Source organism: Zootoca vivipara, chromosome 16, assembly GCF_963506605.1.
Source record: "Zootoca vivipara chromosome 16, rZooViv1.1, whole genome shotgun sequence".
Lineage (NCBI taxonomy): Eukaryota > Metazoa > Chordata > Lepidosauria > Squamata > Lacertidae > Zootoca > Zootoca vivipara.
Window position 1 is genome coordinate 40,441,998 of NC_083291.1, and position 138,830 is coordinate 40,580,827.

Here is a 138,830-nt window from a genome sequence, read left to right on the forward strand (position 1 = left end):
GGGGGGGGAGGATAAGCCCCACATAGAAAGCCCATCAACATGGGGGGATGACTCTTTCAAATACGGTACCAGTAATTTTTTTGGGGGGGGGGAGGAACCTAGGCCTCTAGGAGTTGGCTGCTATGCCTAGGAGTAGGACAATTCAAGAAAGCAGAATGATGCATATGCTATGGTAATATATCAATAGAATCATAGAATTGTAGTCGGAAGGGATCACAAGGGTCATCTAGTCCAACTCCCTGCAATGCAGGAATTTTTTCCTAAGGTGGGGCTTGAACCCACGACATGGTTGAAATATTATGCTGATATGCAGCAATGCCTCGGAGCCGTCGTGACTGCGGCCGTGCCTTGCCTCGCCCTCGCCCGCCCTGCCACCCCCTCTCGCCTGCCCGACCCTCCCGTCCTCTCCAGCCAAGCAGGGTAGCCGCCAACGCTGCCAGCCCCAGAAGCACAAGGTGGCCGCTGCCGCCGCCGCCGCCACCACGATGTCCTCGGGCCCGCTGGCCCTGTAGCCCCGCCCACATTCCCACTTTGTGGCCCCTCCCCTCCCATGCCTTGGCCCCGCCCCTGAACGACCATGGCTCCCCCCCCCCAGTTTTGATCCTGGCTACCCCCCTGCTACTGGTGTTAAACAGGGATGCATTTTGGCCTCTTTCTTGTTTAATTTTTATATTAATAGTTAAAGAACTATTATAGTTAAAGAACTGTAGGGCCCGCAGTTTGCCCCTGCCACAATTCTTGATCAGAAACTCTCTGTTTTAATGTACGCCAACGACCTAGTACTTGTATCTCGAACCCAGTTGGGCCTGAGGCGATTGCTTGCAAAAATAAGCTCATATTGCACGAGGAATGCCTTATCTATAAATTACGATAAAAAGCAGGTCATTGTATTTGGGAAGCACCCTAAAAAGCATGTTTGGCACCTGGACAAACACATCATAAACCAAGTAAAGACGTTCAAATACCTGGGACTGGTTTATTCAGAAATGGCATCTTGGAATGCACAGCTGTCCAATATTAAATTGCAAGCCTTTAAATCGGTAAACCCCTTCATGGATCAATGCCTTGTTGTGGCGAAGGGGCTTGAATAACTCAGAGAAGCTATGAGCTATGCCATGCAGGGCCACCCAAGATGGACAGGTCATGGTGGAGAGTTTTGACTAAACGTGATCCACCTGGAGAAGGAACTGGCAAGCCACTCCAGTATCCCTGCCAAGAAAACTCCATGGACAAAGACAACAGACATATAAAAGTTATGACGCTGGAAGATGAGCCCCTCAGGTCCGAAGGCGTCCAACATGCTACTGAGGAAGAGAAGAGGACAAGTACAAGTAGATTCAGAGCTGATGAAGCAGCTGGGCCAAAGCCGAAAGGACGCTCAGTTGCGGATATGCCTGGAAGCGAAAGGAAAGTCCGATGCTGTAAAGAAAAATATTGCATAGGAACCTGGAATGTAAGAACCATGAATGGCGGTAAGCTGGATGTGGTCAAAAATGAGATGACAAGAATAAATATCGACATCCTGGGCATCAGTGAACTAAAATGGAAGGGAATGGGCGAATTCAGTTCGGATGACTATCATATCTACTACTGTGGGCAAGAATCCTGTAGCAGAAATGGAGTGGCCCTCATAGTCAACAAAAGAGTGGCAAAAGCTGTAATGGGATGCAATCTCAAAAATGACAGAATGATCTCGATACGAATCCAAGGCAGACCTTTTAACATCACAATAATCCAAGTTTATGCACCAACTACCGGTGCTGAAGAAAGTGAAATTGACCAATTCTATGAAGACCTACAACACCTTCTAGAAATGACACCAAATAAGGATGTTCTTCTCATTAAAGGGGACTGGAATGCTAAAGTAGGGAATCAAGAGATAAAAGGAACAACTGGCAAGTTTGGCCTTGGAGTTCAAAATGAAGCAGGGCAAAGGCTAATAGAGTTCTGTCAAGAGAACAAGCTGGTCATCACAAACACTCTCTTCCAACAACACAAGAGACGACTCTACACATGGATATCACCAAATGGACAGCATCGAAATCAGATTGATTATATTCTCTGCAGCCAAAGATGGAGAAGCTCTATACAGTCAGCAAAAACAAGACCTGGAGCTGACTGTAACTCAGATCATCAGCTTCTTATAGCAAAATTCCAGCTTAAACTGAAGAAAGTAGGAAAAACCACTGGGCCAGTAAGATACAATCTGAATCAAATCCCTTATGAATACACAGTGGAAGTGAGGAACAGGTTTAAGGATTTAGATTTGGTGGACAGAGTGCCTGAAGAACTATGGATGGAGGCTCGTAACATTATACAGGAGGCAGCAACGAAAACCATCCCAAGGAAAAGGAAATGCAAGAAAGCAAAATGGCTGTCCAACGAGGCCTTACAAATAGCGGAGGAGAGGAGGCAAGCAAAATGCAAGGGAGATAGGGAAAGATACAGGAAACTGAATGCAGATTTCCAAAAAACAGCAAGGAGAGACAAGAGGGTCTTCTTAAATGAGCAATGCAAAGAAATAGAGGAAAACAATAGAATGGGGAAAACCAGAGATCTGTTCAAGAAAATTGGAGATATGAAAGGAACATTTCGTACAAAGATTACCATAATCAAGGACAAAAGTGGTAAGGACCTAACAGAAGCAGAAGACATCAAGAAGAGGTGGCAAGAATACACAGAGGAATTATACCAGAAAGATATGGAGGTCTCGTACACCTCAGGTAGTGTGGCTGCTGATCTTGAGCCAGACATCTTGGAGAGTGAAGTCAAATGGGCCTTAGAAAGCACTGCTAATAACAAGGCCAGTGGAAGTGATGATATTCCAGCTGAACTGTTTAAAATTTTAAAAGATGATGCTGTTAAGGTGCTACACCCAATATGCCAGCAAGTTTGGAAAACTCAGCAATGGCCAGAGGATTGGAGAAGATCAGTCTACATCCCAATTCCAAAGAAGGGCAGTGCCAAAGAATGCTGCAACTACCGCACAATTGCGCTCATTTCACACGCTAGCAAGGTTATGCTTAAAATTCTACAAGGCAGGCTTAGGCAGTATGTGGACCGAGAACTCCCAGAAGTGCAAGCTGGATTTCGAAAGGGCAGAGGAACCAGAGACCAAATAGCAAACATGCGCTGGATTATGGAGAAAGCTAGAGAGTTCCAGAAAAACGTCTACTTCTGCTTCATTGACTATGCAAAAGCCTTTGACTGTGTCGACCACAGCAAACTATGGCAAGTTCTTAAAGAAATGGGAGTGCCTGATCACCTCATCTGTCTCCTGAGAAATCTCTATGTGGGACAAGAAGCTACAGTTAGAACTGGATATGGAACAACTGATTGGTTCAAAATTGGGAAAGGAGTACGACAAGGTTGTATATTGTCTCCCTGCTTATTTAACTTATATGCAGAATTCATCATGCAAAAGGTTGGACTAGATGAATCCCAAGATGGAATTAAGATTGCTGGAAGAAATATCAACAACCTCAGATATGCAGATGACACAACCTTGATGGCAGAAAGCGAGGAGGAATTAAATAACCTTTTAATGAGGGTGAAAGAGGAGAGCGCAAAATATGGTCTGAAGCTCAACATCAAAAAAACCAAGATCATGGCCACTGGTCCCATCACCTCCTGGCAAATAGAAGGGGAAGAAATGGAGGCAGTGAGAGATTTTACTTTCTTGGGCTCCTTGATCACTGCAGATGGTGACAGCAGTCACGAAATTAAAAGACGCCTGCTTCTTGGGAGAAAAGCAATGACAAACCTAGACAGCATCTTAAAAAGCAGAGACATCACCTTGTCGACAAAGGTTCGTATAGTTAAAGCTATGGTTTTCCCAGTAGTGATGTATGGAAGTGAGAGCTGGACCATAAAGAAGGCTGATCGCCGAAGAATTGATGCTTTTGAATTATGGTGCTGGAGGAGACTCTTGAGAGTCCCATGGACTGCAAGAAGATCAAACCTATCCATTCTGAAGGAAATCAGCCCTGAGTGCTCCCTGGAAGGACAGATCGTGAAGCTGAGGCTCCAATACTTTGGCCACCTCATGAGAAGAGAAGAATCCTTGGAAAAGACCCTGATGTTGGGAAAGATTGAGGGCAGTAGGAGAAGGGGACGACAGAGGACAAGATGGTTGGACAGTGTTCTCGAAGCTACGAACATGAGTTTGACCAAACTGTGGGAGGCAGTGCAAGACAGGAGTGCCTGGCGTGCTATGGTCCATGGGGTCACGAAGAGTCGGACACGACTAAACGACTAAACAACAACAACAACAAATCGGTAAAAGGTATTTTGAAATTTGCTGCTTGCAATGGGGGAAACCTAGTCAATCCAGCTCTATCGGTGTACAAAGCAAAATCAATGGCCCAGATTTTATATGGTGCAGAGGTTTGGGGCACTTCAAACGTTTCTGGTCTGGAACCCCCACAGAACTATTTTTTATTATTTAATGTTTCAACTGGTATATTAAAGTGTTTCCATAGCTTTGTGCTGATTAGGTCATGGTTTGATAATGTAAATGTCCTAAGTTTTCTACCAAATTTGTATATATTTTACTGAATTACTTTGTATACATTGCAGCAGCCTTTGGCTATAAGCAATAAACTTGATACCTACAGCAACCATTGGAGGGGCCGGCACAGCCAATCCTGGCCCCTCCACCAACCAATTTATTAACCAATGCCTAACTGCAACCTTACAAGTTGTGACGAATTGTAGGCGTAGTAGGCGCAGTAGGCGAAAACCAAGTGGCACCAGCCAATCAGCCAAATGGAAAAATTCCTACCAGGCCCTGCCCCAAAAGCAGACGACCCCATGGCAGGCATAGCAAGGCCAACCGCAACAGCTTAAATAAAAATCCAGAGGTGGAGCAAGAAGGCATATTCAAATATTAAATGAATGCAAGGAGTGAGATCCCAGGAATTCCAAGCCCCCTGGTGATGAATCAACCATATATTAAATAAATGCAAGGAGTGAAACACCATTTTCAGAACCAAGGTGTCCGTGATTTAAAATCGCTTTTGAGTCTAGAGGTCTCCAAAACACCCCCCAATAAATCACACTTCACACAGAAATGTAAGTTTGAGGTTTTTGGCATAATTTTGGCCACAACTTTATTTAAAATACTTTATTTAAAATACAAAATGTGAGTGGTTGCTTAGGAAATGAAAGAGCTGGTGAAAAATGTAAATCTATGAGTAGACACAGGAAAGATATCCAGAAGAGGAGGAAGCTTCTGCCTGGCTTTCCGGTATCTCTACGATGCAGGATTGGTTTCGAGTGTCAAGATCTTCTTCCTGGCTTTCCGGTATCTCTACGATGCAGGATTCGTTTCGAGTGTCAAGATCTTCTGCCTGGCTTTCCTGTATCTCAACTGTGGAGGATTTCTCTTTAATTATCAGATCCAGCAGAGAACCACACTTTGAACAAGTAGTTAGTCTCTTGCGTTTTACCGAATTTCTTGGGCTAATCACCACTGCAATGTCTATTCGATATGGATCTGTTGTGGTGGTCCTGATGCAAAATCTCTCCATCCCAAGCAATGCTGCACTCAGCAGCTGGAAACCCGCAGTGATATAGCCAAGATAAATAGCAGGTCCGATATGCTGCTCGCTGGGAATTGGAGGCAATTCAAAAGTTTCTGGGAAGTCAATTTTCCCATTCTGCAAGACAGAATACATGTTCCAAATCACAGAAATCAGGACAAGGATCCCTGCAGGTATGTTCAGGAACGCTCCAAGCCTTAAAAAGGTTAAGAGGAAATCCTCGTGTTTTCCGGGCTCGAACACATTGCACAAGGCAAATGATATTAATACTAGGGCGGCTGAACTCATAGTGGAAGCTAAGGCCATTAAGTCCTGAGCAATAAAAATTTCCCTTGGGAGGGTTGGATATCGCTCAGTGAGACCTTCACAATGCCAAAAAGAGTTGCCGTCGTCAGAAGGGTTTCTCCAAAAACAGACATTCCAGATTCCAATCCAGACGTTTCCAGAGTCGTTCTCTCCACGCCACACTCTCCAGTTGACACTGGCTGTGGTTGCAATGCACAGAATGCAGGCCAAAATACTCATCAAGAACCCACAGAACTGGAGGCAAGAAACTACGCTCAGCAATCTCCCCACCAGGGAGCCTTCTCTCACCCGCAGGCGGGGTTTGGAGAATAGAGGACCCAGGGAGACTTTGGCAGACATCCTGGAAACAAAAGAGAAGACAACATACAGTGAGGGAGGGAATAACAAGCATGTCTAGTCATTGAAGGACATCCTCCCTCCTGGCCAGAAAGAAGCAGCAAAAGAAAGAGTTCCCCTGCTCTCTCCCACCCCCTGGTTAGGTATAGACATCTGATCCAGAGAAGCTGACACACATACTTCCTCCCAGCACACTGCTTCTGATTGAATATACTGTTGCATTGTTCCTGTGAAAATGGCCCTAACCACAGCAACCTATTGTGAATGGGAATCTGCTCATGATTTCGCTGTTTTGCTATTTGTTACTGGTTAAACCACTGAGCCTAGGGCTTGCCGATCAGAAGGTCGGCGGTTCGAATCCCTGTGACGGGGTGAGCTCCCGTTGCTTGGTCCCAGCTCCTGCCAACCTAGCAGTTCGAAAGCACGTCAAAATGCAAGTAGATAAATAGGAACCGCTACAGCGGGAAGGTAAACGGCGTTTCCATGTGCTGCTCTGGTTTGCCAGAAGCGGCTTTGTCATGCTGGCCACATGACCTGGAAGCTATACGCCGGCTCCCTCGGCCAATAATGCGAGATGAGCGCGCAACCCCAGAGTCGGTCACGACTGGACCTAATGGTCAGGGGTCCCTATACCTTCACCTTACTGCAGCTATCCTTTCCCACAGAGCAGAAACACACCTGATGGCATAGTGAGGAATGTTTTATCCCTACACTTACGTGAAATGCGTTCCTGAGCTAGAGTCTAGCGGGCCAGGAATAGAGCAGGTATTTGCTAGGTGCTCCTGAGCCTCAAAAAGACTCAGCTGCTGGCCACTGGGCTGACGTTCACCTGAGCAGCCGGCCACAGCAGCAACTGCTCTGCAGAATTCTTAGGTCAGTTACAGTCCAGTTAGAATCCTGACAGCAAGACAAATCATAACTCCAGGGTACTGGTCATTTGGAACAGCAGGAAAGTGGGAAATGGGAGGGAACTCAGTTCCCTTCTTTCCGAATGCAGAGTGTCTATTCCAGGACACTGTGCAGTTAAAACACGTTCTTCCTGAAGTCAGATTCAGAGCAGTTCCAGGAGTAAACATGGTGATTGGTGTATCTCAGTAGAGATTTGCTTGATGGTCCTGCATGCATTTCATAAAGGATCTCCATTTACAAGAGAGACTAATAGCATTAGGCCCTGAACAATCAGAATTTCCTTGGCAAAATTATTGAAGACTCCTTACAAACCTATCATTCTTCTTGGCTGTCACAACTTGTTTGGACATTATAGTAAGGGACAAGATCTTAGCTCTTTTCCTTTGCACTGGGACCACATGAAATTTGTGCCATGGGACCCCATCACTCACACCAATACAGGCAACACCATTTTCAGAACCAAGGTGTCTGTGATTTAAAATCGATTTTGCGTGTAGAGGTCTCCAAAACACCCCCCAATAAATCACACTTCACACAGAAATTTAAGTTTGAGGTTTTTGGCATAATTTTGGCCACAACTTTATTTCAAATACAAAATGTGAGTGGTTGCTTAGGCATTGGTTACGACTATCTTACATCCGCCCGCCTGTGGAAGTCAGGGTGAGGAATAGAAATTGAGGAGAGAATGGAGACGGGGGTCAGAGACTCTCCTCTCATCAACTGCTCCCAGGGGCTCTTCCGTGGCCCTAGCCCCTTGTAGGGGGTACAGACGAAAGCATGGCCAGCCCCAGAATTCATTTAACGGAATTCCCCGCGCAGCAGCAGCATTGTAGGGTCAGGCACGGCCAACCATTTCCCCTACAGCAGTGGTCCTCAACCTTGGGCCTCCAGATGTTTTGAGACTACAGTTTCCATCATCCCTGACCCCTGGTCCTGCTAGCTAGGGATCATGGGAGTTGTAGGCCAAAAACATCTGGAGGCCCAAGGTTGAGGACCACTGCCCTACAGCAACCGAGACACCTTTAGAATAATTCCCAGAGCTGAAAGTGACCACTTCCCACTTGAGTTATCTCTGATATCATTCGTTTCTCCTCCTTTTCCTGAATTATTGGATGAAATTGAATATTGGATACTTGGAAATAAGAGGTGAAAATGGAATGCACAGGTCCAAGAAAAAACGATTCAGATCCTGGATTCCCATGAATTTTTTTCATTAAAGGGGGAATTGTTCTTAGAAACAGGAAACGTAATTGGTCTGTATGAGAACATAATTAACAGAATGTGCCCATTGATGACCACAACTAGTATGACAAAATTAAAAAGTTTAAAAGACATACCTGGTTTGATTAGGAGTGTCAAAATAGTAAAAAAAAAACTTATCTAGGGAACTCAGAAAATTGAAGTTAAAAGCAAAATCTTGTTATACAAGCTGAGGTAGCCCAATTATGTTATGATTATAAATTACTACTTACAAGCAAGAAACAAATATATTATGAGCAACAGTGGAAAGCATTGGGAGATGCAGCACTTCAAAAGTATTCACGGAAATTTGGGCATCTGGTCGCCCAAGGTACAAATGGGCTGGGCTACTCCTAGAAGCATCAGTCCAAGGAAAGGACTGGGTGACATATTTTACAGGAATCTGACTCACCCTCTCAAGTTGACCACATTCAGTTATCAGAACTGCCAGAATGGCCAGACATCACGCCCAACCAGATTAAGAGGCTAATCGTAAACCAACTAGCCAATAAAGCCCCAGGAGAAGACATGATCCCAGCGGAGATTTACAAGATAAGACCAGATTTCTGGCCACCCATTTTTGCAAAACTGTTCTCGTATATTAACAGCTCAGGTCGCATACCAGAAGGGTGGAAGCTGAGCATAATTGCCCCAATATATAAAAAGGGTGATAAGAAAATTCCCGCTAATTATAGACCTATTAGTTTGCTAGATGTAGCCTCTAAATTATATGCCAGACTCCTCCTTGGGAGACTGGAAGAATGGGCAGATACAAATAAGGTGATATCTGAAGCCCAGGCAGGTTTCCAAAGAGGGAAATCCACATTGGACCAGTGCTTTGTGATGAACTTTCTGCTATGTAAATACATCCATAATTTAAAGCAAAAACTGTATGTTGCTTTTATTGATCTAAAATCAGCTTTTGATACGATTCCGAGACACGCATTGTGGCAGAAATTGGGGGAGACAAATATAGATCGCCGTCTATTATTTCTTATCAGAACATTGTATACTGATACATCGATACAAGTAAAGGTGGATCTTGCCAGCCATCTCACTACAAGAATTAAGACCACTTTGCCAAGGCCCATGGGTGCCATTCATGGCCTTGGCACCTAAATTTGTGGATGGCCAGCTCCTTCATGGGGAATTTTATGTTCAGGGTCCCCAGGGAGTTCTCACCTATCTGAGAGATGGTAAATGGCCCAAGATTAATCAGAAAGCTTAATAACTGAGCAAGGAGCCCTAGTCTGCCTGCCTACTAGTCCTGCCAATGGGTTCTGTATCCCTATATTGAGCTCCAAGTCATACAACTGAATCCATTAAACTGAAGATGTGAACCACTAGGGATAAAAAGTTAAAATAACCACAAGATGATAGAATCATAGAATTTTAGAGTCTGAAGGGACCTTGGAAGTCATCGAGATGAAGCCCTGCTCAGTACAGTCGTACCTTGGTTCTTGAACAGAATGTGTTCCAGGAGTCTGTTTGACTCCCAGAACTTTTCGAAAGCCAAGGCACAGCTTCAGATTGGCTGCAGGAGTGCAGCCAATCGGAAGCCGCGCCGGACATTCGGTTTCAGAAAATTGTTTGAAAACTGAAACACTCACTTCTGGGTTTTGATCGTTTGGAAGCCGATTAGTTTGGGAGGCAAAGCGTTTGAGATCCAAGGTACGACTCTAGATTCAGGTAGGTAGCCATGTTGGTCTCATGCAGTCGAAATAAATATTTTTTTTAAAAAAAATTGTCCAGTAGCACCTTAGAGACCAACTAAGTTTGTTCTGGGTATATTTTGTGTGCATGCACAAAATATCTGGTATCTGAAGAAGTGTGCATGCACACAAAAGTTTATACCCAGAACAAACTTAGTTGGTCTCTAAGGTGCTACTGGACAATTTTTTATTTTAAGGTATGACTGTATAAGAATCTTGTAACTACAGTGGTACCTCGGTTTATGAACACAATTGGTTCCGGAAGTCTGTTCATAAACTGAAGCGAACTTTCCCATTGAAAGTAATGGAAAGTGGATTAATCCGTTCCAGACGGGTCCGCGGAGTACTCAACCTGAAGCGTACTTAACCCGAAGCATGGGTGTAATTGGTTCCGGAAGTCTGTTCATAAACTGTAACGTTCATAAACTGAAGCGAACTTTCCCATTGAAAGTAATGAAAAATGAATTAATCCGTTCCAGATGGGTCTGCAGCGTTCGTAAACCGAAAATTCATAAACCGAGGTGTTCATAAACCGAGGTTCCACTGTATAGCATCCCTGGCAGATGGCCATCCCATCTTCGCTTAAATACAGTCATATCTCGGTTTAAGTACGCTTCGGTTTTAGTACTTTCAGTTTAAGTACTCCGCAGACTCGTCTGGAATGGATTAATCCACTTTCCATTACTTTAAATGGGAAAGTTCGTTTCAGGTTAAGTATGCTTCAGGTTAAGTACTGTACAGACTTCCAGAACCAATTGTGTATCACTGTACCTCCAGGAAAGGAGAGCCCACCACCTCTTCAGGCAGTCTGCTCCATGGATAAACAACTTTGACTATTAGGCAATTTCTCTTAATAGCCTAAATCTGCTTCCTTACAATTTTCTTTCATTTGTTCTAATCCTGCTCTCTGGAGCAACAGAGAACAATTCAACTCTATTTTCTATATAAAAGCTTTTCAGTTCTTTGAAGATAGCTATCACATCTCTCCTTAACCTACTGTTACAAGTTTTGGGTGCCAGGGTTTGTGGGTGCAAGGCACCCATAATTTTTAGAGTGAGTAAATGCTAGAAATTAATAAATGATTGAAGACTTTCCCTGGGTGCCAGACAAAGATTTAGCCGTGTTAAAATGAAAGCTGAATCAGTTTCCTAGCCAGGAATCCAACTATGTTTGCTAAGGATTGAAGCCTTAATGTGCAAACTGTTTTATTTAATCTCATAATAATACCCTTTTGAGATCACCAGATGTAATGTTTCTTGGCACTCAACAGTGCTCTCTACAGTCGTACCTCGGGTTACGAACACCTCAGGTTACGAACACCTCGGGTTACGAACTCCGCAAACCCGGAAGTATTTTCGCTGTGCGTGCATTCTGCGCATGCCCAGAAGCGGCACATGTGGTTTGCGCTTGCGCAAAGCATGAAAATCACGGAAAGAGGCGAAATGGCAGCGGCGAAGGGACAGGATCCAGCCTCCGGTTTCCTAGAAGGAGCCATCTACCGTATGCACATTTTGGGAAGGTCCTGACTGCTTCCCCCGGCGGATGCCAGCGGGCGAGGGGGCATGCCGAGGAAGGCGGGGAGAGGCGAGACGCCAGCGGCAAAGGGACAGGATCCGGCCCCCGCTCTCCCAGGAACCGCTGGCCACCCGCTCCCATTACCCTCTGCGCGATCGCACCGGAAGGACGACACCGCGCACCCCAAGGCATCCTAGGAGTAAAATTTTTACTATAGAGTGTGTTGCTTTGACGTCCAACAGATGGCACTGTTTTTCCCAAAAAAGCATGTTTTTACCTGTCACAGGTGTGACATCTATATAATCTAATTATATCCAAACACTCCTGTATTCAAATGCAACATTGTGTCAAAATTTCAAAGCAATCGGTCAGGAACTTTAGGAGATTTTTGATTTTGTACAAATGGACATTTACATTTTTATTTATATAGATGCAGGGTCCAGGCACCCAGATTGCGGCAGGGGGCACACAATGTATGGCACCACACTGCATGGTGTCTGCGTGTGACATCACATGCTGCGGGGCGTGCTAACGTTGCACGCACACGCCCCACTGCATGGTGATGTCATGCGCACGCACCCCTGCAGCATACACAGCCCCAGCATGCACGGTTGCTGAGCCACGCCAGCACACCTATGCTGGCTGGGGTTGATGAAAGTTGTAGTTCATCATCCCTGGGCTCAATACAAGAATGCTCACATTTGTTGGAGTGCCTGTGGGTGGTTCTCTAAGAGGGTAATTCATAGTGGAGTGAAACAACCGTTTTGGAGAAATTCCAAAATCCATACCAGAGCAATTATCTTTATTAGGCCAACAGGAATCACATAAAATAGTGAGCTAGCTGGTGAGTCTTTTCAGACCTAATAAATTATTGCACCTTCATCATGATGTCATTGTTTGCCAAGTGCGGTGTCAAAGCCAGATTTCCTCAAGTGGTGCAGAGGCTGTGAACATTACAATTTACTCTGGTCTGCTCCCATTGTGTGTGCATGAAAAAGGTTGTGTAAAAAAAGGTAGTGTAGAAAAGTTTGCATTAAAAAAGTTGTGTAACAAGAAAAATTGAGAGAGACACAAACACTTTCAGTTTCATTTCTCTCCAGTGAAAACCATTTCCTCCAAGCTACCCTTTGCCTCTGTTCTATTACTATCCCCTCATGGGAGGAGGGGCTCCCAATCCCCTGCTGTCAAGCTCAGAGTAACTGCTCTTTTAATCACCTAATACTGTCCAGAACTTTCCAAACTTTTAATGTTGGTGACACACTTTTTGGACCTGCATCGTTTTGTGACACAGTAATTCAGTTTTACTAGCAAACCGGAGGTTAAACTAACCCGTTTCCAGTCCCAGGAAGAGCACAGGGAGCATTCGTGTGACACACCTACACACTGCAGCCGACACACTAATGTGTCACAACACAGTTTGGAGAGTTCCGTTCTGCTTACTTTATCCAAAACCTGGGGAAAGGACTGTACAGTAGTTCAGTGGTAGAACATTAAAACCTATTGGGAAGTAAGAAGACGCAATTGGGATTCAATATGACCTTAACAGATTGGAGAACTAGACCCAAACTAACACAATGAATTTCAATGTAAGGTTCTGCACTTAGGTAGGAAGAATCAGCTGCACAAATATAAGATGGGGGACACCTGGCTTGCCAGTAGTACATGTGATCTTAGTAGACCACAAGCTTAATATGAGTCAACAGTGTTATGCAGCAGCAGGAAAATTGAATGCTATTCTAGGCTGCATCAACCAAAGTATAGTGTCTAGATCAAGGGAAGTAATAGTACCACTCAATTCTGCCATGGTCAGACCACACCTGGAATACTGTGTCCAGTTCCGGGCACCACAACTTAAGAATGATATTGTCAAGCTGGAACATGTGTAGAGGAGGGCAACCAGGATGATCAAGGTTGAACCAGGATGAACAAAGCATTATGAGCAATGGTTGAGGGAGTTGGGTATGTATACCTTGGAAAAGAGGAAGAGGAGATATGTGGTCATCTTCCAGAGATGGAACAAACTTGTTTTCTCCTGCTCTGGAGGGTAGGACTTGAACCAATGGCTTCAAGTTACAAGAAAGTAGATTCTGAATAAACATCAGGAAGAGCTTTCTGACTGTAAGAGCTGTTTGACATTGAAAGAGACTCCCACAAGAGCTGGTGAACTTTCCTTCACTGGCATTTTTAAAGCAGAGGTTGGGTGGCCACCTGTCATGAATGCTTTAGTTGAGACGCCTACATTGTAGGGGGTTGGACTAGATGACCCTTGAGGTCCCTTCCAACTCTACGGTTATATGATTCTATTAAATCAACAGGATTTTCCTTTGAGAAAACATAGTTAGGATTGGGCTATAAAGCCGGAATCCTAAACTTGGGGAAAGGACTGTTCAGCAATTCAGTGGCAGAGCACCCTTTTTTCGCACATAGAAAACCCCTGGTTCAATTTCCAGCATCTTCAGGTAGATCTGGGATTGTTCCCCATCTGAAAATCTGATGGACCAATGGTCTGACTGGTATATGGCAACTTCTGATGCTCCTAACATGCTTACTAGGAAGCAATTACGCAGTGAGACATCTGAATAAAGCATGTTTAGGATTCCACTATAACAGCCCAGTTTCACATGTTTACTCAGAAATACATCTGAGTTCAAATGGGGCTTTTGCCGAGAGTTGAGATTGCAGGCTAAGCGTGCGGTAGAAATGTCAATACATTTCAGATATTGGCCATAATTGAGGAATTATTTATGGATAACTACTTATGCACATATTCCACGCCCTGTCTTTTCACATTCTTGCTTTGGCCCCGCGCACCGCACTCACGACCGACGAGAGCCCAACCCCCAGCCCAGGAACACCCCAGCAAGGTAGGCTCGCCGTCACGTGTGCGGCACTTGCAGCCTATGAGGCCGCTCCGTCAACGTCACTTCCGCCCCGCCCCTCTTCTCCCGACATCACTTTCGAATAGGCAAACCCGGAAGGAGGAAGCGGCGCAGGAGGCGGAATAATCCGGGGTCCGAAACTGAGGTGCGGCTCTTCTCCGCCGCGCGGGGCGCCCCCCCCCCGTGGCCCCTTCCTCCGCCGCCCCGGGCTCGCTCCGCTGCTCAAGCGGCTCTTTGCCGCCTCCATCCGCCCTGGAGGGTAAATCCGGCCCCCCGAAAGTGGCCCGCCGAGGCGTCCGGTGGCCCCTGGAGCAGACGGCTCGCCTGCAGAGCCCCTCGCGGCGCCTGTCTCTCCTGTCCTGCCCCCGCCCCTCCCCCGTAGACTAGGCTGGCTGATCTCCCAGGAAGGACTTGAGGGCATCCAACAAGAACAAGCTTTGGGGACGAGGTGGAGATTTGAACCCAGGTCTACTGCATCCACGCCCACCACACTCACCAAACTTTCTAGGAAGCTGGGCTTGAAACATTCGAGCTTACTCTCTTTGAAGCTCAGGAATCCGATTTTCTCTCTCCCCCACCTCCCCACCCCGCTCTCCACCTCTTGGTTAGGCACTGAAGGGCTGCTTCTCTCTATGACAGAGATTTTGCCCTATTTCTAACTATGATAAGCCCATGCCTGGGCAGCAACATTTCCCCTGCAATAAACGGGTTGGTTTGATTAAATGCTGCTCCATTGCAAAATGAAAATAAAACAAATCTTTCCATATAGAATTCCATGATGTCAAGAAAGAAGTGTTCTTGCTTAGCCTTTCCCCTGGCATACTGATTTTCCGCGTGCAGGTATTCAGTATTGCTTGTATTGAAGCATTCAGTTGTATGTGCGTCCACCTACAATGTAAAGTGGTACAGCCCAGGTATAGGCAGCTTGTCCCATCAGTTCTTTTATCTCCAGTTGATGACCTGTAGCTCAATAGATTTCTTTATTTGCTTTTTTAAAGGTTTCAGCCTTGCCCATTCTCTCCACTCCCCAGAACCTGAATGAGTACAGCCCAAGGGGGCTGGAGTTGTGACATGGTACAACCAGGCGGATGCCCGGGTAATGACTGCGGCATGATGGGCGATGATTCCTCTCTGGGCAAAGCTGCCACCATTCACCTTCCAGCTGAGCTGGCAGGACACGAGGTTGTGCAACACTTTCTGGCTGAGAACAGAGATCTCAAAGGTGAGGACCTGGTGAAATGAGTTGGGCATGCAGCTCTGTGTAGAAAATAATCAATTGGATTGTTGAAATGTTCACTTTTTTAATTCCAACACTTAGTTTGAACTCAGTACATAATTTCTACTATGAGTGTTTCTGTGACTGGGTAGTGTCAAACTGGGTGGCTCAATAGAATTGTTTAAATCAGAATTCTGCAACTTCATGTCCTCCAGATGCTTTGGACCCGAACGCCCATCATTCTTAACCATTGGCCATGCTGGCAAGGGCTAGTGGGAGTTGTAATCCAACTTCTCAAGGGTACCATGTTTAGAAACACTAGTTTAGATTGATCAGATTCTATATCCTCTCTTTTTTTAAAACTTCAGTAGTGCCAGATAGATTTGTTAAGTAAAACTCTTGAAGTGGACTTAATGGGATTTGACTACTGGAATTGATGAGATGGGTTCAAACTGATATAGCTAAAGTTTGTTCAGCTTGTTTATGTCATTTCAGTACTGGCCAGTAACCAGAATTCTCTGGGCAGTTTCCCTATGCCTGTTAGAGTAAGGAGCTCTTGCTTTCCTGACTGAACTAGTCTTGTAAAACACACACACTTGCTTCCCTAACTCACTATAATAAAAGCCATAATCTGAACTAGACCAGCTAGGGAATTATTTGCTTTTAAGTCAGGGACAGTGAACCTGTGGTCCTCCAAATGTTTTTTGGACTGCAGCTGCCATAATCTCTGACCATTGATCATGCCGGCTGGGGCTGATGGGAGTTAAGAGTCCAACAACACTCAGAGAGGGCACATATTCCCCATCTCTTCTCTGAGTGGTTGCTGTTTTTCCATGCCAGAAAAGGACTTATTCATGCATTTTGTTTTAAGAGCCAGGTTTAATTTCATTAGAGACTAGCTGTCCCAGCCACGTGTTGCTGTGTCTCAGTCTGTTAAATGGACCTTCAGAGTTCCCGTGTGTGATGTCATCTTCCTTCCACGTGACAGCACCCATCATCCCAATGGCGCTATCTGCCCCCCTTGCAAACCCCTGCGGCCTGGCCGGTTCCCCCGCATTGATGTTTATTTTCTGTTAAAGGCCCATATTCAGTTGCTTGGAATGTTCTGTTGTGATGTCACTGCTAGTATGCAGCCAATGGCAGCAGGTGAGGTGTATGTTCCTTTGACGTCCGCTGGAGTGCGCTCTGATTCCCCCCCCCAAAATCATGTTTTTACCTGTGATAGGTGTCCCATCTATGTAATATAAGTGTATGCAAACACGCCCACATTTGTCTGGAACGTTGTGTCAAAATTTCAACCCAATCAAGCAGTTTGGGAGAAAAGTGGATGCCCACCAACATGGACCTTTTACATCTATCTATATATATATGCTTTTATATATATATATATGCTTTGCTCCTCCTTTGGCTTTTTATATTTTCCAAACCTGGGCTCTTGGTTTAGCTCTCCCAAGCAAACCACAAGCCGTCAACCAAATCTACAATTCTGTGATTCTATGTTTCTAACCATAGGGGAAACCTTGGCTTGGCTCACCTCAGCAGCAAAATGACTGGAGAGGAGCAAAGCAGTCATAGTCTGCCAGCCCTTGGTGTGGCTCAGCATTTCATGGGAACAAGGGCTTTTACAGAAAGGCACACCCTTCCTTATTCATCTTCAGTCCCTTAAGCAGATGGAATGTAATGATTCCTTTCCTCGTGGAGAAGCAGGCACATTGATCCTACAAACATCCCTTGTCTCTGTTATTCTGGTAGAAGCTATCCGACAAAGTAACCACATGCTGCGGGAGCGCTACGAGGAGTTCCTGCAGTTCCAGGCTTCCCACAAGGAGGAGAAGGAGTTCCTCATGCTCAAGTTCCAGGAAGCTCGACTTGTGGTTGAAAATCTGCACTTAGAACGCACAGGGCTGAAAAAGCAGTTGGAGCAGGCTGTCCAGGAACTGAAGCAACTGAAGGAACAACTGGTAAGAGGGAGGGCTGAAGTGTTGAGGTGGGGGCGGGCTCCCTTCAACTCCTCCATCCCATGCTTCTGTTTAAGTGCAGCTCCTCTGACAAAGAAGCTGTGTGCGTTGACATCATGGACAGAGGAGAATCAGGAAAAGCAGTGAAACAATTTCAGTCATTTCATGTGTATTAGATTTTTTGCTTTCCTGCTTACAGACAGCATCTCAGCCATTTCCCATAGAGAGAGAGACCTCTGGAGCACAAGAGGAGCCAGACACTGTAACCCTTACTCAAGGAGAAGCTGTACTTGCTCTGGTAAGGAGAAGCATGGTGTAGCTAGGTTGGTGGGTGTAAAATCTGAGCTTGTCCTGAAGAAATAATACAAGTCACAGCTATTAAAGCTACACACACACACACACACACACACACACACACACACACACACACACGTACGTGTTCTTATCTTGTAGATTGTGCTGAGAGGGTTGGACATTGGATCACAATGGTTGATGTGTTGTAAATTTTCAGTTATTATTATGCACTTGCCCTTTTCTAGGTCCCTGAGATGCCACAGCAGAAAATGGAGAGGCTGGAGGAGGATTTGAAGGAGCTCCAGGAAGCCAACCAGGTCTTGCAGAAAGACAAGCTGGCATTGCAGGCTGAGATCTGTGCACTGCAACAAGCAGTGAAGGGCACCTCACCCACAGAAAAGCCTGCAGTAAATATTAAGGTGAGAGTTAATGGGGGAAACAACAGAGCATGTGAAAGGGTCAAGGATAGGCAATGGGAGACAAAGCTCCCATTGAATAGGGGTGTAACTGTTATGAAGGAAGAACTTCCTGACAGTAAGAGCTGTTCGACAGTGGAATTTGCTGCCAAGGAGTGTGATGGAGTCTCCTTCTTTGGAGGTCTTTAAGCAGAGGCTTGACAGCCATATGTCTGGAATGCTTTGATGGTGTTTCCTGCTTGGCAGGGGGTTGGACTGGGTGGCCCTTGTGGTCTGTTCCAATTCTATGATGCGTGCAGTTTGCCTGCAAACCTTCCATTCTCACCTGCAACCCTGGCACCCCCTTCTTGGGGTCTTTCGACATTGAGAACTGAATGCACTCCAGAATTTGGGCCGTTGAGGCTTAACAAAGATAAATCGAAAATAAATTTTATAACAGTGCCACAGTCTGATCTGGATTGAGCTTCAGTTTGATTAGCTATTCGTGGGGTGAGAGAGAAGGAAGAATTGGCATTTTGGGTGATCATTTCTTGGCTTAACACTAACAGGAGTCTGGTGAAAAGTACAACTGATAAGGAAGGCAAAGATTTACAGGGAAGGGGGTGGCAATCAGTGCAGTTAGCAGGACACATTGCAACTCAGCTTGCTTAAATATGCCTTGTGTGAGTTACAATAAAGGAATCTGTTCTTGTCTCTCCCAGCCAAAACAAAAAATTCCTTCTCAGATACAGGCTATCATTCTTATAGCAAAATCTGGGGTTTGGTGTGTTCCATAACATATTGAATCTGGTAATGTTTAACTCATCTGGTTACCTTTCCAGGAGGATGGAGTTGCAAAAGAACAACCTGTGGAGTTGGAATCCTTGCAGGGCTCAGGGGCCAGGTAAGAGCCCCTTAGTGTGGAGAAACCAAGAGAACGGTCCTTGGGAAGCCAGACCATATGTGCTCCTATTTATTTTATGTTATCGGATTTATAATAACAGACTTATACACTGCCTTTTAGTCAAGTGGCCCGGGTAGTTACCAGAAAATATTTAAAATATTACAAAATAACTAATACCGAAAAATAAGCTAAGGGAGCACATTTGTAAAAACAGCATCATCTCATATGAACCTGAATAAAACAGATCAACAAACGTGTTTCTGGCACTAGGCTAAGACATCAAGATAATGCCTGCCAGGCAAGCCTTTCCAGGGATAGCGCCTCCAAAGCAAGCTGCCAGCCCAGGGTCTTTCCCCCAGTAAACAGCTGTAATGTCTTAGATGGTTGGGGGAACCTGGAGAGGGGCACCTGGTGATCTCATAGGATGCTCCTGTTTATATTCCTGGAGTTCATTTCAGGATGCTTCCAGGTTGCAGGTACACAGTGGCCATTACTGACTGTTGGATAAGAAAAAATGAAAGTGGCAAGCTCAGCTTTTTCAGTGGAACCTTGGTTGTCGAACGTAATCCATTCTGGAAGATCGTTCGACTTCCAAAATGTTCAACAACCGAGGCACAATTGCTGGTCAGCATATTCCTTTTAAAAAATAGAGAAACATGCCTCAGAAGCCATTCGACTTCCAAGGTGCATTCGAAAACGAAGCATTCACTTCTGGGTTGTCGGTGTTCAGGTTCCAAATTGTATTTAGCTTCTGAAGCATTCGGCAACCGAGGTTCTGCTATAGAATTAAGTCACTTAGGCAGTTCAGACTGAAACCCAGCATAGTTGTACTCTTGTACCAATAACCTGTTGCAGAGCTTTCCAAACTTTTTATGCTGGTGACACACTTTTTAGACATGCATCATTTTGTCACACAGTAATTCATTTTACTAGCAAACCAGAGGTTAAACTAACCCCTTTCCAGCCCCGGGAGGAGCGTGGGGAATGTTTGTGTGACACACACTGCAGCCAACAGTGATCACAGCCGAATGTGATCGCCAGCCTCAGTCTCATAAATCTCATTCTGCACAAAACTATAGAGTTACCAAAGCCAAGCTTGGCATATGACTAATGTCAAAGCCAAGACTTGATGAGCTGGTGTTCTGTGGCTAGAGACTGATTTGGGAGTGTTTGCAGCTGGCTGAGAGTTGATGCAAATTAGGTTGTGTGGGTCCCCCCCCCAAAAAAAAACCTCACAGTGCATCACCTTTCTTTACAGAAATAGTTCTGGGCAGGACCAGGCTGAAGAGCTATGCAAGAGGCTGAAGGAGGTAGAGGATGAGTAAGTTCATGATAAAATGCTTATACTTTCTCAGGTATGTCCAGCCAGGCAGGCAGAATTTTGGAAGACATTTGGGGAGTGAAACTTACAGATGTTGGCAGGTAGTGTGTTTTGAGGAGGGGAGAGCCCATAAAGGAGTTGTCCTTGAATCCAGCTGTTCCACTAAATGAGGCCAAGCACCAGCCATTTATGTGGCCTAGTCCCGGAAGCAGGTGGGAGGAGTAACTCAATATTGGTTAATCCCTGCCATTTGGGGAGAATGGGCAGAATCCATGTGGCCAGGAAACTGAGGATGGGATGGCAAAATGATCACGTCCGAGCCAGAAGCCACTACAAAGAAATGCACAGAAAACAAGTTATAAGCAGTTGCTGAGGTGGTAAACCTGCTGCATGTATGGATTTCATATAATGAAATGCTCATCCAGTTGTTTTTTAAACCTACCACCAGGAAGAGGACTTGGCTAGAATTTCACTTTGTGATACATGACTTTCTCTGTGCTGTTCATTTATGGAGGAATGTGCATTCTTGAGCCCCCCCCCCCTTATAGTGTGAGGTGGTGCAACCGAGACCCAGGATTATTACCTCAGTGAGGAAAAGAGCAGGGCTGCTGGAATCTCTGACCTTCCAGGGTTGTTGGATTACAGTTCCCCTCATCCCTGATCATTGGCTTTGCTGGTCGGAGCTGTTGGAATTCAGACAATACTTTGAGGGATAAAGGTTTTCCATCAGTGCTTCAGAGTGCGTGTGCATTAGCAGAATCATCAGGTCATGACAGAATCATACTTTCCCCCTCCTCCCCAACCTTGTGTAAGGACTGTCAGTGGAAGCGTGAAGGACAATAGCAATTTAAATCTTGAGGGTTGAAGAATGGCAGGTGAAAGGGTGGCAAATGTATAGTATTTGCAACACCCAAAGCAATGGAAAGTTTTGGAGTATGGAGTGTTGAGGTGGATGCTACTATCCCTCAGAATAATGAGCATTATTGGGTAAATCCTAGGATGAATGGCCTACCCACAAACAACCCCTCCCCACCCCAGTGTAGCTTTAGTAGATCATAACTAGTATATTTTGGACAGGACATTAAGGGTTTGGTACTGAGTGATGGAACCTGTAGTGGCTAGTACTGAATTAGAGTAGAGGACATGCTATCTTGTGAAGTTCAACAGCCACATGTTTTATCATTCCAACCCCCAGGAGTTCAGCCCTTCGTCAACAGCTGGCATCAGCCAGAGAGGAGCTTGTGCGTCTGGCAGCCTGGGAGCATGAGGCCCAGCAGCAGCTACAAACACTGAGCAAGCAGTTGGAGGTGAATTGTCACTCTAGTATGAAAATCTTGTTCCCACAAGCTTGAGAGGTTCCTGTCCGTCCCACTTCACAGGTACTGACTGACCTGTGACCTGTCTCCCACTCTCATTACAGCAGGCTGGGGAGGACAAGGCCTCAGTAAAGGCTCAGGTGACTTCCTTGTTGGGGGAATTGCAGGAGAGCCAAAGTCGCCTGGAAACCTGCACACAGGAAAAGAAAGAGCTGGAGGAGAGGTGAGTCACGCAGGAGACTTGTGTGGTCAGGCTGTGTGGTTGGCAAGTGGCTGGAGGGAGGCCCTTTTGCCTGCAGTGATGCAGACATTATGAAACAATGAGCTGGGCCTGCTCTGTGGGACAGGGAAATTGGCTCCACTGTCTTTCCCCTCCAAGCATACTGACCTCAAACTGGAAGAGATCATGTGATGTCCTTTGCGCGGCAGGCGTCTGGATGTGTCCTGTACCTGGCGGCCTGAATCTGGAACAGCCACATTTGCCTGATTAGCTTATGCCTCTGTGAAAAACACTAGGTGTTTTGAATACCAAAATCAAGACCCCATCTTAGAAAAATATAGGAGACAGCTTTGATCTATTAGAACTGGCAGCTGTAACGGAGGGCAAGGCTTTTTTCTTTTCTTCCAGTGGTTAGGTGTCAAACCAAAAAGCGAGCCTTCCACGTGCTTTCTCACGGTGTATGGGATCACAAAAATAATGACAAAAAATGTTGAAGAGCTGGGGATGCTTCTTTGATACTTTCACCTCTGTCACTTGCCTTGGTGAAGAGGTTGGCAGGTTGCTTCTTCAGGAATGCAAGCAGCCATGATGGAAAGGTCAGAGAGACCCCCACCCCCAGTTACATGCACATCCTCAACAGTGGCCCACTTCCCATGTGAAGCCACAGAAGAGGATGACAGCACCGAGTGTTACGATGAAGAAGATTCAAGGAGTTGCGTAGAAAACCTATTGAATCAAACAATGCTGGATCTAGTGCTGTCATGGTACATATTTTCTGGGGTGCAAAGGCAAGGGTAATTCTGTCTACCCAGGAAACCTTGGCTAGCAGGTAAAGAGCTAGATTTGTCTTTTCTGCTGTGCTACAGGGTCCGTGCAGCTGGCGAAAGACTCCAACATCTTGAAAAGGAGGCTGAAGCCCGCACCAAACAGCACAGTGTGCAAGTGGATCAGTTGCGCCTACAGGTGCAAAATCTAGAAAGTGCCTTGCGAGTGGAGCGGCAGAGCGCCACAGAGGAAAAGTGAGTGAGAGGGTGGGAGAGCCAAGAGCCTGGGGGATTTAGCCCTTTGGCAAGTACCTATAAACTGATCTATTCCCTCTCTCTATAGGAGAAAATTAGCTCAGCTGCAGGTGGCCTATCACCAACTCTTCCAGGAATATGACTCTCATATCAAAGCCAGTCTAGAAAATGAGAAGTGGAGCCAGGTGGGAGAAATGATTTGTAATGAAAACCTTAATTCTATAAAGGGTCCCTTTTCCACTTTGTCTTGGTAGTTCCAGAGAGGTAGATTGAGATGTCATGCTACATTTTCCCTCTAGCAACATGCAGCACCTGGTACTTTTTACAGCTGCCCCACTTCTTCCAACCCATCAGAGTTCTGGTTTTCTCATTTTTCTTGGCATTTGTAAAGCATTTGCTCCCCTTTCCTGTGTTGGGGTGGCTAATACATGGCCACAGACTATATCTAGTCCCTTAAAATATGGTTAATAATAATAATAATAATAATAATACTGTTCCCATGTGTCCCATGATGCCCAAAGTTGCTTTATGGCCCCCAGCCCCCCAGATCTGTACATTAAAAATAAAATACTATACTGATAATTCCTGTTTAAAGAAATTTGTGCCCAAAGTTGGCTTTTTAAAAGTCTTTAATTCTTTAAAAATACTGACAATTCCTATGCTCTGATGCCAAAAGTGCAATTGCTTTTTTAAACTTGAAAAAGAAAACAGATGGCAAGCCCCATGTCAAATGATCATTGCCTGTACTCTTATTAAATTTAGTAATAATGAGTGACAAAAATGGTTTTAAATGAGCGCTGTTTATTGAGGGGCCTTTTGGAAGGCTTACCTTCTTTTGTAACAACTTTACACTTCAGCCTTGACTCCTAGACGTGGTCATTGTGGTCCTGAAAAGCTTTAGCCACCCTTATTCTATAGTTTCAAAATGTTTGGAAGGGGCAGTATTTTATTTGATAAAATAGTAATAAGAATAATTTCCTAGTTGTATGGCTTGTGGCGGAGTGGGTTCTCCAGTTACAAAAAAAAGGTATGTGTGTATATATCGTGTTTATGTATCAGTCACACTAAGGTCAGAAAGAAACTTATTTCCAAAGTAACTGTAGTGGTCTGTTGTACTAAATATGAATGCATACCCTTTGTATACCTTTTTTAAGAGTAATCCCAACAAACTCTTAATAGACTTTAGCCATATTAAAAATTAAAACAGGGCAGTCTTCTTATTCTGATTTAATTTAGAACCGTTGGCATGCAGTCCCCAACAGAAAAGGTTGCCTACAGTGCTGTAGCATTATTGAACTCTGTCCCCTCCTCAGGGTTTGGATGTGCGGGCTGCTGAATTGTCTGAGCAATTACAGCAGGCTGAAGAGGCTCTGGTGGCCAAGCAGGAACTGATTGACAAGCTAAAGGAGGAGGCTGAACAGCACAAGGCTATCATGGAGACTGTGCCTGTGCTCAAGGCACAGGTGAGTAGGGAATTAAGTTTGCCATGGGGAAGTAGCCATGCTGGAAAAGGGATTGGTGTCTATGTTTGTGGCAACCTGGGGAATGTGAGTAGCGCAGTGTAAGAGGTAAAGTAGCTGTCACCCTACTCTTTTAATTCAGGCTGATATCTACAAGACTGACTTCTTGGCAGAACGTCACGCTCGTGAAAAACTACATGAACAGCGAGAAGCCCTGCTGGAGCAAGTTGCACAACTGCAGAGAGATTATGAGAAGCTGCAAGCAGAATCTGAAGGAGTCAGACGGTGAGTACAAGATAAAACACTGACACACCTAGAATGTAGCAGTTTGTCCACATCAGCTGTGGTGTTGGTATCTTGTGTTGAGTTTCTTTTAATTTTGGGCAAGGTATGAAAGCAGTCTGTAGCCAAAGGCAACAAACCTTATACATCTTTCACTTTTCCTGGGAAAGGGTTAGTATTACAAATAAACTGAATTGTGGTTCTCTCCCCCGAAACAGTTCTCTGATGGAAGAGATGAGGAATCGCCATTCAGAAATGCGCCCACCACCTCAGCCAGGTGTGTGTTTTAATGTTGCTTATCCTTAAAAAAAAAATCAGTTCACACACAAGCACATACTGCTTATATTATTTCTAATCAATTTGGCTTGTTTTAAGAATTCCTTTAAAAAAACCAAAAACTTTATTGCCTGCCTTTATTTATTGCTGGTTAACCATTCATGGCATCTTGAACCTGCTGTCATCTTTCCACAAGTGTGGCATATATTCCTCCTAAGCATCTAGTATTGTGCTTTTTAAATATACTCCAAGCATCCTGAAGAGATTTGTCCCTCTTGATTCCCTCTTCTGCTTTCTTGAAGGAACTTACAGCTATCAGAGCAAATGTGAAGTGTTGTCATCACTGCTAGCATGAGGGAGTAAATATACCGTTGCATGCAGATGAACTGTACTTTTCTTGTCCTTCCAGGTTTCCTGAGGGGTCCTGCCCCATTCCACCCCCAGCTTCTAACAGGAAGAAGACAAAGCCTTGCTGAAGAACCGATGGAGTTCTCTTGTCCCAAGTGCCAGTACAGGGCTCCAGACATGGACACTCTACAAATCCATGTCATGGACTGTATCCAGTGACACTGATTGAGGAAGGGAATGAGGCATCATTTTGTGGCCTTAAGCCAAACCAGCAGTACAGCTAAGAGTTTATCTTGGAGCAAAGATCATTGACTGTTTCCTCCCTGCCTGTATGTCATTAACTTTTTTCCTTCTATGAAAATGGTTAAGCCTGCTGCTGTCCTCCTTCAGAGCCTGGCTACCATAGCCATGGGGTTTTCACTGTTTTAGGTTTGTGTGAAATAATGTGTTTGATCTACTGTATGTCAAGAGGATTCAGCCACCCCTTTAATATAACAAACAATACATATCTCAATAGCTCTTCTAAGGGTGCTTCTCCAGGAAGACTGCTAGTTCTTGCTTCCTCTATGTGCCTCCCAAGATACAGGAAGAATCCTCCAAGCTACATATCCTAACTGTGCCTTACACATTTCCTCAGCCAAGCTGTGATGAGGTAAGCCCATGCAATAGAGAGAGAGAATAGGTTATTTCTTTTGTTTTCCAAGAGGTATGCCTGGTTGAAGCTGCTTATTGGGGTTAGTTACCAGTATTTCTACAGTATGAAGAGTCACTATATGACTCCTACTTTATCTAAAGTCAATTAAAGTTCAAGATCAGCAATGATTTTTCTACTTATACCAGGCATCTTCCCTCCTCTCTGTTAACTGTGTGTAAGTACTTCACCCTTCCAAATACCACAATAGTTGTAGAAATCAACTTTATTAACTCAATCACCAATAATTTACAACCCAAGGAACAATCCATGAAGCTGAGCTCGGTGCTGCTCCTCCAGGTTTCCTCTGCTCCTCCAAGCCCATGATTGGGTTTTAACGGAGGTGCTTCATAATGAGAGGAGAGACCTCTGGCCCAACCAAATGGCTTTTTAAGTCACCCACCCTCCTTTTGGACCAGCTGCTCAGTCTGACCAAAAGCTGGGAGAGCTCAATAACAAGCAGAACTATTCCAATAAATAATTCAAGTTACCATCTTCTCCAAAAATCAAGGGTGTCCGCAATTTACCTGCTTGCAGGAAATGACTTCAAAATTAATCACATCAGATGGCAGGAAGGAACCAGCCAACAACTGATAAAGAGTGTTCTGAGGATCATTATGTTGTAGAAGGTAACTGCACACTGATCCAAAGGCTCAGGTGCTGCCCTTTTCAATCCCAGAACCTACAGTGGATAAATGAAAACTATTTTGCCACCTCATGATGCAGCTTCAGGGCTGGCACTGGAATTATTATCCTGAGGGGAAGCACTGGCCCCACGGGGTGTCACTTCAATGATACGTGGTTTGTCAATGATGCGAGCGGTCTGGTTGCCCTTCTCCACAATGCCAATGATCCAGGCTTGGTGTCCTTCTCCATATTTGGGTGATTTGATCTCTGCGCAGAAGCGAGCAGCCTGCTCTCGGGGTAAACAGATCAGCAGCCCACCTGCCATGTAAGAGAGCGAATTAAGGTCACTTACAGATTTAAATTCCCTTCAACCCCACCTTCAGCTCCTGTAGCGCAGGCTCTCCATCTTACCAGATGTCTCAGGGGATGTTCCTTGTAGTAGCCGTGAACGGTTGCCACACGCTTTGCTAATAGCAGCCATTTTGGCAAGGATAGGCAGATTGTGGATGACAAATGACACCTCACTGCGCTGCTGTTTGGCCAAATTCTGTGCATGACCCAGAATACCAAAGCCTGTAATATCCGTAGCAGCATGGGCATTGAAAGTATGCATCAAGCTGGCAGCTGAAAGACCAAGAGCATGAACATTTAAAAGCATAAGTAATGGCAAAGTAGTAGTCACAACCGCTGCTGGCAATCTCCAAACAACCAGTCTAGCCCAGGCACCCCCAAACTTTGGCCCTCCAGATGTTTTGGACTACAATTCCCATCTTCCCTCACCACTGGTCCTGTTAGCTAGGGATCATGGGAGTTGTAGGCCAAAACATCTGGAGGGCCGCAGTTTGGGGATGCCTGGTCTAGCCTATACCTAATACAAGAACCAGTCACTACTTCATCAGGAGGAAGCTTCTGGAGGGTAGTAGCAACATTGTGTTCAGCAGGGATGCAGTAACCTTTGACTTTACAAATATGATGTACATTAATTCTTCATGAATACCTGCCCATCATGGTATTGGGAAATCGGGTCCACTCAGGTCCTAGAGCCTCATGTCTAAAAGGATGGAAATCTTTTCAACCCAAGGGCTGCACTCCCTCATGTCAGTGTTAAGACACAGGCAGAGTAATGGATACTAGGGATGCACATTGGCTGTATGTGTACCCTGAATTATGAGGCAAATTAGGATGATTCATGGAAGGTCCTCACATTCCTTCAGACCCATGCCTGCAAAATGCATTAGTGGCCAAAATTGTGGAAACCTTTTGGAAAAAGTATTTCCTTGGTTTGATGGCTCATAACACTTTTTTTGAAGTAATACCATAACATATATCAGTGGAAAGATAATTTAACGAAGAATGTAATGCAATAACTTTTGTGAAAGATTATTTATTACAACAGCAGTCATAAAGAAACGTGAAACAAATAGGAAAAATGAGGTCTACAAAAATTCTCGCGACATCAGTTAATACTTGGGTAACCTTTAGCTTTCATTATGGCCTTACAACACTTTCCTGTGGAATGAACCAAGTTTTTTTTAGTTCTGCAGCTGTAATAATGTGAAACCAATATTGAATTATTACCTCCATTAATTGGGTTTTCTTGCTGGGTTTTTTGGCTGGCTCCATAGATTTTTGACTGGGTTAAGATCTGGGCTATGTATTGAGCATTTACAGTGGTGTCTCGCAAGACGAATTTAATTTGTTCTGTGAGTCAATTCGTTTTGCAAAAAATTCGCCTTGCAAATCCCATAGGAATGCATTGATTTATTTATTTATTGCCCAAAGGAACGCATTAATTGAATTTCAATGCATTCCTATGGGAAACCGTGATTCGCTAGATGAAATTTTTCACAAAAACAAATTCGTCTTGCGAAAAATTCATCTAGCAGGGCATTCATCTAGCAAGGTACCACTGTACATTCCCATTAATAATGCAAATTATGTCCACACCTTTTGCTGTCATACAGCCCCAGATCATAACACTAACTGGGTGTTTCATGGTATAATCATACCTCAGGATAGGTCCGCTTCATGTTGTGTTTTTTCAGGTCACAGATGCTTCATGTTACGAACGGGCCTCTGGAACGGATCCCATTCGCAACATGAGGTACCACTGTACTTGTAATGCAAGTAGAATGTAAATCTTCTCAGATTCTTCTCTCATGTATTTAATGTCATCACTATCAAAAGCAAGGAGATTTTGATAGCACTGTCCCATTGTTCCGCTGTCCAGTTAACATGGGTTTTGGCCCAGTTTGATCATTTTCAACCTTTGTTTGAGAGATAATGGCTTTTTCCTTGGAATTCTAGCATTTAGACCATATTCCTGCAGTCTGTGCCAAACAGTTCTTGCACTCAACCTCACATTACATTGCACCATGTCATCTTGTATACACCCAGATGATTTTCTTCTGTCCCATAGACACACTATCTCAATTCTTCCATCATCACTTGCTGTTGTGCACCTTTTCCTGCCTTTACCAGTCTGATTTTGTAGTGACCCGAGTCTCCTTAATACCTCTTCAAAAATTTAAAAATGCCACCTTTGGTAAAGTTTCCATAAATTTTTCTTCTAATTTCTTCATAATTGTAGCCTTGTTCACTTAATAGTACTATTTTACTAAATGAAAGAACAAAAAACAACACAAAAACAACCAGCTTGATAGCAACCACATAACACACTGACAAATGTCCTCCTCTCAGCTCCAATACATAACATCAATAGCTGAATCCTACTGTGACCTGATTGAATCATTGCCCAAACAAGATGACACCTGATTGGCTCTCTAAACACTCATGCTCATTGGCTACATTCAAATGAAGGATAGCTACTGCATATCAACCTAAGCAAGTTGTGTTTCCTTTTTCTGGTTATTTGGCTATAACTTTTGACCAATAATTGAACAAACTTCTTCATTAAATTAACTTTCCACTGATATATAATTTTATGGTATTACTAAAAAAAAAAGTGGTGTTATGAGCCATCAAACCTCAGAAATACACTTTTTCCAAAAGGTTTCCACAATTTGGGCCACTATTGTATATCCAGTTCTGCCAGCAAATTGCGTTATGGACTCAATTCCCCCTTTGTTTAAAAGTATCAAATTTTGAAGGTGATCTGTACTAGGGCTGGGCGATATCACAATATCTGAAATAAGATGGAGCTACGTAGAGGTGAACATGGTAATGTCCTTGCAACTGCTACTGTTACGGGTCTAAATCACAACACACTGATTAAATCATCACTTTCATCAGCATGCAAACAGGACTTTGGTTTTGGGCTTGGATATTCAGGCCCAGGACAATCCAAAATACAGTGGTGAATCAGAGTGAATACAAAGAACCTGGGAAAATATTGAACAACAAAATAATAATCTAAATTTGATGCACATAATTATATGAAAATTAACTAAATGATAGCATGCTTCAACTAAACCATTAAAGATTTCTGGAGACTATAGTAATGTTCTATGCAGTTTTAGGGGCAAATTTACAATATTAATTAAACTTCCATATGATTAACAATTTAGAGTAATTTATGTAATTTACTAGTGTCAAGTTGCATCTCCTTCCCAACTCAGAGGGCCAACTGCATTCTGTACATGAGTAAGCCCCCCTGAGTTCAGCTAAACTTACTTCTACTTTCCTGGGAGTAAGCCCCATTGAATTTAGTAGGGCTTACTTCTGAGTAAACACACATTTGCTTGCACTGCTTACCAACAAGCACCCACCCTCCCCATCATTCTTGCCTCACAACACTCAACCTCCCATTTCAGCATGAGGCAGCAATCTTTCCCCTCTTCATTTCCTCCTATTGTGACACAGAAGGGCCCCCCAAAGCCCCCATCCCACCATTCTCTCCCTTTTTATCAAAGGGAAGGAGGAAGGGCAAGCAAGCAACGAGATAGCATCCTTTAAATTTAAAAAAGACTTCCTTTTTATATGAGGGAAGCTATTTAGGGCGAACCAACTATGTCTTACACAGCAACTTGTTTTTTTGCACTTGCTTTTTTTTTACAGGGGCGGGGGAGAAGGGGCTGCATCAAAGCCTCAGACAGTAGTAAAGGGAGGGGAGAGAAAGGCATGTGCACGCACGCACGCACACAGTGGCAGAAGGGGAAATGGGAATAAAGAGCACCTTCACAGGGCAACTTGGTTTATTGTTCTTTCTTTTACATGGGGAAAGGTACTGCTCCCAGCCATAGATGGGTAGTAAAGGCATCAAGGAGGGGAGGGAAAGGCTTTGCACTGTGGGAGTGTGTGGGTGCACGCACACACAGCGGCAGAAGGGGAGACCGGCAGTAAAGGCATCAGAGAGGGAGAGAGCCGCTTCAAGCACAGGCAAAGTTTTTTGTTCTTACTCTGAAGAAAACAACCTCTTTCATGGGGTAAGAAAAGGGGAAAGGAGGCTTCCAGCAAGAATCCCTGAGCCAGCTCAGACCAGCATCTCTGCAAACCACACCTACCAGTCTGTCACGCTGGCTACTAGCCTACTTTAAGCAAGCAGAACCTAGTCTTTTAAGTGGCTGCTGCTGGTTTCCCAGCTACTTTCATAATCGGCACCTGCAGAGGCAGTGGAGCTGAGCTGGGGCTCGCTGCAGAATCAAAACATAGTGATGGCTGCTACACCTGCTCTTGTGAGTTGCTTGCCGCTTCTGTAGGAGGCACCAGAAGCACTAAGAAGCACACAGTTTTCTCAAATTCACGATGTTTGCCATCGTTATTGTGATGTGGACTTCCTAATCGATTTTGAACGATTTATTGAAAAATCACCCAGGTCTAATCTGCACACATATCTGCAGATGGAACCTTAAATCACCTGAGCTTTATTACTTTCATCTCAATGATAGCTTTTTCTGATGAGAAATACTGATCAACTGCTGTATGTAAAAAAATTAAAAACTATTCTTGTACATAAAACAAGACATTCCATATTTCAACACATTTTCTTCTTTAAAGATGAAGGTGAAGGTTAAAAGATGAAAATTAGAAGAATTCAGAAGGTCCTGGGACTCGAATGACCCAAGAACTTGAGAAATACATGTGCAGACTATCAAGACTTTGAATATTTCTATCCCACCTTCTGCCTCAATATGAGGAACTCTAGGTGGACCACGTATTTTCCAAAACAATCAAAAACCTTTGTGTTCTAGATGACATGTAGGTCTCTAGTACAACCATAGGTATAGTATCCTGGTTTTTTTATTTAAAAAATAATGCATTTGCTGCCACAGTGGTGTCAATCCTTTCCCTTGCAAATGAAGAACAAGTCAAACCCCATCCCCCATACCTGTCCTGTTCAACATGGCCATACTGAACATGGCTTCCTGATACGCCAGTTCAACATCTTCTCTGGAGACCACCAGCTTAATTTTATTCCACCGTTCTGGCTGAAATGGAAAAGTAGTATGTTAACAAATGGTTTTGAGGCTGCATTTCTCACTAGCAAATTCAGGGGTCTCTAGCTCAGGGGTTCCCAGACTACGGCCCGCGGGCCGGATGCGGCCCAATTGGCCTGCCAATCCGGCCCGCGAAAGGTCTGGGGATCAGCATGGCCATTCTGCACTTAATTATTATTTTTTTAAAGCCGAGAGCCATTCCCCCCCCCCCGCGTTGCCATTTCCCCCCTCTCCTTCACCAGTATTGGCCAGTAGCAGCCAATCAAAAAGTCGAAGTGCTTCAGGCCCCAGCCAATGGGCAGGCGGCAGCTGCACGCGTACAGGAGGAAGGGGGCTGTGCTAAGCTGGCTGATCGCCATTTTCAGCAGCCGCTTCTTGCCAGAGCAGAGCCAACCCGAGAAACCTCTTTGCTGCCGCTCCACCCTCCGCCGCCAGCAGCCCCTGCTGCAAGACACAGGTACGTGTTTCATTTTTTTAAAGTACATGCCTTGCTAGACGGAAATTTCGTCTAGCGAGGCACCATTTCCCATAGGAATGCATTAAGTCAATTAATGTGTTCCTATGGGCTTCGGGGGACTGGTGGCGGCGCTTGCTCTCTTGGCCTGGGGAAGGCAGGCAGGTGCTTCAGAAGCTTCGTCGGATTCGGCTGTCGGGCAGGGTGGGGGAAAGGCGAAGGAATGATCCTGCGCCTTTCCCCCACCGCCGCCAAGCCGGTGCCAGAGCCGAAGTGCGGCGCTGCGGCCGGGGGCTTTTCGCAGTCTTGCCTCCCCCTTGGCTCGGGGAAGGCAAACGGTGAAAAGCCCCCGCAGCGCCGCACTTTGGCTCTGGGGGACGCTGTGTCGGTTGGGGTGGGGGGAAAGCGGACTTCGCCTTTCCCGCCACAGCAGATGGCTTGGCTCGGGGAAGACAGGCGGGGGAAAGCAACGCCTGCCGCGATTCGGCTCCGTTCCCCGGAGCCACCGCACAAGACAGGCAGGAGGGGGGAGAAGCGCTTCTCTCCCCCGCCGCCTTGCACCTCCAGCATGAGACAGGGCTTCGGAGAATGCATTCCCTTCAGAGTACAATGCATTCCCTTGTCATGGCCAGACCATTATCAGGTTAAGTTTAGACTCACGGTGGCATTTCTCCCCTGTAAGGGTGGTGGGCCAATTCAGGTAGCCTGTCCTCAAAGATTGATGAAATCAGGTTCCTGAATGCTCTGTGATATTCCATGGACAAAGCTGCTGATCTTGTCAAAGTCCTGGTCTCTCTTTTGAAACAGGTGGTTTTTGAGCATCCACTCTGGCATTTTGTAGCCCAAGCAGCTCCTTGGTACTCTGAGGAGCTCTGGACTATGAAACAAGCTTGACAAAGACTGGAGTGCAAGTGGTGCATGTCTCACTCCTAGGCTGACCAAACACTGGTAAGAATACACAACTGTGCCTACTATGTGGCAGTGTGAGCTGCAAAAAAGGTTCTCTTTGCAGCTCACATTGTCTCCTCTGGTAGCTAGCAGGTGGAGTTATTTCAGAGGGTCTAGAGGTTACTGACTCCCAGTGTGGAGAAGGGACCTTTCGAAGCATTTGAAGACCCCCCTGTGACCAACTGGCTATGCACTTTAGAGGATAAAAGTCATTCAACTTTGGAGTGATCTCGACTCTCCATTTGTTGGAAGTACCCAGTGCTGCTATTGAGGATGTTTTGTGGGATCAGTTTCACCTTACGCAAGCAGCTCATCTGGACAAGGTGATGGGGCAATGAATGCATCCAACCACATGCCCCTTGTTCCTCCTAGCTTATTAAAACTATACATACAAGAGGATCCGCTGCGGATAGATAGATAGAGGAATACAAATGGATGTGCAAGTTTCCCCACAGATGAGCACTTACGTTATCTAGCCACTGATGAGCATTTACAGCCACTTGAGTCCCCAGTGGTTTAGTCAGCACAAGAACATCCCCTGGAACAGCACTGTCTGGCCTAAAATCATAAGAAACAGGAGCTCACACTCAGACCTACTTATTTACGTTTAGTAGTTATAGCCTGTCCATAACAGGGTTCTTAAGAGTTCTTCGTGCGGTGTCTAAACCTGGGTCCAAAGTTTATCTCCCCAAGTCAGGACCAAGAGACAGCATTCTTATAGATTAGGGGTGGGGAACTTTCTTGTCCTAGCAGGCAAAAACTTTAAATGGTGTATGGTCCAGGCAACCTATCAAAGTTAGCCTGCGGGGATGGGAGGAGACAGTGACTAAGCAGAATTGAGCTGAACTGATACTCAGGACTTCAATTCTGTTGTTGTTTTTTGTCACAGGATCTAGCTGCATCTCTTCCTGCAACACACAGAATGACAAATGTGACATCAAGTGTGCAGCAAGTGGCCATAGTTTGGGGGGAAAGGGCCTGCGAGACCAAATATGACCTCCTTGCCACAGACCATGGCAACCTCCAACCCTGTTAAGTCTATGATGCTGCTGAACACAGCTGAAAGAGACAACACCACCCAGCTCTTCCACCAAGTCTCAGAATACAAGGCCAGGTCAGCTGCTGCCTCAACCATCAAATCATGGATAAGGAAGCATTAATATGGTCCCAAAATAAACTCGCATAAAGGCAGATTACAAAGCCAGTCCTGGGTATCCGAATCACAGACTGGATCATTTGTCTTCAGAGCATTATTTACATTACTATAGTCTCATCTTCCACACGACTTTATGATCTCTGTGACAGCCCAAGCAGCAATATTGTTAGTCCTGGAATAGATTAGTGGATTTGGCAGCCCCCAACCCTACTGTTTTTTGCTCTAAAGTGGCATGGGCAATCCCTAGCTCAACTCTACCATTTCATTATTTGATTCAGTGATCCCTATGTCTAGCAAGCATCCTCTAAACCAGGGGTGGCCAACTCCCAAGAGACGCGATCTACTCAGTTAAAAACTGACAGTGATTTACCCCCTTTTGGGGGGTTCAGGTCAAAGTTGTTGAGCTTTTTCAGGGTAGAGGTAAAATGTTGAGCTTTTTTTTAGGGGAGCCACAGTTATTCAGCTTCTTGGGGGAGCCAATGATCTACCAGTGATCTACCGCAGACGTCCAGTGATCTACCGGTAGATCACAATCTACCTGTTGGACATGCCTGCTCTAAACCTTTCAGCTAAGACTGCAACACAATTACCTCTCTTGTAAATACCTCTATGGCAAGCATTTTCAAATCAGGTCTCTCCTAATGAGATGCATTTACTCACATGATGAACTCATTGGGCTGGCATACAACTGTTGCAACCCCTCCAACAATGATCCAAGGATTCAGGACAGTCTGCCCACCAGTTACTGAGGTGCCACCATCTTCTGCTGCATCCCGAAAGCCCTTGATTAAAAGTGGCATTATTTTCTCCCGCTCCTGGGTGAAGGATAAAATAAAGGATTCAGAAAATCAACTCTTGTGGAAAGCTGAGTCAGGGAAATTAAGGTCTGTTTCCTACCTGTATGTTTCACTCTGTGAAGGGTCATGCGATCACATTTCAAGCATCAAACCAAGCCATTGTTAAGGAAGCTAAACTACAGGTTTTTTATGATGCCCAAGTTGACAAGCAAATATTTGCAACTGGCCAGCTATTGTTTGGTGTGATAAATGAGCCAACATTTATCTCTGGTGAGCGCATCACAGAAACAAGACTGCCAATGGAAAACCTAAACCATGGTTTGGCCTTTTTGTCTGGAAGCCAGAAATATGCTCAACACAAACTACAGTTTGACATGTCTGAACTAAGTTTCTGATCTTATTACTTGCAAATAATCATTCACTTAAATCCTGGAGTGGGTTTACTTTAACTGGGAGTGGCTCTCCTAAGTATCAAGCAGGGATAATACACATCACCTATTACCCAATTATTTAACTGGGGCTGCCAGGGATTGAACCTTAGCCCTCTGACAAGCGAGGCATGTGCTCTATAAGTTATTCGCCTTAAAATGTTCAGAGGTATCATTATTTCCAGGCCGTAGCCAGGCTGAAACAAACTATAGCTCTGCAGGTGAAGCCAGACAAACAAGTTCCTTTTCTGAAATCCACTTGTGCCATAATTACCTACCATAATTATGTCAAAAAAATTTACATTAAAATATTCATTTTTCCTATTATTTAAGTAAAATGTATTCCTAGAGACAAAATTATCCATTATACTTCTTACCTCCTCAGTCATTTTCTGGCTTACACTCAGAAGCATAAGCATGTTGTCACACTCTGTGATGCCCATGGCATAGAGGTCACTCAGCACGTTGGCACAGGCAATGCGACCCTAGATCAGACACATGCAGCAAAAGATATAGAATGAGGAAGATGACACACAAGGCAATTGTCCTCATGAACTGTCTCGCATCACAAATATACCATGTTCCATTATTACAAACATGGCTAATTCTTTTTTATCCAGTCAAGCCTGCTCACCATCATATACGGGTCCTCCACTAGTGGATAAAAGAAGTCTGTGGTCTGTACAAGGGAGAGACCGCCATGCCTCAATGGGATCACACAGGAATCCATTCCGATGCCTGTGGAGAGAAGGGACCCCAAGCACATCAGCACCTTTAGAAGTATTCCCACCCCAAACACCTACTTGTTTTAGGTCAGTGATTGCAAAACTTGGCCCTCCAGATGTTTTGGGACGACAATTCCCACAATCCCTGACTACTGGTCCTGTTAGCTAGGGGTGATGGGAGTTGTCGTCCCAAAACAGCTGGAGGGCCAAGTTTGGCCATCATTGTTTTAGGTAGACATAACAGCCCTATCTTCAGCCCAGGTCTACAAATGCAGCCAAATGAGGAATGATGTCCTCGAGTCCAAATATTATACAGTACAGTGGTACCTTGGTTCTCGAACTTAATCTGTTCCGGAAGTCCATTCCAAAACCAAGGCGTGCTTTCCCATAGAAAGTAATGCAAAACGGATTAATCCGTTGCAGACTGTAGAAAAACTGCCCCTAAAACGCTTCTCCCCACTGCCCCAATCAGCATGAGCTTTCACGATCTCTCTCTCAGGTCAAAGCAGCTATGCTTCAGAGCGCTGCCGGGAAGCTTCTCCCCACTGCCCCAATCAGTGTGATCTCTCTAAAAATGGAAGCACAGCACTAAAAACAGAATCTCAGGACACATTCGACTTCCAAAATATTCCAGAACCAGAACAATCACATTCGGGTTTGCGATGTTTGGGTTCCAAGTTGTTCGTGAACTAGGCTTTTGGAGAACCAAGGTACCACTGTAGAATGGACTTTAGTAAGGAATGAATTATACAGTACTTGTAACTGAATACTTAAGTGGTCTTATGTGTTTAATACCCCCGCTACGTGGCGGGGGTAGCGCACGGTAGGCCTCCCCTCCTTCCGCGGCCTTCGGAGCGCCCTCCCCCATCCCCCTCGCGCTCCGAGTCTCACCAAGCGTCCGGGGGGCCCCGCCGAGAGCAGCCGCCTCCCCGGCCCCTGTCTCTGCCGCGCGGTCCCCGCCGAGTCCCTCCAGGAGCCTGAGCAGCGTCTCCTGAGGGACTTTGCAGCCTCAGCCGCGCAGCTCCCCGTAGCTGGTGAGCCGCCAGCCCGGGCTGAGCCCCAACGCCTCGGGCTCGAAGGGCCGGTAGCCCGACGGGCCGACGGGGTTAGGGGAGGCCGCCGCCGCCGCCGCGGCCAAAGAAGGAAGGCCGGGCGAGGGGGAGCCTGCGAGCGCCGCCATGACGCCTTCCAGAGCCGGCCGAAGTCCGCGGAGAGAGAGGAGCGGTCGTTGGGCAGGCTGAGGAGAAAGGGCGGGAACGCCGGGCTGTCTCTCGGAGCTCTCGCGAGGGCCGCACTCACGCGCAGGCGCTTCCTCGCGCTCTGCCGGGTGCTTCCGGCTCCGTTCGAATAAGGGGCGGGGCGAGCGGCGTGTGACGCAGGAGCGTCTCTTCCGATGAGAGGGCAGGAAGTTGCCCTTCAGGGCTGGAGCTGCTGCTATCCGCTGGGGCGCCTGAATCGGACAGTCGGATTCCACCGCGTGCCTGCGCTGCCGTTACCTGCTCTATAATGCTGCTGCCTATCCTGAAATTGTGTCACTCGGCTAGCTCCGCATTGGGGGGGGGACCCATCTTTCAACCCCCCCCCCCTCAGGCTCACACATGCCTCGGAAGCGGGAGACACACCTGCACAGATGGCACCGAGCTTAAGCCCAGCCGCCTCATATGACATCCAGCAGAGCTCCCCCCCCCAAAAAAAACCGCCACTGTATTGGAGAGGGTTAGGTTCACAAAGGGACGCGTCCAGTGCCCGAAAATTAAGACATGGACATATCCGGAATTGGTCCGGATGGAATTTTCTTTTTTTTTAAAAAAAATATTTTTATTAATTTTCCAATTAAAACCAATTATATCACATTCATTATTTCAAATTATACACATATATATATCAATCAAACCGAATGTTATGCCAAATCGTCTAGAGACTTTTTTATTTGGGTTCCCATGCTTCAAGAAATTGGGGATTCCTCGCAACCGTCCACTGCCGTCTTTTTTCTAAAGTTCAAATCGTCCTCCAAGTTCATAATAATCCAGATCTTCCCCTTACAGTCACATAGATGTTTTCCACTTTCAACCGATTGTTTCCCAGCTGCTGAGGTAAATATCAAACAAGGTTTCACAAATGTTCTTTCTCCTGTGTGGGTTAATCAGTCCAGCCTCCCCATAAATCTTCTTAGTCTGGAGCTCCCTGTTGCGTCGAAGCAGCGCCATCTTAAAAAGCTCAAATCACTTTCGTTTTCTCTCATAGCCATAAAGATTAACGATCTTTATAAAATTTACAGCTTTTCCAGGCAGAAGACCCAAACATCAAACCATAAACTCTTGGTAAATTAATGGATCTCCTTGCCCTATAGCTGAACTTAGCTTCAGGTCGCTGCTCCAATTCAAAGTGCGTCACAGCTCATAAATCCTCCGAACGCGTCCAGGACTCCTTCCGTCCGACTAAGGGGGGGGCTTTTCTCATCGGCAACTCCACATCTTTAAAAAATATGCTCAGTAACAACAGTTTATAAAGTTCAACTCACACAGTCTTTTGCTTCTCTTTCACTCCAAACAAGCCAGGACATCGCGTCTGGGAAGGTACGAAGTAACTCATATGAAGAAAAATAAAAAAAAACTCAATTCCCTTATCGCTCCGTCCCCATCAATCCTTCTTCCAGATGATATACAGCCTTTGACTCCTCTCCCTCAGCAGCATAAATTTCTCAGCAGTAAACAGTGCTTCTTCCCCTCCTTCTGAAGTATGTCCATAGTTTTAAGCCTAATTATCTTCTTTAACCATGGAAACCCCCGCCATGCAGATTAGCGTCCGGGAGTCCTGGCCCTCGTAAGTGCTTTTCAGCCCAAGCTCCCCCCACTCCATAAACAGTCGGAGCGGGTCTGGGGGCATCGCGGGCCAGCGGCCCCTCTCCGTAACCCCCGGAGAGGGTAGGGGGTTGCCATTTACTCCCCTAGCAACCGCCAAATTCCTTACGAAGGTCAGAGGGATGGAAAACAGGTCCGCCATTCCTGCCGGCGGAAACCGGAACCGGTCCGGATGGAATTTTCTATACTGTACAGTAATTGGTCAAAATGGCAGCACATACCGGAAGTAGTGGTTTGGGTGTTTTTGGTCAATTTCTTAAAAAAGAGTGCCCCGCCATAAAAGCTCAACAACTAATTTCACCATAAGCCAGGCATAGGCAACCTGGTTTTGGAACTACAACTCCCATGATCCCTGACCACTAGGCCCTGTTAGCCAGGGATCATGGGAGTTGTAGTTCCAAAACATCTGGCGATCCGAGGTTGCCTATGCCTGCCATAAGTGCTAGGTGGGGAGATAGCTACTGTTCTCATGTCCTGCTTGTGGCCTCCTGTAACATTTAGTTGGCTGCAATAGGAAACTTGATGCTGGATGTGAAAGGCCTTTGGTCTGTTCCAACAGGGCTCTTCTATATATATATAAAATGTAAACTGGGTATGTTCCTTCGTCTCCAATGTTCAACAAAACCACTTGACTGATAGCGTTGAAATTTGGACACAAAGTCAAATGTGACTACCCAAGTGACCCCATACTGTTTTCAAAGACAGATGTGGCACCTACACCAGGTAAAAACCCCGTGTTCCAGAACTCACAAATCATACGAAAGTGCATGCTGGGAGCACAGGAGAGATTGCAACACAGCGCCCTCTAGCGATGGCTACACTGGTAGTGCACCTAGGAAAGCTTCTCTCTCCACAGTATCTCGGCTTGGCTTTGCGGACTAGGCCACTTTCCAGACAAGGCTGAGTGGAGGTGGGAGCTTGCCTAGGTGGGGGGAGGGGCAAGGGGTGGGATAGGTAATGGGTTGGAATGGGGGGGTCACAGGGATGCGCCTGTGTAAACAGAACACACGTAAAACGGGAACTCTGAAAGTGAGGGGAGTCTGAAGGGGGACTCTGAGGCTTCATTTAACAGACTGAGCCACAACAATGCGTGGCAGAGCCAGCTAGTTGTACATAAATTGCATAGCCACTGAGTAGCACATAAATAAGGGTAAGTTCTACCTCAGTGGCAGAGCATCTGCTTTGCATGAATAGGTGAAAAGTTTTTAGGATAATAGCAGAATCATAGAATCATTAGGGTTGCCAGACTCAATATTATTATTATTTATTATTTATACCCCACCCATCTGGCTGGGTTTTCCCCGCCACTCTGGGCAGCTTCCAACAAATACCAAAATACATTAAAATATCACAGATTAAAAACTTCCCTAAACAGGGCTGCCTTTAGGTGTTTTCTAAATGTCAGGTAGTTGTTTATCTTCCTGACCTCCAATGGAAGGGCGTTCCACAGGGCGGGTGCCACTATCAAGAAGGCCCTCTGCCTGGTTCCCTGTAGCTTTGCTTCCCGCAGTGAGGGAACCGCCAGAAGCCCTCGGCGCTGGATCTCAGTGTCCGTGCCGAACGCTCCTTCAGGTATACTGGACTGAGGCCGTTTAGGGCTTTAAAGGTCAGCACCAACACTTTGAATTGTGCTCGGAAACGTACTGGGAGCCAATGTAGGTCTCTTAGGACTGGTGTTATGTGGTCTCGGCGGCCACTCCCAGTCACCAGTCTAGCTGCCGCATTCTGGATTAATTGCAGTTTCCGGGTCACCTTCAAAGGTAGCCCCACGTACAGCGCATTGCAGTAGTCCAAGCGATAGACAACTAGAGCATGCACCACTCTGGTGAGACAGTCTGCAGGCAGGTAGGGTCTAAGCCTGCATTCCAGATGGAGCTGATAGACAGCTGCCCTGGACACAGAATTGACCTGCGCCTCCATGGACAGCTGTGAGTTCAAAATGACTCCCAGGCTGCGCACCTGGTCCTTCAAGGGCACAGTTATCCCATTCAGGACCACGGAGTCCCCGACACCCACCCGCCCCCTGTCCCCCCAAAACAGTACTTCTGTCTTGTCAGGATTCATCCTCAATCTGTTAGCCGCCATCCATCCTCCAACCGCCTCCAGACACTCACACAGGACCTTCACCGCCTTCATTGCCCAAAATGTTATTCTTGTTTCAAACAATACCTATTATAAAGGGGACAAGACAATTCAAGGAATGGCAAAAAGATTTACAAAGATTTGTCTGGCAGGGGAAGAAACCAAGAATAAAATATAAAATATTGGTAGACAAGACCGAAAGAGGCGGATTCTCCATGCCAGACTTGAAATTATACTTTGAAGCGTCATGTCTCTGTTGGATAAAAGAATGGATAACATTGGAAAATACGGACTTGTTGGACTTGGAGGGATTTGACAACAGAGCAGGTTGGCATTCATATCTATGGTATGATAAGAAAAAAACCCATAAAGGATTTACGAACCATGTTATAAGAAGATCGTTATTTGAAGTATGGGAAAGAAATAAAGCCTTGTTAGAGACCAAGACGCCATGGTGGATCTCACCAATGGAAGTGATTATAGTGAAAAAAGTGAATATGGAAGGTGAGAGACCAACATATGAAAATTTTCTAAGACAATCGGAACAAGGTTGGAAACTGAAACCGTATGAAGAGGTGAAAGTATATTTGACGAGTTGGTTGCAATATCATCAAATTAATGATGTATTTGTGCAAGATAAAAAAATTGGTTTTGAGGAGAGAAGGTCCAAATTTCAAACAGAGTTGCTTGGGGGCAGAGTAAAATTGTTGTCCAAAATGTATAACTTGCTGGTAGAGTGGTATACTAAAGATGAGTTGACGAAAGAGGTAATGATAAAATGGGCTAAGGATTTTGGGCATAATATTGAATATGATGCGTGGTTGAAATTATGGAACCAAACAATAAAATTTACAGCATGTACTGCTTTGAAAGAGAATGTTTGGAAGATGATGTATAGATGGCACTTAACTCCAGTGAAATTAGCGAAAATGTATAGAATGAGTAACAGAATGTGCTGGAAATGTAATGAAAAGGAAGGGGACTTTTATCATATGTTGTGGAAATGTGAAAAGGTTAAAGGATATTGGGAAATGATATATAACGAACTGAAAAAGATATTTAAATATACTTTTCCCAAAAGACCAGAGGCCTTTCTGTTAGGACTGATAGGCCAAGAGATAACTAGGGAGGATAGTACCCTTTTCTTATATGCGACAACCGCGGCGAGGACATTATTAGCCCAAAAATGGAAAACCCAGGACTTACCGACAATTGGAGACTGGCAGACAAAGATGATTGAATATGCAGAATTAGCGAGACTGACTAGCAGGATTCGAAACCAGAGGGAGACAAGGTTTCTAAGGGATTGGAGTAAATTTGTGGACTACAGTGGAACCTCGGTTTATGAACACCTCGGTTTATGAATTTTCGGTTTATGAACGCCGCGGACCCATCTGGAACGGATTAATTCACTTTCCATTACTTTTAATGGGAAAGTTTGCTTCAGTTTATGAACGCTTCAGTTTATGAACAGACTTCCGGAACCAATTACACCCATGTTTCAGTTTATGAACGCTTCAGTTTAAGTACTCCGCGGACCCGTCTGGAACGGATTAATCCACTTTCCATTACTTTCAATGGGAAAGTTCGCTTCAGTTTATGAACGGTTACTCTGCGGACCGTCTGGAACGGATTAATCCACTTTCCATTACTTTAAATGGGAAAGTTTGCTTCAGTTTATGAACGCTTCAGTTTATGAACAGACTTCGGGAACCAATTGTGTTCATAAACCGAGGTACCACTGTATATGGAAATGAACTGTAAAGGTTTAAAGACACTTGCAGGCGTGAAATAAATCCTACGAATTGACCCTAAAGATTAGATACAAAGGAACTGCGAGAAAAGAACTGATTAGAAAACCTTTTGAGGGGAGGGAGGGAAGTCAAGCTCGGCGGAGCATGTTTTTTGGGATGTTTGTATTTTTGAATGTTTGTTTATGTGTTTGTTTGTCTTGTATAATGTTTTAAATGTGTTTATTTTGGAAAATTTAATAAATAATTATATATATAAAAAAAGGACCTTCACCGCCTTCACTGGTTCTGATTTAAAAGAGAGAAAGAGTTGGGTGTCATCCGCATACTGATGAACACCCAGCCCAAACCCCCTGATGATCTCTCCCAGCGGCTTCATATAGACGTTAAAAAGCATGGGGGAGAGGACGGAACCCTGAGGCACCCCACAAATGAGAGCCCAGGGGTCTGAACACTCATCCTCCACCACCACTTTCTGAACACGGCCCAGGAGGAAGAAGCGGAACCACTGTATGACAGTCCCCCCAGCTCCCACCCCCTCTAGACGGTCCAGAAGGATATTATGGTCGATGGTGTCAAAAGCTGCTGAGAGATCCAGCAGAACTAGGAAACAGCTCTCACCTTTGTCCCTAGCCTGCCAGAGATAAAGCATAGCTAACTTACGAATAGAAACTTAGAACGATGTTAGAGAACAAAGCTGCAATTTTCCATTTGGCAGGTTGCAACCAAAAGTCTGGCAAGCTTACGCATTTCACAGGCTTTCAGAAACATTAGGGCGGCAAAGCAGACCATTTGCAGAACATGTTGCAGACGACGACACAAACACTTCACTTTCTAAGACTTAAATCTCCAAAAAACCCTTAAGGGTGGGTACACAATCACACGTGGGATTTCAGGTAACAAACCAATCCACATTAGCTTTACTTTCAAATGGACCTATCAGGGGCGTAGCCAGGATCAAAACTAGGGGGGGGGCAAGCCATGATCTTTCAGGGGCGGGGCCACGAAGTGGGAACATGGGCGGGGCTACAGGGCCAGTTGGCCTGATGATATTGTGGCGGCGGCAGCAGCAGCGGCAGCGGCCACCTTGTGCTTCTGGGGCTGGCAGCATCGGCGGCTACCCTGCTTGGCTGGAGAGGATGGGAGGGTTGGGCAGGCGAGAGGGGGTGACAGGGCGGGCAAGGGCGAGGCAAGGCAGGGCCGCAGTCACAACGGCTCCAAGGCGTTGCTGCATATCAGCATAATATTTCAACCATGTCGTGGGTTCAAGCCCCACCTTGGGGAAAAAATCCTACATTGCAGAGGATTGGACTAGATGACCCTTGTGGTCCCTTCCGACTACAATTCTATGATTCCATTGATATATTACCATAGCATATGCATCATTCTGCTTTCTTGAATTGTCCTACTAGGCATAGCAGCCAACTCCTAGAGGTATAGGTGCCTCCCCCCCGCAATTACTGGTAAATACTGTATTTTAAAGAGTCATCCCCCCCCCCATGTTGATGGGCTTTCTATGTGGGGCTTATCTGCCCCCCCCGTATTTTATTAAGGATGGAAGAGGGAGGGAAGAAGAAATAGAGAGAGGGATAACTCACATTTGTGAATGCCTCTGGGTGACGCTGTGATGCTGGAACTCTGCAGCAAGAGGAAGATACCGGTACGCCTGTACAGGAGCCTTGCAAGCAGCTTTCTCTCTGCTTGATTTACAGCAGGCACGTCCAACAGGTAGATTGTGATCTACCAGTAGATCACTGGATGTCTGTGGTAGATCGCTGCTAGATCAATGACACCCCTAAGAAAAGCTCACCCAAAATTTTCCTCCTCCCTATGACCTGAAGCCCTAAACAAAAATGGGCCTCCCTCCCTCCTAAAAGAAGCTCAACAAGTTTGACCTAAACCCCCAAAAACAGGGCTTCCCTTCCTTAAAAAAACTCAACAGCTTTGACCTGAACCCCCCAAAAGGGGGTAGATCACTCCCAGTTTTTAACTCTGTGAGTAGATCAGAGTCTCTTGGGAGGTGGCCACCCCTGATTTACAGTATACAGATGCAGGAGGAGGGGCAGACTGGAACACCACTGCTTTTTATAAACATCACTGTGTCTATCAAAGCTACAGCCCCCCCTTTTCTTATTCACTTTCTTTTAGCCTTGCAGAGCCACCTTAGTCAAATTGAATCCTTTGCACCCTCATTCAATCGCCAATAGAACTCTTAATGTGATCCCTGAATGCTCATTAACAACTCCCACTTAAGAACAATAGGGTGAAGTGGTGAGCTATCAAACCTTGCCTGAAGGGATATTCTGCTCCATTGTCTTAACTGCTTAAGTACCGTAGCCCATAGCTGCCAAGTTATCCCTTTTTTAAGGGATTTTCCCTTATGCTGAATAGGCTTCCTCGCGAGAAAAGGGAAAACTTGGCAGCTATGCCGTAGCCACTTTGCTTTATTTATCTGATGTGTTTTTGTTACAGCTGTTCCCCCCCCCCCCCAGCAAGTGGAGAGCTGCTCTCGCTAAAACAAAGCTCTTTCCACTTCAGTTTTTGGAGGGGAAAAGTGCTGGTTATGGTCTGTAAAATACAATGATTTTTTGCTTCGGGGGGGGGGGCAGCTGCCCCCTCCTGCCCCCCTGCCTACGCCCATGGCCAGTTTATATTTATATATATATAGATTACCGTATATTGATTATTGCTTTCATTTTATGTATCAATGGTCTCGTTAGATAGTAAAATTAATGTTAAATTGCTGTTTTAGGGGTTGTTTTTAAAAGTCTGGAATGGATTAATCCATTTTGCATTAGGCTACTTTCTATAGGAAAGTGCGCCTTGGTTTCGGAATGCTTTGATTTTGGAACGGAATTCCAGGACGGATTAAGTTTGAGAATCAAGGTACCACTGTATATTATAAAGATGGGAAGAAACACTATTAATGGAATAATTGCCACACACAGAAAGGAGAGTTTGAATGCTTCATCTGTAGGTGCAGAAATCATTCAACGTGTCAATATGAATGGAAGTCATTAAAACTGCAGATGCCATACAAAGGATTGGTATTTCGACTGGAGCGCAATTGAAATTTATAAGAGTTTGGAACGCAGAAACGTCATCAAACCATTAATTCTAGGACGCAGGGGCACCTAAATTGTATAATTTGGCATCTCAATGATTGGTATTATGAATTGTATTATAATTTGGCATTGTTATAATGAGGCCATTATATTGGATTGTTGTAATTGAAAACTAATAAAAATTTTCAAAAATTTAGTAAAATTCTACCTTGCCTTTCTATGGCAGCTAACAATATACAATGCATCATGTAGACTATAACAAAATAAAGCCAGTTAAAAGCAGGCAAAGTGGGAGATAAAACACCATACTAAATTAACCAAATCAGTTTTTAAATGCCTACTGCAATCCTAGACACATTTTCATGGGAATGAGGTTCACTGAAACCAATGTGACTTACTTTTGAGTACCGTAGATATGCATGATTGCATTCTAATAGGCAATGAAAAATAATTAAAAAGAAGGATGACTAAACCTCCTTCTCCTTTTCCTGTGTGTGTGATAAAACTTGGAATTTTGACTGAATGGCAATTAATCTTTTGTTTTGCGTAGTGTGAATTAAAAATAAAATAAAGACCCAGGATGCTGTTGTGAACAGCATGTTGTGTTAGGACAGAGAGACCCAAGTTCAAATTCTGATGGAGCCTTCATGAAACTCAATGATGGCTATCTCTCAGCCTAGCCTACCTCATAGGGTCGTTTGGGAGATAAATGGGTAGAGGGGAGTCAGAACAAGGTGTGATGTTCTAAGCTCCTTGGACTAAGAGTGGGTTAACAAATGTAATCAATGTATTCAAGAGTAAAAGAAACAATAGGAATTGATAATCGGGGGGGGGGGGGAGAGCTGAGGGTGCGAAGCAGAAGAAACGAAACAACCTAATTGCTCTTAAGCTTCGGCACAAGGAAGAGAGGCGATTTTGATAGTCGCGCGAAACACAAACATGCTGATTAGAAAGCAAAAATTCAACAGGTAGCAGACATCCAAGTGCGGAGCTGCGGTGGCCAGTAGGAAAGCTACACCTGTTGAATGTTGGTTCCGTGGTTGTGATGGGAATGGGCGCAGAGGAGAGGAGTTGCGGGCCGCCCTCCCTCCTCTTCATTCGCGGCGAGTTGCAGCGGGGTAGGTGGGTTCAAAGTACCTTTCCTTCTCTCAAGAAACCACCCCAGGTGGCCGAAGACACAACCCGCCTCGCCAGCGCGATCTCCTGGCGCCGGGGAAGCGGGCAGCTCCCCGGCCGGCCCTGCTGCGGGGCGGGCTCTCAGCGCCGCGCAGAGCGAAAGTGAAAGCGGCGGCGGCGGCGGGCTGGGGTGCGCGCGCTTCGGCTTCGCCCTCCTCCGTCGCCCCCTCGAACCCCGCAGCGGCGGGCGCAGCATCCCTGGCGGGCACGATGCAGCGGGGAAGGCAGGACGAAGTGGAGGTAGGCGTCGCCGCCCTTCGTGGCCCCCGAAGGAGGGAGGGAGAAGAAACACCCCCCGAGCTGGGGCAGAGCACCCGCCAGGGATGAGGGACCCGCCGCCGCCAGGGGCGAGAAAGCGGCTTGCAAACGACCCTAAGGTGACAGGAAGGGGACGGGGAGCTCTGGGGAAGTCAGACCAAAGGGCCTTCGCCTCCAGCACTTAAGCAGCCCACAAGTCAGGCATGAAGAAGCAACCATCCTCTAGTCGCCTCCCGCCCCCCCAACCTGGTGTTCAGAGGTACACTGCCTTCGAACCTGGAGGCTCCATTTAGCAGTAGCTGCAGTGGCCAACAGCTGTGGGCAGATGACGACGTACCTCTGTTTAAAACTGCCTGGCGCGGGCGGGGGACCAGCGGAGAAGCAGCCCATACTTCTCATCTTTCTTAATCTGTTTGTCATGCTGGCGAGTTCTATATAATCTAATACATATTTTAAGGTGCCAGTCTTCTCGTGATGGTACTGCATCTGTTCTCCATTTTTGTGCTGCCACCTGAATGATGAAATGTGCCAGTTGCTTCCTTACATTTCCAACATAGGTCACTTTTATCATGTGTCATTAAGTATTGGAATTGTTTGGAATAAAAACATTTTGGGGAGAATATTCATTTTTATCACTGAGATTCTCCCCATTAATGATAACTGCATTCTGCCCCATATATCTAGATCTAGGGCTGGTGGCTGATATATATTTCAAAATGAGAGACAGCATCAAGTAATACTGAGGAAAATCCTAGCTGTGATCCAGAATACCATTCAAATAGCGTGCTAGAGAAGACTTTTTAAATTTGACACCAAGCAAGCCTCCCCACAATATGTGGCTAGCTATCTGAGCTTTACATGGTTTTACATGGACTGGAGATGGAAACATCTCTCAGCCTATGTATTTGATCTGTGGTGAGAAGCTTTCAGATTCCAATGTTGCCCCCAAACAAGATGAAAAGACATCAGTTGTCAAAACATGGAAATCTGGCAAACAATAATTTCAATATTTTGAAATGCTTTTGGAACAGCAGAAATGCCAATGTACATGTTTCTAAAAATGGATAAAAGTATCAGTTAAGATGCAAATTATATCTTACTAGATGGCTGCTCAACAAACAAAATCAAAAAATGATAAGCCTGCCTGAGGCTTGATTGTGAAAAAATTGTTTGGTAATGATGCTGAGCTGCATTGTTTTATACTTTGTGGATGTCACATGATCATATTATAAAGTGGTATTTAAGAGGAGGCTTGACAGCCATCTGTCAGGAATGCTTTGATGGTGTTTCCTGCTTGGCAGGGGATTGGACTGGATGACCCTTGTGGTCTCTTCCAACTCTATGATTCTGTGATTCTATTCTGTGAGTGCTCCTGCGTTAATATTATAAGCAAGGTTAGGAATCACATCTTTGCCTCATAACAAGTAGGCCTGCCCTCAAAAATTTAAAATTGCAAGGTATTTGCAACACAAACACAGCCTTGAGGAAGTGGTGAACCAAATGTGCAAAAACTCGTTGTATGGCATTGCCCCATGACTAGAGTTTTAGAATGAGGATTAGATCCTTCAAGTTTATTTTAAGCTTAGTAGATGGCTACTGCAAGGATGGAGTGGGGTGACATGATTTCAGGGAAAGGAGAGAAATGGCAAAACCTCTGCTTTCACACTGTTATAAGAAAAAAACTGCTCTTTTGCCCTTATGGGGTATTCAAGAGCCTATGTTGTTGCTGTTTAGTTGTTTAGTGGTGTCCGACTTTTTGTGACCCCATGGACCAGAGCACGCCAGGCACTCCTGTCTTCCACTGCCTCCCGCAGTTTGGTCAAACTCATGTTGGTAGCTTCGAGAACACTGTCCAACTATCTCGTCCTCTGTCGTCCCCTTCACCTTGTGCCCTCAATCTTTCCCAGCATCAGGGGTTTTTCAAGGGAGTCTTCTCTTCTCATGAGGTGGCCAAAGTATTGGAGCCTCAGCTTCAGGATCTGTCCTTCCAGTGAGCACTCAGGGCTGATTTCCTTCAGAATGGATAGGTTTGATCTTCTTGCAGTCCATGGGACTCTCAAGAGTCTCCTCCAGCACCATAATTCAAAAGCATCAATCCTTCGGTGATCAGCCTTCTTTATGGTCCAGCTCTCACTTCCATACATCACTACTGGGAAAACCATAGCTTTAACTATATGGACCTTTGTGGGCAAGGTGATGTCTCTGCTTTTTAAGATGCTGTCTAGGTTTGTCATTGCTTTTCTCCCAAGAAGCAGGCGTCTTTTAATTTTGTGACTGCTGTCACCATCTGCAGTGATCATGGAACCCAAGAAAGTAAAATCTCTCACTGCCTCCATTTCCCCCCTTCTATTTGCCAGGACAGATATGCAGATGACACAACCTTGATGGCAGAAAGCGAGGAGGAATTAAAGAACCTTTTAATGAGGGTGAAAGAGGAGAGCGCAAAATATGGTCTGAAGCTCAACATCAAAAAAACCAAGATCATGGCCACTGGTCCCATCACCTCCTGGCAAATAGAAGGGGAAGAAATGGAGGCAGTGAGAGATTTTACTTTCTTGGGCTCCTTGATCACTGCAGATGGTGACAGAAGTCACGAAATTAAAAGACGCCTGCTTCTTGGGAGAAAAGCAATGACAAACCTAGACAGCATCTTAAAAAGCAGAGACATCACCTTGCCTACAAAGGTCCGTATAGTTAAAGCTATGGTTTTCCCAGTAGTGATGTATGGAAGTGAGAGCTGGACCATAAAGAAGGCTGATCGCCGAAGAATTGATGCTTTTGAATTGTGGTGCTGGAGGAGACTCTTGAGAGTCCCATGGACTGCAAGAAGATCAAACCTATCCATTCTTAAGGAAATCAGCCCTGAGTGCTCCCTGGAAGGACAGATCGTGAAGCTGAGGCTCCAATACTTTGGCCACCTCATGAGAAGAGAAGAATCCTTGTAAAAGACCCTGATGTTGGGAAAGATTGAGGGCACTAGGCGAAGGGGACGACAGAGGACAAGATGGTTGGACAGTGTTCTCGAAGCTACGAACATGAGTTTGACCAAACTGCGGGAGGCAGTGCAAGACAGGAGTGCCTGGCGTGCTATGGTCCATGGGGTCACGAAGAGTCGGACACGACTAAACGACTAAACAACAACAACAAATTTGCCAGGAGGTGATGGGACCAGTGGCCATGATCTTGGTTTTTTTGATGTTGAGCTTCAGACCATATTTTGCAGTCTCCTCTTTCACCCTTATTAAAAGGTTCTTTAATTCCTCCTCACTTTCTGCTGTCAAGGTTGTGTCATCAGCATATCTGAGGTTGTTGATATTTCTTCCGGCAATCTTAATTCTGGCTTGGGATTCATCCAGTCCAGCCTTTCGCATGATGAATTCTGCATATAAGTTAAATAAGCAGGAAGACAATATACAGCCCTGTCGTACTCCTTTCCCAATTTTGAACCAATCAGTTACGGCGTATAAGACGACTGGGCGTATAAGACGACCCCCAACTTTTCCAGTTAAAATATAGAGTTTGGGATATACTCACTGTATAAGAAATACGACCCGGGGTATAAGACGACCCCTGACTTTTGAGAAGATTTTCCTGGGTTAAAAAGTAGTCTTATACGCAGGAATATACTGTATTTCATATCCAGTTCTAACTGTAGCTTCTTGTCCCACACAGAGATTTCTCAGGAGACAGATAAGGTGATCAGGCACTCCCATTTCTTTAAGAACTTGCCATAGTTTGCTGTGGTCGACACAGTCAAAGGCTTTTGCGTAGTCAGTGAAGCAGAAGTACAGTCATACCTTGGTTTAAGTACACTTCGGTTCGAGTATTTTCAGTTTAAGTACTCCGCGGACCTGACTGGAACGGATTAATCCACTTTCCATTACTTTCAATGGGAAAGTTCGCTTCAGGTTAAGTACGCTTCAGGTTAAGTACAGACTTCCAGAACTAATTGTGTACTTAAACTGAGGTACCACTGTAGATTTTTTTTGGAACTCTCTAGCTTTCTCCATAATCCAGCGCATGTTTGCAATTTGGTCTCTGGTTCCTCTGCCCCTTCGAAATCCAGCTTGCATTTCTGGGAGTTCTCGGTCCACATACTGCTTAAGCCTGCCTTGTAGAATTTTAAGCATAACCTTGCTAGTGTGTGAAATGAGCACAATTGTGCAGTAGTTGGAGCATTCTTTGGCACTGCCCTTCTTTGGGATTGGGATGTAGACTGATCTTCTCCAATCCTCTGGCCACTGCTGAGTTTTCCAAACTTGCTGGCATATTGAGTGTAGTACCTTAACAGCATCATCTTTTAAAATTTTGAATAGTTCAGCTGGAATATCATCACTTCCACTGGCCTTGTTATTAGCAGTGCTTTCTAAGGCCCATTTGACTTCACTTTCCAGGATGTCAGGCTCAAGGTCAGCAACCACACTACCTGTGGTGTACAAGGCCTCCATATCTTTCTGGTATAATTCCTCTGTGTATTCTTGCCACCTCTTCTTGATGTCTTCTGCTTCTGTTAGGTCCTTTCCACTTTTGTCCAAGAGCCTAGGGCACCTTAAGTGCCCTATCAGTAGGAGAAAGTAACAGAGGCCAACCAGACTATATTGAGAAGCAAAGCAGCTAGTAAACCTGATCTTTATTAACTGTTGCAACAGGGTCCCCACTCACCACATGCAGGAGGGAGGAGAGAACCCAAAACAATGGTGCACAAGACCACCCCAAAAAACATCATACATACATCACAGAAGGAGGTGGTCTACAGCAGAAATCCTGTCTGCCTGGATACCTATTAATGGTCACTGATTGCTTTACCTGGGCAGCCTGGCTATTCTTTTGTGATGGTAAATATTTTTTAATTCCTGTATCCAGGTCACAGGCGCACCCTATTCATACACAAATACACCCTCAAGACAGGTAAGCAAAAGACAATGGAGAGGCTTTCTCATTTCTTCCTCCTTGCAGAAAAATATTTGAGGTCAATTTGGGAGAGTCAAAATGACTTCAGGATTGCTCTCCTGTACTATTTCAGACACGTGGCTTATATACTTATGTATGTGTTTGCCTTGTACATTTATGAATGTTTTTTTTTTTGGGGGGGGACCTTAGAAATCATATAACAACTACCAGTATTACCAACCAGTTTTTGAGCCAATAGTGCTGGGGAAACAGTCACCAGTAAGCTTTGCAACTTTTCAGCCCCTTTAGCTTTTTCTTGCTGTGCAAGGGGTGTTGACTGAGGGGTGTTGATCATATAACTTTGAAAGCTCATGTGTTAGCAACAAGAAATTATGAACGCTTGGAATGCAAAACTACTGTTTGACTATGTTTATTAGCTGTATGGAGTGTTCAGCTGTTCAAATACCTACAAGCAGAAAAGGTTGGCTCACTGGCTTCTTTCACACACAATGCTAAATGGCAGCCATGGAGAACCATTATTTGGAAGCAAGGCGGTTACAGAAAAATGGGGTTTGGCTTTTACAGCCCAACTTCCCCTTTAAGGGACCAAGTATCCGCTAAGTTTATTATCAGTCAGAGAAGATAGTATGGAGAGAGGAACCAATTGAAAGCAAGGAAGATTTTTCAGAGTCACCCTAACCCACCCCACCCCGATTGCTTGGAGGTGAGGACCCAGAACAAAGGTGTGTAACAGCTTTTAAAGGCTTCAGAAATTGCCCAAAGACTACCCAAAAGCATTATACAAGCATCACAGAAAGAGGCGGTCTGCAACAGAAATTTGAATGTATGGCTTGTCTCCTGTCTGTCAAGATATCAGATGATGTTTACTGATTGCCTTCTCCTGGCCTGTCTGGGCCATTCCTTTGAAACAGTGACTATCTTGACTCCAGAACCCATTTTCACAGATTATGCATAGATATCTGCTCTTTTGACAAGTCTGCTTGGATAGTTATGGATTTCCTGCTTTGTGACTAGAGGAGTCTCAAGGCTGCCTAGGGGTCAGGCATGGTTGCTCTATTGCTCTCTGTACTATTTAGCACATGTTTTACTGGTGATGTAGAAAAAATGGGGCTTGGGTTTTTTTTTAATGATTCCTATAAGTGATCATTTATTTGAGGTCACATCCACAGAGATTCATTGTATACAGAGATTCCATTGCTTCTAAATCTCCACTGCCTTTGCCACTTTTGTTATGGAGAAAAAGATTTACAAACTCTTGCTGCAGCAATAAAGGCCAAAACTTATTTTGATGTATTATTCAATCTTGGTGCAGAGATTTTTACTCTACTAAATAGCAGAACTTCCAACTTGCAGAGGCATTGGTCTTTGTGATAGAAAAGTAACATTAACAGCGGATTCCCATGCCAATTGCCATAATTGTCCCAAAAGTTCCACCACTCTGCACCATGGTTTTGCCAGTACCACCCATCAGTTCTCGCCCTCTCATGCCAAACCTGAGACAAGAAAATGTGCCGAACGGTGCACCTGCTGCCATACCACAGCAAAGCCCATCACAAAGCCCATTTTCACTCTGTCAAAGCAACTGGGTTGGGATTGGCCATATGGCCCCACTATCACAGGCATCTCAACCACTCTGTGCTTCATTAAACCCGAGTTTCCCTCAGCTCGGCCTGCACTTCTGTCCGGGGCTTGGCTTTTGTTGCCCAACTCCCTACGAGTCCCTAATTCTATGATTGGTCAGAGAACAATGGATGGAGGCAGGATCCAGTGAAAGCAAGGCAGATCTTTATTTTTCTGTTGCGACAGAGTCCCTACCCCCCTTGCAAGGAGATGAGAGACCAAGAACAAAGTGTGCATGAACCTTTAAAGACTTTAGACATTGCCCAACAAAGATCACCCTAAAAGCATCATACATACATCACAGAACTCTGAGTGTTTAGCTCAGGGGTAGGCAACAATCGCCCAATCGCCTTCTCAATCTGGGCCACGGACAGTCCAGGAATCAGTGTGTTTTTACATGAGTAGAATGTGTCCTTTTATTTAAAATGCATCTCTGGGTGATTTGTAGGACATAGGAATTCGTTCCCCCCCCCCCAATATATAGTCCAGCCCACCACTTGGTGTGAGGGACGGTGGAAATATTTGGGGTTATTAAGAGTCAAGATAAGCTTCAGGATTGCTCTCCTGTACTATTTCAGACATGTGTGTTTACCTTGTGCATTTATGAACATTTATTCTATATTTCATAGAATCATAGAATCATAGAGTTGGAAGAGACCACAAGGGCCATCCAGTCCAACCCCCTGCCAAGCAGGAAACACCATCAAAGCATTCCTGACAGATGGCTGTCAAGCCTCTGCTTAAAGACCTCCAAAGAAGGAGACTCCACCACACTCCTTGGCAGCAAATTCCACTGCCGAACAGCTCTTACTGTCAGGAAGTTCTTCCTAATGTTTAGGTGGAATTTTCTTTCTTGTAGTTTGAATCCGTTGCTCCGTGTCCGCTTCTCTGGAGCAGCAGAAAACAACCTTTCTCCCTCCTTTATATGACATCCTTTTATATATTTGAACATGGTTATCATATCACCCCTTAACCTTCTCTTCTCCAGGCTAAACATACCCAGCTCCCTAAGCCGTTCCTCATAAGGCATCGTTTCCAGGCCTTTGACCATTTTGGTTGCCCTCTTCTGGACACGTTCCAGCTTATCAGTATCCTTCTTGAACTGTGGTGCCCAGAACTGGACACAGTACTCCAGGTGAGGTCTGACCAGAGCAGAATACAGTGGTACCATTACTTCCCTTGATCTAGATGCTATACTCCTATTGATGCAGCCCAGAATTGCATTGGCTTTTTTAGCTGCTGCATCACACTGCTGACTCATGTCAAGTTTGTGGTCAACAAAAACTCCTAGATCCTTTTCACATGTACTGCTCTCAAGCCAGGTAAGGTATTTGATACCTTAGTGTTCTTATAACACTGGTGAAAGTTATATTTCATCAATAAATGGGTTGATTCATGGAGAAACAAGGCTAAGTGAAAATATCCACTGTAAATAGGCACATCTGGATACTTTGTGTTATGTTGCATAGGCCCAAGACCATTTGCAGAAGGGTTCCTATTGCATTACCTATTGCAGGGAGTTGGCTGTTTTCTGGACATGTATATGGTATGTTTAAATGCACCTATTCCTATGATTTTATAATGACATGGCATTAATTTCCCTAACAAGGCAAAGGTGCCTCAGAATGCAGCTCCCTCTCCTTGGTGGCGTGTGAGAGGCAGCTGGGTGTCCTGCATGCTGACAAAAACCAATCTACTGTAAATCATTCACCAAGGAAAGCTGAATTTCTGCTGCCTTCCCAGTACCAGGACTGGCAGTACCCAGGCTAATCTCTAATCTTGCACGGACAAATTTCTCAAATGCAAATAGTCTCAAATGCAAATTTCTCAAATGCAAATCCCACCTCCAGACCTTTTGGTTTCATTAGAAATGGAAACATCTGGCATGGGCAAAAGAGCCACCAGCACAGCATATATTTAAGGGCAGGGAACTTATCTGCAGAAAAGGAATAGAGCCTCAGCATGACATTCCTCTCTACCCAATATAGTGTGGTTGCCACATGTTCCATTTCTAAGAGCTTCAGCAAACTGTGAGCCATTTCCCTCTGCCATTGCATGAGGATGGTGTCATGGAGACCCTTGGGGTCATGTTTATCTTGTGCAAACTGAAGGCATGGGGCAAAGGTAGAGGGAGTGTCCATTGTGCAATGCTGATGCAGTCTCAAATAAAGTTGCCCTCACTTGCCTGCCTAGTGATAAGGCTCGCCTGGGGCCTTCATTACTTGCCAGGTGAAAATATTTATCTTTAATCAGGCCTTTTAAATGTGTTTGTGGGAGCAGGATTATTGGCTTGTTTTTGTTTTGTTATTTATTTTGTATTTTCATTTTGTATTTTTATTTGTGAACCGCCCTGTGATATTCAGATGAAGGGTGGCTAGGCAAGCCATCCATCGTGTGTGTTTGTGTGTGTGTGTGTGTGTGTGTGTGTGTGTGTGTGTGTGTGTGTGTATCTGTCTACTATCAGGTTTCGAGTACAGCAGTGGAGCCCCAAGGGGGGCAGGGCGTGGACAGCACCCTCCTGCATGCCACAGTTCAGGGTCGGAGAGGGGCAGGTGAAATAAGTAAATAATTTCCCCCCCAAAAGGGGATTCAGCCTCATAGGGAGGACTCGAATCCTCTAAGGAGCTCCTTGTTTGTAACCTAAGGCTCCTTTGGTCGGGAAAAATGACAAAGACCAAACCAGGGATAAGAGTAAAGCAAAGAGTGATTTATTAAAAAATAAAGGTCTGTTTGAACAGAGGTCCCCCCCCCAAGGCAAGAATGGAAAGAGGAACCCCGAACAAAAGAACATTTTCACTTATATACCTTTGGGCTTACATGTAAGTACATGGTGTCAAAAGAGCGGGGGGGGGGGAATTAACATTGGCAGTGAACAGAGTACTTTGCAAAGATTAACAATTTCAAATTACAGGATATTGGTAAATTCCTTTCAGTGTGAATCTCTGGAAATGTCACTCCATTTGTGGTGATCCTGTCTATTTTGCATTGGTATGTGTGTCATTTGATAAAAGTCTCTTTGTTATGGTATGTTTGTCTATTTGTGGAGTTCACCTGTCGTTCCTTACAGACACAGAAGGGGTAGCTGTTTTCTTGTATTCCTGAAACTGGAACGGTTTTCAGGGAGATGGATTTAATTCCTGATTGTGTGGTAGAGTGATAAAATAAGGTTTTTTATGGGAATGAAATGAAATCTTTAGGGAGCAATGCCAATTATAAAACTTCGGATTAATGGGAGATGGTGTGTACACTGAGTTCTGTTTGTGTGAAAATTAACTGGATGATACGATGTAAAAATGTTAAGGGAAGTGAGTCCTGAATATATACACTTGGCTAATTCAATTAACATACATCTCATAAAAGTTACATAAGATCAAATGATAGGTACATGAACAAGAAATCATAAAATGAATAAGAAATCATAAAATCGTACAGAAAACAGGAAATCATAAATCGTTGAACAAGAAGTACATAAATTGGGGTTACTTATACCCACTTGGAGCTGTGGGTTAAACCACAGAGTCTAGGGCTTGCTGATCAGAAGGTTGGCGGTTCGAATCCCTGCAACGGGGTGAGCTCCCGTTGCTCGGTCCCAGCTCCTGCCCACCTAGCAGTTCGAAAGCACGTCAAAAATGCAAGTAGATAAATAGGAACCGCTACAGCGGGAAGGTAAACAGCGTTTCCGTGTGCTGTTCTGGTTTGCCAGAAGCGGCTTTGCCATGCTGGCCACATGACCCGGAAGCTGTCTGCGGACAAATGCCGGCTCCCTCGGCCTATAGAGCGAGATGAGCGCTGCAACCCCAGAGTCAGACACGACTGGACCTGATGGTCAGGGGCCCCTTTACCTTTTATAAAAGGTATAATTTTCTACAGATACGCAGGTACACCTGGGAATAACAATTAAACAGGATACATTAAAGTCAATTTCTAATATATTTAATTTTAACTAAAAGCAACGAAGGTCATTTAAAGTAGAACATTGCTAAGCAGAAGAGTTTATAAAACTGATACATTGGGGTTTAGCATAAGTAGATACATTCTGAGACAGATGCAATTCACACACAGATCAACTGTCAACCATCTAAGTTGGGCAGATACAACCTAAAAACACTTATGTATACAGTACATTGTTTTAGCATATGTATAGGGAAATGACTCCTCAGGGTAACATGAGTGTCTGGGAGGGTTAGTGGAACTGGTTTTGTAAAATAAAGAGTGTCTGGGTGAGCAATTATGTAGGAATGGAACTTGATGGGTTGCTTATGTTTCCCGGGGTGGGGTGATAGAGGTGAGAGAGGTGAGATTTATTCAAGTGATTTAGTTTTATTTATGCATCAGCGAGTTCTTTTCCAAAGTGGGGTTTTGGCAGTTTCCCCCTCTCAGGCGATTGCCTGAAATATATTTATATATATTTATAACAATGGGAAGCTGCTGACCGCTCTCTGCCACTGGGTCAGGCCTGACTCGGCAATGGAGGCAGAGCTGCTGGGGACGGGTGTGCCTTGCTGGGGCCGATGTGAGATGCTCTCCACCGCCAAGTCAGATGTGACCCAGTAGTGGCGCTACTGCAGCCGGGCGCAAAGTGCCTTGCAGCCAAGGAGGGTGGGTAACAGCATTGCTGCTGACTCTCCTGCTGTCCATCAGCAGAGCTACTGCGGCTCAGCGCACCTCGCCTCCCAATTTTCTTTTGGGCCTTCGTTATTTCTCCACTAAAGATGTGGGAATGGGGTTTGTAATTGCCACAGCCTGGGATGAAAGTGTTAAATGACTCACACACACAATTGTTTGTTTCAAACCTGATGTAATTGTTAAAGATGGGTTTTGTGTCACATCTAGTTTGGCCCCAGTGAAAGGAGTGGACTTTAGAAACAACCCTGGCTAAGCTATGCAAGCTTTTTCTATTTCTCCCTTGACCAACTGACTAACTGTGATCTTTCACTTCTGGTGCAGCTGGAGAAAAGTGTTCGTCGACTCCGAGAGAAATTTTATGGGAAGGTGAACATCAAAACTGCTACGGTGCTGATGAGGCAGTTCTGCAACAATCATGAGCTCGCTTGTAGACGCATCATTCTCTGCAAAAATGATCTGGAAGGTGAGTCAGGCATTCGTGCTGGTCAGAAGCACTGGATTGTATGGGAGAAGGGGATGCTGGAAGGGACAGCAAGGGTCATCTAGCCCAACACACTGCAATGCAGAAATCTCAAGTAAAGTATTCATGACAGAAGGTTGTCCAACCTCTGCTTAAAAATCTCTAATGAAGGAGAGTCTACCACCTTCAAAAGGAGACAATTCTACTGTCAAAAAGCTCTTACCTACTGAAAGTTCTTCATAATGTTTAGTCAGAATCTCCTTCGTTATAGCTTGAAGCCATTGGTTCAAGTCCTACTCTCCAGAGCAGGAGAAAACAAGCTTGCTCCATCTTCCATGTGACAGCCCTATTGGAAGATGGCTATAATATCTCCTCTCAGTCTCCTCTTTCCCAGGCTAAACATACCCAACTCCCTCAACCGTTCCTCATAAGGCTTGGTTTCCAGACCCTTGATCATCTTTCTAACCCACGTTCTGGCTTGTCAATATCCTTCTTATATTGTGGTGCCCAGAACTGGTCACAGTACTTGCATGGGGGTGCTGACCACGGCAGAATAGAGAGGTAGAGAGAATTCTTTGACCACAGAATACTGGAGACCAACAAGAACGGGTGGATATTGCCTTGTACGCACACCTCTCTGAGGACCAAGCTAAATGTGATGTCAGCAGGTAGAGGCAGGGGAGAGCCTTACCCCTCTTCCATGCATTTCTTCCCCATGTCTTTTGCTCTGGCCAGTAAGCATCTCTTTCCTTCCAATACCAGACAAGAGTAACTGGTGCTGTGCGGAGAGAAGGGTTCAGTGCCTCTCTTCTGCTCTGCATGATTCTTCTACTGTTACCCTGCAGAAATGGGGAGCCTCTGAAGAGGGCAGGCATGTGAATGAGGGCAGCCCAGCAGCTGCAGCATATCTGACTGGCACTCCAAGAAGCGCCTTTACAGTGCATATAGAAGCGCCATCTTGTAGCACACAATATATTGATGGGATTAGCCTTCGGCTGGCATATGTATTTATTGGAAGGAAAATTTAAAAAGCATAGTAATTTTACAAACAATATTATAAGAAATTATTATACAAAATATTGGGGGGGGGAAATACCAAGGTATATTGGAGCCAAAGATGCCATGATGGACATCACCTGTGGAAATAGTGGCCGTAAAAAGAAGGAATATGGAAAATAATTGGGCAACGTATAAGGTATTATTAGAGGAGGTATATGGAAAATTAAAATTAAAAGAATATGAGGAGATAAAATCATATTTAAATGTTTGGCTACAATATTTTCAAATTAAGCAAAGATTTCAAAAAGATATAACAATTGGTTTTGAAAAAGAAGCTTCCAAATTTGATAAAATATTATTAGAAGGGAAAAGTAAATATATAGAAAAACCTTTATGATTTGTTATTGGAATGGGAAACAAAAGATGAACAGATAAAAGAAGTAATGAGCAGATGGGTGCAGGATTTGGGGAAGACAATAATGTTAGAAAGATGGGAGAAATTATGGAATAGAGATATAAATTTTATACCTAATTATGATTTGAAAGAAAATATATATAAAATGCAATACAGGTGGTATTTCACCCCAGTGAAAATGGCAAAAATATACTAAGGAATGAGTAATATATGCTGGAGGTGTCAAAAAGAAATCGGAACTTTTGTGCATATATGGTGGCAATACAAAGAAATTAAAAAATTCTGGGAAGAAATCTATAAGGAAATGAAAAAAAATACTCAAATACTCCTTTAGATCCTGAAATATTTTTATTAGGAATGTTGAATGAAGAAATTAAAGAAAAAGATAGATCTATCATGATGTATGCAACTGTAACTGCCAGACTTCTCATTGTGAAAAACTGGAAAAGTAATTCAGTACCAAGGAAGGAAGATTGGCAAATCAAATTGATAACATATCATAATTTGGCCCAAAAAACAGGATTATTTGAGCAAAAAATAGATAAGGATTGGAAAATGTTTAAAGAATATTTAGCAAATCATGTGGAAAAAGCTGATCTCCTAGCAGACGGGTGAAGGGCTCAAAAAACAATCAAAAAAGAAAAGAAAATTTACAGATATAGGTATACATAAGACCTAAGATATAAAAAAATTCAGAAAAATTCAGAAAAAGGCTGGAAGTTCAACACAGGGTGGTGTGTGTGTGTGAGGGGGGTATGAGGGTGGGAAGGAAGGAATGCTTTTCTTGTATTTATGTTTGAGGAATTTATGTTTTTATGTGCGTGTTTTGTTGGATTCATTTGTAAAGTTTATTTGGTATAATTTTATGAATAATTTTTTTAAATAAAAAAATATTGATGAAGCTTGCTAATGTCAAAGGAAGACTGAGGTATGGGTGACCAAAAGAAAAAGTAAAATGAATATTGTTCTGCAATCCTTAAAACAGTTTATCATTTATTTAAACAATGTCTATACCACTTCATTACAGTTGTCTCTAACTGGTGTGCAAGAAATACAATACAAAAGTTCCTCTGGTCTCTCACTACACCAGCAAAATCAAAATTCCTACCCACAAGATGCTCCCAGAAGCTCCGCTCATAAACTATGAAAAAGAATGAAAGTTTATTGTCCCCCCCATGCCTATTTCCCCCCCTGCGTCTCCCCACTTCTCATTCCCTCCCAGCCCCATATGGCCATAACAAAGATGTCTCAAACTGAACGTAACTGACCTTCATGACTTTATGATTTGAAATTCAGAGACACTGAATGTACTTTTTATGCATGAAAATCTTTTAATAAAAGCAAAAAGAAAATAAAAGGTAAATGTTCAAACAGTAAAATCAGACTTCAGTTATAGCGCCTGCTGGAATAAAGAAGTCTTCAGTGGGCACTTGGCATTCAACAGGGAGGCAGGGGCTGTCTGGCCTCAACTGGAAGGAAGTTCCATAAAATTGGGTCTACAGTACTAAAAGCACAGCTCCAGGTGGATCTGAGCCATGGGGGACCAGTAACCATGACTCCCTCAAAAACCTCAGTGGCTGGACAGCAATCCTGTATAAGGGATTAGGTGTCCTGGATCTGAGGTGTTAGTGGCCCTGTAAATTAAGACCAAAATCTTGAACCTGACCTGAGCCACTGTAAACTTTTGAGCACCTGAGTTAAGTGCTGACAATAATCTGTCCCCATCCACCTTTTGCACCAGCTAGAGCAGGGCTTTTTTTTTTGCTAGAAAAAGAGGTGTCAGAACTTGTTTTTTTTGGGAACACCCACCCAAAGTTGTTGTTGAGCTTTTTTAGCGCTTTCTGCGCCATCAACACCACAAAATAAACCTGCCTCTGATGCACAGCCATGAGGGCTGTGCCGCCAGCCACGCAACCCCAAGGAAGGGGCACAACGCTAAAGCCCTGAGCTGAAGTCTCCAGGCCAGACCCACACAGAGTGCATTGCAGCAGTCGGATTAGAAGAAAAGGTACAAGTCGATGTAAACTGACTTGTGTTTTATACAGCTCCCTCTCCTCTGGTCATAGAATGCTTTCAATTCCTAGTGTCAGCACATTTACCGTACATTTCCCAGTTTCACAGTTTGAGACCTCCTTCCTAACAGCAACTCGCATTCAGCCTGCTCTAACTTTGTATTGTTGCTGTTTTTTAGATACAGACCCAGAAGACGGAGCGAGCCTCGATGATGATCCTGTGGCTTTGGTAATTCTCTGTCTGTTTATCTTAGGCAGAGGTGAAAAGCTGGGAAAGGTAGATGAAGAGTAAGGAGTCAGAAGCTACTTTTAAGGGGCATTTATAGATACTGAAAGGTTAAACAAATGAAGCTCTTATTAACCCAACAGCTGTGCTACCCTAATTTAACAACTCCACTTGCCAGCTAAAGCAGCTGAGGGTAGCCGATGGGTCTCCCATCGGAGAGTTAGGGACAAGACCAGCAGTGGGTTCAACAGTTAAGAAGGCAGTTTGCATGTGCTGTAGAGGGAAGTGAGGGGCAGGTGGTTCGTTTATTATCTCATTTTTCCAATCTGATATCAAAATATTCCTTACTGCTGGATTTATTCTAATACTGTTAATGTTTTAATATGTTTACAATAGTTTTTCAAATATTCTACATATCTTTTCCAATCTTCTTTGTATTTTTTAAATCCTTATCTATGCATAAGATTAGCCATTTCTATATATTCTATCAGTTTTGTCTGCTATTCTTCATTGGTATCGTGCCCTTCTTCCGTTTCTGGGCATAACATGAAGAGATTTTTAAAATCCCTGGGCAGATCTGCATCAGTTATACCTAAAAGAAAAACTACTGGGCTTTTTTATAACCCCCCCCCCCCAGTTCATTATATGTATATAATCTCCCAGACGTTCTTTGCTATTTTGCATGTCCACCACATATGATAAAAGCAGAGAGGTCCCATTTTCTCCACCCATTTAAAGCTGTGTCCTGCTTTAAACAGTCATGGCTTGTCCAAAGGAATCCTGAGAAGTGCTGAGAGTTGTTCAGAAGCCCCTCTTCCCCTCACAGAGCTGCAGTTCCCAGAGTTCCTGGGAAGAAGGGCTGCCTGTTCAACCAGCTTGGAAATTGTAGCTTGGTGAGGAGAATAAGGGCTGCCTATGTGTATGATTCTGCTGGAAGTGTATAGTGCAGATGGGGTCACAGAACAGGACCTCTCCTCTCACTGGGGTGCTCAGGTCCCCACCAGTAAGAAAGAGCCTCCCATCTGGCTCCTAGGAAACATTGCTGGCTCCTAAGTTTTCACAGAATCATAAATGTGGAGAAAAACTCAAAGGTCATCTAGTCCAACCTGCTAATGCAGGGAAGTCACTGACTGCAGCGACAGATTTGAGGCACCACTAATTATATGTTTGTGTTTATCATTGTTCTCCCCATGAACACCTCCCTTGTTCTCTTAGAATGGCAATGGCGCCCACCTGAGAGGTGCCAGAACGGAGTTCCAGCAAGTTCCAGCTGAAAAAAGCCCTGCATAGGAAAATGTTGGATCCTATAGTTACTGTGTCATGAATTCTCAGCTGTTTGTTATTTAAGAATTAACTGCACTTTCAATTTTCCTCATCAATAGTCTTTTGTCACTTTCAGAAGTGTGTATGTCACCTAGATGTGTGTCACAGTGGCCGGAGTGGACTACTTCAGAGTAACGACTCTACCCAGCTCTGCATTTTATTCTTTTATTGGTGCTGCGTATTTACAGTGCTGAAGTCATTGCTATTTACACAGAGCGATGTGTTCAGTCAGGTTCAGAACCTCCGAATGGCTTTTGGCGCGTCTTTCTCCAACACAAAAGCTTTGGTAGACCCATCCTCTTTCCTCTCCTCTTTCTGCGCAATTCCGGAGTTGGGGGGATGGGTCTCCCCCCCTTATTTGCCCCTTCCTGTCCCACCTGGGACCCTGGCTCCGCTACCTTGCCTGAGCCTCGGACACGACTTCCTGCTTCCCCACTGGAATCGGAACTCTCTCTGCTTTCCCCTGTGCTCGGGGATGGGCTTGAACTCAGGAGGGGAGGGACTTCGCGATATCCTCTGTCCCTCACATCCACCCCCCTCCCAAGCTCCCCTTCTCCCCTCCCCAGGTCTCCCCCCTGTGTCGGTGACGACTGGAAGCCTAAGAACTCAGTACTTTCCGAGCCCGTTGGTGTGAACACCTCCCCCCAGTCCTTCGCGCCCCCCCCTTCCGCCTGGGAGGACTGGAATCCCAAAAAGTCCGTGGCGTCAGAGCTGGTGGGGGTAAAAATGTGCTGCCAGTCAGCTTCTTCCTCTGACTGAGTGGATCTCGGCGATGCCCATACTTCTTCCTCTGGCTCCTCAAACTCCGCTTCCCATCTCCATGGTGAACTGCTCTCCCGTACTTCCTCCCCCTCCCCCTCCCTTTCCATGTGCCAGGGCTTGGGTCTGTGGGGAAAGAGGGTGTGAAATTCTTCCACCAAGAATTCCTCCTGTATCTGAGTGGCTGGGACCCATTCATTCTGTGACGGTGGAGCATCCTCCCATGCCATGAGGTACTCCAGGCCCCCCACCCCTCTCCGTGAATCAAGGATGGCCGTGGCCTCATTGAGTTGCTCCCTGCCTTCCCTCTCCCCCCCTCCCTCGGGGGTTTGTTCGCTGTCTCGGAGCCTGCTACTTTCCCTGTACGGCGACAGCAGCGATCTATGAAACACTGGATGCACCCTCATGTCCTCTGGTAGTGCCAATCTGAAGGCTACCGGGTTGACCTGTTGCGTGACCGTGAAGGGGCCCAGCCGTCTGGGCTCCAGTTTTTTGCACCTCCCTCTGGTGGGCAGGCCCTCCGAGGACAACCAGACCTTGTCCCCCACCCTGATGACCTCCCCTTGTCGCCTGTGGCGATCTGCCCCCTTCTTGTACGCCTCCTTGGCCCTTTCCAAGTGTTCTCTGAGCTGCTGGTGCACCGTCTCCAGTTCCTCCGCCCAATCCTCTGCCAGTGGGCCCTCCTCCTCCTCCTCCCCCTCCCTTTCCGGGAAAGATCTGAGGTCGCGCCCGTAGTTGGCCTTAAAGGGCGACACCCCTGTGGAGACGTGCACTGCATTATTGTAGGCAAATTCCGCCAGTGGCAGGCGATCCACCCAGTCTGTTTGTCTCTGGCTGACGTAGCATCTCAGGTACTGCTGCAGAATGGCGTTGACCCTCTCCGCCTGTCCGTTGGTCTGCGGGTGTCTAGCCGTCGATAAGCTGACCTCCACCTGCAGGAGGTTCATGAGCCGCCTCCAGAATCTGGAAACAAATTGGCGGCCACGATCCGAAATAACCCTTAAAGGTAAGCCATGCAGTCTGAATACGTGGTCAACAAACAGTTTGGCTGTCTCTTCTGCAGATACCGCTCTGGCACACGGTATAAAGTGGCACATTTTGGACATAAGGTCCACCACCACCAACACTGCTGTCTTGCCCCTGGACGCAGGCAGGTCTGTGATGAAGTCCATGGACACCACTTCCCACGGCCTGTGTGGTGTGGCTAATGGCTCCAGCAACCCTGCTGGCGCTGCTCTGACCACCTTTGCTCGCTGGCAGGTGTCACAGCCCCGTACATAGTCTCTAACATCTTCCCGCACCCCTGGCCACCAGAAGTGTCTCATGACTAGGTGAGCGGTTTTGTCCCTTCCAAAATGACCCGCCGTTGGGTTGTCGTGCATCTGCTTGAGGACCGCACGTCTAAGTTGGGTGGTGGGCAGGTACAGTGCACCCTTGTAAAAAAGCAGCCCCCTGCGTTCTGCAAAGTCTTTTGCCTGCTCCCTCCCCCCTCTCAGTTCTCTGAAGATGCGGGTGGCAAATTCATCAGCTGCCGTCAGTGCTGTGAGTTCTGCCTCGCTCACCACTGCTGCTCCGCAGGACCATGCTGATGGGGGGAAAATGTGCCGGGGCGCTGGTGGCAACTCCTGCTCCATGTACTCTGGTTTGCGGGAGAGGGCATCCGCCCTGACATTCTGCTCCCCCGGGATGTAGTGGATGGAGAAGTTGAAGTTCGAGAAGAACTCTGCCCATCGTATCTGCCGCTGGTTGAGCACCCTGGCCGTTCTCCAGAACTCCAGGTTCTTGTGGTCTGTGCACACCTGGATGGGGTGCTTGGCACCCACCAGGAAGTGTCGCCAGTGCTGGAAAGCAGCGTGGATCGCAAGAAGTTCCCTATCAAACACCGTGTAGTTGCGTTCAGGCTGTGTCAGCTTCCTGGAGAAGAAGGCACAAGGTCTCCACTCTCTGTTGGCATCCAGTTGCAACAGGATCGCTCCCAACGCCCGGTCTGAAGCGTCTGTCTCCACGCGAAGGGGCGCATCCTGCACCACGTGGAACAGGTTCTGGTCGGAAGTGAACACCCTCTTGAGGCTTTCGAACGCTGCTTGCGCCTCTGGTGTCCACCTGAACTTCTGCTTGCCTCTCAGGCAGTCCGTGATGGGAGCCGTAACCCGCGAGAAGTTCTTGATGAATTTCCTGTAGAAGTTGGCGAAGCCTAGGAGGCGTTGGGCATCTTTGCGCGTCCTGGGGCTGTGCCAGTCCAGGATGGCCTGCACCTTGTCCTTGTCCATCGCCAGCCCCTTGTCTGACAGTTTGTAGCCCAGGAAGTCCACTTCCCTGGTGTGAAACTTACACTTCTCCAGCTTCACATACAGGTGGTTCTCCTTCAGGCGCTGCAACACCTCCCTGACATCCTTCACATGTTGCACTGGGTCCTCGGAATAGATAAGGATGTCATCCAGGAAGACCAAGCAGTTCTTGAAGAGAAGGGACCCCAGGACGTGGTGCATGAAGGCCTGGAAGCATGCTGAGCCCCCTTGCAACCCGAAGGGCATCACCAGATATTCAAAAGAGCCCAGAGGCGTGAACATCGTGGTTTTCCACTCATCGCCTTCCCGGATCCTGATCAAGTTGTACGCCCCCCTCAGGTCTAGCTTGGTGAAAATCTTGCCCCTGCGTGCCGCTGTCAGGAGATCGTCCACTCTGGGCATGGGGAAAGCCACAGGCTCTGTCACTGAATTGAGCCGTCTGAAATCCACCACAAGACGGCGCTGTTGCGTGTCTTTCTTGTCCACCCAGAAGACCGGGCTGCCCCCTGCTGCCTTGCTTTCTCTGATGAACCCCCGTTTGAGGTTCTTGTCTATGAACGCACGCAAATCCTCCAGTTCCTGATCTGACATGGCGTACAGCTTGGCTGGGGGTATCGTTGCCCCTGGCACCAGGTTGATCTGGCAGTCGAAAGACCTGTGTGGGGGTAGGTGGTCGGACTCCGCTTCGCTGAAGACCTCCTGCAGGTCCCAGTACGGCTTGGGTATCGCCTCACCCCCTTTGACATGCATGGTGGCCACCGTGGCTATTGGAGGCCCCTCCCCTGGGTGGTGTTGCATGCAATGCTCCAGACAATAGTCTGAGCCAAACGTGATGCATCTCTGGTGCCAACTGATGGAGGGGTCGTGGCGCGCCAGCCAGCTCATGCCCAAGACGATGGGGGGGTCTGAGATGGTTGTGACGTTGAAAGCCAGTGTCTCTGAGTGCCTTCCCACCGTCATTCTCATGGGGGGGGGGTTTGATGAGTGATGGCCCCTCCCAGCAACTCTCTGCCGTCAATGGTGGCTACGTGCAGAGGAAAATCCAGCTGCAGAAGCTGGATCTGGTGCTCTTCTGCAAAGTTTCTGGAGAAGAAGTTGGCTGAGGCACCACTGTCAATTAAGGCGAGGACCGTCAGGGGATAGCCATTTGGGAGCGTTAGCGTGACTTCTAGAACCACTCCTGCTCTGGGAGGGGTGGGCTGGCTCTGCTCCTCGCTGTGCGGGTGGGCGGGCTGGGGCTGTTGTCTGCTGACTGCGCCTGGCTGCTGCCCCTTGTCTCCTGCAACCAGGCTTTCCCGTTTCCCTGCTGTGGTGCTGCGTCAGTGGGGGAGGGCACAACCGTTCCCGCCTTTCCTTGCCATTCTCTGCGATGTGGGCAGTCTCTGACGCGATGCTGGGGGGAGTTGCAGAGAAAGCAATTCCCGCCCCTTCCCTCCTTGCGTCTTGTCGTCGCTGGGGTTTGAAAAGCCCGCGCGCGCACGCTATCAATTTGCATGGGTTCCTGGTCTTGGCCGGCCCCTGGCATGGCGTGAGGTGGCTGTTGGGGGAGTGGCTTCTCCTGCGACCGTGGGAACCAAGCCCGCTTTGCGCGCGTTGCTTGCTTGTCGTTCCACCGGGATTCCTGTCTCACCCCCACCGCTAGAGCCGCTTTGCTCAGTTGATCCATATTACTGGGCTTTGGACCTCTTGAGAGCTCATCTTTCACCTCCTCATTCAACCCTAGGTAGAACGCCGCTTCCATGGGAGGCGAGTGCAGTTCCCACCCCAGTCTGTGCACTAGCATGGTGAATCTCGCCCAATATTCGCGAACTGTCATTGTTTTTTGCCTCAAATTATGCAGTTCCTCTTTGGTCTGGTCCATATGACTATCGGATGCATACATGGTTTTCAAAGCCTCTAGAAATAGTTTGACATTCTTCATGCAAGGATTTTTTGTTGCGATTAACGGTCTTAGCCACTCCCTGGCTGCCCCTGTCAGGTGTTCCACAATAAACGCTACCCTGTGCTCATCATCCGGGAAGTCATCATGGTGCAGCTCAAGAGCATACACTATCTCAGTCTCAAAGCCATGATATTCCCTCGGGTCTCCATTGAACTTACTTACTAGGGTTCCCGCTCTCCTTCCTGGCAGCACTTGGAGTTGGGGGGCCCCTCCCGCCTTGTTTTTCTCGGCGTCCAGCTTGTTTTGGAGCTCTACCGCCACCGCCCTTAATTGCAGCTCTTTGTCCTGAAGCGCTCTCACCTGTTCCGCAAGTTGTAGCCGGTCCTCCTTGACCTTCTCGGTTTCTTCTTTCGCTGCCTTTAATTCCCCCTGTGCCTGCAGCGCCAGTTGCTGCAGGTCCTGTTGGGCTTTCTCCGCGATCTGCCGCCATTTCTCCGCCTCTGACACACTCATCCCGGCACTCCAAAGCAGCCCCAAAAAGATTCGGAGGTTGCTGTCACAGTGGCCGGAGCGGACTACTTCAGAGTAACGACTCTACCCAGCTCTGCATTTTATTCTTTTATTGGTGCTGCGTATTTACAGTGCTGAAGTCATTGCTATTTACACAGAGCGATGTGTTCAGTCAGGTTCAGAACCTCCGAATGGCTTTTGGCGCGTCTTTCTCCAACACAAAAGCTTTGGTAGACCCATCCTCTTTCCTCTCCTCTTTCTGCGCAATTCCGGAGTTGGGGGGATGGGTCTCCCCCCCTTATTTGCCCCTTCCTGTCCCACCTGGGACCCTGGCTCCGCTACCTTGCCTGAGCCTCGGACACGACTTCCTGCTTCCCCACTGGAATCGGAACTCTCTCTGCTTTCCCCTGTGCTCGGGGATGGGCTTGAACTCAGGAGGGGAGGGACTTCGCGATATCCTCTGTCCCTCACAATGTGTATTGTGCTTCTTATTTTATGGGTCCAGTTCTTCCTGCTGTCTGGTAGCCGCTTTCAACACTTTTCTTCTTGTTGTAGAGAGTGGTGGATAAACTGGAACAAGAAGAGGAGCAGAAGAAACAGGTGATTCGTGAAAGAGGAGTGTATTGTGTAGGGCAGAGCCCCACTGGTAGATCTTAACTGACTTGGCAAGCCCTTTTTGAACTGCTTTTTGACAGGTGACGGGAATAGTAAGCATACTCTCAGAATACTTCCGGGGTGTGTGCAGTTCAGGCAAATGGGGGTCTCCCACTAGAAAGACCATTAAAACTTCCTTTTTCTGAGCTGCTTGTATAACATGACTAAGACAAGCCAGCCAGGTTAGTTGCCACTAATGCTAGTAAGAACAAGAAGCAGAAAGATCTAAACGGGTAGGCACAATCCTCCAGGAGCTTTCCCAACGGTCCAAATAGGAAATGTGCAGGAGAACTTTCCAGAGGATGGCACCCAAAGAGGGAAAAGACTCCATTTGGATTTTTCACAGGCACCAACATATCTTGAGCCATCTCTTTGTGTAACAGTAATACCAGCAGCTCAATCTCACATTTTGTCTGCCAGCTACCAGTCTTGTCCCAGAATACCTACTGCATTAATAAAATATCAAAACAGAAAGCAGTGAAGTTCTTATTCCATATTCTATTCACTTTCAATAGCTGGGGCAAGACACACAATTGAGCTGCAAGCTGATCCTAGGTGCTTCATTCCAATGTCATTTCTTTCTTTTACTTACATCTTCTTTAATTCTTTTAAAAAGAAGAGAAAGCCAGGAGAGGACCATGTGCAAAGGAGGACTAAACTGTTAAAAAATTCAGTGGGTATCACTTGCTTAGATTTGTATGTGTGCATATGCAGAGTATGTTGTCTGTATGTGTGCAAAATATGTTGTGTGCATAAGCTTTGCGTTTTTAAATCTGGTCCTAATTTTGTAGGATGACCAGAGAAAAACCTTGAGGTGTTCTAAACAGCATGTAGCATTTGAGAAGGATATGCTCAGTTTTTGTGTTCAAACAATGTGTACTGGGTTATATTGATTTAATAATGTTGTGCATCATAGTTTATTTCTTTCCTTGCAGAAACAAAATGACAAGAGTGATGAGAAAATAAAGTTACAGGTAGGTAGCCGTGTTGGTCTGGTGTAGTCGAAACAACAACAACAAAATTATTCCTTCCAGTAGCACCTTAGAGACCAACTAAGTTTGTCATTGGTATGGGCTTTCGTGTGCATGCACACTTCTTCAGAAAACTCATACCAATGACAAACTTAGTTGGTCTCTAAGGTGCTACTGGAAGAAATAATTTTTTTATTATTTTGTTTTGAGAAAATAAAGGTGAGAATAGGTACAGGGCTGGACTGTTGTGGCCACTGGGACAGAACCATTGGGGGTGTGGAATAAGGAAAATAAGGGAAAGATCAGAGAAAGAAAAAGAGAATCCACCATACTGATGTGCCGTTTAGTCAAAATTAAAACTTTATTACATTGCTACGGAGTGTTAAAGCAATTGACAGCTCCCATCATTCCTGACCATTGGTCATGCTGGCTGGGACTTATGAGAATTAGAGTCTGTTACAGAGAATTGGGAAGGTTAATGTTAAATTGTTAGAAAATGCTCAAAATGTTGGCATTCCAAGACCTCAGTCCTTCCTATGTTCCTGCATTCCTTAATGAGCAACCAAGGTTGACCTTTGTAGTTAAGAAAACAAGATCCACATGTGTTGGGCAGGTGACATTTTGGGACATCCCCATGGTCAGCATGGCATCCATGAAGTCCCGAGCCACCCCAGAACCAGTCACGTTGGCATGGATGTTGAAGTCCCCCCAAACCAGCAGTCTGGGAGTACTCAAGACTGCCTCCAAAACCAGCTCAGGGAGGGAGGCTGCTGGACAGCAAGGCAGGTGGTAAACCAGCAGAATGGCAGGGACTGGCTGGACAAGGAAGAGTGGGGGCAACCAGTGGCGCAGGAAGCACCTGAGGAGGAAGGGGACTTTGAGCCAGATTCAGACTGGTGGGACAGAGAGGAATCATCAGCAGAGAGTGAAGGTGAAGGGGAGAGGCTTGAGGTAGCCACAGACGCTGAGAGAGAAGGAACAGGGGCTGTGTCTCCTGCTCTGCAATACAGTATTGATTCAGCTCCTTCCCCTCCCCTATTCTCAGTACAGGAATGAAGAGTTGAGAAAAGGCTGGAACAATTAAGAAAAGTTGAGTGTCACAGTGAAAAAATGCAAGGAGGGAGGTATAAATAAAGGGAAGGGGCAGGAACTTTAGCTTTTGCAACTGACTTGCTTAACTGATGGATATGCCGTGTGCTGTCTCCTTGGTTATTGAGCAATAAAGTTCACTACTGCCAAGCCATGCCTGTTTCTGTTACAGTGTTGAACCACAGGCGCGAGGGATGCCTGACACAGAATCCCCAATCTATCCTGATTGCCCAGTGCCAGGAACACACACACTAGATCCTCCCACAACTGGACAGAGAGCCTGGAGAGAAAGAAGGAATCTCTCTAGAACACAGCAACTCCTGCTCCCCAGCCCTCATAGAATCATAGCGTTGGAAGAGACCACAAGGGCCATCCAGTCCAACCCCCTGCCAAGCAGGAAACACCACCAAAGCATTCCTGACAGATCAGATCAGCCTCCATGTCCATAATCGGATCATGGATGAGGGAGGTCTTACTCAGAGCCAAACCAAAATTCAACAGCAGCAGCTGCAGACCCAAGGGCTGGCTGATAGGGCAACCAAAATTCCCTGGACTGAAGCAGGGGCTGGCACACGGCACAGTCACTAACTACTTGTACCGTGTGCCCCTTACCTGGCCTGCCCCAACTCCCACACCATACCTCCCCCTACCCAGAACCACTGTGGTAGAGCCCCCTGCTCTCCCCACTTCTTTTCCTCCCAAACACATCCCCTCTTCCTCAGTAAAACAACAACCCCCCCCCCCACAAATTAAAAACAGTTAAAACAATTAAACATTTAAACCAATTGTAGTAGCTCTTAGCCCTGCTTCATCTTTGCAGCTGGTGCTACAGCCAGGAGATGCTGATTGGCTGCAGGTGCTGTTCTCAGCTGATGCAGGGCTAGCCAGGAGGGAAGGGGAAGCCGTTGAAATTTCTCTTCCTCTCCTGTTCACCTACTTGCCACAACCAGCAGACCCTTGGCTCTTGGACTTTCCTTTTGCCCCAAGCTTTCTAGACACAGGTCCACACTTTAAAGTTCCGTGCTTGAGTGCTTTCCTTGCACAAACCTGCCTTTTAACACTGAATCAGAGCAAACAGCAATTCGGGTTTTCTGCAGATCGCAGTTTGCTCAATTCAGTGGTAAATAGCGAGTGTTTGTGGGGAAAGTGTTGTTGGGGGGAGTGCACTTGGACACAGCGCTTTACAGCCTGGACATGTGCCTAGAAACATGTCACAAAAGGAAGTCTGGATCAGCCCCTTGTTTTTCCCTCAGTGTTGGTCAACATACACCCAGGCCCATCCACTAGGAATACGGCCACAGTAGCTTTCTTCTTCATTGTCGTCTTCTGACCAGTTGCTCAAGTTGGACAGGTGTGAGGGAAGCAGGTTTGCCCTTGGCCAGGAAGGAATTTCCTGGCCCTTGGAGGACCACCCGAGGGATCACATTCACACGCTTCATGTTTATTCTTCCCCAGGAGGTGGCTCAGCAGCTGAAGTGCTTGCCTCTGACGCAGAAGAACCTGCGCATGTTTGACAATGCCGAAAAGAACCGCATCCCACACGAAGACCGTCAGTTTTCCTGCCAGCCCTGTGACAGTATGTGGTGGCGTCGAGTCCCAAAGAGAAAACAGGTGTGTGCATGACCATGTGTCGTGGATCATCTGCCTCAGAGGGTCAAACTGAGGTAGCTCAACTAAAAGGGAGATGGGTGTTTTCTCAGGATATTAACCCTTCTTACCTTCACTTCTCCCATTCCTCCCTCTTTTGTATCCCCATCTTTGCCTAAATTTAAAAGGAAAAATAAAAGTAGGTGTGAAAATTCTTTGGCCCACAGGCCAAATGCAGCTCACAGCTTCCTCTCCTTATTCTGTCCTTGCACAGCAATTAGGCTTGAAAAAGGGCTTCAAGTGGTGCTAATGAAGGGTTTTCCAGCATAATTGCTAGGGTGGGTGTGTATGTGTGTCACACCCTGGTTAACCCTCCCCTTCCAGTGTGCTGACTTCTGATGACAATCCCCCCACCAAGTAATTGAGGTTGGAAAAATAAAACTGTTCCATTGGGTCCTTATTCCTATGCCAGAGAGAACCTATTTTCAGAGGTGTTGCAACTGAGATAATCACCTTCCTCCCAAATTGTCCCTTTTGTGGTGAGTAGACTTCAGAAAGGGAGGGAAGACCAAGGAGACATGATGGCATGAGATCTGGGTTAAAACTGGGTCTTCCACCAAATCCATATACTGTACAGCATGGATAGTGTGCCTATGGAGGTGTTTCTTGGGGGAGGGGAGTGAAAGTGGAGCATGGACAAAGAATGGGGGCCTGAACTCTAGATGTGTTTTCTTCTACTTTTCACTCCAATACCACTGCTCCCAGCCACCACCACTCCCCGCAACCAGAAGTAAAGCAGCTGCAATCAAGGGGCCACACCTCATATGGGCAGCTTGCTCTAGAGAGGACTTCATCAGAACCTGAACTGAGTCTGCTGGCATTTCATTTTGTGGTTCATTGCTGGGGTTTGGGTTGCCTTTTTAGCTTCTCATTTGATGCCCTCCACAGGTGTCCCGTTGTCGACTGTGTAAGAACAGCTATGACCCAGTGCCTGAAGACAAAATGTGGGGCACAGCAGAGTTCGCTTGCCCCTCGTGTGGACACACCTTCAGGTGAGCAGCACTGACTGAATGACTCGAGTGTAGGGCAGAGGGGCACTTCAGTATCTACATTGGTTTTCCATTGTTCCAGAGGGCAGGACTGGAACCAATAGTTTCATGTTAGAATTTAGACTATAAACATTAGGATTACTTTCTTGATTGTACCAGCTCTTGGACATTGAAACATCAGGCTGTCTCAGAAGGTGGTGGGCTCACCTTCACTAGAGGATTTTAAGCAGAGGCTAGATGGCCACCTGTTATGAATGGCAGAGCAGTGGAATTCCTGCATTAGCAGGGGACTGGGGTTGGACATGGACTGCGTACACACTATACCTTTAAAGCACATTCAAAGCACTTCCTTTCCCTCAAAGAATTCTGGGCACTGTGGTTTTCTAAGGGTTGCTAGGAATTGTAACTGAGGGAGGTAAACTACAGTGCCCAGAATTCTTTGAGGGAAAGGAAGTGCTTTATGCTTTAAAGGTATAGTTTACACACAGCCACTGTCTCAGGAGTAAGATCCATTGAATACAATGTGACTCTTCTGCATGTGTAAGCATGGGCTCTAGAATTGGGACCGGCTGGTGAAGGTGGGTAATAATAAATAGCTTTAATCATAGTCAGCAATCTTGTTTGGCATATAACTAAGGCTATTGAGACAAGTCATCTGGAAGAAGAAGTGTGCATGCACACGAAAGCTCATACCAAAATATAAACTTAGTTGGTCTTTAAGGTGCTACTGAAGGAATTTTTTTATTTTGCTATTGAGACAAGTCATCTTCTTATTCTAATTGACCTTCCTTTCTTTAATTGATCACTCACTTATTGGTCAGAAAAGATTGGCTGATATTTTTTCAGAGGGTAAACCTCATAGTCCCTTCAAAATCTACCATTCTATGGTTCTAATCTGGGTTTAACAAAAATATTAGTATGCCTTGAGAGCTGGGAATCTTGCTTAAGTATTTGGAAGGAGATATCCATCAGAGCCTGGAAAGACCTGACAGTTTGCCAGTTGAAAAGGCTGTGAGTTTCTTTCTTGAGTAAGCTAGAAACAGGCGTTAGCTAGAAACAGGCGTACAGTTTGTCCTGTGGGATTCTGCTACTGTATCTGTTTTTAGGAGGGTGCTTCCTCCGAATAGTTGGTATTATTTGTTCTGGTGTTGCTTCACCCAAAGGAAATTAAATGTGATAGTGCTGCCCTAGAATGCTTGGCACTAGGAGAAGTGGGGTTTCTGATGTGCAGTATTGATATTTTAAACTAGGTTGATTCCTTATTGCTTGGTATAATTTTCTGCGTAGTGTAATGGTCTTCCTGAGAGCGCCACAAAATAGAATGGCAAAAAATTATATAAAAAATGAGGTATATCAGAACATGACAGAAAATAAGTAAATGTATCAATAAATAAAGGCACTCTCTCCATCTCCTCACTGCAGTGGTTTGGCCCAGATGGGGACCCCATCTCCCTGCTACAGGTGCCACAGCCCTGTTCTCCCGAGTTTTATCATCCCACCTCGCAAGAACCAGGGGCCAAGAAGCAGACAGCAGCATTCGTGTTTTGCAGAGGATTGCTACAACCGAAGAGGTGGGGCTGAATGTGCAATGAATAGGCATTGTGCCATGAGGTGTCCCTTCCCTGCTAGGTGGCCACCATGTGTTGTTGACTTGCCATGCCAAGTGGCATCTGGTCCCAGTTTGCAGAAACGGGAGTAGAAAGACTTAGATGTTGGAGCAAAATTCCAGGCATATTATTTGGCAGAGGGGAAAAGCGCCTTCCTGTATTTGCCCTTTTCCTGTGGCTCTACAAAATGTGCTTCATGCTCATGAGAGACAATGTACAATTTCTCTGGAGTATTGGGACTTTTCCCGTACTGCTGCCATGGTCAGCACAGAAGGAATGTTGGCCGGGGGAGGGGTAGAGCTTGACTGCCTTCTAGAAAGTGTGGAAACAAGGGAGTGTAGGAAGGTGAGTTCATGTGGGGCTGGTCCAGCAAAACAGATAATTCACTTTCATCCCTGGGTCTGTGGATGTTTGCTCATTTCACCTTGTGTCCTCCTGTCCCCTTACAGAGCCCCATATACCAGGAACTCACTGTGTGCATCCCCGAAGCCGTGCCAAGAACAGGTTGCCCAAAGTCATATACCCCAGCCAAGAGCATGATAGTACCGGCTCCACGGTGGCCACCTGCTTAAGTCAAGGCAGCTTGGCATTCTGCAACCTCGATGAGCTCATCCTGGAGGACCTGAAGGAAGAGGAGGCTGGCGAGATCAGCAATTAACCCCTGGATGTCTGGAGTGGGAATAGATGGGAGATGAATGCCAGGTTGCAAACTAGTGAGCATGGCTGGGAAGGGGGTCTTTTTTTCCATTCAAGCTGAATGATTCTAATTATGCACATGAATTCCCCATTGATCATTTCTGGGCTTCTCTTTGGCTCTGCACTTCACCTTTTCTTCATCTTTTAGATGTATCTTAGCCATAGATTTAAACTGGTTTTAATAGTCATCCTCTCTCCACAATTCTCACCACCCTCACCCACTACTGTGTGGATGTGTTCCATCTTATGTCCAATCAGCCCTCCTTGACATCTCCCATTGGAGCCAGTTGTCTGTGGAACTTGGTGATGTCTTAACTTCCAGTGGTTAAACTGACCTTAAAAGAACTAAGAGGCTTTTCAAAGATAACGCTTCTGTCCTGTTCATCATGATCTTTTACCAGCTCTTTGAACTTTCATAAGAAGTTGGCATGAGAGGATCATGTTTGTGTGTGTTCTGGTGGGAAAACTACTACGGTGCTTGTCAGTAGTTTCCATTAGCTCAGAGGTGGTTAACCTGTAGCACTATTGTCCCATCAGCTCCAGCAACATTGAAAATAACCATGGCTGATGGGAGTTGTAGTTCAGAATGAGGTCCCCATTCTTGTAACAGGTGGAGTCATGGTTAGAAAGAATGCATGTTGCTTCATGCTCTAGGAAAACTCTCCAAACCCAGCAAGACATGGAGGAGGTGGAGGAGGTGGCCAAGTTTCTTTTTCTTATGTTGCTACAGCTTTAGGATCTAGAGCAGGCATCCCCAAACTGCGGCCCTCCAGATGTTTTGGCCTACAACTCCCATGATCCCTAGCTAACAGGACAAGTGGTCGGGGAAGATGGGAATTGTTGTCCAAAACATCTGGAGGGCCGAAGTTTGGGGATGCCTGATCTAGAGTGTAGTTGGCTGAGGCTGAAAATATCCATACTGTACTAGTAAGGTGTCTTTTCTCAGGGAGGTTGCAGAAAGAATGGGAACATTGCAGCTTGACCTTTTAAGCAATGCTCTCTGCCTCCTAGAGCTTGTGTGGCTAGAAATAAAAAGGCTCAGGGATGGAGAAGTTGGAGGAACCTTATTGGGGTAGCTGTGCTCTGTTAACAGTCCTGTTCAGAGAACCCAGTTCCCTTCCCATTGAGCGTGTAGAAAAGGCAGTTTTATGTGAATCTTTCTTGTTATAAAAACTTGTTGTAAACCACTTTGGGAACCCATTTTAGGACTGAAAGGCAATATAGCAATGTTTTACCAAATACTGTAAGGTAATTTGTGCAGGATTTGTGATATTAGCATTGATCTTGGAAAAACAAATCAGTACAGGGTGCTGTATCTTAATCTCCAATTTGAAAGGTTTCAGATCTACAACACTCTGTCTCATGTTTATGGGCAAATGTTTTCTATCATGTATGTAGATATGTAGATATTATTTCTTGCCCTGGTGCATTAAAATATGGGTGCAATTAAAATCATGTTTTCTCCCCCACCATTGAAATGTTGCTTGATTTCTACAGTTGAAAGGGATAGCAACCTGTATAAAAATGATCAAAAGACTGGTCTTTGAATTGTTCCTGAGATAGCTCAGTCAGTAGAACATCAGACTCCTAATCTCAGGGTCATGGGTTCGAGCCCCACGTTGGCCAAAAGATTCCTGCATTGCAGGAGGTTGGGCTCGATGACCCTCATGGTCGCTCCCAACACTCTGCAATTCTAAAAAAAATACTGGTCTGTGCTGGGAAGACCCACATGGGACAGTGCCCAGAAGCACAGTCCTTTAATCACATAAACACTCACCCATTTGTAGCACAATTTTTTTTCAATAACAAAAAAGTTTTTCCCAATATTTAACTTGTTGCTCTCAATCTAGATCCTGCCATCTACAAGGATGGGTGTAGTTACTTGATATGTGCTTGAAAACTCTGCCCCTCTATTAGGTTATCCACACCTTTTCCTTCCTCCATGTGCCCCAGATGAATGGAGGGAGTGATGATTGTGATCTTGGTATATAGCCACCCATAAATCTGTGTGTGGATCAAGAAGAAAAAACAAGTACTCGGTCACCATTGAGTCTAGAATAAAATGTCACGTGTATGCAGCCTTAGAGTTAGTGGCAGCAGATCATTTTTTAAAAACCCATTTTTTAAAACTTCCTTAGAAGTAGGGCAGTAGCTCAGCACTAGAGGACATGCTTTGGATGTCAAAGGTCCCAAATTCAATTTGTGGCATTTCCAATAAGAGGAGTCAGGTGAGTCAGGAGACAGGGGGTTGGACTGGATGGCCCTTGTGGTCTCTGACCCAAGGGAGCCACTGCCAAACACTAGTCAACTGAAGAGGTACAAAATGAGTAAGTATAGACAAGGGCCTGGATGCACAGCTGGACTTTGCTGCTCGTCTTCATTTTCCTGATCAACTGTGATGAGGGAGAGATCTTCAAATGGAGTCTGTTCTTCGTCTTCCATTTTAAGGGAGAGCACTTCAAATCAATTGTGTAGTTCTAAACACTCAGAGCGATCCCTGGGCTTTCTACTTCTATGAGTCACGTTCCTCCATACATCTGGCTCCTGTGTTGGGGAACTGACTTCCTCCCAGTCCTCAGGGATGTCCCCTGTCTCCTCCTTGGTGCAGACAGTGTGCTCTGCTGCATCCAAGAAAAGCTCCAGCTCTTTAATACTCTGGTCTGGAGTGTAGATACAAGGGCCTGAAGTTGCTGGACCTTGTCTTCTAGCAGGGTAATCAACTTGCAATTGCTGCAGGTGTAGCTGCCTACATCCTTTGGCAAGAATACAAACATTGTGCAGGAATTGCAGGTGACTGCAGTTGTTCCCTTACCCTCCATCTTGAAAAGCTTGAAGTCAGGGGAAAAGAAGAAGAAGAAAAAACAGCAGCAGCAGCCTAGGTCTCCCCCAATAAATGTTTGAGACTAGCTCCCCTAAATCTAAAAGATGGGTCAAACTCACCTGACTCCACAGAAGCCCCACCCCCTCAGACCATGTGCTCAGGAAGAGCACACGGCCAGAAACAAACACACACACAACCCTGGACAGTCACACATATCCAAGAGGCAGAAGCCCTTGTCCTCCCTCCTCAGTCACTTGACTCCAGGCATTATGCATTATGTAGGTTTACATGTGTGTGGGTGTTGGGCTTTGGTTCATATCCCCAAGTCTCTGAGACGTAAAGGTGAGCCTAAAACCAGAAAACTATGTTTCATTGGCTATCAGGATTATTCTACCAGACATTATTGTTTTGCTTTCGGACATGGCCAAGTAGTCATTTCACAAAATGCTGAGTTTGCCAAACAGGATAGGTGGGAACAGGTTCATACCAATCCTAGTATTTTAGTTCCTCTATCAGTTCAACCACAGGAGCCTCTCAGGCATTCAACTGCTGAGGAAAGGCTAGAAAGTGGGGAAAATTTGCCCTCAGACACCGACACTTTACAAAATACCACAAACAGTGAGCCAGAGGAACAACAAAATAATGAACCAGAGGAACAACAGAAGGATGAACTGGAGAAGCAGCAACAGAAGGAAAGTCCAGTGGTTATTCCCAGGAGATCCACAAGGACTACTAAGGGCATTCCCACTGATAAATTGACTCTTGGTGCAACAAAAGTGTGTCATATTAATTGTACAGAGCTGCAGGATTTTGCTCAAGTTCTTAAGTTACCTTCTAAGGAACAAACCCAGTGGTTTTATGCCATGAAGGAAGAGTTGGAATCATTCAAAAAAAATAAGGTTTACACACTAGTCAAATTGCCACCAGGTGAAAAGTTAATCTCTAGCAGACGGGTCTTTAAAAGAAAGACTCAGGTAACTGGTGATACATGCTTTAAAGCTAGACTGGTAGCAAAAGGTTTTGCACAAAAGCCAGGAATTCACTATGATGAGCTATTTGCGCCCACTGCCAAGGCAGAATCAGTGAGGCTTGTCTTGTCTGTTGCAGCTGACAAGAAATTGGAAGTGAGTCATTATGATATTACTTCTGCATATCTGAATGGAATAGATATGGAGTGGAACAGAAACAGTGCTGCTTGTGACAAATCCAGATTGGAGTGAAAATCATAGCTTTCTTTCACTCCTAGCTCTACTGTGCCTCAGGTTTCCATGTCTGAAAAAAGGATGGGGAGGCCCTTACAGATCAGAAAAGATCACCAGGAACTGTGTTTAGAGTTTATAGCATGAATGGGGAGCCTCTTGCCAGGACTTTATCATCAGGTCCAGCTCCTCAAATGTCCATTCTTTAATGCTGAATCAGAACAAATGGCAATTTGGGTTTTGGGGGGGATTTCCATTTGCAATCCGCAGTACAGACTTGGCAGTAGAGTGTGGGTTTTTGCAGGGAAAGTATTAGGGCAACCAAAAACGAAAAAGTGCTTGGACACAGAGCTTTAAAGTACACACTTGTGCCAAGAAACACGGCACAGAAGTAAGTCTGGATGAGCCCAGAGTATGCTACAGCAGTGCTAATGACGCTTCTGTTAGCATTATGAAAGTGGCGATCCTTAAATCGCTGTAGTGTTGTTTTCTACCACAGGGTGTCTCAGCCTCTGCAAGGGTAACCAGTTCCACAATGTGCAAGAGTAACCAGTTCCACAAAGTGGGGAGGGAGGAGTATACAACATGTAACAAACCACAAAATCCTGGATAGTTAAGAAACTATAGTTTGAATACACTGTCATTTACAAAGTTTGCACACAGTAACAAACTGTGCTTCTAATTAGGGGAACTGAAGTTTTTTATTTCCTTTTTTGGCATGTGATGGGGAGAATGCAACCCCCAAGGCTTCACATGTCACAACAAACTGGGTTGTTACACCTGGAGAGTGCAGTCCTATACACCTCCACTCATTGACTCATGTGGTCCCAGGTAAGTAAGTATAAAGCTGCAGATTTAAAACATGTGTCGTCATTATATTTTGGGTCCTACAGATGAGCCCAGTTTTCCCTTACTCCCCCTCATCTCTCACACTGTTTCTCGGCGAGTGCTTGCAAGCCATTCAGGTACCAAAGGTTTCTGGTAACAAGGTGTTTTGTTTGTTTGTTTGTTTTTAACTTAACTGGATCTCCTCCAAAATTGACAAATCTAAATTTAATGAGGCAGAATGTTCAGGCTAGCATTTTGATGCCACTCATGTAGACACTGTGAAAAACTTGTAGGTGTAAGGAGCCCCCACCTAGAAGCACTCACTGAAAATAACAAACACTTTCCCCCATATGCTAATTCTCTCTTCAATTTTGCTCAACACCCCCTTTGCTTTAGGAATTTGATTTCTATTTTTTTTAAGGTGCTGACTGTTAATGGTTTAAGGTGCTGCATGTACATTTAAAACATCATTTGGCACCTTCATTAATTATTTTCAGTTTTTTTAATAGGGGAAATGTTCTTTTAAAATCTGGACAACTGCTCAGGGAATGCCACAAGCCCCACCCCTGTCCCTGTTAGCATAGTGCACACACTGTTTCTACGGGTCACTGGCACTAGAAGGAGGCTGTACGTCTGACTGAGAACATGGCAAGTGGGCTTTCAGAGCTCAGTGACTCCTGTTTTTAAATATCTAGACCTGCCCTTGGTATGCGTCCTTTCTTACTCCCAGGTACAGAAATCAGGTGCCTTGTGGAGACCGGATCATCATGACCACCTTGCGGAGTGAGTAGGCACCGCCACGAAACTCTGCCCAGTAGACCCCATCCTGATAACGGCTTCGGTAGTGCCCTCCTTTGTACCAGACACCATTAAGGTTGGAGTGGGCGCACATATTGTACCACCAACCACCTTTCTGGAAGTGGGCACAGTTGCCTGTGGGAAAAGAAGAGGGGTGGGGAATAGATAATTTATCATCAAACCATGGGCATGGCCAGGATTTGGGGGCGGGGGGCGGGCAGAACCCCAGCTATGTATTTCTATTGATTGGGGGGGGCAGCTGTGCCCATGAATCCTGAAATCAGATGCTGTTAGAATAGAGATGGGGAGCTTCCAACTTCTATCAGCTCCAGGGAGCTTGGCCAGTGGAGAGGGATGATGAGAGAGGTCCTCCAACTACATATGGACGGCCACAAGTTCCCCACCCCGGCAGAATTTGGCAACCAGGTTGCTCACTGGGACAAGATGGTTTTGAGCATATTACACCAATCCTATCCTGATTGCACTGTCTGCTAATTAGTTTCCAAGCCCGATTCAAAGTGCTGGTTTTGAGCTAGAAAGTCTTAAATGGCTCAGAACCACAATACTTCAAGGACCACATCTCTCCATATGAACCGACTCAAACCATGCAATCATCATCTAAGGCTCCTCTTAGTGTGCCTCCATGAGAGGTCTGGACTTCATAGATAGATTCCATACAGTGGCATTAAGGGTTCTGCCCTTTGTTAGCTAGGTGTCTGCTTAATACTTGGGAGCTAACATAAGCAGGAAAAGTTCTCTTGATGGCTGGGAAGGTGGCACCCTCCAGCTACTGGGATCAGAAGAGAAACAGTTTAGAGCCAGTTTTGCAGTTCTGAATACTGTGGGCAAATGAAACCGAGTTTGGAGCTGTGAGCTGTGAGGTAAAGCTCCTTGGAGGGCAGGATATCGTGCTCTCGGAATCTGATCCAGGAGAAACAGGTCTAATAGCTACTATAGGAATAATGCTTTGCTTCCACAACTGCTTTGCTTGGATACTATATTTTTTGTCTACCTCTTCTCTATACTTTCAGACACAGCGGCTGAGCACGTCTTCATAGCACTCAGACGGGCACGTCTGGGGATCGGGGCACAGAAGGCGACATGAGGAGGACGCAGCATGGCAGGTGCGCACCCTTCCAATCAGTCCGGATCAATGATAAAAAAGGATAAAAGTGATAAAAAGATCAGGAATAAACAATACCTTCCTCCCCAGCTCTTGGTGTCCTCTTTTAGCCATCTCCCTTCTACCTCCTTACCTGAGTAAGCATCATGGTCCCGGTCGAGGGTGCTGAACTGTCGGCCATTATGCCAGGAGAGGGAATCGCCAGCACTGCCTTGATAGCGCCCCAGCCGCAACCGGTAGAAATCACTCTCAGGTTCTAGGGCAAAGGTGCTGTATTCCGCATATGCCTGTCGCCCGCTCCAGTCTTCCATGGAAACCCTCAGCACGTATGAGCCCTGGCGAGTCAGCCAGTGAATGAACTCGAGACCAAGCCAGTGTTCTCCTTCCAAGTTCCCAAAACCATTCTGAAGGTGGAGCAGGGCGGGGGGAAACACAGCAAGTAAGATGTTAGCAGGTGGCGCTGGCTGTAGGGGAACAGTTGGTGCTAGCCATAGGGTAGAAGAGTGAGCTAATCCTCCTACCTCCATCCCAGGCCACTTTGGGACCTGTAGGACATACAACTCTCTTGCAGAGATATGTGGATCCTTTTGCAGCAGGAAATCAGCAAAGCATACATACACCACGCCAGCTCAATGCCCAAAGTCAGCTGCCATGTGTGGTGGTGATCCGAGTCCAGCAGCAAGACGTGAGAGTCAGAGGCTGCAGAGTCTCCCACTAAGGAACAAGATTCCATGCAGGGCTCTGACTCTGCTACTGGAGACCAGGAGACAACTGAGGCTGCGGACCACGAGCCTAAATGTACCACGAGCCTAATGAACGTAATGCCTTCCGGTGCACCTTACCAGTCCAGTGGTGTAGGGAGTGTACCAGGAGATCAGTCAGGAATGGAGGAGGAGTGCCTGTCTTCAGGCCAGAGTGTTTCCCTTTTTAAGTCCCTAATGTTATCCACAAAGGGACAGAGCTTGGGAGAGGTAGTCTGGGGGCAGGTGCTTCAAAAGACACCCAACCTTGGCAGGAGCAAGTGCTCCATGGTCCTACAACCGCCGACCTGCCTTGCTGTCTTGTCTGCGGGCTCCAGAATCAGACCACAACATAGCACCATGTTGGTGTGGCACCCTCTCTTCCCCTTGGAGCCAGATTCAACCCATACCTCTGGAGTAATGGAAAAAGAGAGGAGGAAACCCTAAGAAAAATCTAGGAAGCTTTCACCCCTTAATACAGAGGTCTCCTGGTAAGAGCATTCTATGGTCCACTTTGCCAGCAGGTCCCCTAAAGATCACATATTTTTATCTTAAGACTAGACATGTGTATGTGTATACACACACACACACACACACACACACACTGCAAGAATGGGATTGCCATGTGACTGAACAAACATGCCTGCCCTCATTATCACATCTATTTTGGCCTTCGCTCATGTTTTCAGTCCATCACTTAATGTGTTTTTGCCTCCATCTAAGTGGGCATAGCACAGCAAGTGGCAGAGTAACCCTTGCTTTGTGTCAAACCTTTTGCATACCAGGATTTCCTATCCCCAAATATTTCCTACAAATTCAACTTGGGGCAACTAAACTGAAGGCTGAATACCCATGAAAGAGCAGTATATCTGAACCTGGCCTCTGGCCTCTGGCCTTTCACCTGTGACTGATTTCAGCCTATAAGTCCCAGATCCACCATGAGCCTCCAGATCTCTCTAACCCCAAGTGACCATCCCATAGGTCTGCCCCTTCCCCTGCCCAGCTTTCCTCACAAGCTTGGACCCCTTCAACTCCTTGCTCTCCCCTTCACGTGGCACCTGGAGCCACATCCTCGACACACCTTGTAGTGCTGCCAGGTGATAAAGAAGTTGACCGACCCATCCTGCCGCCGCTGGATGACGGTCCAACCACCCCCATCGTATTCCTGGTCACACCAGGTCTGGATGATTCCCCGGGCACCAGTTGGTTGTAGTATGGTGATGCCGCTGGTCTGCCCATTCTGTTGAGCTGCCTGACAGTCACGCCACGGCCCTGTGCCAGGAAGAGAAAAATTAATGAACAGGGACCGAATAACACAGTGTGATGAACAAGGTAAAGGTAAAGGGACCCCTGACCGTTAGGTCCTGATGTGACTGACTCTGGGGTTGTGGCGCTCATCTCTCTTTACTGGCTGAGGGAGCCGGCGTACAGCTTCTGGGTCATGTGGCCAGCATGACAAAGCTGCTTCTGGTGAAACCAGAGAAGCACACGGAAATGCTGTTTACCTTCCTGCTGGAACGGTACCTATTTATCTACTTGCACTTTGCTGTGGGTGGACAACATTTTTATCAATGACTTGGATGATGGGCTTGAGGGCATCCTGAGCAAGTTTGCAGATGACACCAAATTGGGAGGGGTGGCTAATACCCCAGAGGACAGGATCACACTTCAAAATGACCTTAACAGATTAGACAACTGGACCAAAGCAAACAAGATGAATTTTAACAAGGAGAAATGTAAAATACTACACTTGGGCAAAAAAAATAATAAAAAATGAAAGGCACAAATACAGGATGGGTGACACCTGGCTTGAGAGCAGTACATGTGAAAAGGATCTAGGAGTCTTGGTAGACCACAAACTTGACATGAGTCAGCAGTGTGATGCAGCAGCTAAAAAAGCCAATGCAATTCTGGGCTGCATCAATAGGAGTATAGCATCTAGATCAAGGGAAGTAATAGTACCACTGTATTCTGCTCTGGTCAGACCTCACCAGTTCTGGGCACCACAGTTCAAGAAGGATACTGACAAGCTGGAACGTGTCCAGAAGAGGGCAACCAAAATGGTCAAAGGCCTGGAAACGATGCCTTATGAGGAGCAGCTTAGGGAGCTGGGTATGTTTAGCCTGGAGAAGAGAAGGTTAAGGGGTGATATGATAGTCATGTTCAAATATATAAAAGGATGTCATATGGAAGAGGGTGAAAGGTTGTTTTCTGCTGCTCCAGAGAAGCGGACATGGAGCAATGGATTCAAGCTACAAGAAAGAAGATTCCACCTAAACATTAGGAAGCACTTCCTCACAGTAAGAGCTGTTTGACAGTGGAATTTGCTGCCAAGGAGGTCTTTAAGCAGAGGCTTGACAGCCATATGTCAGGAATGCTTTGATGGTGTTTCCTGCTTGGCAGGGGGTTGGACTGGATGGCCCTGGTGGTCTCTTCCAACTCTATGATTCTATGATGCCCTGTCTCACTTGGATGGCCTTTTTGGGTATATCCAGATGGGATCTGTGCTCCTTATGCATGCAATTTCTTCTTCATTTTTTCAGTGTCCGCACAACTGTGTTGGCATAAAAATGCCACCCCATATGTAAAAAGAAAAACCTATTGCCAGAAACCCATTTGTGATATCACAACATTGAGCTCCTATCTAGAAGCACTCTGTCAGAGCTAATCTACCTCACATGTTTATTGTAATATTATAAAACATTTCAAAAGGGATAAGAGAAAGGAAGCGGGGGGAAATGCACATTTTATTGGCCAAATTTGGGTTGGTGAAGGGCTGTGCAAGCTTTTGAGTTTCATAGAATTCTTCATCAGGCAAATGCCTTTAGGAGTCTTCCAAACACCAGTGGGAAAATAAAAGCTTTCTTCATGTTCTTACCCGAGTTATATTATTATGTATTAGTAGAAGATATATTAGTAGAATCTCAGGCACTTCATTTAGTAAGTGTGCATGAGAGCATTGCAGTGATGCTAGGCAGGTCCCAGTCATTTAAATGCACACCACAAATCCCAACAGATTTGTGCCTCCAGCATTAGTATGTCATATGCATACCTTTTGGTTTTGCCCATCAGTAAGAGATACAGCCGCCTCTATCTCTCTGGATAGCAGTAGCTAATGGTATGCAAATTTATGACAATAAATCAGTGGCCCTCCACTAGCAATTGCTCTTTGAAGTTCACCCAAATGTCCGTACTAGGCCAGGGGACCAGAGGCCCCAAAAGTAAGAGGGTAATGGTTTTGCTTGTGTTTGCCACACCAGTCCTTCTTGGCTATTGGCTGCAGATGCCTCAGGGAAGGAGCAGGAGGCCCCCATGACATAAATGGGAGGAAAGCGGAGAAATGAGATATCATTCACAGGCTACCCTATCGTGGAGAGCATAGCTTGTCACATTTCCCAAAGGAAAATAGGTACTTTGGATTTGTTTCAGATGTTAGACCAGGGGTCAGCAACCTTTTTCAGCTGTGGGCCGGTCCACCGTCCCTCAGACCATGTGGTGGGCCGGACTATATTTTGAAAAAAAGAAAGAAAGCACGAATTCCTATGCCCCACAAATAACCCATTTTAAATGCATTTTAAATAAAAGGACACATTCTACGCATGTAAAAGCATGCTGATTCCCAGACAGGCCAGATTGAGAAGGCGACTGGGCCACATCCGGCCCCCGGGCCTGAGGTTCCCTACCCCTGTGTTAGACCATCCTAAAAACCATAAATTGAGTAATTGTTAGGTTGATGGTTTGCTAAGATCCCAGGATGATCAGTAAACTTTCATCAGGGACAGCAGATAGCAATGAAATAATTACGTTGGTAGCTGAGTCGCTTTCCTGTTTTTAGAAGGGAATGCTAGCCGAATTTGGGATGCTAACACCCCAAAGATATTTGGGGGGGTCAGATAAACAGAAGTACTTGCTGTTTGAGTTTTGTGGAGACATTGGACTTATAGCCCCTGCAGGTACAAAAGTAGCATAATAGAGAGAAAGGTGGCAAAAACGTGTCTGCCTGACATATTGGGTTCTATGTGCAGGGAGCTCTTATAGAGGCGAACGTTAATCCACTATCTGCAGGAGTGGTTTTACCACCTCATTGGTTCTTTGTGTGAACTAGGCTCCAACCTCATGGCAGCAGAGGTTGGTGCTGTTGGCATTTGCCCTGCACAGCCTCTGCCCTGCTGCTTCCTAATAGACCTGCTCTCTCTTTCTGACCTGTGGATTTGGTGGACACGACAGCAGGCGGCTGAACAGTGCCGTCCTGTGGCATGTCTGCCGCCTTCTGTGGCTGGTGCTGGGCAGGTACCATCTGGTCTCTCTGGATGTCATTGACGGCATCAAAACGGACCCTGCTCTCATTGGCGATGCTTGCAGGGTTGTGAGGTACCACTGGCACCAGGGGGGGCTGTGGAGAGAAAGGAGAAATAACTCACCCTAAAAACATAGGAGAACTAAAAGAGCATAGTTTGAGTGTAGCATCATTTAGTTCAAGGGGGAGCAGGGGATTTAGAGCACGCTCAGGTGGCTCTTAAAAGCACAGGAGCACAACCAGAAAATAAGGTGGCAGTTCTAAGTGTGGCACATATGCTTCCAGGAAACCCAAAAGCTAGACTAGGACTGACTGTATTTTGTCCTAACTCTACTACAGCCATTTTTAAAAAAATTAACAACATTTATAGACCACTTAATCCTATTTTTAATCAAGAAAATTTCCACAGCTGAGGTTACCTAAAATGTTTATCAAAAATGCTGATGAAAGCAAACTTCAAGAACAAGTAGATATAACAAAATTATAAAAATATCGACAAAATCAAAAGAATTTTTAAAAAACATACATAATAAAAGTACATAATAAAAGTTTTGGTAGGCCTACCAAAAGGAAAAGCATTTCTATCAGGCAATCTGAAGCAATCTGATGCTTGTTGTTAACAGGCAGGGAGTTTTGCAGCATGAGCAATTCTGCCGCATTAAAAGACGGATTCCTTGTAAGGGCAGAATAAAAATTCCATAGATTGAAGTGGTCGCGGGCAAGTAAGGGGGAGATGGGCAAATAGCAGCTACACAAGAAGGGTTCTCCCAGTGTTCATTGTCCACGTTGGAAAAGGTTGTAAAGAGGGAATTAGTAAAAAGCATTAATATCCTTTTCCTATCAGGGCTCTTGTGCTTTCAACAGTTGCTGGACATGTAGAAATGTAGCAACCATTTGCAGACATAGAAATAAAGTGGTGGGAAACTTTACCTCCAATAAGCTGCTGAAAAATCAGGTTGTATGGTAGGGCCACCAGAGTGTTTTTCTATGCAGGGTTTAATTTGAACCAGGGCTCAGGCTCAGGACCTTTTTTGCACAGCGCACAGTCATGGGGCGAAAAGAGATAGGCTCTGAGCATCAATCAAATACTTCCATTTTTCAGTAAATTAGGGATGGGAACTTGTGGTACTGCAGGTTTTGGACTATAATTCCCATGACCACTGTCCATTCTGAGGTTCATGGGAGTTGGAATCCAACAACAACTGGAGAGTCAAAGGTTGCTTAGTGCTCTTTGCCTTCAGGCTGCAGGTGGGGCTCACATGCTGGAATACTCCTCCATTCAAAAACAAGCATGGAAAATTAGCATGTATGGGAAGAAGCTATGCTGGAACTCTTTTCCCTAACATGCTTCTTTTGTACATTAATGAATTAAATTATGGCTACAGCAGCATTCTGCCATGTGAGTTTGCACATACAATTTGAAGCGGTACACTCAGCAAAAGAACTAGACCATGTGCACCTAGGATTAGAGGACACAGCATTCCGGAGGGAGAGTGTAGCTTCCTCCTTGAAGACTTGGGGCCTAGCTATGGTTTAAAAAACATCCACTCCTGTCTTCTTGCCATTGCTGTTGCCACATCCCTTCCCCTTTCCCCAGGGTCAGCATCAGCACCGGGTAACCTTGGGCAGCTTCCAGGACTCCACCATCGCTGATGTCTGCCCTAGTCCTTCCTTATTTATTTTTTCAGGCACAGCAGGCCAAGTAGCACCAGATGACTGGCTCTAGTGACCCTTTTCATTTCTCCCATTTCTGTCTCCCAGTTCAATTTGACCAGTACCTGTGGGCTCCCCCGGCCACTGGCTCCTTGCTGGCAGTCTCTCTCCAGTTGGCTGATGAGGGCACTCTGGTTGTTGACCAGGGCAGCCAGGGCATGGTACTTCCCTTCCAGCTGGCGATAACTGGCTGCCACGTGCAAGGCCTCAGCAGAGGCGTTGGCCACCCTCCCTTCAAGCTGGGATGTCTGCACCGGCCGCTCGCGTCGCTGGAGGATCTCATGAAGCAGCTGAGTGTACAGCTGGGTGACACGAGCATTGATGTTGCGGCTTTCCTTGCGCAGGGCCTTGACTTCACTCACCACTGCCCCATCCACCTCCACTAGTCGGCGCAGCTCCTCCATCTGGGCCTGCTGATGGTTCAGCTGATCACGCAGCTCGGCCACCTCAGAGCGATTGAGGCCCGGAGGCTCCGGGGGAAGGCGCAGGCTGCTCCAGCACACGGCCCCTGTGAACTTCTGCTGCGGCAAGATGAAGGTGTAGGTGCACTTCGGCCCCGTAAGTGGTTCGACACCTGACAGGCCTGGCCTGGCCAGACTCAACACCAGCACCACCAAGTACTGAGGCTCCATGCTATTAGAAGAAAGGCTGTTGTAAGAATTCTAAGGTGTCATAAATAAAAGAAATGTTCAGAAGTGCACAAGGTAAACACATCCATAAGTACATAAACTGCATGACTGAAATAGTACAGGGGAGCAATCCTGATCTTGACTCTTGATGACCCCAAATATTTCCTGTACAGAAGGAAATATATTGGAAAAACCTATCCCAATAGTTATTTTCACCTTAATTGTTCTTTGTGTTTATTTCAATGGAGCCTAGTCATGTCAACTGGCCCTTGCAGCTTCCATTATTTTGGACAGGGAAACTTGGTTTTGGATGGTTCTATTGTTTCAAAAGCGCATTTATTGCAATAGATGACAGTTTCATACACTGAAATGAATATTCCCACTGAAATGAAGAGAATCAGTCAACTTTCCTTCCACAAAGCAAGTGAATATTGTCACAGTGGGTCTGGACCAGCCTTTCTCAACCTTGGGTTCCCAGATGGTGCTGGACTACAGTTCCCATCATGTACAGCTAGCAAGGGCAGCAGCCAGGAATGATGAGAGTGGTAGTCCAACAACATATGGGATCTCAAGGTTGAGAAAGGCTGGTCTAGTGTGCCGCGAGACGCTGGCTGGTGTGCCGCGACGTGCGGTGACGGGAAGGGTGATTGTTGCCCGCAATGCACCAGGGGGCCGGGCTGCCAGGGGCGCCGAGCCGCTGTGCCCGCGGCAGTCGTCTGGCGCCCGCGGCAGTTGCGCCTGACTCCCGAGCCGTGCGGCGCCTGAGGCGCCCGTCATCACAGCCGCGCTGTGGGGGAGGGGGCAGGGGCTGACGCTCCCGACGTTCGGGAGTCCTTTGCGCATGCGCAAAGCGCAGCTGTGGACTCCAGCGGTTTCTCCCGAACGTCGGGAGTCGTCCGGCGCCCTCCAGACGGCCGCGAGGTGCCCGCCGGAGTCCGCGCTGTGTGGGAGGGGGCAGGGCTGACGCTCTCATGGTCTCCCGACTCTGCCAGCCAGGTCTCCTTCTCCCGACGTTGGCAGCCCGGTGCAGCTCACGGGGCGCCCAGGGGCCGTCAAGGCAGGTGCTCGGCTCCCGCCGGCGGCCCTTCTCCCGCCATGGCTGCCGCCGCGCACCCGGCTGGGATCCAAGCAGGCGGCCGCGGGGCGGGTGTGTCGCTGGGTCCGCTCCTCCTCCTCCTCCCTCGGCGGGGCTCTGAACTCCGTGTAGGTGTGTTTAAACTTTTATTGATGAAAAGTAAACTCTTCAGCACAAGTCTGTCATGATATTAACACGTATTTTCATTTTAGGCAGGCTAAATCATTTCGATTAATGACACAGCACTTCCTGTCGAGAATCCCAGCAAAACAATTTTGCATAGGTGTACGCCACACATTTCATTAAAGTGCGCATCCAGGGAATTCCCCCCCCCCAAAAAACACAATTTATTGAGTACATAATCATAAAAGGACATCATTTTTATTCATCAAACTAATGAAACAAAAGCTTCACTATTTCTTTTAAATTAACAACCAAACTTTAAAAATACAATCTTAAGTGAGACACAAATTACTATCTTTTTGGCAAGTGTTTCTTACAGTCATAATTATATAGTCAATATAGGGCGACACAGAGTTAATTTTTTTAACTTTTTTAATGGTGGTGTGCCTCGAGATTTTTTTCATGGAACAAGTGTGCCTTGGCCCAAAAAAGGTTGAGAAACACTGGTCTAGAGTAAGTAGCTTTTAAAAGTTTTTTTTTAAAATGTCATACTAGCATTCTTTCTTGGACAAAGCTTCATCTGCTGACTTATTCCCCCCACTGGCGGAGGATGGCGGGTGGGGTGTGTGTGGTGCGCACCGGGTGTCTGCCATGAGGGTGGGTGACATCGCCGTGCCGCTCCCCCGACGCTCATGTGGGCAGCAGGCTGCTAGGGACGATGTTGCCGCGGGAGACTAGCACCCCCCATGCCTAGGGACGCTCACCGCGTGGGCGGTTAGCAGCGCTGCCCCATGCTCATCACGTGGGTAGTGGGTGGCTAGGGACGCTTGCTGTGTGGGTGGCTAGCCCCACTCATGCGGGCCGGCTAGCCCCACCCCTGCACCGCTCCAGGTGCTGGGGCAGGTAGCTCCGCCCCTGATTTCCCCTCAGAGTGGGGCAAGCCAAATAGCAAAATGGGAGATTGAGAAGAACTTTCAGCTGTTGAAGAACCAGGTTTCCTTCTGGTCTTCCCTTTCCCCTCCTTTGTCTACAAACAAAGTAAATAGAGATTTTAATGGGGTGTGTGTGCTGCGTTGTTGCTCTAAATTTACAGGACTGGATCTAAAGGCCTTGTGCTTCAATGCCAACAGCTGTTGCCAATATGCACTGGAAAATGGATCCAGTTTGGCTCAGGAAAGGCCATTAAAGTCACCACCACTGAGACAAGCAGTTATATACTTCCTGCTTCTTGGCTGCAGCCTTTCAGTTCCCATTAATGGATCTGGAATTCCATAGTAGGGATGGGATGTAGCACAAGACAGTTCAGTTGGAGGCACATGAAAGTTCTTTTTAAAGAGAGTAGAAAGTGGTTTGGAATAAGTTTTACTTCATTGAGGGAACACACACACTCCTTTTCCCTCCACGCAATGATGCAGCCACTAGTCAAACCTGCAAAATCTGTTTATGGGAAATGAAAGTTGGGCATGCAAAGCATCACAAGCAACGATCCCTCCGTCAAACTGCCTTCAGCTCACTGGAAACACTTGTGCCCAGCCTTCCAGGAAAATGAGAGAATGGAGAAGAGCCTTCATCCTCAGAAACAGGCAAGTCTTGCCTCTGAAACCAAACTAACTCCTCTCTGCTCCATAGTGCACGATTCTGAGAGGCTCCTCTTCTTTCTTATAATCCATCCATCACCCAGAATGCTTTTTTGGTTCAAGTTCACCATCTTCCTTGTTAGGGCTGAAAATAACCCTGAAAATGATTATTTAAAAGTAGTATAGAAGGCAATGTCAGCAAGTCTTCTATACAACAGCCTCCAACCTCTTTTTCACCTGTCCACACTATATCCTGTATATACCCAAAGTACTTCCACTGAGACCCTCCTCCTCCTTACCTCATAGTCTAGTCTGTAACTCCATAGGATATAATTCTCCATCAAGCCTGAACGCCTAAGGGTCAATTCACATTCATCATGTGACATTCAAGAAATCTAGCCAATTAGGTGAAATAAATTATTCAGAGGACAGTCGTTCAGTTCTGGAAGAGAAACAGGGAGTAGCTTGTGTCTTCCTTCACAACTGTCCCCTTTAGAATCATGGGCGTAGCCAGGATTTTTGCGTGGGAGGGCAGGACTTTTGTTCGGGGTGTTTTACTTGATCTAGGGAGGCAGCTGCCCCACTTGGCTATGCCCATGCTTGGAATGCACTAGCTTCACCGGAAAGGAAGTCTAGATTCTCCACAACAACCAAAGGTGAAGGCCAAGATTATTACACCTCCTCATATCGCACCTCCCCATATGTTTCAGAAAGCTCACCAACCTATTTAAATAAATATTAAAGGGGCACATGCATTTTGATGTGTGTGTATACAGTGGTACCTCGGGTTAAGAACTTAATTTGTTCTGAAGGTCTGTTCTTAACCTGAGGTACCACTTTAGCTAATGGGGCCTCCAGCTGCCGCCATGCTGCCACCACACGATTTCTGTTCTCATCCTGAAGCAAAGTTCTTAACCCGAGGTACAATTTCTGGGTTAGCAGAGTCTATAACCTGAAGTGTCTGTAACCCAAGGTACTGCTGGATATGTGTGTGTGTGTGCGCGCGCGCATGTGCACACACATGCGCACACATGCACGCACACACTCCTTAATTTTAAAAAACTCCACAGAGAGGAAGAAAAGTATGTTGGGAGATCTTTTGGGGAGTCAGTAAGATCTTCTACAGGTGGCTTTCTCCTGGTTCAGAATTAGGCATGCTGATAACCTGACAGAACCAGTTTTTCATTCATTGCACTGAATGCATTAAAGGCTCTTGAGCCAGCCCCACAGCTCTTAGTCAGATATATCTGTCTCTGAAACTGAGCTGAGCATTCCACAGAGACAATAAAAATACTGCACGTGAAGGTTCATGTTTTTACAAATACCAATGATTAAAAGATACATTTCCTTGTGCTTTTGCACAATCCCCATGCATGGATGCTATTAATCTGTGAGAGAATTCAGAAGGAAAATCAAACACTTGCTACTACAGCTATGGCTCGGTCAACATTTGTGTTTGTAGCTGACAACAAAGCTGACATCGACCTCATGTGTGATGATGCTACACTTTACTGAAATGGTTTGCTGCCTGCCTGTGCTGGCGAATGCTCTGTGAGCAAGGAAGGACAAACACAGAGTGGGTCTTCACTCTAACCAACTCCAAGCAGGGTCTAGGGAGGAATCAAGAGCACAGATTTAGTTAGAGCAGTGTCTCCCTGAGGCTTGAGGGAGGGATGCTGAAGAGAACAAGCGCCTGCCCGCCTGGTTACAGATGGTGCCTCTTTCCTGTGTAAACACAGGGTCCATTCCCAGGCTCCCTGGGCTTATCACTGCTTCTTTAACCTCCTCATCACCCCTGATCCTGTTCTCATGTCAGATGTCAAGAGGAGAAAGGGAGATTTAAACAGTGAAATGCAAATGGGTGGTTCTCTGCAGAGGGAAAATTCCATTCTCTAGATGTGGCCTCCATCAAGCAACTTGGCTGAGAGGGATTGCTTGCTATCTTTCCTTTGACCACATTTCTATATGCCACCACCTTTCTATGCTAGAAGAGTATCTGGCTGGCATAGAAATGTGGTCAAAGGCAAGAAGGCAATTCCCCAGCCAAGTTGCCTGAAAGAGGCTGCGTCTACACATAAGGACTATTTCAGACTTCTGTTTGTGCTGCAATTTCTAGGCACAGGTTTGGGACTTTCAGGAAGGGGTCCAAGTAGTTTCCCTTTGTCCTGCCACTTTCCCTGGGAAACACTGTTTGTTCCGATTCAGCGGTAAAGAACAGGTTTTCCTGGAGAAAACGACAGGACAAAGGGGAAGCTTCTCGTACCCATGCTTGAAAGTCCCAAACCCTTGCTTAGAAACTGTAGCACAAATGGAAGCCTGGAAGTTACTTCAACATAGGAATTGTGGGGAAATTCCATTTTGGTCACATTTAAGGTGGAACCTTTTAAATTTGCACATTCTGAAACAACATGGGAACAGAAACACAGCCATCCTTCAAAATTCCATTTTTTCTTGATTTTATAATGCAGTTCTCCAGCCATGTAATGTGTTCAAAAATGCACACACTGGCTAGTGGGAGCATGATGCATGGTGGTCACACAACGGAGGAAGAGGAGGTGGTGGCCGACAAGTGTAGGAGGTGGATCCGGCTATTCAGAGTCTGACCCCCTGAGGCAACTGCCTCACCTGCCCTCATCTGGTCCTAAGGGGCCTGAAATAGTTAGACTCTAAGAAGAAAGAGAACCTTAAAGCATGGCATCTTATAGTTGCTGCTTTCAGGTTTTCAAACTCAGTCACAAGAAACATGAAAGCTGATATTCTCAGCAATCTGAATTCCACCAGTGAATTCAAAAGAAGAAAAGAGCATCTCCTCCAGCCCATTTACAATTTTAAAATTGTAAATGCAGAAATAAAAACAATTCCATAAAGCATGTGTTTCATGATCATGATTTCTATATTAACAGAATTGCCTAGCATGTGATAGAAATCAAGGGATTACTGCTCCAAGGCTTTTCTGATTTGTTAATCAGCACCTCCCAAGTCACCTTCTATGCTCCACAAATAGTTCTCTGGACCCTGACCAGTTTAGTTTAGATGTATTCAAGTCTCCAAGGCCAGATGAACTGCATCCAAGAGTATTAAAAGAACTGGCAGAGGTGATTTCCGAACCACTGGCAGTAATCTTTGAGAATTCCTGGAGAACAGGCGAAGTCATGATATAAAAGGATGTCAAATATATAAAAGGATGTCATATAGAGGAGGGAGAAAGGTTGTTTTCTATTGGCTCCAGAGAAGCGGACACGGAGCAATGGATTCAAACTACAAGAAAGAAGATTCCACCTAAACATTAGGAAGAACTTCCTTACAGTAAGAGCTGTTCGACAGTGGAATTTGCTGCCAAGGAGTGTGGTAGAGTCTCCTTCTTTGGATGTCTTTAACCGGAGGCTTGACAGCCATCTGTCAAGAATGCTTTGATGGTGTTTTCTGCTTGGCAGGGGGTTGGACTGGATGGCCCTTGTGGTCTCTTCCAACTCTATGATTCTATGATTCTCAGTGATCTTGGCCTTTGGAGTTGGCTCCTGTGTTCCATTTGTAGCATGAAGTGGCAGGATCTTTCAGATCTACTATATTTCCATTCCTAAACAGAGATTTCACCTTAGACATCAGTATGGCCTGACTCAGGGATGTATAACATAGTTTGGATACTGTCTTCATTATTCACAAGTATCACCCTTCTCCCTGCCTCCACACACTCCAAAAAAAATTCAAGCATTATGAACAGAATCCAGGAATCCTAAAATACACTCTTGCTCTCTTGCTCTCAGACACAGAACTGAGCTGAAGGGAAAGAAATAAAAATACATCCATTAATAAGTAACTTTGTTCTAAATATAGATGAGAACTGGAAACTTTCCTGGACTGCTTGGCTTCTGTGTAATTTGGAACGGTGCATTCTCCCAGTCGAATCAAATATAATATTGGCCTTACCTGGCTGCTTATTGCATCCGGCTGCTTCAGACAGAACTCAAAGAGTCCAATTCCTTCTTTCAAATCAACCCATTTCAACTCACATTCTTTCCAGAGCCAGGAACTCCCAAAGTCCTGGCTCTCTGTCTTCCTTGCTCGCAAGGCCCTTATCCTGCCTTGCAAATCAGACATCATCCCAGTGCCAGAAAAAAGTGTTAAATTCTCTGAGCTGCACACTTCAGCCCATCAGAATATGACATCCAACTTCCTCTTATGGCAGTTTTAGTAGTGTACTACTATTAATAAAGAATTAAATGCACGAGATGTGATATCCTCAATCCACCTCTTTGCCCTCTCAGGGTACTACAATGATCCAGCAAGATGACGAAGCAAGTGCGGGGTGCAGCTTGCTGCATGACAAGAAGAAGAAGAAGAAGAAGAAGAAGAAGAAGAAGAAGAAGAAGAAGAAGAAGAAGAAGAAGAAGAAGAAGAAGAAGAAGAAGAAGAAGAAGAATAGTAGTAGTAGTAGTAGTAGTAGTTTGGATTTGATATCCCGCTTTATCACTACCCGAAGGAGTCTCAAAGCGGCTAACAATCTCCTTTCCCCTCCTCCCCCACAACAGACACCCTGTGAGGTGGGTGGGGCTGAGAGACTTCAGAGAAGTGTGACTAGCCCAAGGTCACCCAGCAGCTGCATGTGGAGGAGCGGAGACGGAACCCGGTTCACCAGATTAGGAGTCTACCGCTCTTAACCACTACACCACACTGACAACACGTGACAGCCTTGATGAGGGTGTGGGGGCTACTTCAAAATGCACACATGCAGGGCAGCCACTTGGTCCACACCTTCCACCTACATGAGACACTACAAATCAGTGGTGTAGCGGGTGGGTCACAGTGGTGCAAAATTGTTAGGGGTGCAAAATGTCAACACCCGGTACAGCTGCGAGCTTCCATCACTGGGCTTTTCCATGGAAACCAGAAAGTAACCTCTCCAAACAATGGAAAGGCTCTTTTCTCTGCGGCTCCAATCTCCAAGTGACAGAGACACTGTTAGGCAGTTGAATGCTCGGCATGGCCCCGGGCACTGAAAACCCAAGCTACACCATTGCTACAAGCTAGGCACTTATGCATCAATGGAGGTCTCCTTCTTCTGGAGAAGAATGCTCCTGACCTGGCCTAACAGTGCAGCCTGCAGCCCAGGTATAGGGGACTCCCCTTGATGTTGATTCCACCAATCCCAGGCACCACAACCACATCATCAAGGACGATGGAGCAACAACATCTGTAGGGTCTTCAGAAGGTACTGTCCAAAGCATAAAAGGCCAGAATCTTGGTGTGCAATGCTATCTAAAAACTGTTAACTGCGGCTTCAGGAAACTGAACACCCTGGAATGGGTAATTACTGACACACTTACACCCAATGAATTGTCTACGTATGTGACTGCCTGCAGTGAGTCTTACTGACTGGAGTTTTGTTCCTTCCACGCAATTTGGAAGCATTTCCTGCTAACAGTATCATTGAACTGGCTTATCCTGAGCTTATTTACTTGGGCAGTGGGAGCTTTCCCATGATCCAAGAAGTTTTTTCTTACTGGATACTTGATGTTTATACTGTACTGGCTGAGCAGAACAGCTAACACTTTTCCTACCAAAGGGGCCTCAGCAACAGGGACTCCAATTGGAATAAAGCTGGTCTGAGAAACAACACATCTACCGTAACAGTAGTGTGTCCTACAACAAAGTACAAGATAAGGAGGCATTCTGGGTAGGGAAATGTGGATTCCAGCAACAGCTGCAGATTCTACTCCCACCAGTCCCAGATAGCAGAACAAAGTGGTCAAGGGTTTGTAGTCCAGTATCATGTGGTGGCCACAGGTTCCCCATTGCTGTGTTAAAGGTATAAAGACTACCTGGAAAGCAAACTGCATCTTGCCCACAGTGAAATGTGAGAACACTTGGACATCTCATGCATGATCCCCCCCCCCTGCTTCAGATCTTACACCATAAAATGTTTCCCCTCTTTCTGGTGAACACTGAAAGCCACTTTCAAGATCCAGACTAAACATTAGGGGAAAAAATTGAGATCTGTGCTTACCTGTATTTCATAGGGCTTCAGGTTTCCAAAGTTGAGCTTTTCTGTGTGGAGGGTCTCTGCTTAAGCTTGTCAGTTATCTAGCAGCAGATTACAAAAATGATGGGAATGCAGATCTTCTTTAAGAATAAGAAAAAAGCAAATGGGGAAATCCCAACCGCTCCATCTACTCCAATAAGCATATCCTTCCCACACTAGGCAGTGCCCAGCAAACCAAGTCTTTCCCTCCCCAGGAAGCTAAGCAGCCTCCTGGGATAGGAACATCATTCTTGACCTTATAATCAAGAGCTGTAAATATTTACTTTTTGCTCCTTCCAGATGCTCGTTCAGGCCCTGTCCCTGCTGAGAAGAGCTGCACGCATGCTCTTTTGCTGGCTCTCTGTGTACACATCTGTCTCTCTTTTTCACTCCGCTTCTTCAGTTGAGAAATTGGAGTTTGGCAGCCACAACTTTCCAGGTCTCGTGAGCAGCTTCCCCTCCCAGCTCCTGCCTATGCAATGGCAGTGTGTATGTGTGTGTGTGGGGGGGGGGAAGGAACCCACCTTGGAATAGTCCCTTCAAAAGAGGAGGTGTGGCACAACTTATGGACAAGAGTTTTATTGGCACTTGGAGCATCGTGGCCTGGCTCTATCAAATTTACCCACAACTTGTCTGCAAAGCAGTTCTCCTAAACAAGTGTTTTAGCTTAAGTATAGGAAGCTGTTTAAAAAAAAAGTCCTGGTGCACATAGTTAAGAAATGTGTGATGTGCATCAGGAAACCCCTGATCCAACAACCCCCAACTCACTAGGAGGCAGAACAGATAGTGTATGATCAGATCTCACTACACTTCAATTATTTTTAAAAATTCAGCTGGGAGGGAATGAATTAGGAGCCTCGGCACTGTCCTCCCGCCCCATTCTCCCCCCCACAAAATGTCCTTGATTTTTCTTGCCCCTATAAAGCTGTCTCTATAACCTGTGGCCCTCCAGATGATGATCAACTCCTGTCATCCGAAATTGGCACAGTCAGGGATGAGGAAAATTGTAGTCCAGAAACACAGGGCCAAAGGGTACCCCAAGCCTGCCGTACTCCACTGTTTATGCCCCATCTATAGAACAAGAAATAGGAGGAGACACATATTGCAAGGTTTCTGTAGGGTTGCCTGTCCCCCCCCCCCCCGTGGGATTGAAGTGTTCTCCTACTGGTTTCTCTGTCTTGTGATTCCTGATGTCAGATTTATGTCCAGTAGGAGAACATTTCAATCTCCCAGGACATTCTATACAAGATCTTAAAGTAGCTGTCTTGAAATATACTCGGAGTCGAGAGTGAATTTCATGCTCTTTATTCAGCTCATAGTCATCAAGGAGGAGAAGAGAAGACGAATGCTCTTTTCCCAAAACCATCTGCTTATATACATTATTTACACAATGGGCCTTGCGTGATTGGCTACTTCAGGGCTACACCTGTGGGCCAATTATATTGTGGATTGACTTCTGCCTGCAGCCTGATTGGCTGCTCCTACAGGCCAATCAGGTAGCACATTCACTTCTGCCAGCCGCCTGATTGGCTGCTCCAGCAGGCCAATCTGGTTGCGGATTCACTTCCACCTGGAGTTGGATTGGGTAGCTCCCGCTGATTCTGAATCCTATTGTTCTAGGATTCAGCTCAGTACATAACATGTCTTATTACAGAAAAATTCAGAAAAAGACTGGAAAGAGAAATTGCTGAATTGCAACTCATTACCAAGCTTAAAACTATGGAGAGACCTGGTCTAAATAAAGACATTGGATTCTTAACTCATTATACATGATAAAACTTTCTTTGGCCATCTCACCCCTTGCTTTTTCCTGCAAGACCAATTGCAGTCGTTAACAGTCGTTAACAGTCATCAACAGGTTTACCACTCCTATCAGCCAATCATCCATTCCCAGCACCCTTCTGAGTAATACCCCTCCCCACCGTCTGACTATACATCAGGGACTGGTGACTTCTGTTTCAGTGTATCTGAAGAAGTGTGCATGCACACGAAAGCTCACACCTATGACAAACTTAGTTGGTCTCTAAGGTGCTGCTGGAAGGAATTTTTGGTTTGTTTGTTTCGACTACGTCAGACCAACACGGCTACCTACCTGTAACAATTGAAAAACTGGTAGGAGAAAATTAACATGCTAAATTTTTCTGTAACTGGATGCAGTTACAGAAACAGGAGCAGAGCCTTGGCTATTGAAATGAACCATCTAAGAGTACAAAGCAGAGAAAGGCAACCTGTGGCCCTCCAGATGTTGTTGGGACTAGAACTCCCATCATCCCTGACCATTGGCTGTGTTGGCTGGGCCTGGTGGGAACTGGGAATCCAGCAACATCCAGAGGGCCCTTCTCTAATATTGTATAAAGATGTTTTGCATATTACTAGTCCTATGTCTGTTACAGTTATCAATTCACAATTGTACCTGAGGATGCTTTAATAAGGCTGAAACAGCCAGTTAGCAGATGTGTGTGACAGTGTTATTCATAATACCCTGCCAATAATACAGTAATTTTAAAGTCTGGAAAATCAAAGGCATATTACCAGCACTGGGAGCATTCCAGGAGACCCTGTGGTTAACTTTTCAAAACTGCCATCCCAAGAACATTTTAAGTGCCAAAAAGGAGCAAAAAATAGGCTTCTGGTGGAGTTGTAAATCAACCAATGATAGATTCCTCAGCTGTTTCCACTTAGATGAAACCTAATGAGAATGGCTCCACGTTTTATGTGACAGTCATGTATGCTGCAGGACATTGCTGTTTCTGTTAGGAAATAACTACGGAATACCAATTATTCCTGGAGTCCCACATGTGTGGGAAACTGCAAAAGAAAAATGGCCGACTGTCTGAATTGAAAATGTGTGGGACTTGGCTCTAGTCAAAAGAGCCCCCCCCCCAAAAAAAACCCCAGTATACACCATATTGGCCTGAATATAACCCACACTCACCCCCGCCCCCAATTCCAACCGTGAAAAGTTAAAATGCGGCTTAAAATTGTGGCCTTACAAAAATGGGCTTTTATGATATCGCTGCTGAAACAGACATATGGTAAAACAGAACAGGTGTGAGTGCCTGCGGAATTTTAAAGGTGTGGCTTATATTCGGGTACCACCAGGGGCGTAGCAAGGGGCGGTCTGTCCTGGGTGCCACCCTTGAGGGGGTGACACTCAGCGCCCCCCTGCGACTCCCAGGCCTCCCTGGCCCGCCCCTCGCCTCCCGTGGCTCCGCCCAGCAGGAAGGAAGAAGCAAAGCGTGCACCGGCCAAGCAGGTGAGTGAGCAAGTCAGCCGCCGCTGCACTGAGTGAGGCTTTTTACCAGGAGGCTGGAGGCTGGCGGGGAGAAGCATCCCCTCCCGCCACCCGCCGGCGGCACCGCTCCCAGCTCCGTCTTTTGGGGGCAGCGTGAGCAGTGCCGCTGGCACCCCGCTGCATAGCATGCATGTGCAGTGTCGCTACGTAGGGTAGCGATGCCCCGCCTCTGGATGTCTGTCATGTTTGCCGCTCCGGGTGCCCGAGCGGCTTCTGACGCCAGTGGGTGTGACTTATATTCAGGTCAATACGATATGTACCGTTTGCAAAGCATGAAGGAAAATGGTTCTTAGGCTCCCACTCTCTGTGAAAGGCTCTACCACTCACAGAGTAATTGGACCACAACCTTTTGTTGTTGTTTAGTCGTTTAGTCGTGTCCGACTCTTTGTGACCCCATGGACCGGAGCACGCCAGGCACTCCTGTCTTCCACTGCCTCCCGCAGTTTGGTCAGACTCATGTTGGTGGCTTCAAGAACACTGTCCAACCATCTCGTCCTCTGTCGTCCCCTTCTCCTTGTGCCCTCCATCTTTCTCAGCATCAGGGTCTTTTCCAGGGAGTCTTCTCTTCTCATGAGGTGGCCAAAGTATTGGAGACTCAGCTTCAGGATCTGTCCTACCAGATTTTGTCCTTCCATTCTGTTTCCTGATTTATCAACATGGAATAGTGTGTTTGCATAAACTTAATATTTAATAATTTAATAATTATGTGTTTGCATCAATTTAATATTTCATTTTCCTTATTCTTTATTTGGCACTTTAACCAATTATCTCATTTTTAATCAGTTCTATTATTTCTAGTTTCTTTTGATCTCTTGTCTTCTGATAAGCATTTTGTTGAATAAAAAACCTCTCATTACTGCTTTACTCGCATCCCATAAAACACTTAATTTTATTTCTTGATTTAAATTTATATCAAAATAATACCATTTAGGGTAAAGGTTAGAGTTGGGTTAGAATAAGAGTTAGGGTTAAGAATAAGTGTTAGGGCTAGGTTTAGATTCAGGGTGAGGTGGAGGGTTACGCTTTGATTAGGATTAGGGCTACAGTTAGGTTTTGGTTCTGATTCACTGGAATCAGCCCCAAAGCAGCAAATTAAACAGAAATAAAAATAAAAAAAACTAAGCAGAACAACCGAAAACAAACAAAACAACCAGAAATGAAAAAAACAATTGAAAAGAATAAAAAAAACTAGCTGAACGCAAAAAAGAACCAAAACCTAGCAGAAAGTAGCAGAACCACAACAACCCGCCCAAAGTATGTAAATTCACTAGAAACACGTATATTAAGCAAAACCACCAAGAACAAAGAAACACCGAAGATGCAAGAAACGAATTGAAAAGAATCAAAACCAGCTGAAACGCACCAAACAAATGACCAGAAATCTCCCAGAGAAGCAAATTCACTAGAAAGACAAAAACTTGGAATACCACCAAAAATATCACAAAGCATAAAAAACTAAAAAAACAAACGAAAAGAAGCAGAATCACCAGATATAGGCCTATATATTGTACATTTACCAGATATACAAAAACTAAACAAAACCAACCAAAATTAAGCTTCAAATTACAAGAAAGGAGAATCTGACTAAACACCAGGAAGAACTTTCTGGCTGTAAGGGCTGTTTGACAGTGGGATAGACTTCCTTGGGAGGTGGTGGACTCTCCTTCCTTGGTGGGTTTTAAGCAGGGGTTGGATGGCCATCTGTCAGGGATGCTTTAGTTGAGATTCCTGCATTGCAGGGGGTTGGACTAGATGACTGAGTTGACTTCGCACCTTTCTTGATTCCAAGGCACTGGGCAATGCGATGAGACTACTGCTGCTGTGCAGTCCTGTTTTTTAAATAAATGTTTTCCTTTTCAGATAGTACAGGGCATGGTGAAATAACAATTAATAAAACCTCCCCTTCAGTAGTTTCAAGCACTACTACAGGTTCCACATAATATCTGTACTGCATTGTTTACTGTGACAGCACCTGCACTTTGGAACTCCCCGCCTATTGCAACAAAGTGTGTGCGGTTGCTAGACTCTTTTCGGACACCTGCTAAAAGCATTCTTCTTTAGGCAAGTTGAAGTAATTTTAATCTTAATATTTTAGCTTTTGTATGTTTTAAAGTAAGGTAAAGGTAAAGGGACCCTTGACCATTAGGTCCAGTCGTGACCGACTCTGGGGTTGTGGCGCTCATCTCGCATTATTGGCCGAGGGAGCCGGCGTACAGTTTCCAGGTCATGTGGGCAGCATGACAAAGCCGCTTCTGGCAAACCAGAGCAGCACACGGAAACGCCGTTTACCTTGCCGCCGGAGTGGTACCTCGAACTGCTAGGTTGGCAGGAACAGGGACCGAGCAACGGGAGCTCACCCCATTGCAGAGATTCGAACTGCCGATCTTCTGACTGGCAAGCCCTAGGCTCTGTGGTTTAACCCACAGCGCCACCTGCGTCCCTATGTTTTAAAGTAGGATTGTTAATTTTTCTTGATTTTACTGCTGTGGTGTTTTGTTTTGTTTTGTTTTTTGTTTTGGTAAACCACTTTGCAGGTTTTTTAAAAGAAATATTATTAAACAAACAAACAAACAAACAAACAATAAATATAAATAAAACAACACAAGCCAAAACACAATCCATCCTGTAGATTTAAGTATCTGTCCATTGTCACCTGCTTGTTATCAGAGGCCCAGAATCCACATTCCTTTGTAAGAAAATATGAAATACCAGTAACGTAAAACCATTTTGCAGGCAAAAATAAAAATAAAAATATCAGTGTGTGTGTGTGTGTGGGGTGTGGGTATGTGTGACAAGAATTTTTTTGCACCGGGTACCACCTGACCTTCCTACACCTCTGCCTAGGTGCCTGGTCACAAGTTGAGGAAAGCCCAGGGGCAATTATGTTGTAAACTGCCCTGTGATCTTTGGATAAGGACTGGTATATAAAATCATCACCATCATCATCATAGCAGCTCATTTCTCCTTGAATGTGCTTTGTTTTTTCTGTCCTAGGTCCCATTGTGCTGATTAGCATGCATTGCAGCTCAGGGCATTGTTACAAGTGACTGTCTCTGTGGATTATTTATTATTGTTGCGTCAGCTTCTTGTAGCTCTGGGACTGCATTCTCCTGGTGCAGAAAGTGTAGTGGAGTAGTTTCAGATCTTGCCTAATTAATGGAAGGCCAAGGATGATAACTTTTAATTAGATCTTTCCCCAGTTGACCTTCTTTCATTTCTTTTCACTGCCATTGTTTCCCCTCTCTGCTGTGTTAAAGAGACCCTTTGGCGGTGGGTGAGCTGAGTGGGCACCCAGGATGCTGAACTGAGGGATTCCAAGCTCAGCTCAGTGGCTGCGCTTCTTAATGTACTGCCTACAGTGAGTTAGGGTGTCAAAAGGCAGGTGTGTCACTGTCCATGAGCTTTTTCCTCAAGGTTCTACAAGTTGTTTGGGTGCTAACCACAAAAATGATCATCCTTCAACTAGCTTTAAAGTACGTTTCCACTTTGATGTCATTTGTTTTAGGCAAATGTTTTACTTTGAGGCAATGTTACCAATGTTACCAAGTACTCAGTACTTCAAATACAGTTTACACTGAACTAACACAGCTGTTCCAGTGATAGCGCATAAAACCAAAATCATGTATCATCAAAACACACTCACCCTGCACCTTGAAACATTGTTCCAAAGATCTCTCCTCTCCCGGGAGGGGAGACTTTGCGGGCAGGACCCGCTTCTTGCAGCAAGCAGGGTGTGTGTGTATCGGCCCCCTGCTACAGCCTGTCCCTGCTGCCTGCAATAAGTTTTCCCAGTTTTTTTGACATAAAATTAGGTGCCTTGGCTTATATTTGGGTCAGCTTATACTCGAGTATATACGGTAAGTATAATGTCAGGTGGGACTGCCAATGTTTCCCCTCACAATGCCAGCCCCCTTTTATTATTATTATTTTTTAAATGTTTGGCCAAGTGCATAAAGCTGAATTCACACAAGTTAAATTCACATAAGTTAAATGTGCATAAGTTGCAAGTTGACTCTAAAGTAAACCCACAACTTGTGCACATTCACCTTTACACTCTTGGCATTAAAAAAATGGAAAGGGGGTCTGGGTTTTTTGAGTGTGTGGCAGTTCTTCCTGCCATAGAAGCTGACTCCTAGGGGCCAAGGACCCTTCACAACCCTCCTAAGATATTTGAGGAGGCTGAGCCCCACCCCAAGTTGATGGGCATTGTCATTCAAATTGTGTGCATGCATGGTAACATTTGATTGATTATGTGGGGCAGGGCTTACCTGCCCCCCATATTTTACCTGTTTCTCCAAAAATAAGTGTCACAGTGGCCGGAGTGGACTACTTCAGAGTAACGACGCTACGCAGCTCTGCATTTTATTCTTTTATTGGTGCTGCGTATTTACAGTGCTCAAGTCATTGCTATTTACACGGAGCGATGTTGTCAGTCGGTTTCAGAACCTCCTAATGGCTTTTGGCGCGTCTTTCTCCAACACAAAAGCTTTGGCAGACCCATCCTCTTGCCCCTCCTCTTCCTGCGTAATTCTGGAGTTGGAGGGATGGGTCTTCCCCCCTTGCTTGCCCCTTCCTGTCCCACCTGGGACCCTGGCTCCTCTACCTTGCCTGAGCCTCGGACACGACTTCCTGCTTCCCCACTGGAATCGGAACTCTCCCTGCTTTCCCCTTTGCTCGGGGACGGGCTTGAACTCAGGAGGGGAGGGACTTCGCGATATCCCCTGTCCCTCACATCCACCCCCCTCCCAAGCTCTCCTTCACCCCTCCCCAGGCCCCCCCCATGTGTCGGTGACGACTGGAAGCCTAAGAACTCAGTGCTCTCCGAGCCCGTTGGTGTGAATACCTCCCCCCAGTCCTGCGAGCCCCCCCCTTCCGCCTGGGCGGACGGGAATCCCAAAAAGTCCGTGGCGTCAGAGCTGGTGGGGGTAAAAACGTTCTGCCAATCTGCTCCTTCCTCTGACTGGGTGGATCTCGGTGACACCCATACCTCATCCTCTGGTTCCTCAAACTCCGCTTCCCAGCGCCATGGTGAGCTGCTCTCCCGTGCCTCCTCCTCCTCCCCCTCCCTTTCCATGTGCCAGGGCTTGGGTCTGTGGGGAAAGAGGGCGTGAAATTCTTCCACCAAGAATTCCTCCTGTATCTGAGTGGCTGGGACCCATTCATTCTGGGACGGTGGAGCATCCTCCCATGCCATGAGGTACTCCAGTCCCCCCACCCCCCACCTTGAATCCAGGATGGCCGTGGCCTCATTGAGTTGCTCCCTGCCTTCCCTCTCCCCCCCTCCCTCGGGGGTTTGTTCGCTGTCTCGGAGCCTGCTGCTTTCCCTGTACGGCGACAGCAGCGATCTATGAAACACTGGATGCACCCTCATGTCCTCTGGCAGTGCCAGCCTGTATGCCACCGGGTTTACCTGTTGCGTGACCGTGAAGGGGCCCAGCCTTTTGGGTGCCAGCTTTTTGCACCTCCCTCTGGTGGGAAGGCCCTCCGAGGACAACCACACCTTGTCCCCCACCCTGATGACCTCCCCTTGTCGCCTGTGGCGATCTGCCCCCTTTTTGTACGCTTCCTTGGCCCTCTCCAAGTGTTCTCTGAGCTGCTGGTGCACCGTCTCCAGTTCCTCTGCCCAATCCTCAGCCTGTGGGCCCTCCTCCTCCTCCTCCTCCCTCTCCCTCTCTGGGAAAGATCTGAGGTCGCGCCCGTAATTGGCCTTAAAGGGCGACACCCCTGTGGAGACGTGCACTGCATTGTTGTAGGCAAATTCTGCTAGTGGCAAGCGATCCACCCAGTCCGTTTGCCGCTGGCTGACGTAGCATCTCAGGTACTGCTGCAGAATGGCGTTGACCCTCTCCGCTTGTCCGTTGGTCTGCGGGTGTCTAGCCGTCGACAAGCTGACCTCCACCTGCAGGAGGTTCATGAGCCGCCGCCAGAACCTGGAAACAAATTGGCGGCCACGATCCGAAATAACCCTTAAAGGTAATCCATGCAGTCTGAAAATGTGATCAACAAACAGTTTGGCTGTCTCTTCTGCCGAGACTGCCCTGGCACACGGTATAAAGTGACACATTTTGGACATAAGGTCCACCACCACCAACACTGCAGTCTTACCCCTGGACGAAGGCAGATCTGTGATGAAGTCCATGGACACCACTTCCCACGGCCTGTGTGGTGTGGCTAAGGGCTCCAGCAACCCTGGTGGCGCTGCTCTGACCACCTTCGCCCGCTGGCAGGTGGTACAGCCCCTTACATAGTCTCGAACATCTTCCCGCACCCCTGGCCACCAGAAGTGTCTCATGACTAGGTGAGCGGTTTTGTCCCTTCCAAAATGCCCCGCTGTAGGGTTGTCGTGCATCTGCTTGAGGACCGTACGTCGAAGCTGGGTGGTGGGTAGGTACAGCGCACCCTTGTAGAAAAGCAGCCCTCTGCGTTCTGCAAAGTCTTTTGCCTGCTCCCTCCCCCCTCTCAGTTCTCTGAAGATGCGGTTGGCAAATTCATCCGCTGCCGTCAGTGCTGTGAGTTCTGCCTCGCTCACCACAGCTGCTCCGCAGGACCATGCCGACGGGGGGAAAATGTGCCTTGGGGCTGGTGGCGCCTCCTCCTCCATGTACTCTGGCTTGCGGGAGAGGGCATCCGCCCTGACATTCTGCTCCCCCGGGATGTAGTGGATGGAGAAGTTGAAGTTCGAGAAGAACTCTGCCCACCGTATCTGCCGCTGGTTGAGCACCCTGGCAGTTCTCCAGAACTCCAGGTTCTTGTGGTCTGTGCACACCTGGATGGGGTGCTTCGCGCCCACCAGGAAGTGTCGCCAGTGCTGGAACGCAGCGTAGATCGCAAGAAGTTCCCTATCAAACACTGTGTAGTTGCGTTCAGGCTGTGTCAGCTTCCTGGAGAAGAAGGCACAGGGTCTCCACTCCCTGTTGGCGTCCAGTTGCAACAAAATTGCGCCCACAGCTTTTTCAGAAGCATCTGTCTCAATGCGTAGGGGCGCGTCCTGCACCACATGGAACAGGTTTTGGTCTGAGGCGAACACTCTCTTGAGGCTTTCGAACGCTGCTTGCGCCTCTGGTGTCCACTTGAACTTCTGCTTGCCTCTCAGGCAGTCCGTGATGGGAGCCGTAACGCGAGAGAAGTTCTTGATGAACTTCCTGTAGAAGTTAGCGAAGCCTAGTAGGCGTTGGGCATCTTTGCGCGTCCTGGGGCTGTGCCAGTCCAGGATGGCCTGCACCTTGTCCTTGTCCATCGCCAGCCCCTTGTCTGACAGCTTGTAGCCCAGGAAGTCCACCTCTTTGGTGTGAAACTTGCACTTCTCCAGCTTCACATACAGGTGGTGCTCCTTCAGGCGTTGCAACACCTCTCTGACATCTTTCACATGCTGCACTGGGTCATTCGAGTAGATAAGGATGTCATCTAGGAAGACCAAGCATTTCCTGAAGAGGAGGGACCCCAGGACGTGGTGCATGAAGGCCTGGAAGCATGCTGAGCCCCCTTGCAAACCGAAGGGCATCACCAGATATTCAAAAGAGCCCAGAGGCGTGAACATCGTGGTTTTCCATTCATCTCCTTCCCGGATCCTGATCAAGTTGTACGCCCCCCTTAGGTCCAGCTTGGTGAAAATCTTGCCCCTGCGTGCCGCTGTCAGGAGATCATCCACTCTGGGCATGGGGAAAGCCACGGGCTCTGTCACCGAATTCAGCCGTCTAAAGTCCACCACAAGACGGCGCTGTTGCGTGTCTTTCTTGTCCACCCAGAAGACCGGGCTGCCCCCTGCTGCCTTGCTTTCCCTTATGAACCCCCGCTTGAGGTTCTTGTCGATGAAAGCGCGCAGATCCTCCAGCTCCTGGTCTGACATGGCGTACAGCTTGGCTGGGGGTATCGTCGCCCCTGGCACCAGGTTGATCTGGCAGTCAAAAGGCCTGTGCGGGGGTAGGTGGTCGGACTCCGCTTCGCTGAAGACCTCCTGCAGGTCCCAGTACTGCTTGGGTATTGCCTCACCCCCTTTGATATGCATGGTGGCCACCGTGGCTATCGGAGGCCCCTCCCCTGGTTGGTGCTGCATGCAATGTTCCAGACAAAAGTCTGACCCAAACGTGATGCACCTCTGGTGCCAACTGATGGAGGGGTCGTGGCGCGCCAGCCAGCTCATGCCCAAGACGATGGGGGGGTCTGAGATGGTGGTGACGTTGAACGCCAGTGTCTCTGAGTGCCTTCCCACCGTCATTCTCATGGGGGGGGTTTGATGTGTGATGGCCCCTCCCAGCAGCTCCCTGCCGTCAATGGTTGCTACGTGCAGAGGAAAATCCAACTGCAAAAGCTGGATTTGGTGCTCTTCTGCAAAGCTTCTCGAGAAGAAGTTGGCGGACGCCCCACTGTCAATTAAGGCGAGGACCGTCAGGGGATAGCCATTTGGGAGCGTTAGCGTCACTTCTAGAACCACTCCTGCTCTGGGAGGGGTGGGCTGGCTCTGCACCTCTCTGTGCGGGTGGGCGGGCTGGGGCTGTTGTCTGCTGACTGTGCCTGGCTGCTGCCCCTTGTCTCCTGCAGCCAGGCTTTCCCGTTTCCCTGCTGTGGTGCTGCGTCAGTGGGGGAGGGCACCACCGTTCCCGCCTTTCCTTGCCACTCCCTGCGATGTGGGCAGTCTCTGACGAGATGCTGGGGTGAGTTGCAGAGAAAGCAATTCCCGCCCCTTCCCTCCTTGCGTCTTGGCGCCGCTGGGGTTTGAAAAGCCCGCGCGCGCGCGCTATCAATCTGCATGGGCTCCTGGTCCTGGCTGGCTCCAGGCGTGGCCTGAAAGGGTTGTTGAGGGAGTGGCTTCTCCTGCGACCGTGGGAACCAAGCCCGCTTTGCGCGCGTCGCTTGCTTGTCGTTCCACCGGGATTCCTGCCTCACCCCCACCGCCAGAGCTGCTTTGCTCAGCTGATCCATAGTACTGGGCTTTGGACCTCTCGAGAGTTCATCCTTCACCTCCTCGCTCAAACCCAAGTAAAACGCAGCTTGCATGGGAGGCGAATCCAAAACCCACCCCAGTCTGTGCACCAGCATGGTGAATTTCGCCCAATATGCGCGAACTGTCATATTTCCTTGGCGTAAATTATGCAGTTCCTCCTTAGTCTGGTCCAAATGACTATCGGACGAATACATCGTCCTCAAACCTTCTAGAAATTGTTGGACATTTTTCATGCAAGGATTCTTGGTTGCGATTAATGGTCTTAGCCACTCCCTGGCTGCTCCGGTGAGATGTTCCACAATAAACGCTACTCTGTGCTCATCATCGGGGAACTCATTCTGGTGCAGCTCAAGAGCATACACGATCTCAGTCTCAAAGCCCTGAAACTCCTTCGGGTCTCCATTGAACTTGCTTACAAGGGTCCCTGCTCTCCTTCCTGGCAGCACTTGGACTTGGGGAGCCCCTCCCGCCTTGTTTTTCTCTGCATCCAGCTTGTTTTGGAGGTCTACCGCCACCGCCCTTAAATGCTGCTCTTTTTCCTGGAGCTCTCTCACCTGTTCCGCAAGTTGTAGCCGGTCGTCCTGGACCTTCTTAGTCTCCTCTTTAGCTGCCTTCAATTCTCCCTGCGCCTGCAGCGACAGCTGTTGCAGTTCTAGCTGGGCTTGCTCAGCGATCTGCCGCCACTTCTCCGCCTCGGACACGCTCATCCCGGCAACTCCGAAGTAGCCCAAAAATGATTAGGAGGTTGCTGTCACAGTGGCCGGAGTGGACTACTTCAGAGTAACGACGCTACGCAGCTCTGCATTTTATTCTTTTATTGGTGCTGCGTATTTACAGTGCTCAAGTCATTGCTATTTACACGGAGCGATGTTGTCAGTCGGTTTCAGAACCTCCTAATGGCTTTTGGCGCGTCTTTCTCCAACACAAAAGCTTTGGCAGACCCATCCTCTTGCCCCTCCTCTTCCTGCGTAATTCTGGAGTTGGAGGGATGGGTCTTCCCCCCTTGCTTGCCCCTTCCTGTCCCACCTGGGACCCTGGCTCCTCTACCTTGCCTGAGCCTCGGACACGACTTCCTGCTTCCCCACTGGAATCGGAACTCTCCCTGCTTTCCCCTTTGCTCGGGGACGGGCTTGAACTCAGGAGGGGAGGGACTTCGCGATATCCCCTGTCCCTCACAATAAGACATACCCATAAAATAAGCCGTAGCACGATATCTAAGCATTTGCACAATATAAGCCATACCCCAAAATAAGACATAGCGATAGGCGCAGTTCTGGAGGGCGCCAAGGAAGAGGCTAGGCTGGACATGTAATTAAAAATAAGACATCCCCTGAAAATAAACCACTGTGGTTTTTTTTAAAGGAAAAATAAATATAAGACAGTGTCTTATTTTCGGAGAAACACGGCATTCAAGTTGGCACTCCTGCCACCCACCATTGCATCCAATAAGTTTTGACTATATGCGATTCTGGCTTTGGGCACAATCCCTGGAGTGTAACCCCCATGTAAATTGCAGGCTTACTATACTATAAATACTGTAGGTACTATATACAAGCTGTAAGAGGTCAACTGGATACCTTTTTTAATTTATAACTTTTCTTTATTATTTTTAAGATAAAAATGGGCATTATGAAAATAAAGATTGCTTACCAAAAGATAGGAATGGCTACAATTATTAAAAGCGGAGCAAGGCAGTTGCTGGACTTGGTTACATGGTTATTACAGCTCTATATTCTGGGGGCAATGGTAGTTTTCAAAGTTATGAAAAAAGAGTAAGGGAAGGAGACTGAAGAAACGGCTACCGTAGCCTGGGAGTCAATGGATCCTGTCTCTTTAAGACCTTGTCCCTCCAGTAGAGGACCTCCTCCTTGTAGCTGAAGAGGGAATGTTGACGCTCTGGGAAGAGAGCTTGCAACAGAAGCCATTTCACCAACATAATAAAGAATGTACCGTGTTTCCCACATTTTAAGACACCGTCTTATATTTATTTTACTCAAGAGGGGTATCTTGGCTGGATCATAACAGGGAAATGATTTTTGATATGAATTTTACAGATGCTGTACAATTGGCTGTGACTGATGCTGCATTAGCCAGATGCTGCCTGAGATCACAATTGGCTTTACCAAATAGCTGTTAAGTACTTTCCTTTGATGCCCAGTTTCTACCTTTCAGGACAAAGGCAAGGTGATAATAGGAAGTTGTCTTTATCTATCTCCTTAATCTCCTCTTTCATATGCATAACCTTTGAAGCCTAGGAATGCAAGTGGTTTGGGTCTCTCAGCAAAACGAGACGGGAGGGGATGTCAGTTTTTTTAAAAACCTGCCCGCGTGTCTGCGAGAGCTCTGCACTTTCCTTGCTGCTGTTTTAATTTCAGTTTGCCTGCCTCACTCTCTGTCTTAGCCATCAAGAGGAAATCAACAGGCAACTCATGGCTGGGCACATAGAATGGAAGGGGGGAAAGGTGGGGGGAAGCGAGAGGTGGGCTGTGTGTGTGTGTGTGTGTGTGTGTGTGTGTGTGAGAGAGAGAGAGAGAGAGAGAGAGAGAGAGAGAGAGAGAGGCGCACACGGAGGTCTCTCCCTAAAAGGGAAAACAGCCTTTGCATTCATGAGGCAGTGTCTTCAATCACCCCTCTTTTCTTCCTCGTGCCTTCCTCTCCTCCCCACCGCAAATGCCACTTTTGTTGTCCTCTTCACCAAGTAGAGCTCACATAGTTTGGCTAAAAAAAATATTTTTGAATCCTTTTATTTTTAAAAAAAATGCTCTCAGAAACGGGGAGGGGAAATCACGAGGCTTCGGCAGCCAGCAGCTATGGCTCTTCGGTGCATTTTTACAAGCTTTTCTGTGGAGCGACAGCAAAATGGGGGGAGATTTTTAAGGGGGGGAGTTGGCTGGCGGGAGGGCGGTTATTGCTACCGGTAGTGGATGAAGGGTCTTTCACTATGTCTTATTTTCGGGGTATGACTTATATCACGCAATTGCCTAGAAATCCTGCTATGGCTTATATTATGGCTACGTCTTAAAATAAGGGAAACACGGTAGTGTTGTAGGAGGGTGAACACCATGCACAAGTCCCATGGATCCAGTAATATACAGAGAGGGGAACCGATGCCTTGACCTAACAGGAGCCATTTTTTGCTTGCCAGATACAGAGGTCAAGGAAGGGTAATCCCCACTTGACCCCAGACCTTCACCTGGATACACCTCACCTCTTTTGCATAGCCATTGCCTAAACCCTTTCACAACTTCCCCAGAATCATACATAACAATGCCTTAGCTCAGGAAGCCCCGAGCCGACAGCAATTGCGCATTTTCGCACCAACCCCCCCCCCCAGGAAGGAGACTTACTGATTCTAAAACCTTCTTTAATTCTACCTGAATAAAACTATGTTGTTGTATAAACCTATCTGTTTGATTCTACTTTTAAAACAAGGGTTTCCTTCTATGTACTCTTCTACGTGTGGTTTCGCTAAACTTCGAGATTTTTGTAAAGTGTCAAAACGTTGCTGCTGCTGAAATATATCCCTCCTTTCACTACTAGTTACTTTATTTCTGTAATACTCTGCGGGACTTTGAGTGTATGCGTACTCTCCCTCTAATATTGTTCCTATGTATTAATTGTTCCTATGTATTAATTGTTCTATGTATTACTTGTATCACATTCTGTCAGTCTCTTCGCATAGTGTAAATTTCCTTGAACAGCTCTATACTTCCTCCCATCCTGACAAGTTCTCTTGTGACCCTCTACCACACTGCCATCTAGCCTGTCTTATGATAATGACACCAATACACAACTCAGTGAAGAAAAACAAGTTCATTCAACACAGGTGTCATCCTGTGAACAAATAAAATGTATGCAAAATCATTATCAGGACTATCACCCCAATTGTCCTGCTAAGGTCCTCACATCGGAAAAACCTATCAAACCTTTGTATTTACCTGATTGCCCTCCACCCAACTGTCTCCCGCCTTTTTCTTGTAACTGAGTAACATTGGGAAGGAATATTATATAAAGTTGGAAGCTCCCTTTGTTCGGGGTTCATCTCGCTCCGTCTTGCTGCGTGAGAGAGGAACCGCTGTTCCAACAGCTTTTTATTTTGTCTTAGAATAAATCGCCTTGCTTTTTAGGAAGTCCTGGTGTGGTCTCTGTCATTTCACTGTCAGTAAGAGCTCCTAATTTGTACCTCTTGCTGAGGTTCTTGGACTCCTCCTGGGTCAGAACCCTTCCTTCTCTGGGTCTTCAAGCCCCCCCCCAATTCCTATTTCATTTGGATGTCAACTCCCTGAGCCTACAGTTTTGTGAGAGCCATCCTTTGAGAGCCATCCAACCCCCTTGACAGGGACTTTATGGGATCTTAGAATTGAAGCACTGAAATCAGAGGCTCCTCACTCTGGGCCCTTTTCTTAGGCAGAAAACATGGAAGTTGCAGGCCTGCTATGTTTTGCAATGCTACACGAGCCATGCAACTTAGAAAAGTGTGAATTTCAAACGGCAGCTATCTTTTGGCTTGTGTGTTGTTTCGGAAAGTGTGTAGTTTGAAATTTTGCCTTTATGTGCAAACAAACAAATATCCTATTCTTTTTCTTAAAAAACAAAACAAAAAAACCCCAGTATTTCAGATCTGGCATAGTGTTTACTTCCCAATGTTGAATATAATTAGTGATGACTAGTGAGTTTTTAAAAAATGTAAGTTATCATTTTGTAAGTCAAATATGACCTTTGCTTCTTTTCTAATTCCATGATCTGATATTTCAAAAACTTGATATAAATTTGATATTGACACCTTAAGGCAGGGGTAGGAAACCAATCGCCTCAATCCGGCCCGCGGACGGTCTGGGAATCAGCATGTTTTTACATGAGTAGAATGTGTCCTTTTATTTAAAATGCATCTCTGGGTTATTTGTGGGGCATAGGAATTCGTTCACCCCCCCCCCCAAATAGTCTGGCCTCCCACAAGGTCTGAGGGACGGTGGACGGCCCACAGGTGAAAAAGATTGCTGACCCCTGCCTTAAAGTCTGACAAATGTCGTTGGACTGCCTCTCTCATCACCCCAGGCCATTGGCCCTGCTGCCAGGGGATGATGGGAACTGAAGTTCAAGACCTTCTAGAGGGCAACTGGTTCCCTGCCTTAAGGCATTGGCACTACACATGCCAATATACACCTTGTGTTAATGTTCAATGTTATAAATGGTTCCCATCTGTCTGTCTTGAGAGACAAAGGAGAAGCGCACCTTTGGGGGTGAGGTCAAGCTGTTGGAGAGTTACATTGCTTGCTGTGGCCATAGAGACTGATACAGGAGAGACATGTTTTGTTGCAGGTGAGGCAGACAAAGGCATCCAGTTTCACTGTTACAATGGCGTTTCTTCTCTCTGTGCTCCTCCCAGCGGTCACTACTGGTCTTCTTCTGGTCACTACTGAGGATACACAACCTGTCTCCAAGCACTGCGGTCACCTGCAAGGGATTCCCATGCAACGGGGTTAATGTTGCCAGCCTTCATGTCACGATTGCAGACATCTTTGTTGCACAGAGTTGGTCTGTCAACAGGCCTGGTATCTGAACACAGCTCCTCGCAGAGCACATCCTTTGAGATCCTACCAACTTCCATTCTGTGGGCATGACCAAGCCAGCGTAGACTTGGTCATGCCCACTGGGAAAGGAGTACAAACATGCTGGGAATGTAGACTGGGGAGAGCACATCTTTGTTTGAGACTGTCCTGCCAAGTAATGTTACAAATAAATGAGTGGAATTCGACCTTGCACTATGTTGATTGTTCTGTCTGCACAAGTCCATCAGCTTGGCAGGTAAAACAATCTGCCTCCCCTCCTTATGTATGCTGCTTTGTGGGTTCTCCTGACCCCCAAGCCAATTTGGGGGTTGCGGGAGGAGAAGAGCTCCATTGCACAAGTGGAAGGGCTTCTGCTGATGGTGTTCATGAGGTGAATCATGCCCATTAAGTGGTTGTTGTTATTTTAAAAACTTTCTACTGTTTGTGTTAGTGTTTTCCCTTCATGACTTTCCTTACACTGATTACATTGGTGTTTAAAATAATTCTCAGTTTAGGATGATTCTAGTAAGATGTCATGCGTTTTTGTCCTTATCTATCTCTGCCCCTCTCTTGATTAAAAAACAAAAATGTTGCTGCTTCTGACAATTCTCTCGAACCACTGACTTGACCAATTATCCCAAGTGTCTTACATGTAGATACTAGAATATGATGGTGACAGTGATGAACATTGAAAATAAGATGAGATTTAAAAGTAAGAGAAAACATAGCAGAAGAAATCCAAGGATATCAATCGGAGGTAGTCTGAATTTTTTTTGAACTACAGCTCACATTATTGGACATGCATGCAAGACTTTTTCCTGGACCTTCCTTCCTCAGCTCAAGAACACCAAGTCCAGTGCCCCCATTTGCCTAGCCTCTTCCTGACAGCCTGCTTGACCTCAGTATTACGGAGACTGTAGATGCCAGGATTGAGGGTAGGGATTACCACTGTGTAAAAGACAGAAGCCATCTTGTCAGCCTGTGGGGCATACGTGCCACCAGGCCGTAGGTACATGAAAATAAGAGTTCCATACAGCACCCCCACAGCTGTAAGATGGGACCCACAGGTGGATATGGCTCTCCTTGACCCTGCTCGCCACACACTGCAGAGGATCATGCCATAGGAAGTGATGATGGCTGCAAGAGTGCTGCTCTGGATGGTTCCACAGACCACATAAAGCAGAAGCTGGTTAAGGTCTGTATTTGCGCAGGCCAAAGCCAGCACTGGAGGGATGTCACAAAAGAAGTGGTCCAAAGTATTAGCATTGCAGAAGGGCAGGCAGAATGCCATGCTGGAGTGGATGGCTCCAGAGGTCACACCAGCTGTGCAGGACACTGCCACTAGGAGGCGACAAAGGCGCTGCGGCATGGCTGCTCCATAGTGCAGAGGGCGGCAGATGGCTGCATAACGATCATAAGCCATAGCAGCCAAGAGGCAACACTCAGCATCAGAAGCAGCTGCGAAGAAGAACATCTGGAGGGCACAGGCGGGGAGGGGGATGGTGTCATGTCCTTTCAGAAGGCCCAGGAGCAACTTGGGGGCCACGGTGCAGCAGGAGCACAGGTCCATCAGGGCCAGGTGGCTCAGGAAATAGTACATGGGAGAGTGCAAGGATTGCTCAGCCCTGATGAGAATGGCCAAAAACAGGTTCCCGGCCAAGCCAAGGAGATAGATGAGCAGGAAGAAGCTGAAGAGAAGGAGCTGAAAGTCACGGTGGGAGGTGAAGCCCAGGAGGACAAACTCTGTTACCACAGTGGCATTATGATGAGCCATTGGATCTGTTGGAGGGGAAAACGACTTTGAATCATTTCTTCCGCACATTCCATCAAGAGAGCAGACCCAGCCCTCCTTTTATTAATGATAAATAAATAATGATTAATTATTATTTTATTGCTCAACCCTACATGCTCAGTCATTCCTCAACGAGGATGCCCCACTCTCCTCCACTAGGAGAAAATAGAAACTCATAGCCCTGGGCATGATTTACCACCGAGCCGTTCAGAACCACAGCCTTCATTCAGCTATGAAAGATAAAGATATGGGATGACCATTGTTTTCAGCTCCAATATTCAGAGGAAGGGAGTGTATAGGGTATTAGGTAGTATCTCTGGTGGAGGACACATGGTGCTCCTTCTGGAGTAGTTGGTCCACCTTTGGTCCCTACCCTGCACTCAGCTCTCACGTGTGGCTCCTAGAAGCTTTCAGCATGCAACAGTGGCTGCACCCTGGAAATGGTGTTGACTGGCTGGCTAAGCCGGGTCAGGGGAGCCAATAGGTCTCAAGCCCTCGGTGTGTTGGGACTTCCCCTGCATATAAAGACAGGCTCCAGCAGATTGAGCGGGCGAGACTGAAAGTGGGTCCAATGGTTAAGAAGGCAGTTTCTGCACATGCTGTAGAGGCAAGTGAGGGACAGGTGGTGCTTGTCAACCTAAGAAGGTAGCCCATCTAGGAGAAGGAAAACTCTGATCCTAAACAGTTGCTGCCTTGCAGGACATCTTCAGGAGAAGGAAAGGCTAAGGAGTAAACCCTACACAAATCCGGAGCGGAGTCCTTGAGACTGTTGGGTGGTGTTTGTACGCCTCTTTCTAACAACTCCTGCAGCCAAGCTGGTGCCAAATGTATTGCTCTGCTTTCCTTTGGACCACATCAGCAAGGCTGAGGGGGGTCTTGTCTGGGCAGCCCAGGACCTCCATGCACACTGCCAGGGATTTCCCCCCCAGCTGAAACTCAGTTCCAGCGCCTTTCAGGTGGGTGCCATTGGCATTATAAGAGAGCAAGGGAGGCAGGCGTTCATGCTGAGTTCCAGCATCTCTTTCCCCAGAAAAATAGCACTGCACGCTGCCCTTGCGTCCTAGGAGGTCACTTCAGAGTTGCTACCACAGTGGTTTGACTTCAAACCCAGAGGTGCACTGTGTTGTTTCTCAGGACAGACTGACAGATACCAGCAATTCAAGGAAAGTGGGAACTCCTCATGCCCACCAGATGGTGGGGAACACTTATTGTGGAGAGCATGGAGAGTGGAATTGTCATACAGGATTGAATCCAGTGCTAGTCCTTCTCAGAGTAGACCATTGAAATTACTAAACTTAAGGTAGTCATGATTGTTATTATTATTATTATTATTATTATTATTATTATTATTATTATTTATATTCTGCCCAATATCTGGAGTTCTCAGGGCGGTTCACAGAACAAAATCAAAATATAAAACCATAAAATATATAATAAAAATAAAAACAACAACCCAATAACGCCCCCTCACTAACTGAATGGGTATTAAATACAACCCACAATCACCATAGCTATACTCAGCTCTACATGGTATCCATCGTCTACATAACTTTTTTTAAAAAGAAGCTCCCCAAGGAACTTACAGTTTAAGGCAGGGAAGAAATAATAATAATAATAATAATAATAATTAATAATAATAATAATAATAAACAACTTTATTTACATTAGCCAAAGGCCATAGCAATAATAAAACAGTACACTGTGTACAATAAAAGATTTGTTAAAAGCACAAATTAGAATCCTGAATTATCAATCAGTTGGTGGCCCTTATTCTAATTGCCCCAGCAATGAAGCTAGCAACCTTAGCTCTGGTCTGGTCATTTAGATAGACCTAAATAGAAGGAAATGCATTACAGTATAACCATGGTTGACCGCCCTGGGATGGTTAGAAGGGAAGAAAAGGGAAGGGAGGAATGGGAGGTAAAAGAATAACAAGGGATGAATATGGCCAGATGTCGTTAGAGGTATTTAAGGTTCATACCAGTTGGGAATGTCAGGCACTCTATGGGAAAGGTGTGCTTTGAGGAGGTATTTGAAAGAGAAAACAGAGATGGCAGCTCAGAGGTATCTGGAGCTATCAAGGGAGAAGGAGTGGAAAGACGGCAGGAGGCTTTGGGGTGGTTCAAGGCAGTAGAGTTGGAGGAATGAAGATGGGGGGGAGAGTAATTGAAGGTCAAAAGAGAAGGATGAGACTAACTCTTTGAAGGAAAGGACAAAGAATTTGCACTGGATGCAGGAAAGGTTGGGAGGTGAGAGGAGCAACTTGAGCAGAGGTCCCAGGGGGCGGAGAACCTGTGGCCCAACAGATTTTGATGAACTCCAACCCCTATTATCCCTGACCATTAACCCTTCTGCTGGGAGTTGGAGCTCAGCAATATCTGGAGAGTACCAGGTTGGTGAAGGCTGCCATAGATAATCAAAGTTTCCCTATCCATGTGCCTGATATGAGTCCAAAAACATCTGGAGGGTCACAGCCTTGGAGGAAAGCCAACCTTAGACTCAGAAGTGCTTTTAATAGGCTCTGGAATATTATAAGACAGAACTGGATGTGGTTAAGTTTAGAGGCAGGAGCTGGTCACTAAAAATATTGATCTGATAGGAAGTTGAAGCAATTAAATGCACAAATTGTCATCTCATCTGTCCTCCCAGTTGAACGAAGTGGCCCAGGGAGAGAGGGAAAAATAGGGGAAGTGAACAACTGGCTTCGCAAATGGTGCAGGCAGGAACGGTTTGGATTCTTAGATCACGGACTGCAGTTTCTTGAAGATGGACTTCTGGCAAGTGATGGGCTGCACCTCACAAGGGTTGGGAGGAATGTTTTTGCCATGAAACTCAAAAACCTCATCAGGAGGGCTTTGAAATGACTTAGGTGGGGGAGGGAGACAGTGGTCCTGAAGGTAGGAGTCTACCAAGTGCTAAAGATGATCACCCAAATGTCAAGGACAAAATGGAGCAAACAGCACACAGACTTAGTTGTGGGCGGAAAAAATCCTTAAATAAGAGACATGGGGAATGATCAATGGTCTTCAATGTCTGTATACTAATGCACAGAGCATGGGAAATAAACAAGATGAACTTGAGCTCTTGGTACAGCAAACTAAATACGACATAATAGGCATCACTGAAACCTGGTGGGATGAGTCTCATGATTGGAATGTAGTAATAGAGGGATACAATCTATTTCAGAGAAATAGACCAAACAGGAAAGGAGGAGGAGTAGCGTTATATGGCGGACATGGAGCAATGGATTCAAGGTACAAGAAAGAAAATTCCACCTAAACAGTAGGAAGAACTTCCTGACAGCAAGAGCTTTTCGACAGTGGAATTTGCTGCCAAGGAGTGTGGTGGAGTCTCCTTCTTTGGAGGTCTTTAAGCGGAGGCTTGACAGCCATCTGTCAGGAATGCTTTGATGGTGTTTCCTGCTTGGCAGGGGGTTGGACTGGATGGCCCTTGTGGTCTCTTCCAACTCTATGAGTCTATGATATCTCTGTTCCTACAACAAACCGCATCCTACATGCCAGTTCATTCCCTTCAGCTGCCCCCACAGAGTGGTCTTCCTCAACCTGGTGGATGTTGCTGGACTACAGCCCCCATAATCCCTCACCATTGGCCATTCTGACTGGGTCTTCTGGGAGCTTGAGCCCCAAAACATCTGGAGAGACCCTTACCAAAGATCAGAGCAGGCCTAGATTCCGTTATTTAGTTCCCAGTTCCCATCATACCTGTGCAGAAGGAGAACGTGTGTCTTTGTTAGTTCTTGTGTGATGCAGTCCAGGCTGCTTTCTAAAAAAGCTTTCTTATGCTGCTCTGGAAGTCATGATTTGTCTCAATATTCTTCCCATGGGAGAGAGAAGATGATCTAATGTGCCTTTCCTTTGTTACAACGCCCTGAAAAAGACCCCTTTGGGGACAATTGCAGTTTCTTTAGATAGATAGTACTGGTGTCTCTGCACTCAGAGGGACTTGTTATCCAGCCCAGAAGCCTTTCCCTTTCCAGTTGATGATTATTCTCGCACCAATTAAAAAAAGGCACGAGAAAATAATGTACAGCATTGATTAATAAAAATAAAATGGAATCAGTTTGCAAGTTCTTGCAGGTTAACTCTGTGTCCAGGGCAGCTGTCTACTAGCGCCATCTGGTATGCAGGCTGAAACCGTCCCTGCCTGTGCGCTGTCTCTCCAGATTGGTCCCTGCTCTGGTTACCTCCTGCTTGGACTACTGCAATGAACTCTATGTGGGGCTACCTTTGGAGTTGACTCAGAAACTACAACTAATCCAGAATGTGATAGCTGGGAGTGGCCACCAAGACTCTGTTCCCATAGGTGCCAGCTCCCTGGGCCCCTGCGTGCCTGAGCACCCACAAAAGTCCCCATGAAGGGCCTGGGCAGTGGGCACCCACACATTCTGGTGCTAGGGCCATGCACACTGCCAGGCACCCATGGTCCCGGGCACCCACGGTTACGGGCACAAGCTGGCATGCCTGACCAGTCCTAAAGGATCCACACTGGCTCCTGGTACGTTTCTGAGCACAATTCAAAGTGTTGGTACTGGCTTTTTAAATCCCTAAATGACCTCAGCCCAGTATATCTGAAGGAGCGTCTTTGCCCCCTCATCCAGCCGAGACACTGAGGTCCAGCTCCGAGGGCCTTCAGGCAGTTCCCTGACTGCAGGAAGTGAGGGTACAGGAAACCAGGAAGAGGGCCTTCTTGGTAGTGGCACCTGCCCTGTGGAACGCTCTCCCACCAGATGTCAAGGAGATAAACAATTATATGACTGTAATTCTATTACAAAAATAGGAGGAGCTGTGGAAAAGAAATATAAAAATCACGGTGTGTTATTTAATTAAAGAAAATTTCAAGAAAATGCATTTTAGATGGTATTTAACACATTCAAAATTGGCTAAAATAAATAAAAGTTACAACAATAAATGTTGGAGATGCAAATCTCATGAAGGAACTTTCTTCCACATGTGGTAGACATGCCCAGAAATTTAAAAATTCTGGGACACGGTCTACAAGGAGATAATTTTTTTTTAAAATTAACATTCAATAAAAACCCAGAAGCATTCCTACTAGGGATTCTAACAAATAACATTCCATATGAAAGAAATATCGGAAGAGTGAGAATATCCCATCAAGGGAGGAATGGCAACTAAAACTTTGCGAGTACAGTGGTACCTCGGTTTAAGGATGCAATTGGTTCTGGGGAGCCGTTCGCTCCCTGAGCAGTATTTAAATGGAGTGCCTATCAGGGCCGTCTCAAGCCAGTCGGGCGCCCTGGCGCGGAGATCGCTCCAGCGCCCCCGCCCTGGTGGGCAGGCGCAGCGCACAGTGCCCTCACCACACAGCAACCTCCTGCCGGCCCGGCACCCTGGCGCCCCGCACCACCGAGACTACCCCTAGAGCTGGGCCTGGTGCCTATTCTGCGCGTGCGCGAAGCGCCAGTAGAGCACTTCTGCGCATGCGCACGTCACACAGATCACTTCTGCGCATGAGTACTTCCGGGTCTGCGGAGTACTCAAACCGAGAGTACTCAAACCGCAGCGGACTAAAACCGAGGTATAACTGTACCGCATGTATCTGGAACTCTCCAACGCAGTCACTATGAGCAGCGGTTCCTCTGTTTTTTAAGATAGATATGAATTTGGACTTAAGAAACAGACATGTTCTGGAAGGAGATGAGATAACCTGCTAAATGAATCAGCCACCGAGTGCCAAGGTCTCGATCTGGAGAGGACCATCATTGTACCTTGCATTACAAATGCTTTGGGTTACAAACGCTTCAGGTTACAGACTCGGCTAACCCGGAAGTAGTACCTCAGGATAAGAACAGTTTCAGGATAAGAACGGACCCCCAGAACGAATTAAGTTCTTAACTAGAGGTACCACTGTAACTGGATTGGAAGGTGGGTGGAGGGTAGCCTTTATTTCATCTCTATATATGCAATATGTTGTTTTATGATTTGGCAACCCTTCACTGAAGAAAAAATAATAATTTCTAATGGAATATAATTATCAATGGATTGCAACTATTAATGGCATGTGACAGGGAATCAACAAAAACTTCATAATTTGTATGGACTAATTGAAAGAGTGGAACTGTGTGGAATATGGGATGTTTTGTATACCCCCCTAATGAGGACCCTGACTTGATTTATTACGGCTTGGGAGAGATACAAGCTTGTCAAAGGACGGTAAGAGATCAAAGAGAAATGCTGGAAGTCAAAGAAAGATGGCGGAAAGGATTGCACAGTAAGAGTTAAGTTCTCGGAGGGGTGGGGGGATTATGCCAGCAACAGGAATAGAAAGACAAACGTTAAAATGTATTCCACACAGAAAGTTACAAGATATAAACCCCTCTGGCAAATTAACAGATATGGAACAGTTAAACATGAATAAAAGTCATTATGTCAATGGCTACTAAAATAAAGGATTAACACTGGAACTGTATTATTTGGATTAAATAAGAATAGAAGTAGGAAGAAGGAATAACAACAGCATCTCCCCAAAATCAGAACATGGGAAGTCACCCAAAAATGTTTAATTTGGTATGCAATAATTGGCTATTTTAATTGTATTTTGATTTGGTATTGTATCAATGTGGTTCATATTGGATTATTATTAATGAAAAAATAATTTAAAAATATTATATATAAAAAAAACAATTATACGGCCATCTGTAGACACCTGGTCAGCCCTGTATTCAGGGGTGGAGGAAGGGGGTGTGGTAGGTGCGGGTTGCCCTGGGTGTCACCACTGAGGGGGCTGACAAAATGCCGGGCAGCACTCACCGCCTGCAGCGTGCCTGAGCCACGCATCTGTCCTGGGAGAGATGTGGTGACTTGGGCACACGCAGGCTCTGCGCTGCCCAAACGGTCCGCCCACTGCCTCCCCCCAGCGGTAGGGCGGCAGAGTGGGAGGAGGCAGGCAGACTCTGGAGGCCCTGTGGTGCACCCCGCCCCTATGGGTGGCTTGCCCCACCCTCACTCTGCCCCTATAGGTGGCTCACCCTGGCCCTGGGTGCGCTGCGCCAGGCGTTCGAGCGGCTTCCTCCGCCGCTGCCTTTATTGGGAAGCTTTCGATGTCTCATGTACTGTGTGTTCTTTAATTCTCTGCTGGAAGCTACCCAGAGCTGAGTACTACTAATACTACTACTACTGTTAGTATCGTGGTACCTCAAGTTACAAATGCCTCAGGTTACAAACACTTCAGGTTACAAACTCCGCTAACCTGGAAAAGTTACCTCGAGGTGAGAACTTGGCCCCAGGATGAGAACAGAACTTGTGTGCCGGCGGTGCAGCGGCAGCAAGAGGCCCCATTAGTGAAAACATGCCTCTAGGGGTTTTTTGGTTTTGTTTTTATTAAAGGTTTTCTTGGTTTACAAAGATATGTGCAATGTCTTTCATAACATTTTTACAAATCAGATTCATTTGTTGAGACATTGGGAAGAAAAGGGGAAAAGAGGTAGGTGGGGGGAGGGTGGGTGGGGTCGGGCGATGGTGTTTCTATTTTGCTTAATATATGTGGGGGGTTTTTTTGTCAGCATCGCTTGTGCAGGTTCTCTGTTGTTCCCTTGTGTTCTGTTAGTGGTGAGAGAGGTTGGGCTTGGCCTAGGGAATGGTTGTTCATTTGTGATTGGCTGTGGTGGTCTTTGTTTCGTGTGTGTGAGGGGTGTGTGTGTGTGTTTTGGGTCAGGTTAGCCATATTGATTTGTATGCCGTTGGTGGATTTTTGTCATTGTCTTGTTGAGGCTGTGTATGTGATAAAGGGGAGTCATACCGGGGTGAAGTCGTCTTCTTCTATTTGCCCCCGTGTCAGTTTCAGCTTATTGGTTAATTTTTCTAGTAAGGCTGTTTCCCATACTATTTGGTACCATTGGTCCATGCTTACTCCTAACAGGTCTCTCCAGTGTGGTGTTTCTGGTTGCTGAGAGTAAGTGGGTTATGAGTTGAAAGCATGCCTCTAGTTAAGAACAGTTTCAAGTTAAGAACAGTCCTCAGGAACAAATTAAGTTCATAACTAGAGGTTCACTGTAAATAGTATTTTAGTACCCAGACAAACATTTGGAGGAAGTAGTAGAGTGGTCACTTAAGGGTCGCCAAAAAAGAGGACGGACGGACGGACACATACACACAGATTTGCATAAAAATGGCATATTCTGTATAATCAAATTTAGAAAAGATTACCATAATTTAAACAGAAGTAAAATGCATCTCACCCAAGTGGGGAAAATGTTCACCAAATGAACTGTGTACCTTCCCAATCAGTTGTTCAGGTTCTAATTGTTGAAGGACAACTTCAATACGTCTGTGCTCTTTTCTCTGTTTTTGTCTTTAAAGCAGACTTAGGGAAGACAGGGCTTCAAACAGGGAACACCTTCTAACTGATGGCTGTTTTCTTACAGCCCTTCAAAATAGAAGACTGTCCTCTGTAAAGTAGGATGCATGGCCACCAAAGGAGGAAGTTACGTTTTGCAAAAACCTGGCTTGGCACTCAGACATGCATCTCGGTATGGCAGCCCAGTCGGATGGGCAGAGTAAATAATAATAATAATAATAATAATAATAATAATAATAATAATAATAGGAATTAACTATGATTGACTAGCTTCTCTGAATTGCCCAATGCCAGTCTCCACTCTGGCAAGGTGGAGGAAGCCTTTAATCACTGACCACCTCTCATTTAAAGGGAAGAAAAATAGAGGAAAGTAATTGAAACAACCACCATTCAATGGAAAGAGAACCTGGCATTTGGGTGATTTAGAGAATTATCTGAGGGGCAAATTGGAGGCTACCCACCACTCCCTGTGCACACCAGCAGGAAACAACAGAACAGGCTTGCAAACTTGAAGACTTGCAAACAGGAGGCTTAAAATTTTCTGGCACATATTAAATTTGCATAATTCTTACAATTCAAATAAAAATGCAATACATTTCATCACAGTGGGGAAGACAGTCCTTGTTTGTTTGTTTATTATGGCAAAACAGCCAGCGTATTAGGGGGAAGTCAGTGAGCAGATAGCCAGTGTGCCTCTTCAGTCTGCTGTCCTGATGTTACTAAGTGCAGATAGACAAAGCTCTCCATTATTGTGTTTTTGTAACTTTAAATCGGACTTGGACAGGACACCCCTTCAAATAAGCAGGGGTGTCAAACTCAAATTCATCGGGGGCCGCATCAGCAGTTTGGTCACCCTCAAAGGGCCGGTTGTATCTGTAGGACTATGTGTCCACTCTTTATTATCATAATAAATTATTGTCACTACATTCAATTATTACTGTTTTTTGTAATAATGTAAGTAATAACTAGCTCTGAAAGCAGAAACATAGTCAGAATAATGGCAAGTAGATATTCAAATGTACAATTATTGTACAATTTATTGAAAAATGATTTTTGGTAAGTGCAGTGGGTGGTGGAGGCTCGCTAGGGTTTCATGCAGGACCTTTGCAGAGCTACTAGTACCTGGAGATGCTGGGGTCCTTCTGCATGCAGGACAGATGTTCTGCCAGTGAGCCACCACCCTTCACCAAAGGGACTGGCTGAGGTTGACTCACTGGAGCTGCTCTCCTGGTTCCAGGGTTTAAGGGCCAGAAGTATAAAGCAGCATCCTATGTTTCTGAGGAGAGGGAGAGGGAATGCTTTGATGGTGTTTCCTGCTTGGCAGGGGGTTGGACTGGATGGCCCTTGTGGTCTCTTCCAACTCTATGATTCTATGATTCTATGATTCTATGATTCTATGATTCTAGGGAGGGGAGGGGAGGGGAGGGAGGAAGGAAGGAAGGAAGGAAGGAAGGAAGGAAGGAAGGAAGAAAAGAGGGAGTGGGAGGGAGAGAGGAAGGAAGGAAGGAAAGGGGGGAGAGAAAGAAGAGTAGGAAATAAGGAAGGGAATAAAGAAGGAAAGAAAAATAAAGAGGGAGAGAAGACAGAGATAAAGAAGGAAGGAAGGAGAGGGAAAGAAAGAATAAGAACGAGAAAGAGGAAGAAAGAAAGGGAAGGGGGATTCGCCACCTTGATTCAGCGCCAGAAAAGAGCGCGAAGGGACCCAGGGGCAAAAAGCATTTCCTGTGCAGCGGGAGGCAGCAGGTGTCTGTTTTAGGAGAAGTTTGTAAAGCCTCAGAGTTGTACGTTCGTGAGGCTGAGCCGCTGCTGAGCTCACGTTCATGAGGCTGAGCCGCGGCAGGAGGAGGAAGAGGTGAGGCAAGAGGAGGAGGAGGCGGCGGCTTGCCAGGTCAGTGCCCGGCAGCTCTGTGCGGAGAGTCCCGAGCCTCTGGGACGCAGCAGTGCTCTGTAGCACTTTGAATCCCCCTCCTCCTCCACGCGGCGCTGCTGGGTGCTTTGTTTGTGCTTCAGCAGCAGCAGCAGCAGCCATTTCCAGGCGCCGAACCGTGGCAGGAGGAGGAGGATTCAAAGTGCTACAGAGCACTGCTGCATCGCAGAGGCTCGGGACTCTCCGTGTGGCGCTGCTGGGCGCTGACCCGGCAAGCTGCCACCTCCTTCTCCTGCTGTGGTTTGGGGCGCTCCACGCAGCGCTGCTCCGGCTGCCTTTCTACCCCCCCCAGATGTTTGTCGGCGCTTTGTTGGTGCGGCGCTTCAGCAGCAAGGTCCCGCTGCTGGGTCCCGCTGGCTGGGGCGCTCGGCGGGCCACATGACGAGGTCTGGCGGGCCGAATTTGGCCCGCGGACCTTGTGTTTGACACCCGTGAAATAGAGGACTGTCCTCTGCAAAATAGGAGACATGGCCAGCCTCCTGATAGGAGAGCTTCATGTGTGAATGTGCCACTGCACTATTCTTACAATTATAATCAATATGCCATAGTTATGGACTGAATGGCTAGACAGAGGCATTCACAAAATACAGGCCTACATCCTTTAGGAGTTTAGTTGCCTTTGCTTCTAAAAAGCTTCCTCAGGGCTTCCTTCATCTTGTCATTTCTCAGAGTGTAGATAAAGGGGTTCAGCAGGGGTGTAACCACAGTGTACATGAGGGCAGCCAGTGTGTCCTTCTCAGCTGAGAAGCTGGATGAGGGCTGGAAGTAGACCCAGATGACAGTGCCATAAAATAGGGTCACCACAGCCAGGTGGGACCCACAGGTAGAGAACGCCTTCCACTTTCCCTCCTTAGATGGAACCCTCAACACAGCCATCAGGATGCGTGTATATGACAGGACAATGAACGCTAGAGCTCCATTAACAATCAGAGCTCCTTCTGCGTGCACTACCAGAGTGTTCAGATAGGTGTTGGAGCAAGAGATCTTCAGCAACGGGAAGACATCACAAAAGAAGTGAGGCACTTGATTGGAGGCACAGAAAGAGAGGCGGGATGTTAGAAGGGTGTGCAGGAGAGCATGGAGGTGAGAGGTCAGCCAGGAGGCAGCCACCATTAGTAGGCAGGTCCTTTTGCTCATCACTGTAGCATAATGCAGAGGCCGACAGATGGCTACATAGCGGTCCAGTGCCATGGATGCCAAGAGAAAGTTGTCACTGCAGCCAAAAGCAATGAAGAAGTACATCTGTGCCAGGCACCCATCATATGAGATCTTCCTCACTCCCGAGACTGTATCGGCCAACATCTTGGGCACAGTGGCTGTTGTGAAGCAGATGTCCACAAAGGAGAGGTTGCTGAGGAAGAAGTACATGGGAGTATGGAGGAGGTGTCTATCTAACCTTATGGCCAGTACAATAGTCAGATTTCCCAGCACTGTGATGATGTATATAATCAGGAAGATAGTGAAGAACAACATGTTCCAGTCTTGCTGGCTCGTGATGCCAAGGAGGATGAATTCAGAGACAGTGGTCCTGTTGTCTATCTCCATCCTGTTAGAAGACTCTATCCTGCATTACAGAGGGTTGGACTAGATGACTCTTGGTGTCCTTTCCAACTCTGCAATTTTATGATTCTATGTAGGGAAGTAGAAGAGAGAGTGTAAGACAATGAGCACAAGGCAAAGGATGCTGGAGATACACAGTCATTGCAGAAAAACCTATCATAGATTTAAAAAAAATTGTGAGTACCATTATTCTGCAAGAGAAACAGGAGATACAACATGGAGAAGAGAAGGTTTAGGGGTGATATGATAGCCATGTTCAAATATATAAAAGGATGTCATATAGAGGAGGATGAAAGGTTGTTTTCTGCTGCTCCAGAGAAGCGGACACGGAGCAATGGATTCAAACTACAAGAAAGAAGATTCCACCTAAACAGTAGGAAGAACTCCTGACAGTAAGAGCTGTTCGACAGTGGAATTTGCTGCCAAGAAGTGTGGTGGAGTCTCCTTCTTTGGAGGTCTTTAAGCAGAGGCTTGACAGCCATATGTCAAGAATGCTTTGATGGTGTTTCCAGCTTGGCAGGGGGTTGGAGTGGATGGCCCTTGTGGTCTCGTCCACATTTAAAAAACCTGTGAGTACCATTATTCAGCAAGAGAAACAGGAGATACAACATGTTTTGAATCATGAATCTTTCCCATCCCTGCTATTTTTCAATCTCCCTTTGAAAAACAACTCAACCCCCATAACCACAAAGAAAGTTTGTAAGACAGCTTGTAATAAAGATCAGGTTGGAGGAATTGCAAGCCCACATTAAAACAGTTAATTTAATTCAAAGACGTATATAACTTTGGTAGGGGAACATCCCTCCAGCTGCAGGGGAGGAAATAACTCCCTCCTCCCTAGGTGAATCTTGCGCATGAGCCCAGCAAATGCACTCAGCCCCACTGTCAAATGTTTACCTAAAATGTGCATCCCACTCCCAAAGGGCAGACCTCTCAGGCCCCCCAGGCATGAGCCCGAGCAAAGTCCTGAGCCCAAAGTTGTCACATTTCCCCAGCTCTTTTCTCACTCCCACTTTCTTTCTTACCTGCTCATACTCAATTCACACTATGGGTTATGAGACCATGCCACTCCCAGAGGGCTGAAATTTATAAACCACTCGATTGTAAACAAACAAACAAAAGCCCTGAAGCAGTTAACAACAAAAAAAACTTTAAAATTATCGATAAAAATCTTTAAAAATATGCAAAGGGTGCTTAAAATCAATGGTAGCTAAAAGGAAATCAAACACATTTAACTTCTGAATAAAAATGTTTTAAGCAGTTACTGAAAAGAGCACAGTGAAGTCACCTATTTGAGGTCAATAGGCAGGCAGCTGCCACACTGAAAGATGGATTTCTTACAAGTATGGAACAAGGATTACATGGCACCTGGAACTGTCTCCGTTGCACAAATTGAAGTGTGTGTGGGGGGGGGGGGACATATAAGGGGTCAGGCCAACCTCCAAGTAAACTGGTCCCAAGCTCTGAAGGCTTTTGAATGACATGGTGTCTGGCTTTTGAATGATACTAGGTCTAACTAAATCCTCTCTACCCAAAGAAACTGAATGCCACCCCCCCAGACGGGTGTTTTTGCAAGTGCAAGTGCAAAGATAGTCCATTGGTGGTGGGTTTATACTGGACCACCCACATATCCATCCACTTCATCAGGTGCTCCCTGTGTTTCTGCATTATTGCTGTCTGGAGGTGCACTCTTGCACTTCTACACCACAACAGCAGAACAAAGCCCTTCATAAGGTGCCATTTGCCTGATCCAACAAGCTCTTTCTATGTTCTTGTGTAAAAACCTACAGCTTTCCGAGAAACTGAGGAAGAGAGTGGACTCTTCATCTCCTAACCAATAAATTAGCCCTGATCTGTTAATCCCCACATCCTTTTTCTTTCTATAAACCCAATGAGAATTGCAATGCCTCTTGGATTCCAGTCTTCCATTCTCCCAAACCTCATTGGAATGATGCTCTGTATTTCTAAATACAACACTTCACTGGCTGGATAGACCATAAATCTCATCTTTCCCCTGGCCAATAACACAGCGCTAATTGAGTCTTAAAGTCACCTGTGGTAATTTTGGAGGAGGCTGTTCTTGCTCTAGCCTTGCAGTGAACTGCAGGTGAATGAAAGGAGGTTCAAGCACAGTCAGTTGACATTGGTCTGTAGTCTGTGGCTGGTATTTCACCCTGTGCAACAGGCAGGATGCACACCAAGCTGAAAAAACATTCTAGATCCCATCAGGGGTTTTTTAAGCACTTTCTCAAATCTGCTGGGAACAATTCCCAAGGGTGCAAAGAGACAGAACTATTTAGAATATTTCTTGTGATTGCAACTCCTATGTTTACATGCAGTTTTGCCAAATCTACCCCTTTGTGCAAAGCAATTTCCCCATATACAATGCATTTAAATGTTATTTTAACAAATATGTGTATTTTATGCCCACTTTACCCTAGTACATATACTTGTGTACACATTATTTGGCTGAATAAATGTGTTACAAATTTCAAACGATGGCTGTGTTTCACTTCACATTTTTGATTTGAAAAGTGCAAATTAAGTAGGTTTGCCTTCAAAAGTGAACTGAATCTCTCCTCCATCCGTTGCCTCCTCCATCCGTTGGTGAAGGCTGCCATAGATAATAAAAGTTTCCCTATCCAAGTGCCTGTTATGAGTCCAAAAACATCTGTAGGGTCACACCCTTGGAGGAAAGCCAACCTTAGACTCATAAGTGCTTTTAATAGGCTCTGGAATATTATAAGACAGAACTGGATGTGGTTAAGTTTAGAGTCAGGAGCTGGTCACTACAAATATTGATCTGATAGGAAGTTGAAGCAATTAAATGCACAAATTGTCATCTCATCTGTCCTCCCAGTTGAACGACGTGGCCCAGGGAGAGAGGGGAAAATAGGGGAAGTGAACAACTGGCTTCACAAATGGTGCAGGCAGGAACGGTTTGGATTCTTAGATCACGGACTGCAGTTTCTTGAAGATGGACTCCTGGCAAGTGATGGGCTGCAACTCACAAGGGCTGGGAGGAATGTTTTTGCCATGAAACTAAAAAACCTCATCAGGAGGGCGTTAAACTGACATGTGGGGGAAGGGAGACAGTGGTCCTGAAGGTAGGAGTCTACCAAGTGCTAAAGATGATCACCCAAATGTCAAGGACAAAATGGAGCAAACATCACACAGACTTAGTTGCGGGAGGAAAAAATCCTTAAATAAGAGACATGGGGAATGATCAATGGTCTTCAATGTCTGTATACTAAGGCACAGAGCATGGGAAATAAACAAAATGAACTTGAGCTTTTGGTACAGCAAACTAAATACGACATAACAGGCATCACTGAAACCTGGTGGGATGAGTCTCATGATTGGAATGTAGTAATAGAGGGATACAATCTATTTCAGAGAAATAGACCAAACAGGAAAGGAGGAGGAGTAGCATTATATGGTGGACATGGAGCAATGGATTCAAGGTACAAGAAAGAAAATTCCACCCAAACAGTAGGAAGAACTTCCTGACAGTAAGAGCTGTTCGACAGTGGAATTTGCTGCCAAGGAGTGTGGTGGAGTCTCCTTCTTTGGAGGTCTATAGGCGGAGGCTTGACAGCCATCTGTCAGGAATGCTTTGATGGTGTTTCTTGCTTGGCAGGGGGTTGGACTGGATGGCCCTTGTGGTCTCTTCCAACTCTATGAGTCTATGATATCTCTGTTCCTACAACAAACCGCATCCTACATGCCAGTTCATTCCCTTCAGCTGCCCCCACAGAGTGGTCTTCCTCAACCTGGTGGATGTTGCTGGACTACAGCCCCCATAATCCCTCACCATTGGCCATTCTGACTGGGTCTTCTGGGAGCTTGAGCCCCAAAACATCTGGAGAGACCCTTACCAAAGATCAGAGCAGGCCTAGATTCCGTTATTTAGTTCCCAGTTCCCATCATACCTGTGCAGAAGGAGAACGTGTGTCTTTGTTAGTTCTTGTGTGATGCAGTCCAGGCTGCTTTCTAAAAAAGCTTTCTTATGCTGCTCTGGAAGTCATGATTTGTCTCAATATTCTTCCCATGGGAGAGAGAAGATGATCTAATGTGCCTTTCCTTTGTTACAACGCCCTGAAAAAGACCCCTTTGGGGACAATTGCAGTTTCTTTAGATAGATAGTACTGGTGTCTCTGCACTCAGAGGGACTTGTTATCCAGCCCAGAAGCCTTTCCCTTTCCAGTTGATGATTATTCTCGCACCAATTAAAAAAAGGCACGAGAAAATAATGTACAGCATTGATTAATAAAAATAAAATGGAATCAGTTTGCAAGTTCTTGCAGGTTAACTCTGTGTCCAGGGCAGCTGTCTACTAGCGCCATCTGGTATGCAGGCTGAAACCGTCCCTGCCTGTGCGCTGTCTCTCCAGATTGGTCCCTGCTCTGGTTACCTCCTGCTTGGACTACTGCAATGAACTCTATGTGGGGCTACCTTTGGAGTTGACTCAGAAACTACAACTAATCCAGAATGTGATAGCTGGGAGTGGCCACCAAGACTCTGTTCCCATAGGTGCCAGCTCCCTGGGCCCCTGCGTGCCTGAGCACCCACAAAAGTCCCCATGAAGGGCCTGGGCAGTGGGCACCCACACATTCTGGTGCTAGGGCCATGCACACTGCCAGGCACCCATGGTCCCGGGCACCCACGGTTACGGGCACAAGCTGGCATGCCTGACCAGTCCTAAAGGATCCACACTGGCTCCTGGTACGTTTCTGAGCACAATTCAAAGTGTTGGTACTGGCTTTTTAAATCCCTAAATGACCTCAGCCCAGTATATCTGAAGGAGCGTCTTTGCCCCCTCATCCAGCCGAGACACTGAGGTCCAGCTCCGAGGGCCTTCAGGCAGTTCCCTGACTGCAGGAAGTGAGGGTACAGGAAACCAGGAAGAGGGCCTTCTTGGTAGTGGCACCTGCCCTGTGGAACGCTCTCCCACCAGATGTCAAGGAGATAAACAATTATATGACTGTAATTCTATTACAAAAATAGGAGGAGCTGTGGAAAAGAAATATAAAAATCACGGTGTGTTATTTAATTAAAGAAAATTTCAAGAAAATGCATTTTAGATGGTATTTAACACATTCAAAATTGGCTAAAATAAATAAAAGTTACAACAATAAATGTTGGAGATGCAAATCTCATGAAGGAACTTTCTTCCACATGTGGTAGACATGCCCAGAAATTTAAAAATTCTGGGACACGGTCTACAAGGAGATAAATTTTTTTTTAAATTAACATTCAATAAAAACCCAGAAGCATTCCTACTAGGGATTCTAACAAATAACATTCCATATGAAAGAAATATCGGAAGAGTGAGGAATATCCCATCAAGGGAGGAATGGCAACTAAAACTTTGCGAGTACAGTGGTACCTCGGTTTAAGGATGCAATTGGTTGATGCAATCGATGTCTCATGTACTGTGTGTTCTTTAATTCTCTGCTGGAAGCTACCCAGAGCTGAGTACTACTAATACTACTACTACTGTTAGTATCGTGGTACCTCAAGTTACAAATGCCTCAGGTTACAAACACTTCAGGTTACAAACTCCGCTAACCTGGAAAAGTTACCTCGAGGTGAGAACTTGGCCCCAGGATGAGAACAGAACTTGTGTGCCGGCGGTGCAGCGGCAGCAAGAGGCCCCATTAGTGAAAACATGCCTCTAGGGGTTTTTTGGTTTTGTTTTTATTAAAGGTTTTCTTGGTTTACAAAGATATGTGCAATGTCTTTCATAACATTTTTACAAATCAGATTCATTTGTTGAGACATTGGGAAGAAAAGGGGAAAAGAGGTAGGTGGGGGGAGGGTGGGTGGGGTCGGGCGATGGTGTTTCTATTTTGCTTAATATATGTGGGTTTTTTTTGTCAGCATCGCTTGCGCAGGTTCTCTGTTGTTCCCTTGTGTTCTGTTAGTGGTGAGAGAGGTTGGGCTTGGCCTAGGGAATGGTTGTTCATTTGTGATTGGCTGTGGTGGTCTTTGTTTCGTGTGTGTGAGGGGTGTGTGTTTGTTTTGGTTCAGGTTAGCCATATTGATTTGTATGCCGTTGGTGGATTTTTGTCATTGTCTTGTTGGGCTGTGTATGTGATAAAGGGGAGCTATACTGGGGTGAAGTCGTCTTCTTCTATTTGCCCCCGTGTCAGTTTCAGCTCCCCCCCTTTTTTTTGGGAAAAGGCTCTGATGTTGGGAAAGATTGAGGGCACTAGGAGAAGGGGACGACAGAGGACAAGATGGTTGGACAGTGTTCTCGAAGCTACGAACATGAGTTTGACCAAACTGCTGTGGAAGACAGGAGTGCCTGGCGTGCTATGGTCCATGGGGTCACGAAGAGTCGGACACGACTAAACGACTAAACAACAACAACAGTTTCAGCTTATTGGTTAATTTTTCTAGTAAGGCTGTTTCCCACACTATTTGGTACCATTGGTCCATGCTTACTCCTAACAGGTCTCTCCAGTGTGGTGTTTCTGGTTGCTGAGAGTAAGTGGGTTATGAGTTGAAAGCATGCCTCTAGTTAAGAACAGTTTCAAGTTAAGAACAGTCCTCAAGAACAAATTAAGTTCATAACTAGAGGTACACTGTAAATAGTATTTTAGTACCCAGACAAACATTTGGAGAAAGTAGTAGAGTGGTCACTTAAGGGTCGCCAAAAAAGAGGACGGACGGACGGACGGACACACACATACACACAGATTTGCATAAAAATGGCATATTCTGTATATGCAAATTTAGAAAAGATTACCATAATTTAAACAGAAGTACAATGGATCTCACTCAAGTGGGGAAAATGTTCACCAAATGAACTGTGTACCTTCCCAATCAGTTGTTCAGGTTCTAATTGTTGAAGGACAACTTCAATACGTCTGTGCTCTTTTCTCTGTTTTTGTCTTTAAAGCAGACTTAGGGAAGACAGGGCTTCAAACAGGGA

General features: G+C 46.1%; 6 protein-coding genes and 1 pseudogene across 15 annotated transcripts; 2 read left to right on the top strand and 5 right to left on the bottom strand.

Annotated features, from left to right (window-relative positions):
• Nucleotides 1–14,520: 14,520 nt before the first annotated feature.
• Nucleotides 14,521–26,284, top strand: IKBKG (inhibitor of nuclear factor kappa B kinase regulatory subunit gamma). Of its 5 annotated transcripts, none has more exons than XM_035102864.2 (15): nt 14,521–14,584; nt 15,471–15,661; nt 17,408–17,616; nt 17,813–17,911; nt 18,153–18,326; nt 19,145–19,206; nt 20,465–20,527; nt 21,723–21,834; nt 21,948–22,066; nt 22,930–23,082; nt 23,171–23,267; nt 24,396–24,545; nt 24,685–24,827; nt 25,043–25,101; nt 25,510–26,284. In XM_035102864.2, exons 2-15 carry the CDS (start codon nt 15,478–15,480, stop codon nt 25,665–25,667), a joined length of 1,782 nt encoding a protein of 593 aa, XP_034958755.1. In that variant the 5' UTR covers nt 14,521–14,584; nt 15,471–15,477; the 3' UTR covers nt 25,668–26,284. The 5 variants fall into 5 exon arrangements, with proteins under 5 accessions (XP_034958755.1, XP_034958753.1, XP_034958754.1 ...); XM_035102862.2 differs by having other exon boundaries at nt 14,524–14,584; nt 15,438–15,661; XM_035102863.2 differs by having other exon boundaries at nt 14,531–14,698; nt 15,438–15,661.
• A 63-nt stretch (nt 26,285–26,347) lies between these two features.
• Nucleotides 26,348–44,986, bottom strand: LOC118078863 (selenide, water dikinase 2). 2 transcript variants are annotated; one of them, XM_060268883.1, is made up of 8 exons: nt 44,963–44,986; nt 36,580–36,683; nt 36,323–36,430; nt 35,381–35,535; nt 34,032–34,122; nt 32,054–32,153; nt 27,178–27,390; nt 26,348–27,084 (listed from the first exon to the last, which is right to left on the bottom strand). In XM_060268883.1, the coding sequence occupies exons 2-8, from the start codon at nt 36,673–36,675 to the stop codon at nt 26,855–26,857; spliced, it is 993 nt and encodes a 330-aa protein (XP_060124866.1). In that variant the 5' UTR covers nt 36,676–36,683; nt 44,963–44,986; the 3' UTR covers nt 26,348–26,854. The 2 variants fall into 2 exon arrangements, with proteins under 2 accessions (XP_060124866.1, XP_034958758.1); XM_035102867.2 differs by lacking the exon at nt 44,963–44,986 and adding an exon at nt 37,562–37,931.
• Nucleotides 44,987–47,698: 2,712 nt separating this feature from the next.
• SHFL (shiftless antiviral inhibitor of ribosomal frameshifting) lies at nt 47,699–79,025 on the top strand. 3 transcript variants are annotated; one of them, XM_035102869.2, is made up of 9 exons: nt 47,699–47,845; nt 59,342–59,483; nt 63,086–63,135; nt 70,450–70,494; nt 71,484–71,522; nt 74,064–74,219; nt 75,144–75,247; nt 76,667–76,815; nt 77,301–79,025. In XM_035102869.2, exons 1-9 carry the CDS (start codon nt 47,816–47,818, stop codon nt 77,507–77,509), a joined length of 924 nt encoding a protein of 307 aa, XP_034958760.1. In that variant the 5' UTR covers nt 47,699–47,815; the 3' UTR covers nt 77,510–79,025. The 3 variants fall into 3 exon arrangements, with proteins under 3 accessions (XP_034958760.1, XP_034958759.1, XP_034958761.1); XM_035102868.2 differs by lacking the exon at nt 47,699–47,845 and adding an exon at nt 47,864–47,982; XM_035102870.2 differs by lacking the exons at nt 47,699–47,845; nt 70,450–70,494 and adding an exon at nt 47,864–47,982.
• On the bottom strand, nt 53,891–54,447 carry LOC118078865 (reactive oxygen species modulator 1-like; annotated as a pseudogene).
• A 2,531-nt stretch (nt 79,026–81,556) lies between the features above and the next one.
• LOC118078866 (angiopoietin-related protein 2) lies at nt 81,557–100,896 on the bottom strand. Of its 3 annotated transcripts, none has more exons than XM_035102875.2 (7): nt 100,774–100,896; nt 100,475–100,551; nt 91,132–91,699; nt 89,260–89,449; nt 86,138–86,328; nt 84,450–84,720; nt 81,557–83,328 (listed from the first exon to the last, which is right to left on the bottom strand). In XM_035102875.2, the coding sequence occupies exons 2-7, from the start codon at nt 100,483–100,485 to the stop codon at nt 83,135–83,137; spliced, it is 1,425 nt and encodes a 474-aa protein (XP_034958766.1). In that variant the 5' UTR covers nt 100,486–100,551; nt 100,774–100,896; the 3' UTR covers nt 81,557–83,134. The 3 variants fall into 3 exon arrangements, with proteins under 3 accessions (XP_034958766.1, XP_034958765.1, XP_034958767.1); XM_035102874.2 differs by having other exon boundaries at nt 100,475–100,590; nt 100,774–100,860; XM_035102876.2 differs by having other exon boundaries at nt 83,255–84,326; nt 100,475–100,870.
• An 18,216-nt stretch (nt 100,897–119,112) lies between these two features.
• Nucleotides 119,113–120,048, bottom strand: LOC118078867 (olfactory receptor 5C1-like). The gene has a single exon (XM_035102878.1). The coding sequence runs from the start codon at nt 120,046–120,048 to the stop codon at nt 119,113–119,115; it is 936 nt and encodes a 311-aa protein (XP_034958769.1).
• Nucleotides 120,049–130,939: 10,891 nt separating this feature from the next.
• Nucleotides 130,940–131,875, bottom strand: LOC132591226 (olfactory receptor 1361-like). Its single transcript, XM_060268760.1, has one exon. It carries the CDS (start codon nt 131,873–131,875, stop codon nt 130,940–130,942), a length of 936 nt encoding a protein of 311 aa, XP_060124743.1.
• Nucleotides 131,876–138,830: the final 6,955 nt, after the last annotated feature.

Coding starts and splice junctions, on each gene's coding strand:
- LOC118078866 (XM_035102875.2), bottom strand. Junction 86,329..89,259: donor CGTGTCCACCAAATCCACAG/GTCAGAAAGAGA, acceptor TTCCTGGCACAG/GGCCGTGGCGTGACTGTCAG. Junction 84,721..86,137: donor TCACCTGGCAGCACTACAAG/GTGTGTCGAGGA, acceptor CTCCACCTTCAG/AATGGTTTTGGGAACTTGGA.
- SHFL (XM_035102868.2), top strand. CDS start 47,929: ATGAGGGACCCGCCGCCGCCAGGGGCGAGAAAGCGGCTTGCAAACGAC. Junction 63,136..70,449: donor ATGATGATCCTGTGGCTTTG/GTAATTCTCTGT, acceptor TTCTTGTTGTAG/AGAGTGGTGGATAAACTGGA. Junction 70,495..71,483: donor AAGAGGAGCAGAAGAAACAG/GTGATTCGTGAA, acceptor CTTTCCTTGCAG/AAACAAAATGACAAGAGTGA.
- LOC118078867 (XM_035102878.1), bottom strand. CDS start 120,048: ATGGCTCATCATAATGCCACTGTGGTAACAGAGTTTGTCCTCCTGGGC.
- LOC118078863 (XM_060268883.1), bottom strand. CDS start 36,675: ATGGATTCCTGTGTGATCCCATTGAGGCATGGCGGTCTCTCCCTTGTA. Junction 36,431..36,579: donor TGGAGGACCCGTATATGATG/GTGAGCAGGCTT, acceptor TGTCTGATCTAG/GGTCGCATTGCCTGTGCCAA. Junction 35,536..36,322: donor GCCAGAAAATGACTGAGGAG/GTAAGAAGTATA, acceptor TCCTTCACCCAG/GAGCGGGAGAAAATAATGCC.
- IKBKG (XM_035102864.2), top strand. CDS start 15,478: ATGAGTACAGCCCAAGGGGGCTGGAGTTGTGACATGGTACAACCAGGC. Junction 19,207..20,464: donor TTGCAGGGCTCAGGGGCCAG/GTAAGAGCCCCT, acceptor CTTTCTTTACAG/AAATAGTTCTGGGCAGGACC. Junction 24,546..24,684: donor TGCCTGTGCTCAAGGCACAG/GTGAGTAGGGAA, acceptor CTTTTAATTCAG/GCTGATATCTACAAGACTGA.
- LOC132591226 (XM_060268760.1), bottom strand. CDS start 131,875: ATGGAGATAGACAACAGGACCACTGTCTCTGAATTCATCCTCCTTGGC.